Source organism: Oculina patagonica, chromosome 7, assembly GCF_052425735.1.
Source record: "Oculina patagonica isolate OP01 chromosome 7, crgOcupat, whole genome shotgun sequence".
In the NCBI taxonomy this organism is placed as follows: Eukaryota; Metazoa; Cnidaria; class Anthozoa; order Scleractinia; family Oculinidae; genus Oculina; species Oculina patagonica.
In genome coordinates, this window is record NC_135764.1 from 25,104,327 (window position 1) to 25,248,505 (window position 144,179).

The 144,179-nt window shown below is 38.8% G+C and overlaps 6 protein-coding genes and 1 pseudogene across 7 annotated transcripts in view; 3 read left to right on the forward strand and 4 right to left on the reverse strand.

The window, feature by feature from the left end:
* Positions 1 to 20,023: 20,023 nt before the first annotated feature.
* Positions 20,024 to 33,686, forward strand: LOC144659321 (uncharacterized). The gene is made up of 8 exons (XM_078519734.1): positions 20,024 to 21,255; positions 21,752 to 21,799; positions 29,736 to 29,977; positions 30,409 to 30,876; positions 31,346 to 31,570; positions 31,962 to 32,019; positions 32,465 to 32,517; positions 32,733 to 33,686. Exons 1-8 carry the CDS (start codon positions 20,148 to 20,150, stop codon positions 33,684 to 33,686), a joined length of 3,156 nt encoding a protein of 1,051 aa, XP_078375860.1. The 5' UTR covers positions 20,024 to 20,147.
* On the forward strand, positions 22,340 to 24,721 carry LOC144660990 (uncharacterized). The gene is made up of 5 exons (XM_078521714.1): positions 22,340 to 22,489; positions 23,373 to 23,550; positions 23,727 to 23,909; positions 24,238 to 24,363; positions 24,543 to 24,721. Exons 1-5 carry the CDS (start codon positions 22,340 to 22,342, stop codon positions 24,581 to 24,583), a joined length of 678 nt encoding a protein of 225 aa, XP_078377840.1. The 3' UTR covers positions 24,584 to 24,721.
* Positions 33,687 to 53,227: 19,541 nt separating the features above from the next.
* On the reverse strand, positions 53,228 to 54,861 carry LOC144661349 (uncharacterized; annotated as a pseudogene).
* LOC144661348 (uncharacterized) lies at positions 54,816 to 57,889 on the reverse strand. Of its 2 annotated transcripts, XM_078522073.1 has the most exons (3): positions 57,872 to 57,889; positions 57,117 to 57,832; positions 54,816 to 54,932 (listed from the first exon to the last, which is right to left on the reverse strand). In XM_078522073.1, exons 2-3 carry the CDS (start codon positions 57,463 to 57,465, stop codon positions 54,862 to 54,864), a joined length of 420 nt encoding a protein of 139 aa, XP_078378199.1. In that variant the 5' UTR covers positions 57,466 to 57,832; positions 57,872 to 57,889; the 3' UTR covers positions 54,816 to 54,861. The 2 variants fall into 2 exon arrangements, with proteins under 2 accessions (XP_078378199.1, XP_078378198.1); XM_078522072.1 differs by lacking the exon at positions 54,816 to 54,932 and having other exon boundaries at positions 56,618 to 57,832.
* A 6,715-nt stretch (positions 57,890 to 64,604) lies between these two features.
* LOC144659965 (uncharacterized) lies at positions 64,605 to 74,695 on the forward strand. Its single transcript, XM_078520498.1, has 5 exons — positions 64,605 to 64,713; positions 68,054 to 68,179; positions 69,536 to 71,098; positions 72,936 to 73,335; positions 74,404 to 74,695. The coding sequence occupies exons 3-5, from the start codon at positions 69,604 to 69,606 to the stop codon at positions 74,543 to 74,545; spliced, it is 2,037 nt and encodes a 678-aa protein (XP_078376624.1). The 5' UTR covers positions 64,605 to 64,713; positions 68,054 to 68,179; positions 69,536 to 69,603; the 3' UTR covers positions 74,546 to 74,695.
* Positions 74,696 to 132,684: 57,989 nt separating this feature from the next.
* On the reverse strand, positions 132,685 to 140,879 carry LOC144660116 (capsule biosynthesis protein CapA-like). The gene is made up of 7 exons (XM_078520671.1): positions 140,631 to 140,879; positions 138,210 to 138,453; positions 137,025 to 137,169; positions 135,998 to 136,162; positions 134,831 to 135,064; positions 134,512 to 134,633; positions 132,685 to 133,338 (listed from the first exon to the last, which is right to left on the reverse strand). Exons 1-7 carry the CDS (start codon positions 140,689 to 140,691, stop codon positions 133,167 to 133,169), a joined length of 1,143 nt encoding a protein of 380 aa, XP_078376797.1. The 5' UTR covers positions 140,692 to 140,879; the 3' UTR covers positions 132,685 to 133,166.
* Positions 140,880 to 142,346: 1,467 nt separating this feature from the next.
* The window catches only part of LOC144661350 (capsule biosynthesis protein CapA-like), a 4,980-nt gene continuing 3,147 nt past the window's right edge, over positions 142,347 to 144,179 (reverse strand). The window contains exons 5-6 of the mRNA XM_078522074.1: positions 144,143 to 144,179; positions 142,347 to 142,911 (exon numbers count right to left, since the gene is read on the reverse strand). The exon at positions 144,143 to 144,179 is cut by the window's right edge and continues 85 nt beyond it. Coding sequence (XP_078378200.1) covers positions 142,758 to 142,911; positions 144,143 to 144,179 — 191 coding nt within the window. The 3' untranslated portion in view covers positions 142,347 to 142,757. The remainder of the gene's footprint in view (positions 142,912 to 144,142) is intronic.

A 144,179-nucleotide genomic window follows, 5' to 3' on the forward strand; every position in this document is an offset into this window, starting at 1 on the left:
ACTACACTTTCGACTACAAAAAAGGTTGATTAGCGAAATAGATTATATAAGTTCGTTACCGTAAAATCGCGGGGGACACCTTAGACTCATTAAATATTATGCATTTGATTAAAGCGTATACACGAAGTGCAACGACTTACTTCGACAAGTTTACAAAATATTCATGACTGGATAAAAATATGGGTATGTGATTTGAAGTGTTTATGTGTTGCACAGACACTGTGGACAAAACTTTTACTCAAAAGTAGAATGTGATAAGCGGGCTCTGAAAACTATACATCCCTGTTTCTGTGATTTTTTTTACAGAAAACCGTTATCAGCCACCTTAAACGTATAGTTTTTTTATTATTATTATTTCAACATTAAAGCGTGAAATGTAATAACCGTAATCACCATAATTACATCTCTCCCTCGGCACTCGTGTTTTAGTCGGGAAACCTTAAATCTCAAAATTTGACTTTTCCGACAATTTTCTGTCCAAGAATTCAGCGCAGATATAGAACTTTATGGGCGGGCACTGCAGAGAGGTAAACAAGGAATACTGTGGTGTGTCATGACGGATTTTTAAAGAAGCGCTTTAAAAAAAAAAAGCTAGAAGGCATAAAATCCAGGGATGACAAACTTTCACAGTAGAGGTTTATATCCTTGGTGTGAATACTTATGGTAAATCGATCTTGTCAAAATGTGACATTCGCGTTTCTCCTTTCGTATCATCAGGAGTTTCATAGTTAAATTTCTCTCCAAGGTATTTGCACATTTCATATAAAAAATAAACAACTCTTTGCATACCACTCATCGCTCCTGCCTGAAACGATGTGTGTGGCGGCAGCACTCATGGAGTATTTATGTTTAAACGTATATCGCCTGCTCGACTCAGGCAGGCACGTTTCTAATATTATTGGTGGAAATTAACAATACCTAGTCATCGCTTTCAGGTGTGCCTTCGGGAAGGAGTACGAGCTCTATTCCTAAACAGCGGCTGCTTAAAGAACCCACGCATAAGTGGAGGCAATACCTACTTGTTTCAAAAAGGAGTACCTTAAAACCAGGAAAATGCTTCAATGCACGCAGAATTTCGTTCAGTAGCTAACCTCATTCAGAAGCTTCCTTTTCCTGTTAGAAACATCAAAGCCCCAGTGCCATTGTTAGATATGTTTCAGATCACGCCAAACGTATAAGGCGTGATTCCACTTTAAGTCAGTTCAAAAATTATTTATTGAGCGTCGTTAACTTTGGTTTTAGAAGGCTTTTACTATATTGCTACTCTCGGGTTGTCGATATTTTCGATGTTGCTTATAACAAATCATATCAAGACTCTCATACGAATTATTTTTCATTTTTTTGTAACAAAAACACCTTAATATTATCTTGAAAATTGCGAAAACTCGTGCGTAAAATATACATTATTAGGCTATCTTTCCAATATATTTGCAAATCTTTTTTTTTTTTCAAGCAGATGAGGAGGATTTCCACTGCCGCGTAATTTTGCAAACGTAACGAACGTGGGTAAAATAAATTATACGAAACCTATGGACGGATTGAGTGTGGAACAAAAAGACATGAACCCCTTTCAATTTTTTTCCAGGAACTAGCCGTGAACACATTAATATTTTTCCTTAAGTGTTTTATTAAATGCAACTTTACGCTCTTAAAACTACGAGAAAGAGCAAGTTTATTTCTCTCCTGGCGGTAATTTATGCACTTAAGAACGTACGACAACCAACGTCGTTTCTAATAATGTAAAATACTTATTCGAGATTTTTTTTTATAGATCTCTTTCTGACAACAAAATTCAACATTTGCCGAATGACTTGTTCTGTTGCTCACCAAAGCTCCAATATCTGTATGTCATCCATAAAGATTTATTTATTATTATTTTTTTTTACCGAGTGAACAAATTGATAATCATCATATTGTTACTAAACATTTTTTGATGGCGATTAAATTAACTTCTTCTACCTAATAGCAAAGCTCATTGTTTATTCAAAAGCAGTTTTCCATTGTTGGGAAAATATTGATAGATAGATATCTTCTTGATCTTGAATAGAATAAATTTGTAGAGCAGGTTATCCAGACGTCAGCCATGAACGCCATTTCTTTTCAAAACTGCTCTAAACCAGACGAACACTCTATACGAACTGCATATTATTTTTTGCTAATTAATTGCTAGATATCTGGAGAATAACATGATATCCCTTATAACAAACGAGACGTTTGCTAGGACAACCAACATAATGCACCTGTACGTACTAAAAATGATGTGTGTAACGTTTTGGAGTCTTTTGTGTGTTATAAACTTGGCCATCATACGTTCTGCACTCGAGGATACCCAACATGTCTGCGGTATTTCACCCTCGTACGTACAAGCAAATTCATACCCCCACCGTGGCGCGATCGTACTTGGATTTCACCATTTTATAAGAAAGTCAGAAAACAACGGAAATTGATCAAAATCAAGCCAGAATACTTATGGGATGTAAAAATAAGCAAATCGTACAAATCTTTTTTTAAAAAAAAAACTGGAAAAAAATAAAGAAATATGTTAAAGTGATGATTTTTGACCAGACCTGTTGTAATTATGACGTTACCATGGCAACGTCAAATATCATGGACACATGATTGACAAATCAAAATTTCCGTGAGGGATGAATTTCTCTCTCTGCATTACCTCAACGATTTCAGTCTCTTACACACTGATGTTTTGGTTCATGGCTGCGATCGTAAATATAATGCAGAGAAAGAACAATAGGATTTGGGAGGGTCAGTAATTTGATAATAAGGGGGCACGCCTGTTGGTTAACCAAAAGATAACAACATTTGTGATTGTTAAGCAGTCCGACACCCATATAACATGCAGATTTTAATGCCTAAAGGGAAAGCTTCGAGATCAAAATTTAATTTATTGAAATGCACTTAGATTGGACCAAACTGTCCTCAAAGTGCATTGGATTTCCTAAGTTAACTTGAAAGTTTGAAGTGTTACAGGAACTAAAACATCCAGCAGGAAATACAATGATCACGTGGGAAGCGATAACAGCAAGCTTTCGGTTTGAATTTACCGTGAGTGTGAGAGCAGGAGCAGCGATACTTTTTGAAACGCAAAGCTTCCACTCCCTTCTACTGATAGAACATAGTTGCTGCTGCCAGCCATCCGCAACGTTGATCATTATATTGATATCCTTGTAAAGTTCAACTTAAAATGTAGCCTTAACATTTCCTTATTAAAATAACTTATCTGAATTTGATACGTGGACCATTAAGTATAGGACTATGGTATTGGACACTTAATTTAAAAACAGTGAAAAACGGGACTGGCTAAATGGTGTGGGTCGTGGGTCGTGGGTCGTGGGTCGTGGATCGTGGGTCGTGGACAGTTTGCCCATGATGAAAAAAGCATTCTAACTGATTAGTTTCCTTTTGGAAAACATTTCTCTATTTATGAAAAACATTTTTTTCTTTCGTGTTTGGCGCACAATTCCGTTTTTTTCCTTAATGTCTGCTGGACAGTTTTAAAAACAAGTGGCCAAAAATTGCAAGCACGTGTTCTTCCTTGGCGTGCATGTAACATGCCGATAATTTTTCTATCAGCAACTAAAAAAACATTGATCTTTTCGTAGCTTGTCTGTTTTTCATTCCGTGTCGTTGAAATGATCATGTTTAATCGTTTGCTATCAATTAATTAACTATAAATAATAATAATAAAAATAGGTCAACAAGGGTGACATGAGTTTAATGCTCTTTGGCATGGTGATACAGATTGCGCGGTTTTCTAAGTCCGGTTAAAATTGGTTAGAGGTATGTGTTCGGGAGCTTAAAACACTTATAGCAAGGAGAAAAGAAAAGGCCACATATTTACGAATATTTACGCAAGCGGTAAAAATGCGCAAATTTGTGTTTTCATGCTGTGATGATTATGAATGAAAAAGAAACGGTCATTAATGTTATATGCTTCACAGAATTTGAAGTATGAGCAGCAGTTGGTGTTACTTCTTCCGTATAAGCAGAAAGAATGAAACATTTGTACAAGAATGCGTGACGATTACTACAAGTTACTACAAGGGTGGACGAATTCGACATCGTGTTCTTCAGATTTTTCACAATTTCGAATCTGGCTCTTGAAACAGAGTTTTCAACAAGAGCGCTTGAAATTGTGTATTTTACTCCATTGTACTGTAAACACTTGAAGTGACAAATTTTCCCAAAAACGGGTTAAAATGCTCACGTCAATTTAATGATGACTTTTTGAACGCTGCGAGGCAATTATTATTGAACTACGATACCCAGAAGCAAAGACTGTATATAAATGTACAAATTTCGCGAATTAACACCTACATATTAATTATTTTATGATTTTTCTAGCTCATAGAAGAAGTTGAGATCTGTGAAAAAATTCGATTTGTACGTCACACATTTTTTGTACTAGTTCTGTGACACCATATAAAATAAGTGATTTTTCCCCGAAACTAGGCTCCCATGGTCGCCTCATTTCGGGGAAAAAATCACTTATTATAAATGGTGTTTACAGAACCATCACCATTTATGTGTGTAACGAAAAACGAAGCGCGTGACTTCACGGTCCAGCGAAGCCGAAATCAATATGCGCGAATGTACCACCAAAGCAAGTAGCAGATAAAATGTGCTACTTTCCAGTTGTATATTTGGCTCATTCTGGCATTACTCTTTCGAAAAAAGTCGGTGTGTTTGCAACCAAGCAAGTAGCCAAAATCTCGGTTGCTCTTACAAATGCGCTCAGTACAACCACAACACGGTAAGATTTCTTTTATTTTGCCTCGTTCAGACAATTAACAACATCCCGGCTGATGTCTGGAATATTTTTTTGGCCAATTTTTTTTTTTGCCACTTGTGCGTAAAATATTCAATCACAAAAAAAAAAAACAATTGAGCGCAGGCAACCATTTTTTTATAAAATGAAAAAAAAAAATGTTCTATTGGAATGAATTTTCATTTCGAAACGTCCACTACACTTCGTCCGCTTGTATGTTTTGCAACCAGCCGATTCGTCGCTTAAATATTTCAAAACTTCGTTTGCTTTGTGCATACGAAAGTTATCCGGTTGAGTTGGCAGAGCCGGTAGAGTGTTTGCGTTCGTGTTTCTGCCTCACCGTAAGCGGATGCACTCGGAAGAAGGACGTTCGCCGAGCTCATGTTGTATATAATATATATATTATTTCTAATTCAAAAAGGAGCGGAGCTCCTACAAAGTCAAGAATTCTTGTCAGTTTTGTCTTTGACGGTTACTGTGACGCTATTTACAAATTGATGCAGTGCTGTGTGGCTTGTGGTTTTGAAAAAGCTGAGGACAAGAAACTCTTTCTTGCGGCTTTCAAGAGATTGTAATGCAAGCTAAAACATCACTCGGTTTGCCGTTATGAAAGTTGTTATCTTTGCAGACAAGGTCACAATGGATGTAATAGCTGTTTGGGGTGTTAGGTTGATAAACCCTCGGACATACAAGCAAACTCATATCCTTACCATCGTACAAGGGGGAGGGGGTTTTGGATGGAACCCCTTCCCGGAGTTTTCACTCTATTAAGGCGCAGCGAAATAATTTGCACTGAAGAGAAAGCCCGTACCTTATCTTACAAAATGACATAATTTTTGACGGCTTTGACGTCATATGACGTCTGATGACTACATTAGAGCAACATTAGAGCCGCCATCTAGGAACTGCGATCTTGGATTTCACCATTGTCATAGAAAGTAAGAAAATAACGAAAATTGTTGCAAAATCAAGCCAAAACGCTTATGGAATGTACAAATGCAAATTGTACAATTCCGTTTCAAAAGACTTGAAAAAAAAAAAATTTAAAATGGCGATTTTTGACAAGACCTGTTTGTGATTATGACGTTGCCATGGCAACGTAAAATATCATGGACACATGGCTGGCATATCAAAATTTCCACAAGGGATGAATGAACAGCTATTGGAAGTTTCAGCATTGTAGAGTAAATCCTCTTTTCAGAATTTCGGTAAAACTTTATGGAGGCGGTGGCATCCAAAAAAAAAATCACCCACCATTCAGGGGATAAGTCAAAAAGCTGGCTAGCTGGCCCTAATATGAGCTACTGGCCGCAGCAGCTAAACTTTTCTGTCTGGTGAGCTACAACTGGTTGTGGTATTAGTCGAGAAATTTTCGATGGAGAGCACACAGTCCTGAGTTTGCCGCCTGATGTGCGTAATTTTTACCTCTTTCACGTATATTTTACAGTCAGGCGAATATTCTTTTAGATGAGCGGAATTCAGAGCATAAGCGGTTTGCCAGGCGACCCTACTTTTAGCCAGTTTAACAACAAGTACGACGTGGTCTTCATACAAAATAATATGCGCCGAGTTTGGTGTCGACCCATCAAGCGATTTCACAAGAGGCGTTTCACAAGAGGCGCAAACCACGGTCTGGGATGTAACGAACATCGGACCGAGCAAAACTGGGGCCAAATACCCAGGGTATGACAGGTTTCCGGACGAGGGTGGCTCGGCCAGCGCCGGCAAATTGATTTATTACATCGAGCGAGAAGACGCTGCATATGCACAGGCAGACTGATTTTGTCCCGAAGGTGCGGAAGGGTTGACCCAGGCAGGTTTGTCGCGGATAAACCAGTCTATAGACGCCCTTTGTTTACTGTATTCTTGATTCGCAGGTGAACGTGAGAAGTAGCATAAATGGCTCAGGCGGCCGTGCAAATGAGGCGCAAAGCGAGTTCCCTGTGTTGGTGGAAGACGCTATAAGGCAACCGGATCTCTCAAAGTCAATTCAAAGATACCAACTTGCCGTTAACGAGGCAAAGGTGAGGCTCAACCTCGCCGTGTGTCCGAAGGCCTGACTGATGCCTGCGCAGATGGTGATTAACACGGAAAAGCACCGTAGGCTACAACAACCAGCTGAAACAGGCAATAGCGAGGATGAAACTAGAAATTAACAATGATGTGAACACGAGCACAAAAAAGCAGCTCTTAAGCTGATGGCAAGAGGACCATCAAAAATCAATCCACCAAACATCCATCCGTCAAACCTGATTCATAAAGCAGCAACGACAGAAAAAAGCTGGCACCTGCTGCAGAGCCAACACCTGCGAGCCGAAAAGTCACAGAGCCTGGGGCTCTGCCTGGCTCTGGCAGTGAAACACATTAAATTAACAACGCAGCTGTCGCTCTTGGCGCCGTTGGAGTTGCGGTCTTGATATACACCCTTATCCGTTAAGGCCGCTTTTTATGTTTTTTTTTTCAACAAGGAAGGCTACCACAGCAAGGATAAGCAGCCGGGTGTGCTCAGCCAAAAAACCGATGGCTTGACCCGCGGCTTTGAAAAGAAAGCTCATAATCGAGCAAATGAGTCCTGGCAGAGCTGATGCAACCTTTGAGCCAACACCTTTCATGCCATTTCCTAACGCTTTGCCAATAGCCTTCAAAGAGTTTGTAATGGTCCAAATAACATCACCAATCGTAACACCAGCCGCAAGAAAGATTGCTGTAACTGTCACGCCATATTTTTGAAGATCTTTTTTATCCTGTCACGAAGTGGGAGCACCCTTTCTCTTTTCGGAATCTGCTTTTGCAAACGCCCGAGCTCCTCGGTGCTTTCCGCAACGCTTCCTTCTGCGGCTTGTTTGTCAAAGGGGGAGGTATTCTCATCCTGTTTAACTGCCTGATCTTCCTTGTTTTGGACCTTATGCTCCGTTTCTTGCTCACGAAGTTCATCCAACGTTCTTGAGTCGTTAAGCCTTTCTTCCATGGCGTTTTTTCTCTCTCTTTGGCAGCGAGGCTTGCCCTGAGTCGGTCTACCGGGGTTTGTTCTTTTGCCTTCTGTTTGCTTGTTTTTAAGGAAAGCCACCTCTTTTTCGCGTTTTCAAAATCGGTGTATTAGTTTTTCAAAAGTTGCCATTGCAAGCGCAATTGTGATTCATATTCGACGCTTGATCCAAGTTGTTCAATCCTGGCTTGAGTTCGCTGGATTCTGTTTCTCAGATTTTGCACTTCTTAGGCGGCTTTTTCCTCTTTCGATGCGTGTTTTTGGGCCCTTGAAGTTGTTTTGCAGCTTCTCTTAATCTTTGGCGTTCATCTCTTATGCTGTCATTTTCTTGAGCAATCAGATATTCTGCTTCTGGCCCAAGGGGGTTTTGAGCTTGTCTGTGAATTTTTTGAGAAGGCCACTGCCATCTTTTATGAAAATTTCAGTCTCGCCACCTTTTAATCCAAATGATACAATTGTAGTCCCATTGCCACTCTTTTTGCTAAAACCAATTGGGACTAATTTAGCGAAGTCCAGTTTTAGGAACTTCCTTTGATAAAATCTTGAGCTCTTTCAATCATTGCCGGTTTGTCATCTCGATGAATTTCACTCCCGTGGTAGGGTGTGGATGCCGAGCCCGGCTGAAATGGCCGGGTTGTGTCGACTTCTTGTTAATCATCATCATCGTAGTCATCATCGCCATCGTAGTCAAGATTTCGGTGTAAATTAGGGTCCTCGTATCCAAAATTAGGACCACCTTCCGCCATCGCTTATTTTTATATATATTTCATATTAAAATTTTCAATTTAACAATGAAAATGATCAAGCGATGGCTGCTGTTCAAAAAAACCTTCGAACAGGACGCTTGTAGAAAACTCTCGGCGCACTGAAAGCCGAACGCGCAGTAAAACGAATCACCTTCGACCGCACTGAAGCCTATCCGGAGGAAACGCTGTATGTTTCGTTGCCCAAGCTGAACGTAAACGTTCGGCTTGAAGGCGCTGTGCTTCAACATCGACTTGAGCGGAGGCCATGCCAACAACTCTCTAGTTGACAACATCAGCCGAGCTCTCGTCGACAAGCTGATTGTGATGAACGCTGGCCAAGTACTGCAGGACACGGTAGTCAATGACATCTACAAGATATTCGAGGATTTTTACTTTCGCGGGAGGAGCGCGACGACAGGGTGCCAAAGGGCATTCATAGCGAAGACCTTAACAAAATTCCCTCAAATGCTGGTAGTAAGAAAACACCAGGAGTCGACGCACAAAAAAATATGAATGGGCTTTATGGAAATAAATACCGGATCCACCTAAATCACCAGATTCTGTCCGACCTTGGAGCCTTTTATCCGCAGGCTTTCTATAACGAGCTCGTGTTCGAACTAGAGCTGGCGCTTGCCTCACAGGTAGTTAGAGGCTCCGATCCAACAAAACTGAAATACAAGCTGACAAACATCCAGCTGGAGTACGAGATGATGCGAAGCAAGGAACTGGGAGATGAGGCGATCAGCGCCTATTCGAGCGGCAAAGAGTTTGCCTACGACCACATCCAGAGAGACAAAGTTGTGACGTTCGCAAGGGTCGACCCGCAGAGGAGGTCCCACAAGGGCATCCTGCTAGTCTTTTTCAAACCCTTAATCGCTGACGCAAGGACCTCGGAAAAGTACATGAACCCGGACCTGACAAAGGTCAGCGTCAGGGTGAACGGCTCGCCCAACATGCTTTACAACAACGGCATCGATGGCATGGACATCTAAGAAGAAGTAAAAAGATTCGTCATGAAAGAAAGGAATAAAACGCAGCACATGAACCTTCAAAAGTTCTACACCGAAGAGAAGTTCGGGGGGCTGATCGATCTGCATTCGATGGCGGACTACGCGATGCACGGAAGCAGCACGCACCTTGTAAACACAAAGGACAGGGCCCAGCTCCAGATCGAGAAGGGATGCGAGCGGCTCAGGCAATGTCAACTGTCACATCTACGGCATCAGTGACGCTCGGACTAACATAATTGGAAAACAATTAGAAACTGTGCTATTCTAATATAAATATGGATCCTGCCACGTACCCTTCAACGCTCATATCGTGGGGGCGACGTAATCCGGCAAAACACAGTTTTTAGTCAATCAGCTCTGTGGCCCTTTCATCGTCAAGTTCGATTACATCGTGCTCATCTTCCCGACGTTCAGGCACAAAAACACTTATCATCGCTTCGCTGAAGATGATCCACGCTTTTATGTTTTCATTTGCGAGCAGCACGTTGTTGAACTTTGGTTAAGGTTCGTTAGCTCTCTTTTTGAGGGAACGAACAGGCTCATCGTCCTTGACGACTGTGCCGCTTCGAAAGATGTAAAAAGGCGAACGGGCCAGCTGGTTAATCTCGCTTTTTCTGCTCGCCACGCCGGTCTTAGCGTGTGGGTGCTGTCTCAGAAGATGACAAGCATAACATCCTCATTCCGCAAAAATGTAGGGGCGATCGTTTACTTTTACACCCCCTCTTCCAAGACCACAAAGGCAATCTTTGAAGATAACGCTGGCGAACTGACCCATGAGGATTAGAAAGAATTTATTTCAAAGCTGAAGAAAATAAGTTTTCGCATCTTGTCATTTCACATCGCCAGCCTTACGGAATGTTTTTTTATTAAATATATTTTGAAGCGTAATATAAAATGACTGACCCGCTCACATCCTCTGCATGTAATGAAGAGGAGGTAGCTTTCATCGTAAATATGCTGAAAGGTGAACCAGGCAGTATGCCGTCAGAGATGCAAGCATATATATAAGGACCTGACATTCCTGCTTTGCGTGAGAAGCTTGTTATCCTTGTTTCAACAGCCAAAGCCAAAGAAGCAACCGGCCTGCAGCTGACACACGAGCAGGTGAAACGCTTGACCGACAAAGACGTCGAAAAGTACTTTAAGAGGTACGAAGGTACGAAGCGTTTATGGGGTCAAGACAGCGCGCTCCCACTTTTCACGGAAGCAGCAAGTCTGTTCCTGCCCTTTAAAAATATTGAAGCTTTGCAAAAAGAGCCAAAAGATGACTACATCATCAACAACGAGCTTTCCAACCTTGTCGGCGCCTTGTCTTTTAATTACAGCAACTTTCTTTTTTTGCTTCAGCTTCTGCTCCTTTGATAACGGCAAAGCACATTGATTACGACACTGTAAAACTGGGAGAAGACCCCGCTTTCGGCAAAATCACCTTACCTCTGAAAAATAGCGAGCATGAAGATTTTCCTGAGGAATTCTTACCAAATGCTAAATAATTTCTCAGCAACTTCGCCAACTACTCAACAAAAAATCTTGCTAAGAAAATTTATATTCAAACATTTTGGTATACGATGGCTGAAGGCAAACGAAGTTCTGACATCGCAGCACCTCCTGACGCGGCCGCACCATAGGTAAGCCAAGTAACCTTACCAACTCCGGCAACAGAGCCGGCAAAAAATCCAAAGCGGGTTGCTGCTGGCAAACTGGCTGCTGAGAAAACAAAACACTTCACAAACACTGACTATGCTTTCAAACTCTACAACCAGGCACCTCCCGACAAACAAATGATTCCTCCAAAAGAGCCCAAGTTCTCTGATATTTATCAGCCAAGTGAGCAGCAGAAACAAGGTGAAATAGTTTTCGTTGACGCCGGCGCGATCGCACTTGAGTACGCCGCCTTTCGGTTTCTTTACACTTTTCAGATAAAACTGGAAGGTTCAATAATGCACGACATAATTAATTTGTCGTCAAGTGTCAACACAAGCTTCTCACTGTATGGTGGGTTTAAATTAAGTGTTTCCATTAATCTTTTGTGATATGGGGAGAAGAGGCCTTTATCGATAATTTGTTTCTCAGCCGCGAGTGGGTAGCTATTGTGCTCTTCATGCAACTCTGCCGGATATTCGACTTCGACCTCCAGTATCCAGCCGGTTCTTGCCTCCTCCTCTTTGATTCATTATTTCTTGTTCAGTTGGCATAACTTGTTTTTCCCATCTGAAGGCACTTTTAGGCAGTGGCTTGCCCATAGCCTACTCGTAAAGGTTGTTGGCGTCGAGGTATATTTTGTTGCTTTTGGGCTTGCTTGGGTAGTAGCCTTCTACAAACGGATTTTTCGCCCTGGCGTATCTCTTGCTCACCATCGAGATCCCTCCGCGCATCCCTCTTTCGATAAAGAGGTGCATGTCAATTCCTGTTAGCAGCTCCAGCTGGACTCCCGTGTTTTTGGCCGGGCAACATGAAATAATTCGCCGGATCCAACCCGAACGGCTCAAGGCAAATGATCTTAGCAACCAAGATAGTAGTTTGCAAACGCATTAGGATTTTCGCCATTTGTTTCACAATGCCAAGTTATATGTTTTCCGGTTTAGCCGCGTGGGGAAAAAGGTGGCAAAATCAATCCACCAATCCACGCGAGACGACCTATTTAATAAGAATATAAATCTTGATATCCTTACTTAAGAAGTAACCAGTTTGGAGCCATTATTAAGACCTTTTATGGGGTAGTAAGCGTCTTAGCAATGGACTACAAAATTATTCCAAGACCCATCGCAAAACACGGTCTTATTAACAACGGAGTACTGCCAACCAAGTAGTCAACTATTTTAACCCTATCCAGACCGGAGGGTTGGGGGGGACGAAAGTGCACGCGCTGCTTTTGAACGCTTATTACTTTGTCAAGATCCAACCAAACACTGCCTAACTTTGCGAGTTTATCTAAAATTTAACTGGAAATAATTTTGTAGGAAAGGTTGTTGTGTCGGGAACTTGGCGTTACCATGGCAACGGCATTGTTTCCCCAAATTGGTAATTTTTGTGTTCCTATTAAAGCAAATTAACTTTAACGCAATTATTTTCATCTTTTAGGTTTTTTTGCTTTTTTTTTTTATTTTGAGCAATTTTCAGTAACTTTGGGCGGTTTTCTGACGTTTTAGAAAAATTATTTTGCAATCCAAGATGGCGACCGTTTTAACAGTAATTGTCACGTGATGTAACGTCATCATCCCACGTAAAGTATATCAAAAGATTGATTTTCGGACATGCTATATATCCTTTAAGTTGCATTGTGATTGCTTGAATATTCTGGAAGTTACGGAGAGGAAAGGTGTAGAATCCCCCCCCCCCCCCCGGCTCTGAAAAGGTAAAAAAACGGTCTAAATAGGTTTAATTAAGCTTGCTCTATTGCTCAAAAAGCGAAGTCAACTTTGTTGCAATACAAGGTTATACACGATAGAGGTTTTACGGAGAGCATACTGTTCAAGGTTAAACTTGAAAGCAACGTTTTTTGTTATTTTTTGTCTCAGAAACAAAGCAGGATTTAATGTACAGCTACTCTCTTGCCGTGTCGTTTCAGGGTATTGAAAAGCTTTTCTAGACTGACAGAACTGTCGACTGTTAAAATCCGAACCCATAGGAAAAAAAAAATATTGTAACACTCTCCTTAGTAAGCTTTGTTTACTGTCAACTTCTAGATACCTGAGTGCCAATCAATTCCAAACAATTACGCATGGAGCCTTTTATAACATCAATCCACCCGACCCGGGGAATATACCTCATATATTGTGAGTAACAGCAATCAGGAAACTGTTAAGAATAAAGAAGAATCCTAAATTCATTACTCATTAAACGCCCTTATGTCCAAATAGGGTATGTTTATGTAACGTCACCAGATCTATAAAATCGTATTCACTTATGCTGCACAGCTTTTCTTTTGTTGGGTAGAACCTCACCGTATGGACACCTCCTGGGCACCTCTTCAACGGACATAGAAACGACTGACAATAAGTTTAGTGTTCCAAAAATACCAAAAAAAAAATATCATACTTTTATCAATTTCTTTGCTTTGTTTTGCTTTGTTAAACGAGCGAAATATAACATACTAATTTATAGTTTTGGGTAAGTCTAAAAGCGGAGCCCCCCATTTATTTATTTTTTTTTTCACTCAGGCTGGAGTTTTCAATGTTTTTAAATTCTGAAAAATAAGCGGCCAAATCACTGATGTACCAGTGGCCCCTTGGTGCAAGACAAATTTAAATCACTCGCGGTTAAACGAATTGTCTTACGGTACAACAAAAGTAATCATCTCGAAGCAGAACAAATTAAACTCATAGCACTAAAAACTACTTAAGGGTCAATTAACTGCTTTTTAGGAATAGAAAATAGTTCTGCGAAAGAGACGAAAGAGACGTCAACTTCTCACATTTCTGGGCTGTGATTGACATCACTACACTTTATTGGGTTGCTCACGTACGCATGTATGCATCAAAATCGTAAAACGTTTCTGGGATAAATCGGTGATCATATTTTATCTTTTGCCTTTTGCACAGTTTGAACAACATTTTCCTGTACACTAAATCATCTCTACAAGTTATTTCATGTAAAAGGGAACTTCATTAACGCAAATTAATTTGTTTGAAATTACTTAGAAAACTCTGAGTCAGTTTGTATTCACAGCTTGCGCTCGAGCACGGTGGGGTAAAAAAGATACGGAAAAAGATTTATCTAAATAAATTAATTTTGGTCGAGCTTTCTGCTTTGTCCTCGTTTAGTACTTCGAAAATCGTCAAGTAAATATACTGTACGAATTTCTTCAGCAAGAAAATTTACGGCTTAAAGTTGACATAAACTCACAGCAATAATAAACTCACATCTGACAGGACATCACGGCGTGGAATCAGAAAATCAACTTGCGGCAACAAATTATCCGTAAACTCATAGGAAAATAAAGACAACTCAGGATAACAAAAAAATCAACTCTTGTAGCGTAAATGTACTACGACTGAATGAAGACAAAAGCGGCAAAGTATATATACAGAAAGATCCGATTATAGCCGATACAGAACATCTCGAAACTGCGTCCAAAAAGTAAAAAACATTTTTGTCATAAAAGCAGGTTTAGCAAATCATTAAAGTATGTTGCCTTACATTTGGGTCATGTCCTTTACTTCAGTGGACTTAATCAATGTTCGCGGAGATAAGCTTCGATTTTAGCTTTATAATTATACATGACAGCTGCAGATGCAACCGCAAACGGGCAAACTAGAATTGCACAAGGGACATACCTTTCGCAGTCTTTTCGGGTCTTCTTTTAAACGTTTTTCGTTTGCCACAATTTCACAAAACACAGACGGCATTTAAGGACATCGAGCGATGAATATTTCGGTAAGAAAGTTCTGTGTCGCTCCTTTTACTCACGTTTCATTCAGCCTACACATGTACGGTGAACAGCGCGCAGCAAATTTTGCCCGTTTTCATACCATCACTTCGTTTAGATCTGACTGAAACGTCCAAATTTTCAGTTGATAGAATATGAGTGAATTGCTCGATTTAGAGTTACGAAAAATGCAACCAAAGACCAATAAAATTAACTAAAAATTTAACTGTGCAACTGTCGAACGAGAGCGACATTTTTTGCGTAAACAACAAATTAAAACAACGAGGTTTCGATACACTCACATATAAAAAGGGCAACAAAATAGAGCAGTTGAACAATAACTCTCAGATGTTTTGCTGTGTAGTATCGCTGAGTAATCGTATCCGTTTTCTATATTTGTCTCGCCCTGCAAGCTTTATTTGACATGGACAACCTTGAAGCCAGGCCTAATCCGTGCATACAGTGGTACGCTGGCCACCCCCAAATTTATCGGTTCTAAGGATTTACCAATTTTGCTTAGTTGTCGATGCTCCGCTCGCGCGCGCCTTCGGCGTGCGCGGGAGCTCCGCTAAAATCACTTGCACCTTTGTAAAGTGCAGTGAAAGGTCACACACCCAGACAGCGATAATGCCTAATGCGGCCGACATGTTTTCGTTGAAAGAGCTGTTATTCTCAAACCTTGTCATTTTCGCCCCTAACTCCTCCATTGTGAAAGCCACGATAGTTAACTCCAAAATAATGTCCAATTCCGGGGAGGGGGGACTGCCTTTAAAAATGGACTTGGAAGTGCGGCATAGCGGTGCCGGGCAACCGAGTGTGCGCAGTGGCAATCAAATGGCTGCTAAGGGCAGAGTTAATAGAGTACAGTGGTTATTAAGCTTGACAAAGTTATTTGTTTAGTTCACATTTTTTTTGGTCTTGACCGCACACAAAACACAATAGTTGTTAACTTCTGTCTGAGCAACTAACCAATAGAAACGTCTATGTTAAGTAAAGGGTTTTAAAAAAATATAAATTCACAGACTTAAAGGTGACCTTCTCCATACTCCGCTCGAAACAAAATGGTAATGCATTTTATTGCTTTAAATGTGTTATTATTATGAAATGAGTGTAAAATATTTTTTACGCTTTCGGGTAAGTTTCTTCTCCTTAGTTTGGATGTTTTTTTTTATTTCGACTTTCGTTTATTTTCCCAAATGTAGACATGTCTTTTAGGTATTCAAAAGTAAAATAAATAAGCAGATTTGAGTCGACCCGCATTTGTTTACTTGTATACCTCATAATTGTGTTGTTCGAACATTATATATTGACAATTTAGTCAGCGATTTGTCTGCCATGTGTAGTTAAAAATTAATTGTCATAGTCTGTAAGATTCGAACTTTGGCCGGCCACCGTACCTCACCGATTTCGCTGAAATTTGGCATGCAGTCTTGTTTTAGGGTCCTAACTACCAAATGGATATTAAAAAGTTTCAAATCTTTTCATTTTGGAAAATATCGAGAAGGCCGATTTGAAGCGTCCGTGACGGCCCGCCAACATGGCACATCGAAGGTGTTCTTGTTACTTCGACACTGAACCTGCTGTCACAGTTTCTCGATCATACTTGGTACACTTATAAAGAACTATCTTTCTTCTTTCAATTTATCAACATAGATTCAGCAAATGCTGAGTTTGAATGATCAACGGCTAAGAAGTTCGAAGGTATGGTTAACGATGTTTTGAACAGCCTCAAATTTACTACAAAATGAAAGGCTTATAACTTCACTGTTATCTCGATTTAGAACTAGCCAATTACTATGAACAAAGCTTGTTCATTGGTGAATTGATTCCATTAATAAAAAAATTGGGGAAATGTAACAGTCAAGAATAAAAAATTATAGACCTCCTAGTAAATTGGCCATTTCAGCGCCATTTTAGCGAATCAGCTCATATAACAACACATAATCGGGAGAAACATGAAAGGGTTACGGTCGTTTAAAATAAGCAGTTTTCATGTATTCTTTGCTTATCTTAAAGTGCCTATGAAGTAAAAAATAATTTCTGTTTATTTTAAAGGCTTTTCAAAATAAAGAAAAATGGCGTTTTCCTTTTTGCAATATCTTTTTTTGTTTTAGAGATATTTACGATGTTATATTATGCAAATGAGGAAAGTGATGACGTCATTAATTGTTCCACAAAAAGATGAAGCATTGAATCAAGACTATCTGTTGGAATATTTGAGCTGTGTTCTTCAAACTTGGCACGATTAATGTACACCACAAAAGACACAAAATGACACCTGTCACTCTGTTGCCATGGCAACAGTTTTGCTGCAAATACTTATTTTAATTAATACTGATATCCCCAAATTTTGCTTAATCAAAGATGATACACTCCCAACAAGCTAATGAGGAGAGTTAGGGTAATAGAGCATTATGTGTGTTCCAAGCTGGACCCTCTGTCCCACTTAAAAGGGTTGCAAATTGAGATATTTGGTTTATGACAGAAAGAGCCTGGAACCAAGAGTGTTACATCATGGTTACATCATAGTATGAGCCATCCTGCACCTTTAAGGAAGGTCACTACTGATGCCAAGTTTCAGAAATATCACCTTTATATTTTCAGAGATATCCTTGATTTTGTGATCTATCTTTTGGTGGAACAATTTATGACGTCATCACTTTCCTCATTTGCATAACACAAAAACGTGAATATCTCCTAAACAAAAGAAGATCTTTCAAAACGGTAAACGCCATTCTTCTTTATTTGTAAAAGTCTTTTAAATAAGCATTAATTAATTTTTACTTCATAGGCACTTTAAACAAATACATGACCTTTGCCAAAGATATGGCGATTTTTGAGCGTAGGATTGTTTTTCCAAATTTTTATTTCGGCGACTTTGTTGTCGAGATTATACGCTGTTGTAATTCAATATTCGTTTCACAAGAACTTCTGTTGCTCAGCCGCATTTTCCAAATCACTGTTTAAGGTGTTGCCCATTCCGTAACAGAGTCATTCTTAATTTTTCTTTAAAAATTACTGGGAATGCAAGAATGTCATAGAACAGTTTTATACTAGTGAAAATAACTGTCAGACATCACTTCAACTGTTCGTGTTATTCAGCTGTTTTCACAAATATGCAAATTAAGGAATTCTTAAAGTGCCTATCTTTAACTATTTCACGCTTAAAGATTCCTCTAAATCTTTTCGCCTACCTTTTGGCCAAACGAAGTTTTGTTTCTCCAGACAGAATGCGCGTTATCATCGAAGAGATACAGAAGCTCGAGTAAAATTAAAACTGCTGTGAAATGAACATCGTTTGAGCTTGACGCCTATTTATAGATTGCGCCCGTTAATTAAGTTTATTCATTTGACGATCAGATAAAAATTAATGAATGATCAGAGTTAAAAAAGTCCATTTCTAAGCACGAGAGATACGGATATTTGTTTCAGAAGCATTAATGCATAGAAATACCGGTTTATAATTGACTGTTGACGCGGTTAAAAAATACTCGGCTTCCAGCGGTTAATCTGCATTTATAATAGCTGGGAGTTTGGGGTATTTTTTGGTGATGATGTTGGGGAGGGGGGAGGTGGAAGTGGTGCCTCCGTATCCTCCTTTTTCGTCTGACACAGTGGCCTGAATTTGAAAAAGAAAAAGAGCTCATCTGTTAATATGTATAATGCGAGCTGATTTCGAAATAAACATGACTTTACGTTTATGTCATCAGTAATTATAGCGTTCGAAGAAGGCGTGGCTTAGTCGCGGCAAGAAGAGCGTAATAACGGTGAAGCTAACAGATTTTCCTTATTGAAATGAAATGAATGTCGAATCAATTCTTTTTAGGGCAAGTTAAAAGTAACAATTGTTTTGTCGTCCAGATTTTTACAAAAAGAACGGGTGAGCACTTGGCTGTTTTTGTTATCTCGGACTTTTTTTTATTACAGTCGAACCCCTCCATAAAGACACCTCTCTAATACGGCCACCTCTATTACGGACAACCTCCGATGCCCCGACAAAATTCTCATATATTTTCTTTAAAAAAATCTCCATTTGTTCGAAAAAGGCGTGGCTGTGTCATGGCAAGAACAACACAATAGCAGTGGAGCTAATGCATTTTCCTCGTTGAGCTAAAGTGAGTGTCAAATCAATAAAATCAATTCTTTTTAGACCAAGTTAAAAGAAACAAATGTTATGTTTTTTGTCCGGATTTTTATAAAACAGAGCTGGTGAGCAGTGTTTTTGTTATCTCGATCGGAATTTTTAATTATTTCCAATTGAATGCTTTCTTTACAATTTATCACCCTCCCCGAGGGATAAGTTGGAGTTCTTCAGTCAAATATAAATTAATAAAAATTTGATTTATTTTTGATACAATGTTTTGAAACAACCACGTGATGCGTCATGACTTACATCAAGTCTTATCCCCGACCTAGGTGAAGAAAGGGAGTATGAGAGTACAGAGGCTTCCCGAAGAACTCAGTCAACGCAATATCCCTCCAAAAGCTCGAACCGGGATTTAAAAATCTCAAAAAGGTGTTAATATGAATTGTTAATCCACTCATAGAGGTCTGGCCTTGCTAAAACCTGGAGAGAGAAAAAGACAGTGGCCAGATAAATGAAAGCTGCTCGAGATGGCGTTGTTGAGCAGATCCTGTAAAATTCCCCTTATAATCCTTTTCTCTCATAAGCCCTCCCAATCAAAGGCCCATATTTTTTTCCAAGTCAACTGTCAAAGTTTAAGGCCACTTTTTTCCTACCAGGGCTTCAAAAAAACAGGCTTTTTAAAGTACGTTTTAGTAAAGCCATACCTATATGATTAGATTTACTCAGGAGCCCATTTAGGAGCGTGCAACTCCCATACTAAGCCTATGTCACGGCGTTTTCACAGACCAGTTTATTTTTAGACTGCATTTTCCCCGCGAAAAACGTAGTTCCGGTCAACGTGAGTAATATGATCCGTGAAATACGAAGAAAAAAAAATGGCGGACTTATGTGTGTATATCGATAAAATAAAAGCACGTCTATTCCTTCTTTTTTGTCTGTAGTCCACTCCATCTATTCACGTTTTCCCTAGCCATATCTTCCCACAATCCTCTGCAAATATTTCACACTTTCAACTTGCAGAGTTGCGGAAAAAATTATATCGATGCGTGAGCCCATAAGTTCTTGGTTTCTGCGATCGCTACTTCACGTGTGTCTTGTTCGTCTTGTTCTTCGAACGATATCTTTTAAAGATTCTGTTTGCTGTGTATTCGTCCTTAAAATGCCGTGATGAAGCGGAGCAATTCAAGTGAAAATAATCAAGACCGTCCAAACAAGGAGCCACGCTTGGACGTTGGTGAGTCCTCTGAATCTGTGCCAACGGCTTCTTTAAAGAGCATTTTGAGACGCAAAATCGAACAAAAACAGGCCCAACAAAATCAAGATTCTACCTCGAAGTCTCAAGAAAATAGTTGTTTACAGCATTGGGCTACAATCCTGTCCAGCGCTGGCTATTTCTGTGAAGTGCGGCCGATTGTGCAAAGCGACTTGCTGCCGTTTCCGGTGGAATCCGGCAAACTGCCTAATTTTGTCTTGATCGTCGAACAGTCAAGCAACGTGCATTTTTCCACAGAGATTGGCCCATTTCAGTCTGCTCGATTGATTATTTACGCGGACGGCGAATGGAGGCTTGACAGCCCAATTCTGGAACACCAAAAAGTAACAGACGGGAAATTGAGCTGCCCGGTTGATACCGCGGAACTTGTGAACACAGCACAGAAATGGCTCTCAAAATCGCATGTCCTTTGTCCGGGTTTGGTTGGTCTTGATGGCCATGATTTGCAAAAAGAACTGGGCTATTTACCCAAAAACGTTAGGATGCTGAACAGCAAATCACTGTATGCCAAAAGCTGCAGAATATGGCATGTCCCTGGCGGTAACTATCACAAAGAAGATTCTGGCCGAGTTCAAAAGATGTGTGGAGAATGTCTCGCTTGCGAACGGTACGTGAAATCCGCCCTCGATAATAGAAAATCTTTGGATGTCGCTAAACGGGAGGAGCGGCGAAATCCCAGTAGCAACTATCCCATCAAATATTTATCGCCCCAAAGCAAGTCCCTTCGGCTCGGCAACAACCGTCAAGTTCGATCGCGAATGGCCAAAAAAATTAAAAAGTTGTACAAACAAACGAGAATAGAATTGCCACAGGAACAGTCGTCTGAACTATGTCAGCTTGTAGAGGCCATTGAAAAATCTAATGAAGGCAGAGAAGAGCTGTCTAATATCTTTAAGGAAGGCAACGAGTTCAAGGATGGAAAGGGTGGTAAAGCCGGAAACTTCGTGAAAGATATTTGGGAAAAGGATCGAGAGAGTTTCTTCAAAGATCAAAGGAAGAATGGTAAGTTTCTTTTGCAATACAGCGATCAAGTATTTTTACATTATTTTTATTGGCTTTCTTATTTTGTATTTTTTGAAAAAAGTGCAGAAGCCTATGTTTTTTTATTACCTAAAAGCAGCGTTCACACACCTCACCTTGACAGGAGCCCATTAGCTTGAGTATTTTAAATGTATACCGGTTTGTCAAATTAAAAATAAATTTGCTATGTTATTGCTAAGTTGTTTGAAAACTATGGAATTCATATTATAACCCATGGCTATTCAGAAAGGGTTATACATGTAGTACTTGCTGGACAGCCATGAAATATTATTGGAAATACACATAACAATACTGCCCAATGGTTTCACCTGTGTGGTTTGCAGACACCAGTGTGACAAAAAATAAAAATCTCTGAAATCTATGTGGCATGATATTCAGTTGTTGCCAACTCACCCTTTTAATATTCTAAACATAACAGTTACCAGTATGTAATAGCAGTGTACTTGCTTTTTTACAGCAATTGGAAAGAATGGAAATCGCTGGTCCTCAGTTACTGTTCGTGTTGGTAAGAAACTGCAGTGTTTTCTTTTTGAAGGCCTTTTTATTCCCAAAATTGCTGTTATGAGGAAATATGATGTCCAACCTGTCCAGTTCTATAGAGTTGAGCCTCTCTATGGGTATTTCCGAAGAAATCGAAGACGCGAAGATCGCCGCGGAAAAAACGAAGATCTCAAGATTGAAGCGAAGATCTGAAAATTGACCTAAATTCGCGTGACCAAATTATACAGTCAGACATAAAACTGTAAAAACTCGTAAACACTACAGAAAATATTTTTATTTTCCGTATTTTGGCATTTGACCACTTTTCACTGTGATTTTGACAACAGTGTCAACAATGCTTACGGTCACTGCCGCGAAACCACATGATGCCATTACAAGGCTGAAAACGACAAAAATATTGCACTGAAAATGTAATTATTAATGACATTAATGACGTCAATCAGAACCCACTAACCAATGGATTCGATTTCATTCATACCATGTGGGTCGTGTCGCTGATCTTTAACCTCGCGCCGGCTCGCGGTCTGCAGAATACATCTTATTCATGGCAGATTTCGACTTAGAAGTCAAGTATTCGCTTTACACGATCAACTCAAAAGATACGGAAACGCCATCTGTTAAGCCGTGGTGGTGTAGGACGACCTTGTGCGAGCAGGGGAGCTTACAAGCTCTTGAAAAACGCCTAAAAGCTAAGGTAAGCATAACATTGACCAACACTCACTCCTGGTCAACTTTGTTGTTTTTACTGTTTTTATAGGGAGAAATCATCAACTTAAGATTTTTTAATTCCAGTCAAGACCTAATCACAAAATGCAGAAACGATAACAAATGCTAATATTAGTTGTAGTGATAAGTTTGGGTCAAATTTGGTCTAAAAGGGTTGTCAACACAGTGACCAGGTCTGTCATGTCTGTAACTCGCCGTCTTGACCGTCCACAAATGTCAAACAATGAAAACGATCGACGTGTTTGTGTTTTATTTCAAATATTTCATCATAATGCGCGAATTAGAACTTGCAAACATCGGGATAATCGGATACAGACTGACGGACAAATGAAGACATTGAAGCTGGGCCGCAAATAACTCGCAAATGAGTCAAATTACCGTCATTGTACACTGTGACCAAATGTCTAAAGTTAAATATGGTCAAATTTCAATGGTGCAATGGCGACAATAGAATGTTGTTTCACTGTGCCCTAAATTGGCACCCGGGGGTTGAAAACATTTTGGATTACATGTCAACACAAAGATTGTACATTGTATTCAATCTAGCAGGCGTCTGTGTTTTTTTAACGCTCCTCGCGTGGCACCTCGCGCCTTTCGCGTTTCCCACACGCGCACTTGAAATTACTACGGTGCCTGCCACGCAGGCTAACTTCGATCAGGCGTTCTCTTTTTAGCAGGGGGAAGAAAAAAATGGGGAACACTGTGGGGATGGAGAAGAGACAATACAGGTCAATACACCAATCCTGTACTGATTGTACTGTGAAAAACAATTTGTTTAAGCCCCCAAACACCTTCATATTGTGTGTAACGTTGAGAATGTATTTGACATATTTGGCTGTTTCGCCTTGTAGGTTTCTGATCATCTTAGAAAGCAAAATGTTTTAGACTATCTTGTGGTCATAAACGTTCATCAGAAATCTGCAAACGGTGGACAAAAGAAGCTTAAAAATTACAAAGTAATTGATGACGAGACGTGGACGAGCTGTTATAGAGACATCAGACAGTGTCCAAAAGATTATGAGCTACATGGTATGTGCGTTTAAATGTCTCTACCTATCTAGAAGAAGAATCGTTTATTAACAATAAAAATGTTCATCAGAATTTTTTGTGTGGTCATGTTTGTTTAAATGTGACCAAATGTCTGTAGCGGTACCTATATTTCATTTAGTATTTTTTTTTCTTATTTTCGTGACACTTCCCTTTAGTTGAACTCAGAGAAACGCAATACAGAGCACCGTCAACCCTTACTACAAAGAAACAGTTCACAAAGAAAGCTACGTGTGACGATACCACCCTTCTATCAAAACTGACGAAGACTTCTCAGAATCCGATAGACGGGTACAAAAGAACGCCGAAACAAGAAGCGGATTTACAAAAAATGAAAACTGGTAAGACGTGCCTTACTATACAAGTGACCACAAGTGTTGGTGTCTCGTTCTGTATCGTGCCGTTACATAATGTGCCCTTTAGAGACAGGGAGAGTTTTAAAAGGTGTGGTTTAAAACATATAATTGTATTGTATGAGAACATTTACAACACAAAAAATAATATCTTATTTTAAATCTAAAAAATGTCAATGAGTGAGAGATTTTGAGCAGCGATGGTTTAAAGGCTAGCCTTGTTGAAAAAATCGATCGCAAAAGTCAAGATAAAAATCATACACTTTTATTGAGGCTGCTATTGCTAATTTGTATTTCTCTTAAAATTTTATTGCAGATGTTGAAAAAACGTACTGTACGGAATATGCCAAGGCTGAAGCATGGAACGAACTGTGGATCAAATGTATTTGCGGGGAGCTATTTCAATTAAACAGGATGAGATATTGGAAATTTTTTGGCCAAGGTACAGAATATATGGGGGTGTTGATATATTAACATTCATAAACGCGAAGCATGAAACGTTTGGATTTAAAATTTGTTTTAAATTATGCATGCAGTGTACGAGTTCTTTCGGGTTCTTGTATATCAACATTGGCCTATTAAATACATAACTAACGTTTCCTAATCTATATTCTTTTATAGAGAAAGGCCACTGGGTTAGGTGTCCCGAACGAAGAGAATGAATACGCGACACTACGACAAACATGATGAACCACCTAATACTGCCAAGCGACCACGCCTGACACAAGGAAAATTGCAGTCCTTTTGGGGAAAGAAACAAACGACGCGAAACAACACAGGCAACGCCTCTACCATCTCTGTCAGTGAACCAATCAACACACCGTCTAACGTCGCTAATTTTAGTGATGCGACATCGACTGAAGAGGAAATCACCTCTGAAGACAAGTAAGGATACGTGACATTGAAAAGTTGAAAACGGCAAACTTTAATTTTCTTCTGTGAACCTCTTTTTTGTCAAATGTTACTGAGTCTTTAATGTCATCAATAAAGGTAAATAAAAAGTCCATTACAGTCTACACTTTTATTTGGTAGTGATACAACATCGAGCGATGATAGCAATGACGATGAAAGTGATGAAGATGCGCGAGAGCCCCTAGCTTCAGGCCCAAGAGACCGTATAGAACCAAAGTCGGAGTTTATCAACAACTTATCTGAAGATAGCAGTGTCAGCAGTGACCATTCTGACCTGGTTGACGAGAACTGGCCAGTTAGCAGGTTCGTTAATAGCATGTGCCAACGAGTGCCTAAACGTTAATCTAAGACCATGTTATGTAGTTAACGTCCACAGTGTTGTCGTTGATACATTTTCTCCCCGTGTCCTCCTTGATACCAAACAACCGTTTGCCAAATTTTAAGTTTACTGTAGTCAATTGGCGCAACAAGTGATGCTAAAAATTCAGGAAAACTAGAGGGCCACCAGGATGGAAATTTTGTTACATACGGTAGCAGTATATTAATTCAAAAAAGTATTTTTTGTACTCTTTTTCGATACTACACTTAAAATTTAATCAATTTTTATTTTCAGACCAAGATGGCTGGAAGACCTGGACCCTTTAGCGGTTCTTATTCAGAAATGTGTTGCTAATGGTTTGGAACAGGATCACATTTTCTATCGTCTCGTATCCAATGCTTGCCAGTTTGCTTTGGACGGAAGTGATCCACGTAAGCAATTCCAGTGGGATATCCAGGTAAAAGAATTCACAAATTCATTGGAGGCCGTTGGCTCCACTTCTGTTATTAATATGCTAAGGGGCCCAGGGCCATCTCGGGAGAATCATGAGGCGTACAAGTTCAGCTGGAATTATGTCAACTTTCCACTACCAAGCAAATACTCCAGAAGCAAATTGCAGCCCATGGTAGTATCAGCTAAAGGCATTATTCATCACCTGCTAATGAACTTTATAAAAATAGCCCAGGAAAGTACGCCTTTGATGACGAGTGATGTGATTCACGTTGTACCTGTATGTCTGTCCAGAGATGCTATGGCAATTAAACCTGGGGGTCTAATAGACTACAACAAGAAGGAAATTGTCGGATTAGAACAAAAGATTAATGTCACTTACGTAAAGGAACATCCCAATCCTGGGCCTGATGACTTAAAGTTCTTCACAGAAGCAGGTGCTGTGATACTGACCACTCTAGACAACGAGACGTCCCTACTGGTTGGTAGTGATTATCTCACAAAGTCTACTTCAGGTGATGCAGTCTTTCACTTTATCAAGGATTGTGTTGTTAAGATCCAGTGCTGCCTCGCCTGTTTAGACAGGACACCTAAATCTAAGTCCGGAATTTTAGAAATTATTCCGGACTGTAAATCGAGCTGCTTGGAGTGTTCCAAGAACATACTAGATGGTATTTGGAGACCTTGTATGGAGTGTGCGGAGAACGGGCAGCCCTCGGCTTATCCGTCGCTGAAAGCGTGTCATCACTGCCTGGAAAATGGTATTCAGTGTGTCAAGATTGTTGTGTTGGTGTGGGCCAGTGATAGTGAGGCAAATAATCGGAAGGCCATGAAATCTATCAAGGAAGCTAAGGAATCAAGCGAAATCGATGACAACTTAGCTCTCCTAAATGCATGCCCTGATGTGGTCCATATTGGGAAAAAGCTTCACAGATCACTTGCAAACTGGTGGCTTTGGGCTGGTTCCTGTAGGTTCAACCTTATAATCTTGCGTATCCTTCGTAATGACGCCGACCCAGAAGTACAGAAGTTGACCAGAAGTTTGCTGTCTGCAAAATGCGTCCTTCAAAAGGACAGAATGGATTTCGACTTGGTTCTCGAGGCTTGCCAGCCAGGCGTCATCGATCTTCTAAGAGATGTAAAGATGGTCACGGCCACCCTCTTACCTGAGCCTTACTGGGTTTGGCAAGGAAATGCAAAGGGAATCGTGCAAAGGCCTGTCTCTGTCACTGTAGGACCATTTGGTACCATTTTAGTACTTGATCAAGGGAAAGCCCACAACAAAGGCAGAGTACTCAAAGCTCGATTACATTATCCTGCTAACGTTGAAGTTATTGCACAGAATCTTCAAAGCCCGCTCGACGTACACTACATGAATGGCACGGCATTTGTAACTGAGGCAAGAGGCATCTGCTATTGTGATCTTTCCAACAAAGCGACTATTTCTCCCAAGAGGATGAGCAAGCGTGAATTGTTTGCCTTTGCTGAGGAAAAAGGCATTATTCCGAAAGATGCCCAGCTTGCTGACTACACTTGTCCTGTTCTACGACAAAAACTTCAGAGATGGATTGAGGACCATCAAGAACAAATACCTCAGATGACACCGCTGCCACACGAACTTCACAGGGAAGACAACAATGTCAACAATGGTGTTGGAAAGAAAGGAAAGGACAAGCAAATGACAGCTATACGTCTGAAGATTGTTAATGCGCAAATTCACCATCCAAAAGTTTTGGCCTCATGCCTGGACCTGCTTTTTACAGCCAACAATCAGTCAGTGTACGAACTAACCATCTCAAGCAATGGTATTACTTTTCAGGCAACTGCTCGACGGATTGTAGACTTACCAATGAACTGCTTGCCACATGGACTGGCATACCATGAGAACTGTCTCTATGTTGCTGACTCGAACGAAGAATCTGGTGGCATAACGAAGTTTTGTCTTGATGGTACGGCGCCACAGAAAGTGATAACAAACGATCAGTGTGCTGTGGCACATGGCGTAGCCTTTGACGGTCCGAATCTGATCTTTACGGACAGGAAACGAAACCTGGTCAAACAGCTAACACCCAACGGTGAGGTCACTGTAATTTCTGGAAATGGAGAATTGAAGACAGCAAGTGGAAAGTCGCTGTCCAGTAGTCATGCACAACCCACTGGCTTGGCAACTGAGGGGCATACAGTGTATGTGTGTGACACAAGTTCACAAACACTAAGAATCATCACTCCAACATCCGCATTGGCTTCATACTTGGAAAACATCCAAAAGATGTTTCAGGTGTTTTCTGTACATTCTGACAAGACCAAATACGGCTACACTAAGCAAGTTGGACTCGATGAAGTTATCGCCAACATGGCCAAGGTCCAACAATACTTCAATGAACTTGTCAGCAATATCAGGGAACACGTTCAGAAGCCAACTCTCAACCCTGAAGGGCCACACGGTTCCCCAGCTTACATAACCGTGGAGGCTGTGACCTGGGTCACTGAAACCCTGAAGGAACTGAAGGATCTATTTAGCAAAGTGGACGAGAGTGAGTTAACTACAGATTACGAGCAAGCATTTAGGGCTCTTTCAATCCTGACCCTTGTGGTGGAACATTTATTTTCGACCATGCGTGGTCACTATGCTATGCCGTACATGCTGCAATATGCCCAGCTGCTAATGCCCACAATTCAGGAGACAGTAAAGAAGTTGACAAATGCATCCTTCATTTACTTCACACGCAAAAAAGCCCACTATCCAGACCCAACAGCTTCAGTGCGCTATGCCAACCTCCAATGGCCTGTCAAACCGCCCAATACCCCAATCTCGCCCGAAGATCTTCAGGAACTGCAGGAATGGCAGAGACAATATTGTGGTGGCGTTCGGCAAAGGTCTGTCAGAGATATTAGTAAATATGATGCTGGCACCCTTCCATCATTTGCCAATGCAGAAGAGACGAATCAGGCAGAAGTAACCAGTTCCAGAATGCACTTTGAAGGAGAACAGTGTGTAGATGAAAATGTAGTAGAAGCTGTAAACGGGGAGCATCATCCTGTTCAAGTGCTGTTTCAAAAGGGAGTCGTCCTCGCAGTCAAGCCGGGATACGAAATGTTTGCTCCAGATGACATCGCAAGAGCAAATTTCTATATTACTATGACTGAATCTGATGTATTTGATGACCCTAATGAGACCGAAATGAATGTTCTGTGGTACTCCTTTACTGAGACGACAGATGAACAATTTGGCTGCTTTGTGGCCGTAGGATCCGGAAAAGTTCTAAAGAAAGGAATCCTGTTTCCTTTGAGTGACACCGACATGACCACGCGAGACAATAATGACGTTATTCACTTAACAGACACCTGCTTCTCGCAAATATTGAACTCTTTAAACTCCCAAACCCCGACAGCTTGTGCAGTGGCAGAGTTTGTGGAATCAGAAAATCAAGACCAGAATGACGAACTGCAAACTGTTGAAGGCGAGCATGTCGAATACCTTGACATTGAGGCAACAGAAATTCGAAGCCGCAGAGAAAGAGGCGTTAGGAAAAGGAGAAATGAGGACATGGTCTACTACTGACATCGCTAAAAAGGTGTGAGGGTAGAACATCCCTTTTACATGTCATCCTTTATTGTTTTAATAACTGTTTACATTGCTTTTTCGTGAATTTAAACCGTGAGTAATGCAATAATTAAATTGCTATTGAAGTGAAATATTTATCAACTGTGAATTACACTGAATAGACGTTTAAAGCACTTTAATCCGAAAAACGAAGATCCTCCTGAAAAAAACGAAGATTTGCAAAAAAATTGCGAAGAAAACGAAGACCGTGGGTACCCATAGAGAGGCTCAGAGTTGTATTTCAGTACACTGATCTCAGTTTTTGCATAAGGTTTTCACCAAATATATTTTCCTAACCAGATACCCTAATAACCAGTTGCAACCAATAATTATTATTGGTTGCATTATTGACAAACATGTAGAAAGTAGATGGATGGTTAGATTACCATCTGTAGACTATGTTGGATCTGTAAAAATCAAACTGTCAAAGTTTATTATTATTGTGCTTTTTATATAATTTAAAGCTTTAAATTTTTAATGTTACATGTAAGTGTTCTAAATACATTTTTTGTTTTATCTGTGTGTATAGCTCTGGCTGTCTACAACAGAAGTCCCTCTGCATACGAAGCTTTGCGAGGCCTGAAGATTTTGCAGCTGCCACATTCAAAAACGCTTAAGCAGATCATCAAAGATGGCTCTGAGAATGCCGGTATTGATGAGGAGTACCTCCTTGGTCAGCACAAAATTTATGCCAACTACCAGAAGACAAGAGAGGAAGAAGGACATCCCAGACCATTAGGACTTGGAGTCATGATGTGGGATGAGGTCAAGGTGAGAGCAGCAATGTGCATAATTTTATATTGTTAAAAATCCTTATAGTGTGAAGTATTTGAAAAGAAATGTTGTTGGAAAGCCAGCTAGTCTATTTACATTCAGTCATACATATAAAAGGAGGTATTTTATTAAATACTGGCAGTGCTTTTTGTAGCAATTATATTGGCGGGGATTTAAAAACTGTCATTGGGTTAAATATATATATATATATATATATATATATATATATATATATATATATGCAACATCACTGTTCAGTATTTTAAAATATTTTTTTGAAGTAAACAGCACATTTGCAGGGACAATGAGTTTGTAACGCATCCCTTAAGAACATTTGAAGGAATTATAACTTTTGGAAGTTAAAGTAGCGTTTGAATGATTTCAAAAATGTCGTCACTAAAATTAAATTTCTATGAATCCAGATTCAGATGAGAGTTGCATGGAACCTAAAAGGAGCTGGCATAACAGGCTTCAGTGCATCTGAGGATGAGCTAAAGGTGCTGCATGATGTGTTTAGTGCAGCAGTGCAGTCTGGTGCACAGAAAGCCTCGTACATAGTGCAGTTCTTATGGCGAGACCTTACATCCAGCTTCGATTTAGTAGGTCCATACTTTCCGCTTGAGGGCACAATGCAGTCCAGTGCTCTGCAAGAGTTCCTTATGCTTACTCTGAAAGCATTGACCAGTTATGGCTTCAAGGTCTCCATTCTTCTGTGTGATGGCGCATCATCAAACCTGACGGTGTTGAAGCTTCTCTCTGGGCACCCAAGAACACAGTTTTCTACCTCGATGGATGCAGAAACTCTAAGGGAACGCTATTTTGTGGATGTATCTTTTACAAATCCAGAAGACCCACTTGGCAACCCGATTTTCCTCATGATATGTCCTAGTCACCAGGTAATATTTTTTCCATTTGTGCCATTGCATTAATTTTTAGTCAGCATTTACTCTGAGTGGAGCAGAAATTGTAAGTTTAAAGAAGGTTATTCAATTTGCAATCATACTTAATTTGGTCTTGCTCTGACTCAGGATTTAAATGTGAAGTTCCATAAATTATCCATACCTCACCCATGGAAGGGATTTTCCTAAGACCCCCGCCCCTTTGGAAATGTCAAAGGAACTTGATATATTTTCTTACAAAGTTTGGCCTTTGAGATCCCCTTCAACCCTAGGAATTTCAAAAGCCTTCTGTGGGCAGAGTATGGACATTTTTTGGAACCATGCAGTACATGTTTTTACTGTCAATTTTCAATTTTTCAATCTATTTATTTGAATTAGCTTGTATTTGATAATGTAAATTAAATGTTGAATTTAAATTAAATTGAAATCAATACATAAAACTTATGTTGTCATTTTGATTTAACAGCTTAAGAACATGATAGCTGCCCTGTATAGTTCAAGACAACAGGGTACGAAGGAGTTTACAAAAGACGACATCCAGTTTGGATGGAAGGCAGTGGAGACGGTTTTTGCCCAAGAACTGGAGCGGGCCGAAAATGGTTTAAGTCGAAAGGTACCAGGACTAAAGTATGCCTTTGTATACCGGGATAACTGGACCCGCTTGAATGTACGGCCAGCCAAAATAATGCAGGTACATTGCTTTTCTATAATAAACATTTTATGAATGTGCATGGTAACATCACAAGTTAGTGTTACAATTGGACTACCTTCTTTGCGATGAAATTGAATTCATGAAAACAAAGGGGATAGTATCTGATCTTAAAAAACGGTTTAAAAGATATTAAAATTGTCTAAAACTAGAAAAGCTAAATATTCATGAAGTGTAACGATTTAACTCTGACAAAGGCAACAGAGAGTTGTTGAAAATTCAGTTTTTGTATCTTTTGAACATCTTTTAAACCGTTTTTTGTTTTAAGATCAGCTAAAAAAGCCCCTTTTTATCTTGACAAACACTGATTGCCTAATAACAAATTGAAATTAATACTCTATTTTTTACGAAATAAATTTCTCTTTTTTTGCAGCAAAGGTTTATGATTGCAACAGTGCAAGATCTTGCCAGGGAGGCAGACTCAGATTCAAGTGGGAAAACAGCAGCCTACCTAGATGCTTGCAACTTGCTCTTTGAACAAGGTCTTCTAAGCCGACGGCGGATAAATAATAAAGAAAGTCCAGTTCTGGCCAATATTAGGAAGGGGATGTCTTTCTTTGAAGAATGGTGTGCTAGTCATGAAGACAGGTAGTTACAGGAGCCCAAAGTAAAATACTCTTAGTAATTGTTTTAAATATTAATATAGCTGAGCCCCTATTTTGTGCCTTTTGTCTGCCCCTGCACTATTCTTAGTATAATACAGTTAAAAACCTTTGTAACCTTATGAAGTAGGAATTCTTTTTACATTATATGCCTAACAAGAGAAGCTGTGTATGTTCTGAGAAAAGCTTCAGACAATGATGAACATATATATGCAAAAATGCAGTTTTTGTAGTGGTTCATCTTAACATTGTTTTGTATTTTAAATGATTACAGTATACGCAGACAATTCCAAGAAAGCCAGACAGAGGAAGTTTTTAGCATGGCAGGTATGTTTCATTTTTACAACTTAGGATACCTCAGTTGATCAACCCCCCCCCCCCCCCAAAAAAAAAAAAAAAAAAAAAAAGGAAAGGAAAGGAAAAATACTAAAATAAACAAAAAATTTTATTTGATTTGCAACTAACTATTTATTACAGGCTATTAATTCTGAATAGTGTTTGCATGTTAACCTAGCGGTAATATATACTTTTCTTGATTTCAGACGTGGGATCTTCTTCGCCTTGTGGTGAATGGCTTTCTGATGTTTTGTGACTGGTTTTTTGACAATGTTTCTCCTAATGGGAATTATTTTATCAGTCCTCTCCGCATTAATGGAAGTGCGATTGAATCGATTTATAGTATACTCAAGTTTGCTAGTGGAGGGAACTTATCTGCCCTGTCCTATGGCCCTTCCCTTGGAAAACTAATCAACAGAAAGGGAATGCAACAGAATAAAAATTCTGAAAAGGGTTACAGGGATGTAGTTTTAAATATTGGTGGCAGTGCTGCTGCTAATGTTGAAGGCTGCACAAGCAACCTAGTCATCCCCTGCCAGAGATTGTCCAATTGTCACTGTGTGTTTACCTTCCCAACCAACATATCTCAGTCCACTGTGGGGGATAGGTTGGGAAGTAATGCATGCACCCTTATTGCCGTAAAATTTGGGGCTTATTGCTTTCACAATAAGTTAGATATTTCATTACTTTGGAATCAACTACCTGATGTGTGGGTAAATTCATTTGTAAATGCCATTTGTGATGGCAATGAGTTTTATGATGAGCTGTACAGTGATACCGCTGTGTATTTAGATGTTGAAGATGTTGTTAATGCTGTAGGAGATCTATTTAGCATTGATTCAGCTGATCAGTTATTTGGGTTCACAAATGCTAATGAATTTCAGGATTTGATTGACCACATCAATGGAGTCATTCAGTCAACAACCTCTGATCACTATGGTGTAATCATTGCATGTAATATGACAGTGGGATTTTTCATCAAGAGCAATGGTATTTGTGCTATCATTGATAGCCATCAGCATGTTGACAGCAATGGGGGTGCCATGATCATCATGGCCAATAATCCTAAGAAAGCTATTCTTGAGTATTCAGATTGTGTGATGAGAAATAAGAATGTACCTCTGGACCTGGGAACTTTAAACTGGGTAAAATATACTTAAGCAGCCCAACTTACATGGAACTTTAGAGGGCACATATTGCTGTACTTCAAAATCGATAGAACAGTCAAGGGAGTAAGTGGCAGTTTTGGCAAATCTTCATTTAAGCACTCGGAGAATATGCGAATTATTTCATCGAACCAAACACTAGCACGAGCACTCAGAGTATTTTGAAAGCAATCGCACATACAAATAGCATCTTCTGAGAGGAAAACCGCAGATTCAGTCACTTCTCGGAAAAGTGATGTCGCTATCAATTGGCACCTGTTCCCCTGACTGAGAACAAGTTTGTAAATATGAGAGGTTTTTTACAGTCTTTATCCAGTTGTAGGGACTGATTACATAAACCAGGCTTACATCTTGGCACCTTTGTTTAGTGTCAATAATGTAGTTTCAGTGTAACCAAACTTGGCTGGAAATACAGAATACTGAAAAATATATAATGTCACGTTTTTTTCTTTGTTATTTTAATGTCCTAAGTCTTTGCACATGACCTGTTTCAAGTAAGCATTTGTGAACAATAAACAAGTAAGCTTCAAGGACATTATTGCAGAGTGCAAGTTTAGGATCCACGTTTAATTTGAGCAAATAAATCAGATGAAAGACCATAACAAATTATAGTCAGTGTTGCTATTGTTTTAATATTTGCTTGTAAAAAATCTTAACTATGAAAATGGTTGTGAAAAAACCTACATAATTTTTATGTTTTTCACCCTTTCAAGGGTGTCAAAACAAAACAAGCATAGTTCCCTCTAAGAAGTCTTGGGGAGATTTTAAGGCGAAACAGAAATTACCATACCATAACATTCTGCCTACAAGCAATTAAGAGTAAACAATTAAATTCCAAAAGCTCCTGACAAATCAAATTCATTACAAAACATGGAACAATATTGGCTGAGGGGAGGCTTATTGCATATCTTGTTTTTTGTATAGGCAGATGGGTCTTAAGCCAGGAAGTTAAAAGCAGGGGGTTATAGGCTGAATTTTATGGTATATGATCAATCATAAACATTTACAAAAGCAATTTACTTGCGTTTGGCAGTTAGTGTGTATGATTTGAGTTTTGGTCGCAGCATTTCGTCTGCGTCCACAACTTTGCCATCCTTTCTGAGGTCTCTTTCAACCTTCGCATTCATAAATTCATTGATGCGCGTGTTGGCCAACTTTGAAACCAAGGCTTTAAAAAGTCCATTCACAACGTCGACATTTGAGGCACCCTCTGCCGAGGCAAGAGATGCCACAAGTAATCTAAAATCCACTTCCAGTTCCTCGTTATTTGACACAGAACTCTGACACATTTCAATAAACTTTGTGGGAAATCTTTTCAGATTTGCGTCGCAAGTAAACTCGCGTACATTGTCATCTACAAGCCTTAGAAAAGGAATAAGTTCCGTCCTTGGAACGACAAGATTTCCTTCGTCTAAATTTCGAAGACTCGGTGAAAGAGACGATTTGTCTTGCATTGTTAGCTCATTTAGCACGTCAAGCTCGAGCTGCATTGTTCCCCTTCTCTCGCTAGAAACCTTTCCGCGGCCTTTCTTTTGTTGTAAAGTTTCTCTGCGAAGCTTAATCATACGGTGTAGTGCTGCTCCACAATATCTGTACAGAGTGTCTTCTGATTCCGGGCACAACTTAGAAGCCCTCGTATCCGAAGTGGTGTTAGCCATCTTTCTTCCTTGAACATGTCCATGAACACAAGAATAAACCATTTCGTGGACAAGGCTAACAACAGCGTGTATCACTTCGTTGTCAAACTGTTGTCCCACGAGAAATCTTTCCACGATTGCCCGCTCTTGCGATGACTTCCCGGGACGAAAATTGGCCAGCAATTTCATCCATGCCACTGAAAATGCGGCCTTCCTATTTTTCTTATCGGGCAAGCTGGCACATTGACTGGCTAGGGTCAAAAATTTCCGACAGAATCCAGCTACCAGTAGCTGAAAAATTGGCTTTTGAGCTTCGCAAAGCACATGCTTTGCGAAGCGTTCCCTCTCTGGAAATGCTTTCACGCGCGGGCAACTCATGAGTTGTGGACGAATTTCAGCTTCTACTTGAGCTGCCTGCTCAGTCGAAAATATCCAAGAGGTAAGTTCCTCTAATTCGTCGTTCTTTAAACTCGTGTCTGGTTTGGTTCGCGTCGCTCGCTTCTTCTTCGTGGCCGCTTTCACTGACGATCGGGGCTGATTGTTTTTCTTTCTTTTTGAACCGGATGGACGTGAAATCGTCCTTGTTTCAGGTTCATCTTCGGTCGAGTCATCTTCTGAACTGCTGCTTTGAGAAGGACTGTCAAAGTCTTCGCTTGACTCTACATTTAAACCATCAGAAGATTCCTCGCTACTCTCCGCCATTTTGATTTCGTTTTGCGACTTCCGGTGACCCGAACACGTGTAGTTGAATATTAAATATGTTACCTGTGATTGGTCGTCGGAGCTTAACGAGTCAGTGGGAGTCTGGTATTCGCGGTAAATTCAAATCTAAAAATAATTTCGTCTGTGAAAACGCCGTGACAGGAATATAGGTCAGTTGCACGCTCCTAGTAATGGCTCCTGATTTACTGCAATTCATACCAAAATCTTCTTGAGATTTTCAAATTTTATTAAATCTTGGTTCACTGCCCCTTTTAATCATTAATTTAATTCAAATCAGTTTATAAAAACGTATTGCAGACAACACTTCATTTCGAGAAAATTTCGCATTTCGCTTTAAGCCACCGCACCCCCCCCCCCCCCCCTCTCGCACCCCACCCACGGATAAAAGACCTACCGCATTTAGAAGTCCACACTTCTTACCAAACTGTATAACTCCAGGGCTTATACGAGCGGATTTTTGCACTTTCTTACATGGTTAGGAAGCTTGATGGCCTAATGGTCACTGCGCTGGACTCTGGACCAAACAGTCCTGGAAAGAGCTTTTGGGGGACAATGCGTTAAGTTCTTTGGAAAGCCTATCGTCTCCCATAGTCCCTTTCTTCGCCCAGGTGTAAAAATGATTACCAGTCAATCTTTTGCTCTTCGGGAAGGGAGGTAACCCTGCGATGGACTGGCATCCCATCCGAGAGGAGTAAAAAATACTCGTAGTCGCTTCACATTGTGGAAACGGGAATAAGCTCTGGCCTGATGGGCCACTAGGCTCGTAACCTACCTATTGAGAGACCTGGCGGACAACTACATAAATGGACCGAGCGGCCATAGATTTTTTATCGCGAATTGAGGCGGGGCGCTCCCACATTGAGGGGTGGCATGGCATGACAAAGAGTAGTTGATAACCCATTCCCCGAACTGGGGGAATGGGTTATTGTTTTATCAATAACTGACGTTTCATTAATTTATATTTGACCGATGAACTTCAACTTATCCCTAGGGGAGGGTGATAAATTGTAAAGTAAGCCTTCAATTTGAAATATAGTTGAACCTCTCTAACATGGACACAGAACTGAAGGGACAGAGCAAAGTGTCCGTAATAGAGAGGTGTTCGTATTATAGAGATCACCACTATGACGTCCATTTCACTTTATTGACAGCTGAGAGTATTTAGTTACTCGAAATGTTCTGCAACGTAATGCTGCAGGTAAAAAAAATAACACTAAGCAAAAATCCGAAATGGTCTAAGATGAATAAAGCGTTACGTTGTTGATTTTGAAATCATATAAAACAGGAAATTGCATTACGAACACAAAATGTCATCACCTGATCACCGAAGTGTTCGTAATAAAGAGGTTAAGTTATATGAATTTGTTCCCTGAGGCCGAGATTTAGTGTCATTTGTCCGAATAAGAGAGGTTTCGTATTATGGAGATTTTTTTTAAAGAAAATAAATGAGAATTTTGTCGGGGCATCGGAGGTTGTCCGTAAAATAGGTGGCCCTATTAGAGAGCTGTCCTTATGGAGAGGTTCGACTGTATTAATAAAAAAAGTCCGAGATAACAAAAACAGCCAAGTGCTCACCCGTTCTCTTTTTGTAAAAATCTGGACGAAAAAACATTTGTTTCTTTTAACTTGTCCTAAAAAGAATTGATTTGACATTCATTTCAATTCAATGAGGAAAATCTGTTAGCTTCACTGCTATTATGCTATTCTTGCCGCGACTGAGCCACGCCTTCTAAGAACGCTAAAATTACTGATGACATAAACGTAAAGTCATGTTTATTTCGAAATCAGCTCGCATTTAACAGACGAGCTCTTTTGTTCCAAATTCAGGCCACTGCGCCAGCGAACAAGAGAGGATACGAAGGCACCACTCCCCACCCCCCCCCCCCCAACAACATCACCCAAAAAAAACATCCCATACACCCAACAATTATAAATGCAGATTTACCGCTGGAAGTCGAGTATTTTTTAACCGCGTCAACATACAATTATAAACCGGTATTTCTATGCATAAATGCTTCTGAAACAAATATCCGTGTCTCTCGTGCTTAGAAATGGACTTTTTTTTAACTCTGATCATTCATTAATTTTTATCAGATCGTCAAATGAATAAACTTAATTAACGGGCGCAATCTATAAATAGGCGTCAAGCTCAAACGATGTTCATTTCACTGCAGTTTTACAGTGTAATTTTACTCGAGCTTCTGTATCTCTTCGACTTTCATTGCTGATAACGCGCATTCTGTCTGGAGACACAAAACTTCGTTTGGCCAAAAGGTAGGCGAAAAGATTTAGAGGAATCTTTAAGCGTGAAATAGTTAAAGATAGGCACTTTAAGAATTCCTTAATTTGCATATTTGTGAAAACAGCTGAATAACACGAACAGTTGAAGTGATGTCTGACAGGTATTTCACTAGTATAAAACCGTTCTATGACATTCTTGCATTCCCAGTAATTTTTAAAGAAAAATTAAGAATGACTCTGTTACGGAATGGGCAACATCTTAAACGGTGATTCGGAAAACGCGACTGAGGAACAGAAGTTCTTGTGAAATGATGTAATGTATATGAAATGATTCATATATGAACTGCGGATGGATATGAATGTGATAAATGATCATCGCAGTGAATTTCCAATTTAAGCAATTGGAATAAAGAAGCGGTAAGCCTGAAAAAAAAAAAAAAAAATCAGGGCTTGAAGCCCTGAATTTTTTTCAGGCTTCTTTATTCCAAATGCTTAAATTGGAAATTCACTGCGATGATCATTTATCACATTCAGAAGTTCTTGTGAAACGAATATTGAATTACAACAGCGTTTAATCTCGACAACAAAGTCGCCGATATAAAAATTTGGAAAAACAATCCTACGCTCAAAAATCGCCATATCTTTGGCAAAGATCATGTATTTGTTAAGATAAGCAAAGAATACATGAAAACTGCTTATTTTAAACGACCGTAACTCTTTCATGTTTCTCCCGATTATGTGCTGTTATATGAGCTGATTCGCTAAAATGGCGCTGAAATGGCCAATTTACTAGAGGTTCTATAATTTTTTATTCTAGACTGTTACATTTCCCCAATTTTTTTATTAATGGAATCAATTCACCAATGAACAAGCTTTGTTCATGGTAATTGGCTAGTTCTAAATCGAGATAACAGTGGAGTTATAAGCCTTTCATTTTGTAGTAAATTTGAGGCTGTTCAAAACATCGTTAACATACCTTCGAACTTCTTGGCCGTTGATCATTCAAACTCAGCATTTGCTGAATCTATGTTGATAAATTGAAAGAAGAAAGATAGTTCTTTATAACTGTACCAAGTATGATCGAGAAACTGTGACGGCAGGTTCAGTGTTGAAGTAACAAGAACACCTTCGATCCACCATGTTGGCGGGCCGTCACGGACGCTTCAAAAAGGCCTTCTAGATATTTTCTAAAATAAAAAGATTTGAAACTTTTTAATATCCATTTGGTAGTTAGGACCCTAAAACAAGACTGCATGCCAAATTTCAGCGAAATCGGTGAGGTACGGTGGCCGCTAACTTTGAAAATAGCTCGAAAGTTATGGAGTATTACACTTAAATCACGTTAACCATGAATTTTGTGATTTATGGGTTTGTCTTATCGTAAAATGTTAAGCCATTAATATAATCAATTTAAATTATCTGTCGGCTTCAAAAGACAAGCTTGCTTAAAAATGCACCTGGTTTACACGATCTTCATCTAGCTGCACTAGAACCCCAGAAAATGATTTATTCACTGATCGATCGGCCAGCCAGCCATCCAGCCAGCAGGCCAATGAGTGATTGATACATACACTTTAGTAACAAAAAACGTTACCTGAAATTTATCCTGGTCCAGGAGTTCAGTTAGTTGATGTTTAACCAACCAATTACGTACATTTTAATCCTGGGGCTTACAAGCAAATTTATACCCCCACCGTGATACAAGGGGGGGGGGGAACCTTCCCCAGGGTTTTCGCTTTATTACGGCGCAGCGAAATTATATTGCACTGAGCGAAAAGCTCTTAGCTTACTCTTAGCTTACTTGTTGGTTCTGGCGTCATATTTCGTCAAAAGACGTCATTATATTAGAGCTGCCATCTTGCCATCTTGTCATGACAACGTCAAATATCATGGACACATGGTTTACATATCAAAGTTGCAATATTATAGGGTCATTCTTCTTTTAAAATTTTCGAAAAAACTGAAGGGGGTGACATCCTTCCCATCCATCCATCCATTCCCCCCCCCCCCCCCCTCCGTACGCCCGAAGGTTAATACCACTGTTCTACAAAAGGAAATATTGTTGTAAAATACAATGAATCAGTTAATCTTTCGCAGGTATTCCTCCTTTTGCTGGCTTTCAAGGATAGTGAGTGGTGGTAAAGAAAAAATGTATTGCTGTTTTTAAGTTTGGTTTGGGTTAATTTCTTTTACGGCCGATTATGCTTTTGGTTCATGAGGCTGAAGGAATAAGTTTTAGCTATTCATAAAGGTAGCCAACACATTTGCAATGCAGCATTATTCACCCATTATATCGTTACTAGTTAGGTGGGATAGAAGTAAATAAATGGAAGCCCACAAGAGCACACGTTGTGGAAATAATTAGCAAAATAAAAATACCTCATTTCTCTCTGAAATACCTCATATTCAAATTTTTCAATAACATTCATTGGCCAATGTGATATGTTCACCTCTGAGTCGAGGGTAAGTTGTTTTTTTTTTCCTTAAATAATTCAAGTTTAGCCTAATTGTAAGTTAACTACGTACGCACTGCGGACCTCTTAAATAATTTCGTTCAGCGTGAAACTACACGACTGTGTGCGAATGAATGCATGCACACTGCACGTATGTGACACACAATTTTCAAGTTTTGTCAGTTTGAAAAAAATGATAAAAGTTCTTACATTAAAAAAATGAAGCAGAAAATGGTGCTAGATTTAATAAATGACCTTTAAGTGTTTCATAAAAGAAGAAACAGATTTAATTTTTATAGACACGTTGGATTCAAACTTAGACACCGCTCGAACATTGAATATTTTTGTGCAAACGAGTTGCAGCACAAAATCATTTTTTACGTATTTCTAATTTCAAGGCCTTAAGGTATTTCGAATCAACAAGTTTTTGGAAGTTGATTGTATAATAAAATTGAACGCTAAAAAATTAGAACGACGTTTCGACCGTTCGACGGTCATTTTCAAGTTAGGTGTTAGAATAAAGTTACATGTGTAAATATAGTAAAAGCGCTAAAATATGTACAAACAAACAATAGACAATAAGACTAAAAAAGCTAAAAATGGCTAAAAAATAACTTTGTGCGAATGGCATGCATAGTAGTAAAAGATATAAATAAAAACGTAAAGCAAGCGAATAAGACGACAAGAATAAGAACATTAAAATACCTAAAACTATCTAAACAAATAATTTCGCGCGGAGCGAGTCACTCTGTTTGTTAAGTTTCGGTTTCAGAAGTCTAATGAAAAGCATTTGAAAAATCAAACAGTCAAGCTTGCTTTGGCACTTCCTTAAAATCTTAAAATTCTTCTCGATGTTGTGTGGCTCCTTTCCATATTGTTCTTTCACGTGATGTCCGATAGACGATCCTTTGTGTTCTTCGATGCGCTGGTGCAAGTGTCGACAAGAATAGCCGACGTAATCTGCATCACACAGATCACACTTATAATAATAAACAGCGCTTTGTTGGTTTACGATGGGCGGTTTCTGTTCCTTCACTTTAATTGTGTCTTTGATCTTACGGCTGGTGTAAACTGGACGGATCTCGGTGTTTATCTTTCGGCTGAGATCGCTCAGTTGTCTGCGTACTGAGTTTGCTGCTTTTTGATCCTTGTACGGCAAAACGACTCTAATAGGAACTTCTCGCTGACAAGGGACCTGCTGTTGTTGAGGACAAGCATTTCCCGTTACAACTTTGGCCTCGACGAATTGTCGGATGGTGGTTTCTACGAGGGATTCTGGATACTGCAAACGGGCAAAGGTCTCCTTAAGACGTTCGCATTGTAACGTATTTACGTATTTACGTGCTTTAGTGTGAATCTTTCAGTGAGAACGCAGCGAAGATATGAACGTTTGCATCGCTAATGAAGTAATGAAGAGGAGCTCGGTCCACGGATTAGATGGTTCTTAAGCTGTGTTCACATTTAACATGAAACATGTTTAAAATAAACATGCTTTAACGAAACATGTTTCACCTAAACATGCATTGTTCACATTAGGTGTCAGTTTCAAACACGTTTCATGCCTGGTGTGTAATTTATGCGGTTTCACGGTTCTTACATAAATCTTTAGACTTTATTTAACCGTAAAAATATAGCTCGAAATTACAGTAAAGTTTCTATTAAATCTTTGTCTTTCTGTCTATTTTCAAGCTCTTTCGATGAAGCAGGGCTTTCAAACGTTTAGCAAGAAGACAGTATTGTCAGAATTTGCGCTATCAGTCAGTAACAGAAGATTTTTGTTTTGTGAAGTTTGTTTTTGCATTGCAATGCTGCAATGCTGCGCGCTTGTAGCCGCCGTCGTAAACTTGCGTGGCGATATTCTGCCAAATATTTTGATTTCTATCCATCATTGATAATTCATATTGTGTCGCTTCATTAGCCCCTATTTTAAACAAACATTTGGTTGCATAGAAGCCCAAATTTGAAGCTTTTGGGCACTCGCCTCCTCACCGCATGTCCGCCATTTTTAACTTGTTTAGTATGATCATGATTGAAACTACCTCGTAAGGTAGTTTCAATTATGATCAGACTAATCATGTTTGAATCATGATTCGCGCAGTGCACTGCCTGATATGAACACTTTTCACTACAAAACATGTTTCATTCGTGATCAGACTAATCATGTTTCGACCCAATGTGAACGCAGCTTTAGACTTAAACGGTTGCAATATTGTCGTTTTAACAAGGACAAGTATACGAAATGGGGTATTATTTTGGTATGTATTTATATAAAAACTATCGTGGTTTTCAAAACTGAGAAGTTTTGGGCGAGAGTGGCAAACTTTGAGAACAGCTCATTCAGTGAAAACAGTCGGCTTCATTTTTGCATTCTCGTAGCTGGACTATAAGGGTTGTAAACGATTTTAGAAATGCGCTAAATTTTGCTCGTAAAACAAAGCTTGCATGGAAATATATTATGAGTATGATAAAACAATAAATATTAGACAATTTTGGGCCATTTTATTTATTTGCAGTCGTTTCTAAAGCTTTGGCTACCATCTCTTGCACCGACAATCATGCTTTGATCAAGATACTGTATAAAACTGAAATGACATTACGATTGCGTCTCAGTAAATGTAGATTTGCCTTAGTAATGTAGTTCTTTACAGCTGCTTGTATCAGGTTGCATCTTTGTTATTTCTTCTTTTTCGCCGACTCAGTCTCTTTTGTATTCACAATATCGATATTTTATTTTTTATTTAATATCAATAACTGAATTGCTCTTTTGCGGCCACATACACTTCTTTTTAAAGGTATAGAGACATATGAAAGGAGGTTTTAGTTCGTTATACATATACTTTCATATAGTCATCTAAAGTTTGTGTTGTTAAACCAAAAAAAATATCGCTTCAGAATGGTCACTACAATCCTCCTAATTACATATTTGCTGTTGTTATCGTTCAAGTATGCTGTCGGATAATCCTATAACGACAATCGAGCCAGAGGCATTCAGATTAGGCAACTACAGATTAGGAATGCATGTGTAAGTTGAGAGTATTTTTTTTTTAATTTTCTAAGGAGCTCGAAGATTTTTTGTCTTGGGGTGAGACTTTTGTATGTTAAAACTCGACCTGAGGCAACCATATTGCACTATCTTGTTGACACATGGGCATGATAACATTTTAAACTGCTTTTCATGAAACTTACATTACAAGTGAAACGTTAATATCATCTCGTTGATTTTGAACAAGGCGACATTCCTTGAAAACTATACAGCATTCATCATAAATACCGCAAGAGGGAAGAGGAGACAGAGGACTTTGAGGATTAGGGACTGGATTCCATGGGAACAGTCTATCTTTTTTAATAAGGCGCAAGGGGGGGGGGGGGGGGGGGCTGGTGCAGTACTTTATTTTCATTTTAGTTAAATGGGGTGCATCATTCATTCATTCATTCATTCATTCATTCATCAATCATTCATTCATTCATTCATTCATTCATCCATCATTCATTCATTCATTCATCCATTCATTCATTCATTCATCAATCATTCATTCATCCATTCATTCGTTCATCCATCAATCATTCATTCATCCATTCATTCGTTCATCCATCAATCATTCATTCATCCATTCATTCATCAATCATTCATTCATCCATTTATCCATTCATCCATCCATTCATTCATTCATTCATTCATTCATTCATTCATTCATTCATTCATTTATTACATTTATTTGTACACAGTCAAAAATACATCAGGTAAATAAAGTTTTATATGACTAAAAGTACTAATCTAAACATTACTAAAGTCATAACCTAAACCTGTTTTTCAGGAATGCAATGTCCATAATTAATAAAATTAAGATTCACTTATGTCTTGAGTTGATTTAGTGATTTTGTCTCCCTTCGAGTAGAGAACAGGCTCTTCCAGAGAGGTGCAGCGCTATACTTAAAGCTATTTTCAATTAGTATATACACATTCAGTGATCTTGGTGTTTCAAGCAATCTGATTGGTTCGCTTCTCGGGCAAATGAGAATTATTCACTCCCTACGGAGTGAATAATGCTTGATCCAAACTGAAACAAAATGGCCGGCGTAAACTCGCGTTTCACAGGCGTTTCTGAATCGCAAATACTAAGAATACAAGAAGATGCTGAACCAGAAAAGACAAAAAAAGGCTAAAAAATTTGGCCTGATGGTTTTCAAAGTAAGAGAAGACTACATATTTCGCAATTTGCAGCACAATGTCCACACAACTCGAGTACTAAAACGATAAACAATTGCTTACCGTCAAGTCGCTCTTCGCCCGGCATCGGCAGAAATGAATACCGCAGATTTATCGGCAGCAACATCAAGTGTTATTCAACCAAGATCATCCACAAATATTCAGGAAAAGTCTTTTTGCAAGAAAACATCCAGTTTTCACCACAGTTTTGCAGACATTCAGTAAGCTTATAATCCAAACATTCAGGTGGATCCTTCGCCAACTGCTCTTTCAATTTTCAATTCAAGTAATAGATCAAAAACGAGTGCAAATTTTTCATCAGCATTGCCAACCCCTGATGAAAAATGAAGCACGAGTTTTTGAGCTGGCTTCTTAAACTAGCATGATAATTTTTTTCGAAGAATAAGCAGTTAGTAGGCGTGCTATTGTCTGTTTTTTATTCATATGGTAAATGAAATGAATATTTTATATGCGGCCATGTGGGCAAGTTTTAGAGGTTGAATTTTTAATAAATTATGCCGCGTGATGGAGAGCGAGTCCAGATCAGAACGTTTTCGAGTTCCAAAAACCTCTTCTCAAGAAAATGTTTTGGTGAATGATGCTGTTCCAGCTTCAACTAAGTATAAAAACAAGTGGGCTGTGAACATTTTTTGCCGAATGGCAGAGGTTGAGAGAGGTTAAAGTTCCGGTATTATATTGTGGCGGTCTCTTCAAGGACTACGATTTACACAAGGTTACCGATGTGAGTGCAGATATTGCTGGAATGGACGCTCTGTCGCTGAACTATTGGTTGTCAAAATTTGTGATGGAGGTAGCTAAAACGTCCGGTGAAAGATACCCTCCCAAGTCTGTTTATGGTATCATTTGTGCCCTCAAGCGTTATTTGGATTAGAAAAATGGATCAGAAGCTTTGAATCCTCTGGACGCTAGTGACAAAAGGTACTTGACAACTTTTAGACCGAATTGGTTAGTAATTTAAAATGCACTGTTTCAGGACTTTAATTTTGTGTGTTATTTTTTTAAAGTTTGTCCTTTTCCGACGTTGCTTAGATGCCGAGATGAAGAATGGCGTTCAAGAAGGGCTTCACATTAAGTGTAACGATGTGTAAGAAGGAATGATATGTTGCTGTATTGTTATTGTAAGCAATGATTTAAGCGGGAAAAATGCTGTATTTAGAATTATAATTAACCCTCGGACGTACAAGCAAACTCATACCCCCATCATCGTACAAGGGGGGGGGGGGTGGATGGAACCCCTCCCCGGAGTTTTCGTTATGTTAAGGCGTAGCGAAATTATTTTGCTCTGAGAAGAAAGTCCTTAGCTTACTCTACAAGATAACATAATTTTAATTGGCTGTGACGTCATATGACGTCACGTGACGTCATAAGAGCCGCCATCTTGGATCCGCCATCTTGGATTTCAACATTTTCTTAGAAAGTCACAAAATAACAGAAATTGATGCAAAATCAAGCTAGAATGCTTATGGAATGTAAAAATTAACAAATCTTGCACTTCTGTTATAAAAAAACTGGAAAAAATCAAGAAAAATGTTAAAAATGACGATTTTTGGCAAGACCTGCTTGTATTTATGACGTTGCCATGGCAACGTCACATACCATGGACACATGATTGACATATCAAAATTTCCGCAAAGGATCAATGAACAGCTACCGAAAGTTTCAGCATTGTAGGGTAAATGCTTTTTTCAAAATTTGGAAAAAACCTTACGGGGGGGGTGGCATCCACCCCCCCTTGTACGTCCGAGGGTTAAGACTGATTAAAATTCAAGTTTCTTGATCAGTGTCTTGATCAGTTTTTGAACTAATCTACCGTGTCTTAATCGGTATGTTCATTGGGAATCAACATACATGCACCTGACCCAATTGATGCGAGCTGATTGGGTCATTAGCTCATGAATAATTAATGAGTTTGAGAAGTGAACTTCAAAAGCTTTGATTCAACGGTCAAAATGTTTTGCAAGCAGGTTTTTGATCAGATTGCAGGTTTGAGTGGTGTTAAAGGACCATTTTGCTAGATTGTGACGAGGATTTTATCGAAGATTAACTAGATTTTCCATGTTTGAAGATTCTGTAAACTGTTTCGCGCATGTCGGTTAGTGCCGCTTATATGTACGTTTTCCACGCATGAGTTGAGAGGTCAATTAAATCGACTTTAAATGGTTTCCTTCTGAAAACTTTGAGATCGCTTGTTGTTGAGATCACTTCGTGTGTATATACTAAAACAATTATTCTTTGAAATCTCGGTGAATAGCGGCAGAATATTTACCTCGATTTCAAGAATAATTGTTAAATAGTCAGGGAAATAGGGACACAAAGGACTTTTTTGCGGAGTTCCTTAAAAAATAGCGCGTTTCTTAGCGTTTAAAATATTTAGATGATAAGTATTCAGGAGCAAGATCATTTAAAGATTTACATACCATTATGGCTTTCTGAATTTGACGATGACTACACATTTCTTTCCATTCGAGTTGTGGCAGAGAGATTAAAAGTTAATAATAAAGGAGTAAAACCTCCTATTATGGAGCCGTTTGAGAAAAATGTTTGGGTGAAAAAGTGGATGTTTTTGATGGACTTCGCTTGACCCGAAAGCAAAATGGCGGTCCCGACTTCTGTCCCATTTAAGAGTTAAAAAAAAATAACCAATTTACAGGATTACGGGCACAATAAACGAGAAACAGATCATACACACAGACAGTTAAGTCATCAAACCGCAAACACTGGGAAGGAATTAGCGAACAATAGCGATATAAGCACTAAACGTAAGCCTTTCTGGACCTCTGTTGTGGCGTACTCACGATTAATCCGTGATGAGTCGGTCACGAATAAACAACTGGAAACAATAGAGTCACCTCCCCCCCCCCCCCCCCGTCTGGTTCGCATCAACATCTTTACCTGTTGAAGTCAACACGTGACCGGCACGGTTCCTTCTGGATGTTGCATGAATGTTTTCAATACTCAAAAAGATTGCTTTCTAGTCAGCCAACGTACAAAACATTTGGATCGTCAGAACTATTAAAAGTCCAGTCTTGATAACATTTAAACCTTCTAAGAACATGACAGCTTACTTTACCTAAAAGCAGTTCTTTGTAAATAATCAATTTCTTAATCAGTCGGGTTAAGAATATTTTGTTCCTATAATGGAGAAAGAATGGCAACAGAAATATGCATCAATAAATTTGCAATTAAAAACGTTTGTTCATCTCGGGGGAACCAAGGTGCCGTATTGAGAAGTTTAAAGACTTTTGCCTTGATTAAGAAATACCACAAACACTGTTGTTGTTATTGTTGTTTATGTCATTCCACTTGTTTCTTACATGAGCATTTTGACCAAAATTTCTAATCTCAACCTAACCCAATGCCGAAAAAGCCCACTGCGAGGTTGTATATTTATATTTCTATGTTATATCTTTACAACAGATATTTACTCAGGACGAAGCTGAAGTTGTTGAGTGGTGACTCCTTCATTGGCCACAGTGTTCATAATTCTCGGGTGTGACGTATTATTTTTGAAAATATGAAGCTTTTGAATGGAGGGAGCCAAACAATGTAAAAAAAAACCGAGTATTTCTTGTTGCCGGATCCCTTTTTTTTTAAAAAAAAGATGCTCGTACCAGACACGACTCTAACATGAATAAAAACCAATTAACCCTCAAACGTACAGGCAAATTCATACCCCCAATGTGGTAGAAGCGGCGGGAGGAGGGAGGGTGTTGTTATCGTTCTGATAATGCATAGGTTAATTATTAAGCCCTGAGTAGAAAGCCCCTTGTTTAATTTTCAAGGTTGCACAATTTCTTTTAGAATGATAAACCATATGTTATCATTAGCGCCGCCATCTTGAATCCACCATCTTTGAATTCACAGATTTCTTAGAAAGTTAGTCAAGCACAAACTGATAAGGCTAGGATGCTAATGACGTGTAAAATTTAAAAAAAAAATGGTACATTAAAAAAAAAAATGGGAGAATAAAGAATTATGTCACAAATGAAGATTTTTGGCCAAACCTGCTTGTAAAATTTAAGCACGGAATGAATGAATGATTTTTTACTTGAAAATACTGCGTCGATAAATACACGGAAAAATGTTTTTTTTTTTTTTTTATTATCAGTATTACAATTCATTGTCTATTGTTATTTTAGGGTGATACAACATAGAACGATTGCAAAATTGTTATATGTAACAGCCTTAAGACAAAATAATGTCACAATACATCTGTAAGTGAATTTCATTTTTTCTTTTTTCAATTGTACTCTGTAAGCCTCTGTAGCCTTGTATCTTGATATCAGTTTAACTAGATGATTTAAAACAAGAGACAGCTTTGGCACAGTTAACCTACTTTGGCTAATTTTTTTACAAGTTCTAATTCAGTAATGCACTTTGAAACAATGTTGCGAAAGCGCGACAGATGAAGCCTATTACCATTCGATGCATTTTTGCTTCCTTTTTATTAGCCGAAAGCCCACCACGTGGTGTGCAAATAACTGCCTACAAATAACGATCTGCTCATGCGCATTAGCGTGTGACAGTACTTTTGCTGCCAATAATATTCTGAACGTGCTTAGTTATATCCACTTCCGAGAAAAATGGCAGCTCGCTTTACGCTTTTCGTTATGGATAGATATTTCGCGATTCGCTTGACGTTGTGGGACTGCAACGAACGTGGCTCGCTCTCTAACAATCTATCCTTGCGCTCCCCGTTTTTCCGCTTTAACAAACCGGCCGATCGGCGCCTAGTGACGAGGCAGTTGGAAGGGCGGTTTGATGTGTCAACTTTACCCGAAAAAAAGAGGGAATGGAAAGAGAAGTTGAAGAGGTTCCTTTAACGTATGTCGGCAATATCTAAAAGAAGGAGAATCGGATGAAGAAAGGCTCGTATCACCGAAGGCAAATTAATGCTTTCGTCTGTATTCTGTCTCGCAGTTCAATTATTCGCTTCAGCCTTGGGCTTCGGCAGATAATTAATCTGCTCGCCACTGACAAATCATCGTGATTTGCCTAAATTTAGTAAACGAGAATATATCAAACAAGGCTATTTTTGCAATAGTTTTAATTCCTTTCGTAAAATAACAAATATCCTCTTGTTAAAATTCTCTCAATTTTGGAACAGAAGATATCCACGTTGAAAATCTTTGTGTAGCGTTTTGCGTTGATATGCCCATAACCGCAAAAAAACATTTTTTGGTGGGCAAAAAAATGTTTAACTTTTCCTTTGGCTGAAAGCAATTGTCCAATTCAGAAAAAACTGCAATAACTAGAAACATGACCGAGTCGCAGAACCGGTCAAATGGTTCTTGGTCAGGTACAATTCGTGACTTCAACCCAGGAAATCAGCTTAAACGCGAAATGGGATAGTTTCGAACTACATGTACGCTCTATTGATCCCAAACAAAGGATTGAAGTCGATGTTGAGGGGGATAAAACAAAAGTCAATTCAAACTACCTCCCTGAATCTCGATTTCATTCTTTTGCCCGTGACTATTGGAATGTACTTCGAAACTAACCTATTGCTAGCGAGCTTTGAGCTGTTTTGATGATGAGTTTGTTCTGGGCCCAGTTTCATAAAGAAACTTAAGGGTTAATTAGGATTTTTTAAATAGGATATTTTAGTACTAGCATTGTATTTCTTATACTCATTAGCCCACCATTGGCTGATTTACCCATGAAAGTGTACAAAAAACCTTTGCAAACACAGGGAATGGTCGCAGAAAATCCCATTTAATCTTAAGTTGCTTTACGCAACCAGGCCCGGAGCTTGAAAATGCGGGAAAAATTGATAGTCCATCAAATTCTCAAAGGTGTTCCAAAAGCACTTCAGAGATAATAAATAGATTTAGGCAAACCTAAAAGCGGAGCTCCCTTTAATTTATTTAATTTTTACTGGAGTTTACAATGTTGTCATTTTGACAAATATGCGGTCAAAGCTTTAATGAATACGCTGGCCCATAGGTGCAAGACAAATTTAAATCCATCATGGTTAAAATGTATGTCTTACGATACAACAATAATAATAATCTCGAGGCAGAACAACTCATGGCCTAAAAATTAATTAAGAGTTCATTCTCTGCTTTCTAAGAATAGAAATAGTTTTACGATCCTCTTATTGTTTTGCTTTAGAAAAAAAGAGACGTCAATATATTTCGTGGACAATTATTCCCGTCTTACTTAGGCTAAGAGGCTATTCCAAAAATGCGGACTGCGGAGTGTTAAGTGCGAAATCGCGAAGTCTGTAAAAAAATAAAAATTGAAAAAATAAAAATAAAAGAAATAAATAAAAAAAAGTATCATAAAAATAAAAAAAAGAAATTACACTGTAAAATAAATATAATAAAAATGGTAAATGTTTATTACAAAATAAAGTAAATATTAAAAAATAATACACATTTTTGCACAGCTCCACCTGAAGCAGTGAAGAGGACCATTCAGACCGCGGCCATTTCTTTCAGTCAAAAATGACTGCTGCTCACGTTTCACGAGATATTAACGAACGGTATTTTTACATTTTTTTCAAAAGTGTGGGAAATTACGACTCGTAAACTTAAAATAACTTTTTTTTTTGCCAAAAAGCCTAAAGCCGTGTTGCTTCGTAAAAAATAAAATACTCTTGGCTTTGTCACTGTCAGAGCTCTCATTGTCGTTACTAATAACCAGTGGGAGTTTCTTATTCGAGAGAAAGTTCATCACTGAACCTTAGCATAACATCTTTGAAAATCTAAACCACACCAATTCAAAAAAACACAATTCTTGCAAAGAATTTGATTTACTAACCTTGTCCTCTGACCGATATGGCTACACGACTGGCCAGCTAGGCGTGCATCTCTCTGTGACAGATCGATCCAAGACCGGAGTTTTGCTAGATGAATGGAAGTTTTGACAAGCAGAGCAGTGCGATTGAATGGCTTTTAAGGGAAAAAATGTTCTTTCTTTAATTTGTTTTCTGAAAGCGCTCTTTGAAAGTTTTATTTATTTATTTTTATTGGCCAATCTATATTTTTCTTACTCCATTATAAATATTAAGTTTCCGTAACGTATCGTTGCCGCACAATAGGTTATATTTCAAAAAAAATTGAACTTCGTCTATCAGAATGCGTCAATTTAAGAAAGCGGAGTTGACAAGTGCCACGTTGTTAATGGTTCTTTTAGAGGGTTTACTGTGTATCATTGGAAGCCAGTGTTTTGTTTTTGTTGTAAAGATCAGATCTTTACAAGTGTTAAAAATGGAAACTGGCGTTCCCTAGCCTCGTTAATTTTCTCATTTAGAGATAAAACGGTGAAGCCATACATTTAAAAACGGCGATGCCATAGATGTTTTTATGTTTTATCCTCTGGGCTTCTCTTTATTAACATAACAACTGAGTGCTGTATTGACTGAGCTCGTTTACTGGCCAACAATAATTTACTCTCACGCAATTGTTTGGAGTAAAATGGCTGAGGGAAAGCCCAAAAGCCGCTTTTAATAAAATAGTCAATTTATAATTCATATAAAATATACAATCTGTTAGAAATATTTTGGCCCAGTAAAGGTGAGGGCAACCAAAACGCCAAAAGCATTATAATGAAAATTCAGTCTGGATAACCATAAACAAGGTGGACAGGTTTAGGGGAGGAGGTGGGAGTTCAAATAAGGTCCTGACTCAGGGAAAATATCCGAAGGACTGCACGACCACGATCGATAGCGAGGTTACTAAGCAAGCAGTTTGGCTAGAGGGGCTGCGATGTATTGATCTTCACCTCCACCTCTACCCTGTGTCACGCAATACTACGTGACTGCAAAAAGCAATAAGGCCAGAGGGATAAAACATAAAAATTATATTTACAGGAAAATATTTTATTTATGTTTTATCCTCTGGGCTTCTCTTTATTAACATAACAACTGAGTGCTGTATTGACTGAGCTCGTTTACTGGCCAACAATAATTTACTCTCACGCAATTGTTTGGAATAAAATGGCTAAGGGAAACCTTAAAGCCGCTTTTAATAAAATAGTCAATTTATAATTCATATAAAATATACAATCTGTTAGAAATATTTTGGCCCAGTTAAGGTGAAGGCAACCAAAACGCCAAAAGCATTATAATGAAAATTATGATGCTACCCCACCCCAGGAAATACAGCACTCACAAAATTGGGAAAAAAAACCGCACACAACTGGTCAGAGGGGACTTCTTACTATAAAGGAAAATATCGAGACTGCTGCCCTTGCTAATCAGTTCAATATAGACCTTGAATTACCGGAAATAGGGATACTGTTGGCATTATCAATAAAACAATATATGAAATGGGAATAACATTAACAGTGCTTATAAACAGTTCTATATAAACCTTCAAAGAACAGGTTTTCAACAGCGAAACTAGTCAAGAGTTACTGAATAAAAAAGAACAAGCAAAACATTGAAACTGCTGCCCTTGCAAATCAGTTCACTACAGACCTTGAACAAGTGGAGATATGGATACTGCTGCCCTTGCTAATCAGTCCCAAGAATCCCAAACAAGCATTATTAATAGAACATAATATGAACTAATGAAGTGGTGAAAATATTAACATAGCTAATCAGTTCGATATAAACCTTTACAGAAAAGGTTTATACAACAAGAGATATAGAAACTGCTGCCCTTGCTAATCAGTCCCATATATCCAGGAAATTATTATTACAGAACCATAATTATAAATGATCGAAGATCTCACATGATAAAACTACAGACCCAGGGAATATGAGCTGCTGCCCATGCTAATCAGTCCCATATATCCAGGAAAATATTATTACAGAACCATAATTATAAACGATCGAAAATCTCACATGATAAAACTACAGACCCAGGAAATATGAGCTGCTGCCCTTGCTAATCAGTTTCATATTTTCAGGAAATTATTATTACAGAACCATAATTATAAATGATCGAAAATCTCACATGATAAAACTACAGACCCAGGAAATATGAGAACTGCTGCCCTTGCTAATCAGTTTCATATTTCCTGAGTAAAAAGACACCGCAAGCTGTAGGTCTTGAAACAAAAATAACTAGGTAAACACTGAAGGAATGCGAATATATCTATGAAAGGCATTAGACTTCCACCCGCCCGAAACCCGTATCTGGGTATCAGACAAACCCCGATCTGCAGCATGAGAAGCAGCCCCAATCCTAAAGCTGTGCCCCTTATAACGTGCTGGGTTGAGCCCAGAGAATTTAAGCGCTAGAGACAGTTGATCGGTAAAGGTGGTACGAGACACGGGATGACCAAGTGATGTCATGAACAGGGGGCCAGGTTTTAAACCGGGCAGAGCTAAATAATCTAACATCAACTGAACTGGGCAAAAAGCAGGAGCACGAGTGATAACAATAGAAAAAGGTGGTTGGTTATAACTGTGCTTAAAATCCTGAAATGTAAGCTTTAATGAAACTATGCTATTGGAGTCGTTCACCAGCTTCACTACTTGATGAATCTGTAAAGGTTGAGGACCATGCACTTTTGTCGCAGTCATTTCACCGACTCTACGAAAGGCATAGAAGGCAATCGAGCACATGGCTTGAAATTGACAGACTTCGCACTTTGAACATGAAAACCGAGAAGTGGCTTCAATGATTTTGTTTACTGTAACCTTTGAGCATTTGCAAAATAAAAAATACCCGAGAAGGGTCTAGAAATCCAGACAGCCTATGGGAATATCCCAATGCAGAAACATAAGTTGTAACCGTCGATGGAGCATAATGATTATCAAACAAATAAGCAATAAAGAGCGCTAAATTAGGGAGTGAAATAGGAAGTCCCATAGATTCCCCATGAAAAGTTGAATGCAAAAACTGATTATATAACTTCCTAGCCCTTTTGTAAGTAGGAAGGGACGATGGCTGTAGGCTTGATTTCATAAGGGTTGAGACTATGGCTGCCAGTTATGATACAGGGGAATGTCTGTGGGGCATTGATCTATGTGAGCTGGAGCCAAACGTCTGAAAGTCTGTACCTGTAATCGAGACAGAGAGTCTGATAAATTGTTGTAGATGCCAGGGATGTGTTTTGCCTTGAAAACAATGTTATTTTGTAAACAAATAAAAACAAGCTTCCTAACAAAACTCATCAATGGTTTGTCTTTGCACGATTGTTTGTTGATAACATGAACGAGTGCCTCGTTGTCAGTAAAAAACAAGACACATTGATTACTCATTTCATGTCCCCACAGTTACAAACTTAAGACCATTGGATAAAACTCTAAGATAGCAATATTACAATAAGCCCAATCTGGTGGCCATCTCCCATAGCACCATCTACTACCAAAAATTGCACCAAAACCAAGTGCACCTGAGGCATCCGTGTAAAGACTCAATTTGCCAGACATCATCAATGAAAAAGGACCGGCCAATGAATTCAGCCAGGAATGCAAGCCAAACTTTTAGGTCCTCTTTAACCTCTTTATTAAGCTTAATCAAATGGTGAGGTGACTTGACCCGTACCGTAAGGTCGATCAGTCTTCTTAAAAAGGCTCTACCCGACTTGATAACTGAGCAGGCAAAATTCAATAGACCAGTCAATGACTGTACCTCCCTCAGAGATACCTTTTTACGCCTCAAAAATTGAGAGATCAATTGCGTGCTTTTGTCAATTTTATCGATAGGTAGGCGAGCCTCTGAATGGATGGAATCTAATTCAATACCAGCAAATCACAAGGTAGTGGCAGGGCCACAAGTTTTCTCAGGTGCCATGGGAATGCCTAAGTAAGAACAGAGACTCAAAAACAGAGCTAATTGGTCTTGACATAATGTAGCTGACGAGGCTACAATCAGAAAATCATCCAAAAGATGCAAAATGTGACCAATGTTAAATTTCATTCTAGCAATCCATTCCACTGCAGAACTAAAAATCTCAAAGGTGAGGCAAGAACTAGAACATTCCATAGGCATGCACCGGTCGTAATAATACAAGCCCCGCCACTGCATCCCGAGCAAATTGTAATCATCTGGACTAATAGGTATGATCCGAAAGGCATTTTTAATGCCAGTTTTTGCCAAGAAGCAACCCGGGCCTGCCAGCTTAATGAATTTAATTGCATCATCGACAGTAGCATAGCAGACTCTGGTATGCTCAGAATCAATACCATTATTGACTGAGGAGCCCTTTGGATAAGACAGGTGGTGTATCAAACGAAACTCGTCTGGGGTCTTTTTAGGAACAACTCCCAAGGGGGGAATACGAAATGGATTAAGTGGAGGAAACTGAAAAGGACCGGCCAACCTATGGAAATCAAGCTCTTTCTTAATTTTATCATCTACAACCTTGGGATGGAGAGAAGCAGAAACAAGGTTTGTGGCTGTTGAAGACACTTTCTCGCCTTGAAAATGAATTGGAAAACCAAAACTGAAACCGGAGTAAAGAAATCCTGCTGTGGAATGGTCATACCCAGAGAGTAGAGAAATCAACCTATCAACTTTTATTGGTGTGGGAAGATTTGGACTTGGCAGACTGGGTGTTATTATTGGCTGGCTTACTTGGGGGACGAAAATTACACTGAGTTGCCCTATGGTCCCTTGAACACTTATAACAGGAATGCTTAAAACAACAACCTGAACAAGCAACGCCCCGATGAAACTTAAAACAGAAACCTGTAGGAACTCTTGGCAAGTTTTCCCGCGCCTAGGGCTTAGAAGCGTGTTCAGATTGTGGCTTCCTAGTTAGTGGAGATTGAGCACGAAGCCACAATTCCCCATGCAAAACTCCTCATGAAAGGCAGAGGCCTGTCGTTGCCGTAGAAAACGAAAGTTTTGATCATAATAACTCCAATTGTGACCCCTGGCTGCCAAGTCCCGGGTCATCTCACCATATTTCATTAGTGCAGGGGTCTCGGCTGGGTACCTAGAGGTGTAAACCCCTATAAAAATTAAAAAGCAGCTACTCCATGCTTCAATGGTTGTAATCGTCTTTGGTTTTGAGACAGGCTCAAGGCAGAGAGAGGGCATTGAACCACTCTCAGCATTACCTACTGTAACACTATATTTATTTACTAACTCTGGGTTTGTAATAAGGGTTCCAAAATCAATGTATTCCTCATTCCATATCTTGGCCCTGATCTTATCGGAGACAAAAGCATCAAGTGGTAAACTGGATGAGACAAACAGCTGGTCAGGGATAGATTGTCTAGGGGTGATGGTCTCACCTGTCAGGTTCTTCTGGACAGCTGCGATTGAGCTCTGGACCAGGGAACTGCCTGTAGTTGAAGGGTCTGTGAAGGGAACTTCAGCTAAGGCATCTACAGTTGGCACGACATCACTGTTACCGGCCATCCGACGCGACACTGTATCAGCAACTCTGGTGACAAGTTGGTCAATCAACTCAGGTGGAAGTAAGGAGTTTGATACAGGAGACTCCTGGGTAGCTTCTGATTCTGAATGGGCTGCCCTGGTTCCTGAGGTCATTGCAGATGGTTGTCTGCCTCTCTTCTGCTTCTTGGCAGCTGGCAGGTTAGCAGTAGAGGCTGCAAGCCTGGCTGAACGTTTAGGTGGCATAACTGCAAAGACAACTCAAATAAAGGCAGAAACTGAAGCTCTTTTCAACAAGAAAATGAAGCTCATAAATTGTTGAAGAGATAAATAAAATAATAAAAAGCAAAGGGGCAGAGACAAGCCATGTCAGACAAAAAGTCGACGCACCAGCAAGCCCTATGAGTGCCCGAAAAGAAACAGAGGACGAAGCCTCAAAAATAAAAATAACAACCTTGAGGGCGAAACCTCGAAGGTAAATATAACAACCTTGAGGGCGAAACCTCGAAGGTAAATAATAACAACCTTGAGGGCGAAACCTCGAAGGATAATAATGATAACAACCTTGAGGGCCAAATCTCGAAGGTACATATAACAACCTTGAGGGCGAAACCTCGAAGGATAATAATGATAACAACCTTAAGGGCAAAACCTCGAAGGTAAATATAACAACCTTGAAGGCGAAACCTCGAAGGTAAATATAACAACCTTGAGGGCGAAACCTCGAAGGTAAACATAACCAGAAGAACAAGTGTTATAATAAACAAAACACAATTTAAAAGTGATATATTTATAAATAATCATCACAAGCCAGTGAACACAACTGAAGTAGCAACGAAGCAAGGAGTCTACATTAAATGGCATACATTTCATCATTTGTCCGATAGTTTGGGAAGTACATCCAAAGCATTGAGTATGGCGCCCCGGTAGCTCCGATATAAGAAATACTGCCCTAGAGGATTAACATGAACGCCATCCTCTATATACAAATCCTTATAGGGACTAGAACAATACATACATACATACAAATTTTATTAACCTATCCCTAATGAGGCTTTTCAGAGTTAAATAAATACATATACTTAAACCTATAAATACAGGCGTTGGGAAAAGGCTCTGATACGACACTAACATGATTGTTCAAAATCTCAGCGCATTGAAAAAAAAACCTCCCAATCTGCGAAGGCAACACCGCGTGGAATGACATGACAAACTCCGACCACGCTCAACGGAAAAGCGTCTAAAAGTGAACTGACTAGCTCCTCTATGGATGATCCAACAACCTCCGGTTCTACATTTGAAAGATCGTTTGTACTAGCCTCCAGAATGACTTCATCCGGAGCAAGATGCCTAACCACGTGCAGGTCACAGCGACGGAGCTTTTCAACGGTTCGACCGCCAATACCAAACAAATGCACCGTAGCATGAGAACTTTCGGCACCGCGGGCACGACCTTCGACATGACAACCCGCGTGAAATATTGAACTCGCGAAAGAATTATAGGCTCCTAACGGGAGAATAACAGAAAGTTCGGAAACGAAACAATCGAATCCGAAAGACTAACGAATACATTTCCTCGAAGCAATTCCTGGTGCCTCTTCTTCGCCGATTCTTCGTAAACAATGTTTTTGAATGAACCATAACAGTGGTTTTTCGTTGACGCAAGCACTTTCGCCGAGTCGTGTTCTTTTAAATTCTGTCAAGTTTGACACACTGTTTGAAAGGTCCCAAATTTTCTGGGAAGAAATCGTGCTGTTTAAAATGTATAAAAAAACAAAGTAACATATACAGCTCTATAGATACAAATTTCACGTAAGGAGTTTAAGAAGAATATAAACAAAAGCCTATTACAATCTTAGATAATAGTTTAGTGAGCTCACTAATATAATAAGATAATTCTCGGCACAGATCGATAAAAAAAAATACGGTAGTCTCCACTCAGAAAGCCTGTCATTCTCGTCAAGGGCACAGTGACAGACCCGTTAAAGAGTTCAAAACTGTCTTACTCCCAAACTCTAGTCTGTAACTTTTTTTTTTAATTTTTATTATTTATATTTTTTACAGACTTCGCAATTTCGGACTCCGCGCTTCACACTCCGCACTCCGCACTCCGCACTCCGTATTTTTGGAACAGCCATTCTTGCCATTATTTGTCTTAACATCGGTGAACTCAAATGGGTTGCTCACGTACGCAAATTTAAAACTTATCTGGGATAAATCGTTGGTGATTTTTTTTTATATCTTACCGTGTGCACAGTTTAAACATTTTTTAAAAAAAAATTAAAACGTTAAAACGTACACTAAATCATCTCTATTCAGTGTAGTTATCCAGTGTGATAGTGAGCCTCCCTAAAGCAAAAATAATTGTGTGAACTACTTTATTAAATAGATTTAGCCGAGGCTAAAAGTGGAGCTCTCCAATTAGATTTTATGTTCCTCCATGTTTAAACGTCGTCTATGATTTGTAATTGACAGCGCTCTATTGAGTTGGGTTCCTCACGTACGCTTTAAAATAAAATTCTTTAATAAATAAGTAGACGGAATTCAAAAACTTCATCCAGCTTTCAAAAACTACATCTATTCTTTGCTAATTTTAACAGTTCCAGCAACGGTTAATTTACGAAAATTTGCCTCCATGCAATGTAGATTCATTCATGTAAGTCATTTTCAAGCAGTATTTTGTGTGAAATAATTTGTTCCTCACGTACGCTTTAAAATAAAATTCTTTAATAAATAAGTAGACGGAATTCAAAAACTTCATCCAGCTTTCAAAAACTACATCTATTCTTTGCTAATTTTAACAGTTCCAGCAACGGTTAATTTACGAAAATTTGCCTCCATGCAATGTAGATTCATTCATGTAAGTCATTTTCAAGCAGTATTTTGTGTGAAATAATTTGTTTGCTTCCAGTTTAAAATTCGCGAAGCGGTGTTCGCTAGGGAGGACGTAATCTACTTGTTCTGAGCCGTCTTGGCTTGGTTTATTATTAACTAATGTGTTTCATCGTACGTGTTGCTAAATACTTTAGAGAATTTTATATTGATGATTGAATGAATTTCCTTCGTTTTTTGGTTAGTAATGTGCAATAGGAAGAGTGTAAACTTAGGTGACTCACCACGAATCGTGAGTAAATATTTATTTACGAATCTAAATCTTTACGAGCAAGCGATTAAACTGAGCATATGGATAATAAACCGCCAATAATATATTTATACTTGGGTGCATTATCGCTGTTTGCTTTGATTTGTTGGCGCGATTTTTCTGAAGTTTTCAATTTGCAAGAGCACAACTGTGCTTTCGGTCCGTGTTGGTGAAAAAATTTAAAGTATTCTTTTGTCCAAACACGTAGGAACCATTCGGACGAGATCGTACGAGAGCCACATTTTTTTGCGTAAAATCGCATCGAAGTTTCACTACACTCACACATAAAAAAAAACAAACAAAATAGAGCAGTTAATAAAACCTCTCATTTGTTTTGCTGTGTAATTTTACCCGTTGTCTACATTTTGTTTTGCACTGCAAGCTTTATTCGCCGTTTGTAGAAATTTCCTAACTTTTTCTTCAGCCACGGGCGGGCAACCTTATCCCAAGGCCTAATCCGTGCGTCCGTACGTACGTACGTACGGGGTTGGCGGCGACCCTCTAAATTTCTTGGTTCGATAGATTACCATTTGCCTACTTATGGATGCTCCGCTTGCGCGCGCGCGGGGGAGTTCCACTATAAATTTCATTGTTAGGTTTCCTTGGTTGATCGGCGAAACCGAATAAAATCTGCCTTAAAATACATCCATTTGTTATCGCACGGGGTCCAGAATTGTCATACAAATCAATGTAATCAATGCCAATCGTTTTAATGCATTAAGCGGTTCTTATGAGCGCTGCAGAATTGATTAAGACTAATTTCATTCCTTAGTCTGTGCATTCTACGCGAGCGATAAATCGGGTCGTTTCGCAACACGAATTTGTTTATACTTTACTGATCTGGTGACATCAAACGGGGAGGAATTCCTACCACGAAAATTGGGGTCTGCGGGCTTCGCCTTATTTTGCAACAGTTACGCTAAAGCATTCAAAAGCAAGGTAAGGTATTTACAATCGAATTGCAGCTATATTACACACACTGCAGAAGGATATCGTATAACAAACATATAACTAATGTTAGTCAGCGTCAACTCAAGGTCAACTCATTTCTACTCAGCGACACAGTTAAACGGGTTTACAAGAACTCGAAAAAACATTCTTTGATTTCTGAATGTTCTGGCAAGCAGTTTTTATAATAATTTCTTCCCTGTCTTATTCATGAAATGATTTGCCACTTTTCATAGTTTGTCCAGCATGATTAAGAGGTTGCATGACATTTTCAACAGGGACGTTAAAAAACCCACACACTATTCGCAAAGAGTAGGGCACGAAGCTCCCGGTGTTGTGGTCTGGCGTGTAAAGCGCATTTGAACGTATGGGAAATGCGCTATATAAATGCATTATCATTATGACATTTTCTTAAGTTCATCTTTTGATAAACGCGTGTATACAGACTGAGCAAATGAGTCTAAATCAAATTAATAACGCTCACTAGAATTGCTTAAGGTGGCCGAATACAGTTTTTACGTATCTCAAAGGCGCGCGCTACGATTTTCTGCTTGACGTCATTATTGCTCGCGCGGCCTAAAATGGCGCTAGCAACTGTAAACAGAAACGAAAAAGAGTTCCATCTGCTTTACCGCGCTTACCAAATTTGTATACAAAAGAAAACTTCAAAATACTTTCAGATAGGTCTCGAAACCTGGGACGAAAAACAATACGACAAAAAAAGTGGATAAACAAACGACAGATAAGTTCTAATTCTGTCTTTCATTATCGCTCGCGACGCATGGCGTCATATTAGCGCGCGCTCGTACGCGCAATTTGATTCGCTTCGGAGGTCGTAAAAGCCAGATTTTGATCCAGATTTTCTCGAAAACCTACCGTACAACCTATTATGAAACTTTCACAATTAAATTTGAGAGGTGAACCACGTCTACGGCCAAAATTTTGAAAAAATCTGTAAGACAGATTTTGAGCTATTTGAAAAATCGGCAAAATATCACATTTTCCTATTTTGCGAAAAATCTGTCTTACAGATTTTTATATAATTTTGCATGAATGATAAATCAAAGTCAATTTCATATTTCTGAAATTTTGAGGTTGGATCGTACGGGTAGATTTTGAGAAAAACGCCATTTAAACTACTTGTGCCAGTCCCCTCATAAGCACTCGGCTGTTAATTTAACCCTATTCAGACCGGGGGCGGGGCTTTTGAGGCCCGCGCTGACTTTGAACTTTTATAACTTTTTTAAGATTTAACCAAACGCTGCCAAACTTTCTGAGTTTTCCTAAAATTTATCTGGCAACAATTTGGTAGGGTTGGATGATGTGTCAGGAACTTGACATCACCATGGCAACGACATTTTGACAGGCATGTTTTCCCAAATTTGTAATTTTGCGTGTTTCTGTTAATAAAAATTAACTTAAATGGAATTATTTTTACATATTTACGGTTTTTAAGTATATTTTTATTTATTTTGAGTACTTTGCAGTGATTTTGGGTGGTTTTCTGGCATTTTGGAAGAATTTTGAAATCCAAGATGGCGGATCCAAGATGGCGGCTGTTTTGACATAATTGTCACGTGATGTGACGTCACCACCCCACGTGACGTATACCAAAAGAAAGAGTTTCGGACATACAATACATCCTTTAAGTTTCATGGTGATTGCTTCAATATTCTGGAAGTTACATAGGGGGGGGGGGGGGGGCTTCCGAAGCCCGAAGCCGTTGGACTGATTTGCCCTCTCAAAACTGTATTAAGCCACCTTAACCCTCGTACGTACAAGCAAAGTCATACCCCATCATCGTACAAAGGGGGGGGGGGATGGAACCCCTCCCCAGAGTTTTCGTCCTATTAAGGCGCAGCGAAATATTTTGCACTAAGCAGAAAGCCCGTAGCGTACTCTACAAGATGACGTAATTTTGGTTGGCTGTGACGTCATATGACGTCACGTGACATAATTACAGTCGCCATCTTGGATCCGCCATCTTGGATTTCACTATTTTCTTAACAGTCAGAAAGAAACGGAAATTGATGCAAAATAAAGCAAGAATGTTTATGTAATGCAAAAATAATCAAATTGTTCAATTCTGTTTCAAAAAACTGGAAACAATTAATAAAGAAAAATGTTAAAAATGACGATTTTTGGCAAGACCAGCTTGTAATTATTACGTTGCCATGGCAACATCAAATATAATGGACATATGATTGACATATCAAAATTTCCGCAAGGGATGAATGAACAGCATTGTAGAGTAAATCCTCTTTTCAAAATTTCGAAACAACCTTACGGAGGGGGGGGGGGGTACATCCACCCGCCCCTCCCCCTTGTACGTCCGGGGGTTAACGTATCTAAACAAACTTTCACCGGGAATAAGTTAATACATTGACATTCTACTAAAACTGTGGGCAACTTATCCGTATCTATTCCTCGCTTTTCACCCACCTTTATCCTGGGTTGACGCCACAAGTCCGAGTCTCCTTCACTTTGCCCTCGGCGATTAGAAAAGCAACCCTACTTCGACGGCCTATGAAAAAACAATATATATATAACGCCGTTTTAACCAGTGCCCAAAATTTCTGCGGCGTTTTGCTTAGCATAGTATACATATGTTATTTGCCGGCTGGGACCGCAGGTCGATCCGTATGGGGAGAGACTGTGCCTGAGGTCTGGAATACGGCCAGGTGCCGTGGGCCTCAGGCAGTGTCCATAAGCTACCACTCGATTTTGTAAATAAAGAAAAAGAATACTCGCCTTTTAAAGATCTTCAAGGTCTTTAATATCACAAATATTTTGTCCTTTCAGTTACAAAGATTAGTGAACAGGTACTAAGATTTCGGAGAACAAATATCTCATATGTTTATTCGTCTCCCGGCAAATTGATAGTCACGCAAAATGCATCCGGCCAGTTCTGTTGACCGTTAGCAGATGCCGTGTAGGATTGGATAATTCCGCCCTCTCCTGGAACCAATTTGGTCCACCTTGTCCGCTCGCACGCTGGGAAAAAATGATGTTTGTTTGGGGCCAAATTTTCTGGGGGTTATGAGCACTTAAATTAAAATACACTTAAATACAATACAATACAATACAATACAATACAATACAGTACAGTACAATACAAAATCTTTATAAACGTGGTCAGCACGCTTAGCTAAAAAGCTAGTTTACAGTTAATTTAACTCCTTTGAAATACGAATTTTTATATTCCAGGAATGCTATCAATTCCCTAAAAGAAGCCATTCGCATACCAGGCGGCTTTTGGCGTCTAGTTTCCGCACTTTTGGCCTCGGGATTCAAAAGGATATCAGAGAATAACCGGGATTTGACTACATTGTTACCTTGTCCCCTGGGTACATTTTCCAATTCTTCCACCAAAGGAGAAGATGGATGCACAAACTGTCCTCCAGGTTTGCTATACTATTGTTTTGTAACATGATACTTTTGTCTTTCTTGAAAACAAGAGATTTTGTTTCTTTCTTTCAAAAGTTCTCAAAACGTAAATTTTCATTCAAGAAACAAGGACTACTTTAGTTGTGAACTTGTCACGAAACAAAACGCTCTTATTCTGTTGCCGCTATCGATCGTAGTTGATTTTAACAGCAAAGCCATTCAAAGTTAATACCTATACCGGTTAATCATATGTCTTGACGAGATGTATTAAAGGTATAAACATTAACGCTACTCGCCCCAGAGTTAATTCTGAATCAGTGAATTGAGGAAGACGCTTGGGAGACTTATTTAATTGCGGTTTTCAGTTGGCGCTACATTTTTTGTGACAGTTTTTCAAGCGCAGTCAGAACTGTTCAACAAAGATTTTGGTTCATTCACAACGAAAATTTTATTCAACAATCAAGAACTAATTGAGTTATCAAATTGTTACGAAATGGCACGCTCTTATTCTGTTTTTGCTATTGATCTTAGTGACTTACGAGAAGGTAAATGCGGTAAATGACCGAAGCCCGGGAACTGTTTTCTCTGTTCCGATCATTTTACAAAAAATTATAAAATGACTACGAGCAAGATCTTCAGATACGTGAATTTTTTACATGTAATTTGTATTTTGCATTCTCATAAGTAGTTTGTGGTATTACGAGTTTATAACAATTATTTTTAAGTGGATATGCTATATTTGTTCCTGAAATCAGGCGCGAATTTTCTGACGGTAAGCGGCGATGTAATTATTATCGATTTGTTCTCGTAAACAAGCCGCAGCACACACAATCAGCCAGTGTTTCCTTTTATTTTGAGTCAGGAATAGTTGCTAAATCTAAGGAATTCTCCCATGTCGTAGGGATATTACATTGTGTATTATTATTGTTAGTAGTAGTAGTAGTAGCAGCAGTAGTAGTAGTAGTAGTAGTAGTAGTAGTAGTAGTAGTAGTAGTAGTAGTAGTAGTAGTAGTAGTAGTAGTAGTAGTAGTAGTAGTAGTAGTAGTAGTAGTAGTAGTAGTAGTAGTAGTAGTAGTAGTAGTAGTAGTAGTAGTAGTAGTAGCGGCAGCGGCAGCGGCAGCGGCAGCGGCAGCGGCAGTGGCAGTGGGAGAGGTAGTGGTAGTGGTAGTGGTGGTGGTAGTGGTAGTGGTAGTGGTAGTGGTAGTGGTAGTAGTAGTACAAGTGAAACCGGTAAAAGCACCTGCCATACGGAGGTTGAGCCCGCAATATGAGCGGCGGGCAAAACTAAGTTTTCCTACGTCATCGATTCAAACATGAAGTGACACTTCATTGTCGACTAAACGAATTATATGTTGATTTGCCATTGCTTTTCTCCACTCGATGGGGCTCGAAATCCGTATATTTTTTCAAAGTTAATAAAAATAAAGCCCAACACAAACGTTTGTCCTGCCGACTTGGAACTAGTCTAACTGATATTGAGTTTCATTTGATGACTTGCATCCCAAAACGTTAAAAAAACTCAGCGAAAAAGTTTGTTGGAAAGCGCGTCGTCTGCTGCCCGGCAGCTCAATTTTAGCGGCACTGTTTTTTGTTTTGTAATTGTCTTTTTTTAGCCGCTGCTCGTCCGTTAGAAATCACGAAAATGTCCATCTTTGAACATATCGATCTACAAATAAACGACTTCAAACGATGTACAAATTCTGCGTGAAAAAGCAGTTACAATAACTCTATAGCAAGCAGGACAACTGAAGAAAAAATGAAGTGAAAATAAATACATTTTATTTTGAAATATAAAACTAACTTCTACAGAAAGATTCACAACTTTTATTATATTCTATAATTATAAAGTCACCTACTACGATTAGGCAGCCAATGTCAGTATCAGTCAAAAGCAGTTTTGAGGTCACTAAGGAAATAAGGTGGCGGAGAAAACTGGCCCTCATCAGATTCTCCTAAGGTAAGAGGATAAAATAAACATAGACCTTAAACGGTGGCTTAATGTATCAGAACACCTTGATAAAAAAATAATACCGTTTAAAAAATAAAATTTATGGGGTCCTATCAAGGGAACAGGGTCTGTGCAATAGCAAAGACAGCTTTTTGCTTTTTCAACTAAGATAAAATTCAGTAATCAGCAGTGTTTTAACAGTGCTAATCAGTTTAATACAACTCCAAAATATTGCACCTGTTTCTGATAAAGTTGCACTGAAGTGCTCATAATCTGTTAACCAAGAAAACCACCAAAATATTGGCACATTAAATCTCAGAATAAATCATTGTTAACAGATCTTCTTCTTCCGCTGGTTAGAGCGGCGTATATAACCAGGGGATCAAACTTCTTCGTTAAAATGTATTTTGGTCTGCAGACACCTTCCTCGATGTCGAGTCCAATCGACCATAGCGTCGGAGTCTCCAACTGAAAGCAACATGAATCTCACCCAGCGATCGCCATTCCAGCAAGTCAGACACGAACAGCATCGCACACTAAATTAAAATCAGTCGCTGCAATTCGTTGAGAAAGACTGTGAACTCAAAAAACGGAACGACAACAGAAACCAGCGCTTCGACTTCGAGCCTAGCCTGAATTTCAAACATCTCTCTGTGCTCGCCTCCTCGCCGAGGAGGCGAGCACAGATGGATGTCTGAAATTCAGGCTACTTCAAGCCATGTTGAACAATTTTCGCGCCTCACTTCATGTAATTTCTCTGTTTTTTTTTTTTCTCGTTCACCACAACCAATCAGAGAGCGTTAAACGTTAGTGACGTAAGAAAACTAAGTTTTCCCGCGCAACCGACCTCTGATTGGCTAATTTAAATTTTGCTGGCGCGTACCGTATGGCAGGTATATTATATTTTTTTTTTTTAATTACACTAAGTTTAAGGCTGCACTGGATTTACTCAAGTCACAGCGCTATGTAAGCTTGTTTTACAGTGACCCAATAGATTACTCTAACTTGTCACTTTGTTGACCATAAGTTAGGAACAAATTCAGTCACCCTTTAAGGCCCAGTAGTGACCAACATCTAATTTTTCCTAGCAGTACCATTGCTGAATCAAAAACACAGACCTGTAAAGAGAAAAAAAATGCCTGTCAAAATGCCGTTGCCATGGTGATGTCACGTTCCTGAAAACTGATCCAACCCTACTAAATTATGGCCAGATTGAATTTAAGAAAACTCAGAAAGTTTGGTAGCGTTTGGTTAAATCTTAAAAAGTTATAAGAGTTCAAAACAGTTGATTTCGATACCAAACGATTAAATTGTAATCGAACAGTGTCAATTGCCAATGATTATTACCGATGATCAATTTTATCAACTGAGAACGCGGGGTTAGAGTGTATATTGATTCTCTTTTTCAGGAGGATTTTACTCTGATGATCTTGCCTACGTGGGAATAAGCTGTAAGAAATGTCCAAATGGTTCTTTTGTGTCTTTTGACAAAGCACCAGGAACAAGTAAACAAGACTGCAAAACATGTCCTGAAGGTAATAATGCAAATGTGGACGTGACTTCTTTTATAGTCTTTACGTAAATGTTTGCATTTGCGAGTTACATGTAAACGCCGTTTCTTTTGGTATTAATGGGAAATTGGAGACCTAACTTTGTAGTAATTTTATTTCATTGTTCTTTTTTATTACTTAAGATGCTCTCACTAGGACTGAATTGTTGTCCTTAAAGGGGCTGTGTCACGAATTTTTAGCCAAATTAAGGCATCGGAAAATGACCTTCAAGTTTAGTGAAATATAAAAATAACCTCGTAAAACAGTGAAGGGACATTTCGATAGCACAGTAAATACAAAAGAAGGTACGGATGGCCAGAAATGACGAAGATTGAAACGGATTGCGATATGGGTTTTTGAAAAATGGTCCGACGGAACAGTTTTCAAAGTTAATCTCGTTTGCTTGTAACTTTAAATTTTATCGCCAGGGAGAAAAAGTTGGATACAATGAAGCTATGGTTTTGCCATTTAGATACATAGAAGTAATTCATTTGCAAACATTAGGATTCATAGCGAGTATTTGGCAAAACTAAATAAAATAAACTTCAACCAGCCGTGACACAGTCCCTTTAAAATACATTGTATTTCCAAAAGGTATTCAGTCTCAAATTTTTCAAAAATTGGTTTGGGCTTTTTTTTCTTCGTTCTTTCTGATTTCTCCTAGAGTGTCTTCCGACACTCGAATTACGGGTGCTTGAAAACTCGTTAAGGGTCTGTTAATTCTAGTGGATTTAAAAACCCAGCGTTTACTGGATACACTGTTTAAGGCAAGAGCAACATCCGAACAAATCGAGGACACTCTGACACGCGTGCACCCAAAACAGCTCTATAATGTATCTTACAGCACCAACACAAGTTTCCCTAAACACGTGTAAATATGCACTTATCATTCATCATTTCATGTTTTCAAAGATGTATCATTCGCACGGCTGGGAGCGTGCGGCCCGCCCCCTCCCTGCGGTGTGAGCGAGCCGGAGGGGGCCTGGGCCGTGCCGAGCGTGACCCTGTGACGGCGTGGCCGTTGGCCGTCCGAGTCTTGTTGTCGGTTCACATGTATCACCATGGTTTTATAATTTGCATGTTTAACCTCACTGGTATCAAATCTATAAAATTATACCGACAAAAAATCGGCCTTAGAATTGCTTTTACAATTGTTCTGTGTGTCTGTTATCAGAGAAAAACTTTTCAAGTTATTAATTTGGTTTAAAAAATAACGTTTAAAAATAAGACAAAGAAAACGAAAAAACATAACGTGTTTTATAGCACGATTTGATTTGGGTTTTTACTCCTGCCTAAGTGTTTGTCTTAATTATTTCTTTTTTTATCTATCACTCTTAACAGGAACCGAAACTGATTTCTTCGCTGGATACCGTGCTTGCAAATGCTTGGAAGAATTTTATCGTACTGATATGTTTGGGGGGTGTTATAAATGTGTGGGAGGAATTAAATGCAAGGATGACTACGTTTCTTTGAAATCTGGTTATTGGTGGGAATGGCGGAACGAAACACACAAAGGCCGCTACAGAGATTTCATTGCGAATCTCATGTCATCTTTACCAGCATTAGACTCTGCCAGTGTTAAATACCCATTCCCGATACCAACGCCGTACAGGTGTTTAAGAGAAGAGTCTTGCTTGAGTCGTGGTTTAAATTCCCAGTGTGAAAATGGCTACAAAGGTCCACTTTGTGCAGTTTGTAGTTCAGGATACTACAAACAATTACAGACGTGTATTCAGTGTCCATCGAGACAGTGGATAGTGGGACAGTTGTCGATTATTGCAGCTATTGTAGTTATAATAACTGTAGTTTTGTTATGGACAAGCAGGAAAAGCAAAAACGAGGGAGGAAACCGCCCTGTAATGGACATTTTTTTTTCCAAACTTAAGATCGTAATCGGCTTCTATCAGGTCACCAATGGTTTACTACAAGCTTTCTCGTACATAAAATGGCCAGGCTCCTTGCAAGTTATCGCCAATTATTCAGAAATGCTCCAAATGGACTTTCTTCAAATAGCACCTTTGAACTGCCTTTTCCTGCGATTTCACGTGAATGCCTTTGGAAGTTTGCTTGCGATCATGACAATAAATGGGGCTGTTATTAGCACATCTCTTTGCGCATACGGAGTGCGCAAAGTCATCATCTTACGGAATCAAAACCTGCAGAACGATGATAAGTCAAGAAAAATCTCACAGGCGAAAGAGCTCGTGCTCAGGAATTTGTTTTTCTTTTTATACGTGACTTACATGAGCACGTGTGCAAAGACGGCCAGCGTCATACCACTTGCTTGCCAGAAACTTTGCCGGGATGAAAAAGAAGAATGGTGCTACAAGTATATGAAAGCAGATTACAGCATACAGTGTCAAGGTACCAAGTACAATCATTGGCTTACAGTGGCATACGTTTCTACCGCCTACATCGTTGCCCTTCCTACCTTTTCATTTATCGCCCTTTGGAGAAAACGAAGAGAAATATTAACTACAGAAGACACCGACGTATTTCAGGATCCAAGTGCAAGCATGGAAATGGTCTCAGGATTGCGCTTTCTTTTTGAAAACTACGAACATCGTGCATGGTACTGGGAATTAGTTGAAACGTCTCGTAAAGTGATCCTTACATCTGGTCTGATTCTTGTGGGTCAAGAGAGCAGGTCCTACATTGGCTTGGCATGGGTCGTTGCTGGCATGTATGGAATGCTTTTCTCCTGGATTAAACCTATACGAGACGTGACCGAGAACAGATTAATGGCGACGTCCCTTGCTATTACTGTTGTCAACCTTGGTATTGGAGCCGTAAGTAGAATTCCCGCAGAAAACCTACCAGCCTCGACCGACAAGTACACGGACGCAGTCTCATTCAGAATATTGGTAGTTGGAGCAAACACTTTGGTTATTGGCCTGCTTGTTGGTAAGAAAACAGTGATATTAGTTCTTATATCGACCAAAAGCTCCTAAAAGAACATAAATTAAGCATATGAATTCGCAAGGGAGAGGGGGAGGGGTGGGGGGAGGATCCTCTCGCAAAGTCTTCTAACACGTTTAATATTTAAGCCAAAGCCAACAAACTTTTGACACAATATGGCAGCAATTTTCCACTACCATTGTGTAGAAATTTACTTTTTTGTATAGCGTTCATGTTTTAACTATGGAAAAAAATCGGTTGAGAACATCGTTGTCAATAATTGTTAGTCGGGGGCCTAACGGCAGTTTGCGAAGTATGAAGCCGCCAGCTGAGGACACTGTTACTCCTCTGGATATTGTACGCATTGTTATTCCATTTAGTCGCACTTTACCTTAGTATTTCTGCCAAATTTTCTTGACATCAATTAATTGGTAACCGTGTTTATTCACCTGTGAAGAAAGAAGCACTGGGGAGATTTCTAAAGAGTTGTACTAAAGTCGCCTGCAATATCAAAATTTTAATGTTGATAAAACACTCTGTATAGAAAACTTTACCCTAAGAAATACGATTGGCTTTGACCCTTCTTTCGAGTCTGGCTGAAAGAAATTCTTTATTTTTTTTACTGAATGACATATTGATCTCTGTGATCCTTTGAGGTCAGCAAACTTCTTTATCACTGGAAATATAGTATTTCTTATTTCCACTAGAATGTTTCACGGTTGTTAACCCTCGGACGTACAAGCAAATTCATACCCCCACCATCGTACAAGGGGGCGGGGGTGGATGGAACCCCTCCGTGGAGTTTTTTTTTTTTTCTATTAACGCGGAGCGAAATTATTTCGCACTGAGTATAAAGCTCGTCGCTTACTCTAAAGATGAAGAATGTTGTTGTATGTGAATGTCGTCGTTAGAGCCGCCATCTGGATTCATCATTTCCAGTCACAAACGAAATGATGATCAAGTCAGAATGTATGGAAGATAACAATCTTCAATCTACAAAAATGGAAAAAAAGAAGACGATTTGGCAAGACCTGCCTGTAATGCAGCCTGACAACGTCAAATATCATGGCACATGGGAAGACAAAATTGCAAGGATGAAACGGCACTGAAAGTTCAGTATGTAGAGACTCCCAAAACGGAAAACCCTACAGGGAGGGGGTCCCCCCCCCTTTTGTACGTCCGAGGATGAACTTTCTACTTACACAATTATGCAGTTGCTGATACAGTTATGGTGTAAGATTTTAGAACATATAAACTCTGTGGTCTTCGTGACCACACTTTGTGAATGTCATTCAACATTGTGAATCTCATTCAACTCATGAAGCTGTTATAAGCATAGCCAGAGTCCTAGTGCTGTGTTTATAGGAAAGACGCTTTTCTTCGGAATGTCATGATGGCTTACCGAAAAATTGCTGGAAAAACTGACCAAATTCTCCTTCCTGTAAAATGTTGCAAGAAACCTTAATAAAAGAAAGTGGCCTTCAACTGCATCAATCTAGCCATCGATATCAAACATACTTATCGGTAATCAGTGAAATTTTTTTGGAAGTAATCTATTAGGTAAATGATCATATTTGTTTCTACATTACGTTTATCAGTCGTGGTATAATATAAACTTGTTATCATTTCGTAACATAACAGAGGTGCAAGTATTTAAGGTTAAGCAATAATTTTTCAGTCACCGACAAACATATCTTCGTGGCAATGAAGGTAAACACGAGTGTCTTTTGATTTGTGAAATAAAGTCAGTTTACAGTATTTCCAGTCTATGATATTATTTATGACATAGCTTCTAGCTTGAAGGACGCTTTCTTAAACGCATTTGCTTTTTTTTTCATTTAAGTTCAGTATGCTGTGTTCCTGTTTCGCTACCTCAACGACTGGCGCAAAAATCCACATTGGTCCTTTTCATGCTGTCTGGGTTTGCTTCTTCCTCTCAATGATTTGCAGGGAGAAATACGCGGCTTAGCTGGAGGCAACCTTCTAAAGAACCAGTTGCAAACCGGGCAAATTGATAAGCCCTCCATTTTCTCAGCCGTGAAAAACAGTGGAGCTATCGACGTCACCCTTGAAGATGATAAGCAACTTGATGACAAAACGGTTGAGAAAGAGGATGAAAATTGCCAAGAAGCCGTGGATAGCGACACAAGACGTCACCAAGGGACACAAACAGAGCCATACTGTATTCCAGTCGCTGACTTCGCGGCACATGGGCCAGTGACCGATTCACACGAGGAATCTTTGTTAGTACAATGTACAGTGTAAAATGTACTCTTGTCTAATCTATCCTAAACAAAAGTTCGTTATAATATTTTAAGTACCCGCGCTGTCTTAGAGTTTCTTAAGGAATTCGATCTAGACAGTCAGTCTGACTTCCATTCCATGTATTTTTTAAAACACTAAGTTTCCGAGTTAATCTTTTATAACTGATGGCAAACATCGCTGATGAAGGTATTTAAAAAAATTTACGCGGATTACAACGTGTATTACTTTCATAGTTATTATTATAAATCTGAGTATGGCTATTATTGCGATTTTTCCTCGGACTTTTGGTTTACAGATTGCACGTTAGTATCGGAACTGTCAATTTTAGTTATTCCCTATTGGAACCCAGAAAATCTGCTTAAAACATCACCACTAAAAATGTTTCAGTTTTGGTCTGTCGTGCCATTACTTTTGATTGTAAAAAAGTACGACAACAAACAGGGTTCCTTGTTCACAAGTGGAACGTACACAGAGAATAAGCTGAAGTACTTGTGAATTAGCGTAACATAAACAAAATGTAACACATGTGTGTAGCTCCCACTTCGAATTATTTTAGAGGTCATTCTCTTTTTTTAGCTTGTCTTGTGCTAGTGCTGCATGGGCATGTGTCAAGGTTGCATTGATTTTGCTTTAACATCAATATAAAAAATAGAAGAAGAAAGAGACTGCATGCCAAAGTCAGGAATCTATTTGTCATTTACTGCCCTTTAATCGTACTTGAGTTAATTGTTGCCTTAGCGTTGATTTTGACAACATCCGTGCACAAACGAAAGCAAACCTGATTTTTCTGAAAAGATCTCTCTGTGCCTTCACGGCTAAAATGATATCACGCGCATGCGTACATTGTATCACTGTTTGAGCTTGCTTTCCTTTTGCACGTGAAAGGAACATGGGTTACTCGTTAACATCAATGTTACTAAAACGGATGATGAAACGTAAAACCTTTGTCAGTCTTTCTTAAGTTATAAACTTTTTATTTCAAAAAGCGATCTTGGTGAATTGCGTTTTGTTGTTATATTAAAAAAACAACTAACTTTTCTTTCAAGTTTTCAGCAATCCATCCCAGCAAAGAGGGATCGTAGTATTGGCAAGAGTGAAAGTGGTAATGAAAATGAAGCTGACGAAGAAGTGGTCAAGCGTTTTCCGCCGTACTCTTTGTCCAATTTGATTGAAGATACCAAATTGTAACTACAACACTTGATTTATAAATTACAAGTGGTTGTTTTTTTGTAGTTTGTAGTGTTTGTGTTTCTTCGAAACGCTTTTTATGTAGCTTTTTTGTGTATGATTACCAAAAACATATATATCCATTGCAAACCATATTTGCCTAATTAATACTAAGAATGAAGTACTCCTACAACAGGTCAGTGTCTCTTTACTAAACTAGGCTGGATAAAAACAGACTAGATGCCACTCTAGTGGATAAAAGCACCAGCCCCACTTTTCTCAAGGGGTCGCCCAATCCTGTGAGGGAGGTTATTACACCTTTTTCAACGGTGTAGGTCACAATCATCTAAAAGAGATCCTTAGTCAGAGGGCTTAAAATCTCCTTTCCAGGGGTTGACATTCCTTGGGAGAGGTCCTCTGTACTTAGAAAGTTAAGTCTTTTGCCAACGGCAACCCAAAATCAGACTCTCTCTCTCTCTCACTTAAATTCTATATGTCTCTATGGGGCTAAAAGTGACCTGTATGAAAGCACTTCATCCCAGCCCTAGGTTAATTTGTGAAGTGCAGTGTAACCATACATTAATCTTACGTAATAATGTAGTCCATGAGATAAGACAGGGATCAATCAGTTAATAAAAATGTCTTTGCTGCATACAAACTGTACACGTCCGAATAGCGCTGGCAGCTACCTGTTAGATAGCATAGAAGGAGATCTCAATACGTTTTTTGGGATACTCGTAGACTAGATACAGGGGCATGGGCAAATAGTTCGTAGCTGATCTCTTAACATGAGTACCAAAGCGCCCCCCCCCCTCCGCCCCCCCCCCCCCTGAATACATTAGGTATGGTTTAATTATTATTCGTTTACATACAATCTACGTACTTCGGTGTGTGCCATGCCAAAGCTTAGGGAAAGAGTGAGGGTAGGAGAAGTAATGCTTTAAGACGTGTCGTGTAAACAGAGAGTTACTTACCAATAGACCATTTGCATTATGACGTAAAAGCGCAAAGACTTCTGGTAGTTGTAGTTAGGTTCGCGGGAAAACACCATTTCTGCCTTATGATTGGCTAAGGGCAGCCAAGCGTGAAGGTGGACATCCAAGACTTTTATTTGATCTGAAGTTGAGCTGCAAAGTTTACGCTCTTGTTGCTTCGAAATTTGTTTATACATTTATTTTTTCAGTTACCTGTCAAAAATATAGAAAACAGGATGATAGCTTTGGAATGAAAATTGACTGAGTTCTGTGTTTCAACCAAGACAGACAAATGTTGACTTGCTAGAGATTCATTCATCGCGGCCGACAACTTCTCTTCGTAAATAATTTTAGCCTAATATCACAGTTTCAAAAAAGCGCATTGGAAACAGCATGCTTGAAAGGACGAGTCGAGGATATAACTAAATTTGTGTGGAATCAAGTGAAAGCGAGGCAAGCCATTGACTGTGTTCTTAATCGATTTTCAGACGTTCAAAAAACGATCGCTTCCATCGAGAAGCGATCCATTAATTCCAGGTGAATTAATTCTTCACTGAAAAGCTTAGAAAATTTACCATATATCATGATTGCTCGGCGGGACGGTCAGTTCAATTTATTTTTACAGTGAGACAGAGAAACGAGTCGAATAATTTTCCTCGTTCAATCGAGCTTCATCGATGAATCATGAAGGGTCAATCATAAAGGATTTTCAAGCTGATCAATCAAAACTTCCCTGTGCAGGTGAATACAGATCATTTGTTTTTCTCTTAAAATTGTATTTTTTCGTCAAATTAGAACTGTTATTGCAATAATCTTTAACAAAGAAGTTTTCTTGTTTTTGTACTGGAAATGTCAACTCGTCGAGTAGCAGTTGTTGTTTCAATCCGAGCGAGGGCCGTGCGAGCAAATATAATTTTATTTCCATAATCTTGTTGATGAACGATTACTTGTGCGACTCGAAAGGTGCGCCTCAAAGATTTTTACGAGTGTAGAAATCATGTACTGTGCTCCCCCCTATGTTTAGAAAGGGTAAAATATTGCGTCTTCGTATATTATTTGAAAATACCTGGCAAGCAAAAGTTTTAGGAATTTAACTAAATAACCGCGCGACTGAGACTTGGAGGAAGCACTCGTTGAAACTTCACTACAAAACGCAACCCAGCAAATATACAAGTTCTTGCATAGCTTTTTTTTCATTTTAACGGACTTGGTTTTATACTGAGAGGTTGTTTTTTGCCCTTTAAATGAAGCCACAGGGACGTCTTCTTCGGTGAGAGTAATTTTCTTTACCTCCATCACGATTTTCTTGGGCAAGCGAGCTTGATGACGATTCAAAATTTCCCGCAAACCTAACTACAACTACCAGAAGTCTTTGCGCTTTTACGTCATAATGCAAATGGTCTATTCTGACTGGCTCAACCAGGAAATAACTCGACTAACGCGTTTGATTGTCATTGAGCTTCGGACCATAAAACCCACCCTCTGTCTTATGACATGTCACACAGCGAAGCACGTGATTATTAGTAAATGTTCCAGAAGCTAAAATTTTAATTGACACAAATTGTTGTACTAGTTACTTGTTAGGAGGGTCTGGATCTAGTTAACTGACAAACGGAAAACGAAAAAATGTCAACTGGCATATTTTGCATAGATATCAACATTGTCACTGACAAACTGGCAAAGGGTGAAGAACATATTGCACATGATACGAAGTTTAATTTATCTCGGTGCTGACATCCGTACAACGGCCCTACATGTGTTCCCCACGGTAAGAGAAGGTTTCAGGTCTAGAGGTGTTGCTAGTTATATATTCTTCTCCTTTTCCTCTCCCGACCCTCGTGGCTATATAAACTTCTACGAAGAACAAAGTCAGAAAATATTGAACCAATAATTATACCCATATTTAACTTTATACCAACATACAATGCCAAATATATACAAGGCATTTACAGAAATAAACGGGACTAGAGATTAACCATTTAACTAACATGACCTATGAAGTCTTTGAGATAAGCCAGGGATCGATCAGTTTATAAAATGTCTTTGATTCAGATAAACTGAATACGTCCGGGTAGCGTTGGCCGCTAACTGAAAGAGAACACAGAAGGAGATCCCAATACCTATTGTTTGATACTCAAAGACAAGATACATGGACTATTCATGGGTTAAATAGTTGGTAGCTAATCTCTAAACTTGGGTTCCAAAGGCCCTCCTAAATACATGAGAAAGGGGTCAATTATTATCCGTTTAAGTACAATCTACTACTTTAATTTGGTGTGTGCCATGCCAAAGCCTTAGAGAAGAAGGGAGGGCAAGGAATAATGTGGCGAGGACAAATCGAGATAACTGATTTGCAGGCTAGCAGCGAAGAAATGTTTGAATACGAGACTTGTCGAGTGAACAGAAAGCTACTAACCGACTCTGATTGGCTAATCTGACTGGCCAATCTGATTGGCTAACCTGACTAACGCGTTTGATTATCATTGAGCATCAGACCACAAAACCCACCCTTTGTCTTATGACTTGTCACACAGCCAAGCAAGTAATAACTCGTAGATGTTCCATAAGCTAAAATGTATGTTGACATCATATGCTGTACTAGTTACTTGTTAGGAGGGTCTGGATTGAGTAAAGTAAGAAGCGAAAAGCGACGAAAATGTCAACTGGCATATTTTTTATAGACCTGAACATTGTTGCTGACAAACTTTCAAAGGGTGAAGCACATGCTGCACATAATGCGAAGTTTATCTCAGAGCTGAAATCTATACAACGTCCCTACATGTGTTCCCCACCGGTAGAGGAGGTTTCGGGTCTACACGTGTTGCTAGTTACATTTTTGTCCCCTCCCGACCCTCGTCGCTATATAAACTTCTACAAAGAACTAGTCAGAAAATATTTAACCAATAATTATACCCACATTTTACTTTGTACCAACTTACACTGTCAAATGTATTTAACACAAATGCAAGAATAAACGAGACTACAAATCTCAAAGACGTGCAGTGTGTTTCGTCAAGCAGTCAGGCGTGAACACGATGGTCGATGTTATGTAAACTCCTAGTGGTAATGTAACGACACAGTTACCGGGTGTCAACTGTTTACGCGGAACTTATCAGTTCAGGAGTCCATATGATCACGATTGATGAATTCCTACCACACATTATTGCTAGTGTGAAAGAGGAAAGAGGCCAAACAACCTTACCCTTCCACTAAAAAAGATACAAGACTTTGGGTTCTCTGGCAAACGTTTTCAGGGCTCCACGCGCTGTAGCAAAAAAAATAAAGACATTTAGATCGGAGTACAAGTAAGAAACTAAGTACCAGTACGGTTATTAAAATCTAGTGCATATGCTTACAATTATCGCATTTAACATCAATTTCGTACCGATAGGCTCCTATTTCAAATGGCGAGCAATTTTAAGAAGTGAGAAATGGAACGTAATTGGATTCAATTTAAAAGTCGTGCTAACTCGATATCGTACTCCTCCTCTGATCTAGAGGACCCTAATATTAGGGTTCCAAGCAACAAAACGAGGAGACTCCAGGCATCGCAGCCAGAATTTTATGGTCGGTACACACGAGAGGACGCAACCCTATAATACGTTCCTTGAAAATGTTGGGTAGATTTCACCAGGGGACTAGCCGTTTGGATTTATTCGCTTGTTTGCGCGGACCTTTTGGGCTCACGGGCACCGACACCCCATTCCCCTGCTTTGGGAGTTTGTTCAGCGACCATTTTGAAATTCAACAAAATCACGCCAAAATGCCAATGGCATGCAAAATTGTACGAATCGCATAATTTTGTTTTAAAAACTAAATAAAAGAATTATGTTAAAAAACGATTTTATCTACACCTTCATGTAATTATGACGGTACGAAAGCAAAGCCAAAAAAATCATTGACAGGTAGTTCCCGCAAGGGATGAATGAATAGCTGCTGAAAGTGTCAGAATCATAGAATAAATTCCTTATTCAAAATTACGAAAATTACCTCGAGGGGGTGACATCTTTCTCCTGAATGTACGTCCGACGGTTGATTTATTTCACCATACTTTGTTTTTTTATGGGGATCAACCGTTACAAATATTGTGGTGTGGTCTCTTTAGTTGCACTTACAAATGTCCGAAAAGTGACCATTCAGTGATTCAGTTGAAAGAAAAGACACGAAGCAAATCCCGAAAGCTTAGCTAACAACTTTGTTTCGTAAAACATTACATTATCATCATATTTCCTTTTTTCATGAGTGTCAAGCCTTTGCAAATTTGCCAGTGCAGTGTGTTTCACTTCATTTACACAAACTATCTGACTGTTCGGCAAACACTCTGTGAGGCAGAAATATAGCAGCGTTTGAAGACAAGTAAATTTGAAAATACATTGTAAGAAGCAGAATGCGCCCATATAGGCTCATTTCGACAGGTACTAATCAAATTACGTCACAATAGGTTGCCTTGACAACGGAGTTTCACGGATTACCGGAAGTGAGCGAACCGAAAGTGAGAAAAAAAGTAAATATAATGTCCAAAAGTATATATTTCCTAAAATGTTTTCACTGCCGGATGTGTGCCCCGGGTCCTAATGACCGGCACCCGACTTACAGAAAATATGAACATTTCATCACTATTCTCTTATCTTTATACTACTTATATAGATCGCAGTTGCTCTTATTCTCATAGCGAAAAAAAGGGATACCCTCTCACTTATGTTGTTCCCAGTTGTCACATTGTAACGTCTTATAAATGGGATACCCCGCTCTCTTATGTAGACCATATGGTTCCCATTCTCCAGACAGAAAAAACAGGAATACTCCCTTGCACTTCTGTAGAACACGCCTGTTTCTATTCTCCAGGCGGAAAAAAAGAGGGATACCTCTCTTAATTATGTCGACATCTGTTTAGTGGAAAAGGAAGATAGTGTCGCCACATCACTTTAAGGTAATGTCAGCAACTAACTCAAGAATCAACCAGCACCAAATTTTGTACTTAATTCATATAAATCCTTTCGGCGCCTGTTTGTGATATTATAATCACGTTGATTTTACACAAAACGTAATCAAAATTAATGATCGCTGGAAATTGAACTTCTACATGCAATCTCAAATGTTTGGTCTCAGGTCCCATCCATTGATAACCCAAAACGTGTGGTGACATTCGGTCCTTTTTAACTCGGAAAATTCCGAGTTTTGGTGAGTGGGCCCGATTTCACTCCTTCCCTCCTTCCCTCCTTCACTCGATTCCTGTAAATATTTTAATTGAATTAATTAATTAATATCAAATTGAATTAATCAATTAATCTTGTGAAGCGGGTAGGGGGTTGGCTAAAATGCAAACTTTATCCGTGTTACTTTATATGAAGTACACAAAGGCTATATATTTGTTTCTGAAAACCAAATGTTCTCCTTGTGGTATGCATTCTTCCAGGCGTAGACCCAAGCACACGGAATTTTGTGCTGAACGCATGCGCATATATGAAGTACACAAAGACGATATATTTTCACCAAATCTTACTGAGAACTGGTTAAAATTCAACAAAATTTGGGGTTCGATTTATCGCCGAGTTTTTCCGAAAAAAAAAATTAGATGGTACTAGAAAAGAGTTCAATTTGAATGAAATATTCATCTATAAGCCGAGCGGTCATCAACAAACGAAAATTAACAAGCATTTGTATTTATTCTTGGTCATTACCTTTTATTTTAGTGGCGGCTCCTTAAAAGCCATTTGGTTTAATGAAGCAACGTTAGGAATGAAGTTTTTATTCGTCTTTTCTTCGCTATTTAGGCTGGAACTCGTCCTCCATCAGCTCGCACTGGAATATTATTTGTTTTGTTTGCGTATGAGATCGTCTTTTGAACTGACGAGGGAATTCGAAATCCCGCATGTCGTAAACAATGTCCTCGCAATCTCTTCTACAATAATTATTTCTGCCTGAGACTGTTTCTGTTCCTTTCCTTCTGTTCCTTTCTTTAAGTTTAGTTAATTTGCAGAGTCACTGCTAACGTGACTTTTCAAGAGAAGAAGGGTCAAGAAGGAATCGATCTATTTGACTAGTTGTCGCGACACCAGAAACTGGCCAATCAGAAGCGGTCGTTCTCACGCGCTTGGTAAACATTGTAACACGATCTGACAGAAATCGGCTGCATGTAATATTTTTGTTCAAAAGCGAAAACTTAAAAATACCACGACTTCTCTGCTAAAAGAAACCACTTCAGAAGAATTTGATTGAATTGAGGATACTCGACAAATACTGGTAACAGCACATGTTTCGTTTTGGTGACATTTAAAGTTCACCCGCTTGACCTGCTCGATCTTTTCGCTGGCGAATTGCGACGAACTGAAGATTCACTGAATCATCAGGAATCATCCCGTATTCTCTGGCAATTTTGCAGTTGTTCTGAACTGTTTCTACCTCGGAAACAACTTTCAACTTGAACGTTTCGTTGTTATAAAACCACTAGCTTTTGGCATGATGATCGATGACTGCTTAATTCTTCTGAAGAATGCGTGATTGTTTGAGATGGGATTCTGAACTCAGGTGAATGTTTTGTCACGCTTGTGTACGGTTCTATTCAGTAAATTCATTCTTTGTCAGTGATTTGTTGTTTTTCAATTACATAGTTGTAATTTAACGATATGTTGATTCGCTGCATGTGGACTGTTTTATAACTTGAAGGAAAAATTGGGTCTAGCTTATAGCTGAGTGATTTGGGTTTATTTTTTGTCAGTTTAACTGGTTCCAAAAACTAAAGGTCTAGGGTTTCGGCTAATAGCCGAATAAATACGGTACATGCATGCTTAACTACCAGCCGAAATATTGTATTAATGTCAGTTTTCTTGAAATAGACCAAAACTTATTTTTTCTAATGATATTATTATTTTGCCTAACCTTCAAAAACAAAAAGGAAAAATAAAAAGAAAGAAAACAATTTGCAACCGATGGGAACTCTATCACTTGCCCTTTCGGCCTGCTCTCGATGAGCAGCTAGATGACAATGAAACTAAGTGAAGTGAACTGAATTGTGGAAAGTTAAACATCATTTGTTTTAGCAAATCTCTATTTGTCAGTTTGTTGTTTTCGATTCTTGTTTCATAATAAATTTTCCGAGTTTAGTGGCTCGTAGCCACTTTGAATAGTTATTCTGCTTGGTTTTTACCACGACGCCTTTGATTGATCCGTCCCTTGTTCGTTGCATAATATTTTCTTCATCGTTCGTTGTTCCGTTCTCTGTTGATCTCACGGTATTTTCTTTGGTAACTGCTGACACGCTCCTTGTTCTTTATACGATATGCTCTCCGGTTCACGTTGATTTATCCACTCGCAATGTATTGGAAGGTGAAAACAAAGTATGTAAAATTTCCGACATTGCATTGGCATGTGGGTTGAAGGAAGATGTTTGCACGAAAAGAACTTATATGATTTTCAGACATTAAGCTGAAACTGACTAACTGATCATGGCCGATTCACCAACCGACCGACCGGCCAACCGGCTGGCTTGCTTGCTTGCTTCCATTTGTACTTGCTTTATGGTTTGCTCACCAGTTTTCTTACTTTCTTTTATGCTTGCATTTCCGCTTCATTGCTTGATTTCTTTGTTGCTAAATTCAACTTTGCTTGCAGGCTGGCTAGCCTGCTTTCTTGCTTACTGCATAACTTTCTTGCTCACTATTGCTTTGTAGTACTATGAATGACATGTTAGTTGGCCCAAGATTATTCTTTAAATAAAAATCGATTTTAATAATCAGTAACTGAGTCTTTCCTCTTATAATTAATAAAAAATAAAGCCTTTTCTGGCAGTCCTCTGTCTCAGAGTTATGAAGCTTGATTTTCTTTTCAACTATACCATTTAAAGTGCCACTACGATCAAATTTTCGATTTCCATTTTTTACATTTTCGTGTACAATTTGACTTTCTTACTTACCTTTCCAATTTTCAATCCATTACGAACATCAGAAGTCGTTTTATTTTAACGTTTATTTCCGATAATTTACGGCCGCCATTAAAAAACCTTGTTCCAAGGCTTGGTGCGAATAGGGAGAAAATGACGTCAAAGACTCCAAATACCTCACGGGTTGAAATTTTAATAACAATCAGCATAGAACATTGCACGAAAAATAAGCCCAAAGTTTTTGTTGCTTTTCGCGTGATTTTCACTACATATTGTTATTATAATTTCAACCCGTGAGATATTTGGAGCCTTTGACGTCATTTTCTCCCTATTCGCAACCAAGCCTTGGAACATGGTTGATTAATGGCGGCCGTAAATTATCGGAAATAAACATTAAATTAAAACGACTTCTGATGTTCGTAATGGATTGAAAATTGGCAAGGTAAGTAAGAAAGTCTTCTTGTACACGAAAATGTAAAAAAATGGAAATCGAAAATTTGATCGTAGTAGCACTTTAAAGGATACCTTGTAACTTACTCAGTAACTGCACTCAGTTTCTCAGGAGAATGGGAAAAAGAAAAGAAAAAACTGAGACTCCGACGGGAGTCGAACATATAAACTTCTGTACACTGGGCAGATGCTCTCACCAATTAGCTGCAGAAGACTTGTAGGAAGATCTGACACAAAACATGATAATTTTTGGTTTTCATTGTCAGAAGATTTTCTTTTTATGTATTTAACTCTTCATTGTAACCAAGCCTTTCAAGACGTTTTTTTACATATTAATTGCAAAGCAAGAAATCAAAGTGAATAGCTTTAAACGTTCAAGCAACTAACGTAATACCTTTCGAAAAAATATTAACTTATTAGTTCTTTTTGGGTGGCATTTATGCTCTTAGGCACAGTACATGGATTTTAATGATCCTTACTTACAAGTAAGAAATTAGAAGAAAGGAAAGTGAAAGTCAAGATCTTTTTAATAAGTTGATAGACAGAAGTAAAAAATCATCTATAATAAAAAAGAAGGAGGAAAAGTAGGCCAGAATTGCAACTCATAAAATGACCATGCCATTTTAATATTGATCCAAGTAGCAAATGGGCTTGATTTGTGGAGCTAAACTGGAAGTACCATTCATTTTACAGCATTATACACCATTATATGTTTGGACTGACAGGGGGCCCTCGTAGAGGGCTGCGTTAACTGCCTATTTCTGCGGCCACTTGTTTCAAGCCGACTGTTCGGCTAACATTTTGTCTGTGACCTGTGAGTAAGTAAACAAACATGGAAAGAAAAGTGATTGATAAACTTGATTGTCTACTTCAGCTTGATGAAAGTTAAGAGTATAAAAAAGTAACACCGTAGAAGCTACTTGCATTTATTGTGCTTTTCAAAATACTTTTTCATATGAATTATTTGTAGTCTGTAATTTTGTAGTTATATATCTATTGTTATTTCAGCATCGAGGGCGACGCTTAATCTAAGAAATGGGGGAATTTTATGAAGCCAAATACCTTCGTTTTACTTTTAGATCAAAGGGCGTTTTGGCAAGCTGAGATTAGCCGGCGACCGATGCCCACAGGTGATTTATAAAATTTCTGATAATCATCTTGAGAAAGTAGAATAAAGTAATGTGTGAGTCAAGAGGATTGCGAGAATGAAGTTATACTAAACCATTGCAGCATATTAAATGTATCATTGAGAGTGGTCACTTGCTGAAAACTGGAATACCAATCTCTTTGCTTATCCCCAGCTGCAGAAAAAATCTTTCACACTGGTGAAGAATTTAAATGTCAGACAACAGTGACGGAACTGTAACACAGTACTCTGCGGACACGAGAGGCTGTAAACTCCTGGACGCAACAAGTACGAGGTCGATCGAGGCCAAACGGACGTCCGTCATAGTTGTATTTCTGTCAAGAGGGAAGGACAGATCAGCTTCCCGTGCAAAATGATAACATGACGGTATGTAATGCATCTTGGTCTCAAGACGCTTTCCGTGCAGCCGTTGCCTTCTGTCAGCGTGGTTGTTAAAGAAGCTGGTGTTGGACCTCCAAAAACTGCTTGTTATATTCAAAACAACCAGTCGCAGCTGTTGAAATAGATAAGTATTCTGAAAGCATTTTATGTGGAAATATTACAGGCAAAAGACAAATACAAATGGACAAAAGAAGACGAATGGTAGTAACAGACGAAAGAAAAGATGTGTAACTGTCTTTAAAACAACATCAATGGCGACCCTTGCTTGGTTAAGTCATTAAGTCTTTATTATAGAATTGTCTTTGTTTGTCTTCTTCAGCACTGTGAACAGGTTCTAAACATATTGTTTAGTTTTTTATCAAACCACTGTATATCGCTCAGTTGAACAGTAATATCAGTTTACAGAAATTTTTCGCTTCGTACGGAAATTCACAAGACGGCTTTTTCTTTGCCTCGTGATTTTCCTCTACATGTTGATTATTTATTAATCAATTGTTTAGAATATTTCACTTCGTTATCTCCCTTTCATAACCTTGTAATGTTTGTTCGACTTTTGGTTTTTCATCGTCAGAATATTATTCTCTATTGTAACCAAGGTCTTTAAGAAGTTTTTTACATATTAATTGCGAAGCAACTAATGTAATAGCTTATGTAAAATTATTAACTTAGTAGTTCTTTTTGGGTAGCATTGATGCTATTAGGCAGAGTACATGGAATTTTATGGTCCTTGCTCACAAGTATAAAAGTAGAAGAAAGGAAGGTGAAAGTCAAGATCCTTTGAATAACTTGAAAGACAGAAGTAACAAAGAAACAATTCAAAATAAGAGAGGAGAAGTAGAAAGTATCCCAGAACGGCAACTCAATAATGCCCATCCATTGACATGGAGCAGCAATTACTTTCCTCCTAAAATGGATTGCCTGTCAGTGTATCCATAAGATATTGCAACGCGGTTTTGAGAAACACTATGTTGTTCAAGGCCAACCTTTCAAATACAACTTTTACGATTAAATATGTTCAGTGGAATCCAAAGTCAAATGATTTGACTCTTCCGCACTTACATCACAACTCTCTAACCATTCCACCGCCCATTAAAATCAACCGTACTGTGATTAATGAATTTGATGAGTTGTTTTAGCGTTATGATAGCCAGCTTAGCTCAACAATAGAGAGAGCAGATAGTCTGGTAGACAGGATAGAAGATACTACCGAAGAAACCTATGTTAAGTACATAGCCTTCGCCGTCCTTGGTGTGTCGGCGATGAACTTGATTATTTTCTGCATTGTTTGTCGCTGCGTGTTTAGGATATCTGGACATCGTTCTGAACAGAAGATTGCTCAGCCTGTCCTCGCTACGCCTTCTAATCTTCACCGTATTTGTTCACACTGCTCGAAGCCCGTTCGAAGGCCAAGACAAGGCAAAGGAACCACGAACAAACCAAAATAGGCAAAGACACGATACAAAGGAACAAAGGAATTCAAGTCATTTTTGAAAGGAAACGAACACGAACGTAAAAGAACTTGGAACAGAAAATCGGTTTCTTGAATCGTTTACTGAATTTGTTACTATGTATTATATAATTACTCTTTCATTGATTAGTTTCTCTCGCCGTTTGGATTTTTATACATCTAGAAACTTAGCTAGGAGTAGTGGGCTATTTGCTAATTGAGAATGACAGGATGCCTGACAGGCAGTCTGCGACCTTTACTATTAATAGGCCATTTTCATGGCAGGCATTAGATTTATTTTTAGGGTATTGTATACAGGGTATGGGCCGTCTGATTGATTGGGAAGCAGACAATGTTGTAGAATTTATCGATCTTTGTAGATTTTAATGATGTGTGTACACTTTCTTTGGGAAGTTCTTCGAATTTGAAATGATTTTATCGATGATTTTAGGAAGAATTCTTTTTGTAATATTTTATTTGCAATCAGGTCTGCGGGGCAGGTGGCCTTGGCGCGTGACATAGTCTCCATGTATACCACCACCACAATGACAGACTTGTTACAAGCCAGATCTGCTACCCACTATCGATCGCTTTTAGAACGTACATGTAGAATTCTAGAACTTGACGATGAGAATGAGTAATTTTCATGTATTCTCTTAATTTTATCTGTATTTTTTTATTATTATTCATTATATTATATGCCTCATTTTTGTAATCTTTCAAAGAAAGAAACACAAAAAAAACAAAACAATATTTATATCTAAAATATTTTTTTTCTTGTTAGTGAAACTATATATCTGTTAAGTGTCTTTTTATATCCATCACTAAGAATTATTGTGTTATATTTGTATTTTTATATTTGTTTTTAGATTATTACTTAATAATGTATTTAACCCATGTTTGACACGCTGGGACGCTAGACAAAATTGTTTATTTATCTTTGTGAGTTTTTGAGCCTTTTTATTACTTTAAATTTGTTATGGCGGTTGACTATGACTTTTATTTTATTATTTGTCAGTTTTTCTTTTCTATCACTAAGACCTAATTTTTTTCTGTGCATTGGGACGATGCTCAAACTAAGTGGGGAGGAATGTTGTGAAGTGTTTCAGTTACCAAGGTTGTTCAAGGTTTCTATTGGGTTTAAAGTCCAAGGTTGTTCAAGGTTTAGCCCACACTTGCAGTTCCTTGGTTTTTGAGCAGTTTTGTCTAGTTCGAAAGAGTCGTTTAGGTTGTCCTAGTTCCGTTTCTCAGTGTAGGTATGTTTGGGAACCAAAACTGTCCGTGTTTCCCACCTATATGGGGGTCTTGTTTGGGTTCTTAGCCCAACTCCGCTGTTTCACCGTAAAAATTTAATTGGTTATTCTCTACTTTTGTTGATTATCTATCAAGTGTGTTCTCATGAGTTTAATCATGCTGTGAAATATGCCGTAAAAGTTCCCACGCTCAGCAAACCCAATCATGTCTATATTTTACCTATATTAGAAGGGCTAGTTGTTCGCTTTAGTAGTTGTGCATAGCTGTGCAGTAAAGAAGAAGAGCATTAAGGAATTGAATTTCAAGAAGACGGTCAAAGAGTCTTGGTACCTCCTTCAGCCAAGCGACACAGCTCCCCTGAGTTATTCCTGCATAGCAGTTCAACACAGATATGGGCGGTGGCGACAAAAGTCCCTGCCCAGATAGATACAACAGAAAAGAGTTAGACGAGCTTGATTAGTTTAGTTGGTTTGGAAATGCATGTTTAGTTTTGGTATAAACTTATAGTTATTTATTTTACAATATCTTAAGTAATTGTAACGTTTGTTGTTATTTCCTTCGCAATTTTTTATGTTTGTTGTAATAATTTCAATAATACTTTTCATGAACGTTATAAATTTTGCAGAAGTTTCTCATTTTTATATAAATATTTTTTTATCGTTTATATTGTATACCTTTTTCATTTTTCTCATATTTCTCGCATCGAGTAATCATTAACAGCACTTGATTCATTTTTGAGGTAGCGTATTTCTCTCTACAACTGCTGGCTCCATTAACACTATCGTTGGCCAGTTAGATGTCTCTTCATTAGCAGCTGTGTACTATTGCCCCAAATGAAAACGGGTTTGGTGATTTGTCTTCAAAGTCCCAGCGTCTCTTTACCATTGTTTTCAACTGATACCTTCATGTGTCTCCATGGAATCCAGATTTTGGTGACAAACCAAAGTACCGAGTACTTTGCTTTTAGCCACTTGGCTCGCGTTTGGCTTTCATCTCAGGCGTACTTTTAGATGGCATTAAGGCTTGTGGGTTGTAAAAAAGTACTAAGTAACTTTCTAGCAGTTGTATTAAAGAAGTTGAAGAAAAGCTTTTTAAGATACTTGGTACCTTTCGCGCTGACAAAGCGAGTGCACCTTTGCAATAGTGTTTAGGGACTAAGGATGTGAACCTAAGTTCACATTTTGTGTTGTCATTTAACTGAGGCGCGGTCAGCGCCCAAGACGTTTGAAGAAAAAACAAAAGAAGTGAGGACAAGGAAGAACTAGAAAGAGAGTACAAAGTTATATTATATAAACATCAGTGAAATACCAGGAAATCCGCGCGAAAAATCATATCTCACACGTGAAAATAGCATGTTATTTTCACTGTGAAGAATCGATTTCAAAACATTTTCTGACAAGTTTGCCCTGTTTCAATGCTTAATGAGCCAAAGTAAATCGAAAGTCGAACACCGGATCTCCCGGCAATGTTCGGAATCCGGAAACGGAAAAGTCGGAAAAACGGACACGCACCCGGACAACATGCACACCGGAAACCGGAAAATGGTCGGCAACCGGAAATCGCAAAATCTAGTGGTAAAACAGAACGGTTGCTGGAGGAAATACCGAGTGCACGAACCACGAGGAGCGCAGCGAACGAGTGGCAACCCAAACTCTCCGCGCAACCATGTAATATCCTCTATATATTCAAATAATTAACCTGTATCTATTCCATTCTTCAAAAGAGTGGTCGCTTGCTAATCAACAACTGGAATACCAGCTCCAAGCGAACCCCCAGTAGCAGAATAAGTCTTTTAACAGCTGTTTGAGAAGGCAACCCTAAGTAAAGAAGACCACGAGGGCGGTTTCTAGTTAAGGTTAAGAACTGCTATTTAGTTTATTTGTCAGTAACCTTATTATGTTTACATGTATAGTTGGCTATACTTAGTTGTGCAGTTGTTGCCGAAGACGAGAAATTTTAAACTTGAACAGAGTCAGAGTCCTGGTACTTGTAGCAGTCAGAACGAGAGAGTGCCAACCTCCTCAAATATGCTTTAGCAGGAAAAAGAAAGCTCAAAGTCAAGATCCTTTGAATACGTTTTGAGACAAAAGTAAAAGAAGAAAAAACACTCATAATAAAGAGAAAAGAGGAGAAAGTAGGCCAGAATGGCAGCTCAAAACATGTTCTTACAATTTTAATATAGATAAAATTAGCAAACAGGGTTGATTTGATAACCTTAACTACTTGAACTTTCCATTTGCCCACGTTATATGTTTAGACTGCGTTTGGTCAAAGACGGCTTTAGATCGTAGAGGGCTGCGTTAACTGTCTTTCTGCGGCCACTTGTGCTAGCCCATTGTACGGCTTACATTAGGCCTGGGACATGTGAAAAAGTTGACAATTATGAAGAGGTTCCATCGTAAATTTCAATGGATCCTGTTTCAGGTGACATCTTATCATTGCAGTTACACCATAAGTGTCTCTCAGTTCCTACTTCAGCTGTAATCAGGCGTACTGTGATAAATCACTTTGATAAGATGTACAAATATTGTGATAGTCAGCTCAGCTCAACCTTATCGAAGGTTAAGCTGATAGCATGGCTATTCAGATTGAGGTGACAACGGAGACCACCTTTACCGACCTATTGAAGTACGCATCGTTTTGGTTAACTGCTTTTAATTTTTTCCTATTCTGTAAATCGCACCGCTGTTTCCACAGCCTTATTAATTGCCGTCCTAAATGTAACTCTTTTTAGTTGTTATACTTTTTCTTTCCTTTTCCCTTTACTTTATTCTTTTTTTTAATCGATGGACATTCATGAGTCACTTGTTGTATGAATCATTTGTCACAGGATGTTTTGCAGGATTAATTGCAAAAATGTATAGTTAAATGAAATCCTGCTTTAGTGGCTTTTAAAGTTAAGGCAATTAGTGCTGAAGCTTCAAGAAGATCTACAATCCATGTTTATTGATTAAGTATGCGAACCTAAGATCGCGTTTCTTATAGCCACTGAACTGAAGCGTGGCCAGCGACCATTTCTATACACCAAAGTGTTTTCTTGTATTTAAGTTTTTGTTAAGTATTTCTTATGTGTTTGGAACAAAGTTTAGGAATTTTCGTGATTGCAAACGTGAGTTGAATTTACTGATAATGGAAATGATGTATTTTGAATTGCCGACCCTGGGACATCGTGTCCCAATCTTTACATATATCCTCTTAGAACTATTTCTCTATTTCACCGAAAGTCATATCATCATTCGAAAAACCAAGGTGGATGTACTTCATAATCAATTGTTTGTGTATCTTTATCTCAAACTGGGCGCTGCCTTATGTTTGCAGTTCTGTGGAATAGCTAAAATCTTATGTGTGATTTTGATGTACCTTGACTTGATATAACTAAGGTTTAACACCGGTAAAAATTTATTTTTTTTTTTAAGAACAATTTTTCTTTGATATTTTTATTATAAAATTTTTTGAATTATATTACCACAAATAAAATTTTTGATAGCAACGAAATGATATATTATTTTTTTTAAAGATTTTTCATTAATAAAAAAAGAAAAAAAATTTAAAATATATAATTTATTAAAAAAAAAAAAAAAAAATATATATATAGTGAAAAAAAAAAAGTATAAAAAAAAAAAAATAAAAAAAAAAAAAAAAAAAAAAAAAAAAAAAAAAAAAAATAAAAATTTTAAAAAAAAAAAAAAATATTTTAATAAAAAAAAAAAAATATAAATAATTAATAAAAAAAATAAAAAAAAAAAAAGTAAAAAAAAAAAAAAAAAAAAAAAAAAAAAAAAAAACTAGATTGTGAGTATTAAGTTATACCTAACCAATAAATCCATATCTACTTCAATCTTCGCGAGAGTCGCTTGCTGAACGACAACGGGAGTACCAGCTCAGAGCTAATCCCTGTCAGCTAACCGTTAGCTAACCGTCAGCCAAACCCCCCAGAAGCAGTAAAAGTCTTTTAACACTGGTAGAGAATTAAATGTCCGACAGCAGCGACGAAACAGTCACACAGTCGCAGCCCGTTAAAGAAGCATCAGAAAAAGTACGTCTACCCAGCGAACCTCTATACATCGCTGCGGGAGACGAGGAAGAACATCTGATAGTCGAAGTTCTCTCAGAAATCAAGGACACGCTCAATTTCCTAGAAGAATTAGAGCTCTTTGAAGAGGAGGACACCCTAGAGAAAGAAGACGACGAGGACTGTTTTTAGTTAATTTAAGAATTGATATTTAGTTTTATTGATACTTTGTTTACTAATTCATGTTTCTCTGCTATTTTCTCTGTTTTTCATTCCTGTTGTTTATTGTATGTTTTTGTGAGCGCACCGTGCATAAAGCTGGCGGCTTCTCGTTTCGTCACGAGAAGCTAAAGTCAAAAATTTTGTCACGGCGATTGTAAAAATCCTGAGGAAAAAAAGACACGATGAGTGAGCACGAAGACGAGGACGAAGCTACTCAAGTTGATATGGCCGAAACCATTAGGAAACTAGAGCGTCTTTTTGTATGCCGAAATGAATTCTTCGAAGAAACGTTAAATAGGATGCAGGCCTCAGTTGATAAAGCTACCGCTCCGAAACTAAAATCCTCAGTGAAATCGGAGCCATTTTCTCGTTATGAAAGGGACTATGTTAATCGGTTTTTAGAAAAAATATTTAAACCGTTTGTAAGCTTAAGGCGTCCAAATAAGTCCGGAAGCGAAAGCCGCAGATCTTGCGAGTCATCTGAAAGGCCCGGCAGAAACATGGTATTTCTCTCCCGACCGGTTGAATCGGAGCGTTTTTGGTCTGCTTGAACATGCCCTAAGGCAGCGGCTATCTTTAGAAGATTTTAAATGGCGTCTTCGCCAATCGTTAAGCTCTCGCAAACAATGAACCAATGAATCCTTGGACTCGTACATCGAATTTATTAAAAGCACCTGCCCAAGATTGGGCGTGCCGCAGCAGGACCAAATGCATTATTTCGTGCTGGGATTGTTCGAAGATATTAAACGAGAGTTTTTAATGCACAAGCCCACTGATTATCAGACAGCAAAAAACTTAGCGCGCTTGAAAGTTTCTGTCGATAAAACAATCGACGAAAAAACCATCAAAGACCCGGAGAAAGAACTCCTTCACAAACTTTTGGACAAGTTGGTTCCACAACCTGCTCAATCAACAGGCTCTGTGAAAGAACAAAACCAGTTGCAGCTTTTCAGCCTACTAATTCTCGGATAGCAACTACTATTGATGTTAACAGGATGAGACCTTACAACGATCCCATCGATCCTTCCCCCAGATGAGGATGATTCAACACAACCATATCTTCAAGAAGGTGACCTTCCTGAAGACAGCTTTGAAGACATTCAACAAACTGACGAAATCGAACAGCTCCCCTCTGGTTTTACTTCTGATCCAGCTCCTGCGACAGCAGAATGTCGTCCATCTTCGACTGATGTCGCTTATGGACCAACGGATTAACCCATGGCTCCAACTGAGTCTTCCACTACCCCACATGCTCCTACTTCTCCATCCGTAGATAAAAACGTAGATGTTTTTCAAGTGAAGCGCATTCTGAAGGAACGAATGCGTGGAGGTAAACGACAGTATTTCATTCAATGTTGGGATTTTCGTCTCGCCATAACACATGTAACTGGAATAAATTTTTAGATCCATTTTTTTGGAGCCCACACTTCAAAAAAACCTTCCGGGCATTCAAAACAAAGAAAAAAAAGCGAAAAGCTGTTTCATATTTCAGTAAATGGACTTGTGTTTTCTGTCAAACGCTGAAGTTTGAACAACTACAATGTAAACATTTTCAAGAAAACACAAATTTCTTTTTGAGAAATAATTTCAAGCTGATTAGAATGAGAAAATAGGTTAAGTATAAATAGAAATAGACATTTATTCAACTTAATGTTTCACTCCAGTGTCAGTACCTTGTACTCAGAGAAAAGAAGGCAAGGAAAGAGTTTATGATAAGAAGCAGGCTTGTTATTACTGTGGCAACTTGTGTTCTAAAATTGCAAGGCATTATGAACATAAACACCAGACTGAAAGGGAAGCTGCCATTGCCCTCTCCTTGAAGAAAGGATCTCCAACAAGAAAAAAGCATCTTGAGAAACTTAGGTTATTAGGAAACTATCACCACAATTTGACTGTATTAGAAACTGGCAAAGGGGAGCTTATTATCAAGAGACGTCCTTCTTCTGATAAAAGATCAGATCCAGATGATTTCCTCCCCTGCAATTATTGCCTGGCCTTCATAAAGCGGCAGGAATTATGAAAACACATGAAGTGTTGCAAGTTTAAACCAGAAGGTGATGATGCCCCAAGATACCAAAAGGTGCAAGCAAAGGCAAGATTGTTGCTCAATCCTGCAGCTAGTTCCAGTGACAACCACAGTGTACTAAGCCGACTGTTATCCACTATGAAAAGAGATGAGGTCTCCCTAATAAATAAAAACGACTGGCTCATCAAGGAAGTTGGGTTGTTTTTTTTTGTTGAAAAACATGGTGAAAAGCAGCAACACCTTACCTCTCAAAAAATGAGAGAACTTGCCCGGCTCCTGACAGAACTTCGTGCAGCAGATTTCAGTCCAAATGGCCAACTAAGTGATTTCATCAAGCCGGAGAAGTTTGATGTTGATGCCAATGCTGTAAAGAGCCTTTCAAAGTTTCAGTTTCAGGATGGTGCCCAGAGAGTTGCAACTCCCTCGTTGTCTCCAAAGGTTGGTCACTCACTAAAAAAGTGTGCTGCTATTCTTCGAGGCCAGGCCTTCCGCAAAAAGGACAAAGATCTGCAAGAGGATGTTGACAATTTTGAAAAGCTGCTAGATTCAGAGTGGAGCCATCGAGTATACCATCATTCTCTCAGCACTCTTAAAGCAGGCAAGTTTAACAAAGTGGAATAATTGCCACTCGCAGATGATCTTGAGAAACTGCGAAAAAATATTCTTTCAAAGATTTCTTCCACCACACAAGTCCTTGCAAAACAGCCTCAGGTGGAAGCGTGGAGTCACCTTGCCTAAGCTACTCTTGCCAGATTGGTCATTTTTAATAAAAGAAGGACTGGGGAAGCATCAAAGATGCTAACAGAAAGTTACCTTCACAGACCAAACTGGAAACAAGTCAACAACTCAGAAATGATGGCATCACTTAGTGGCTTCGAAAGAGAATTATCCAGAAGGCAAGTGAGATTTGCGTAACTGATACTAGGTATATATGTAAAGCCCATGATGTTAAGGGCTTACTTGTTCATTCGTTTTTTGTAATTTGTTTGTTTTATCTATTTATATTTATTGTATTTTTTTATTCATTTACTGGTCTTGTCTTAAAAAAAATGAGGCACGTTCAGCCTCCAAGAATGTGGTCTCACATTGCACATTATCATAATTGCAAAACACACAGTGAAAAGTTTTGTTTATAAGTATTTGGGTTGTTCAAGCGAGCATGTTTCTATTAAACTTTTAAACAAATGAAGGTACTTCTTTTTTTACTTTTTTTGTTTTGTTTTTGATCTTGTTCTTTAAACAGATTAGACATGGTTGAGATTCGTGGCAAGCGAGGCAGGAGAATCCAAAACACGTAAATCAAAGAAAACATAATATCACAATAACCTTTTTTCAGAAGTTTCTCAAACAATTAAAATCCAGAACTTTGACCATCAAAATTGAAGTGTTTTCTTGTATAAGAACCTATTTTGCTGACCACATCCTGTGTTTGAAGTGCTTTCGGCAAAAAAGGGCTCCTCGATAATTTGTATGCGCATGCGCTTTCTGTGGCCGTGCCTTTCGAGCACACGATTTCCATTTATGTTTGGCTCTTGGCAACGAAACTTGCTGCCCGACGAAAGGAAAACAGAAACGCATCGGGCGAGATTGATTACAAAAAAATAATTTTTGCGATTAACTTCATGTTTGCTCCGAGCGTGAAGGTAGTTGGTTATTACATATCTCTTTTTCTTGTTATTACCGTAGTTATAGATATGGTTAGTAAGTGGACATGTGTTTATTATCGCACAACTAGGTATCCGATTGACCAGATGTGAGCCCTTGCAATCACATTCTATGTTTCGATCGATTGTTTTTGTCAACGCAAGGCCAACCTTTCAAATACATGTAAGTGCCCTTTCTGTGGCCAGGAAATTCCCGCTTTTGAGTTACCACTTCTTTCAACTTTTACGATAAAATATGTTCAGTGGAATCCAAAGTCCAATGATTTGTCAAATGATTTGACTTTTCTGCACTTACATCACCAGTCTCTGTCCATTCCACCGCCCATTAAAATCAATCGTACTGTGATTAATGAATTTGATGAGTTGTTTCAGCGTTATGATAGTCAGCTTTGTTCAAAATAAAGAGAGCAGATAGTCTGGTAGACAGGATGGAAAATACTACCGTAGAAACCAATGTCAAGTACATTGCCTGTGCCGCCCTGGGTCTGTCGGCGATGCACTTAATTATTTTTCCATTGTTTGTCGCTGTATGTTTAGGATACCTGGCCATTGTTTCAAACAGAAGACTGCTCAGCCTGTCTTCCTTACATTTTCTTCTAACTAGAACTAACTAGAATCCTCACCGTAGCGTTCCCACTGCTCAAAACAGGTTCGGAGGCCAAGACAACCCAAAGGGTCCAGTAACAAACAAACATAGGCAAAGATACGACTCAAAGGGACAAAGGAATTCGAGAGATTTTTGAAAGGAATCGAACGTGAACTTAAAAGAACTTGGAACAGAAGATCAAATGATTGAACTTACTATTTAACTTTATTGTTTAGTGAATTTATTACTATGTTTTATATAATTACTCTGACGTTGGTTAATCACGCCGCTTAGTTGCACATACAGCTAAAAACGTAACGAGGGTTAGTGGGCTTTTTGCTAGTTTTAAGTTTGATAACTATTCAAAGTGGCTATGAGCCACTAAACTCGGAAAATTTATTATGAAACAAGAATCGAAAACAACAAACTGACAAATAGAGATTTGCTAAAACAAATGATGTTTAACTTTCCACAATTCAGTTCACTTCACCTAGTTTTATTGTCATCTAGCTGCTCATCGAGAGCAGGCCGAAAGGGCAAGTGATAGAGTTCCTATCGGTTGCAAATTATTTTCTTTCTTTTTCTTTTTTCTTTTTGTTTTTTTGAAGGTTAGGCAAAATAATGATGTCATTAGAAAAAATAAGTTTTGGTCTATTTCAAGAAAACTGACAGTAATACAATATTTCGGCTGGTAGCTAAGCATGCATGTACCGTGTTTATTCGGCTATTAGCCGAATCCCTAAACTTTTAGTATTTGGAACCAGTTATACTGACAAAAAATAAACCCAAATCGCTCACCTATAAGCCAAGACCCAATTCTTCCTTCAAGCTATAAAAAAGTCCACGTGCAGCGAATCAACATATCGTTAAATCACAACTACGTAATTGAAAAACAACAAATCACTGACAAAGAATGAATTTATTAATAGGTGACCGTACACAAGCGTGACAAAACATTCACCTGAGTTCAGAATCCCATCTCAAACAATCATCGCATTCTTCTGAAGAATTAAGCAGTTATCGATCATCATCCAAAAGCTACTGGTTTTCTAACAACGAAACCTTCAAGTTGAAAGTTGTTGCCGATGTAGAGACAGTTCAGAACAACTGCAAAATCACCAGAGAATACGGGATGATTCCTGAAGATTCGGTGAATCTTCAGTTCGTCGCAATTCGCCAGCGAAAAGATCAAGCGGGTGGACTTTAAATGTCGCCAAAACGAAACATGTGCTCTTACCAGTATTTGTCGAGCATCCTCAATCCCATCAAACTCTTCTGAAGTGGTTTCTTTTAACAGAGAAGTCGTGTTACTTTTGAACAAAAATATTACACGCAGCCGATTTCTGTCAGATCGTGTGACAATGTTTACTAAGCGCGTGTGAACGACCGCTTCTGATTGGCCAGTTTCTGGCGTCGCGACAACAAGTCAATAGATCGATTCCTTCTTGACCTTTCTTGTCTTGGAAAAGTCACGTTGGCAGTGATTCTGCAATTAACTAAACTTAAAGAAAGGAACAGATGGAAAGGAACAGAAACAGTCTCAGGCAGAAATAATTATTGTAGAAGAGATTGCGAGGAAATTGTTTACGACATGCGGGATTTCGAATGCCCTCGTCAGTTCAAAAGACGATCACATACGCCGACAAAACAAATAATATTCCAGTGCGATCGGAGGAGGACGAGTTCCAGCCTAAATAGCGACGAAAGACGAATAAAAACTTCATTCCTAACGTTGCTTCATTAAATCAAGTGGATTTTAAGGAGCCGCCACTTAAATAAAAGGTAATGACCAAGAATAAATACAAACGCTTGTTATTTTCGTTTGTTGATGACCGCTCGGCTTATAGATGAATATTTCATTCAAATTGAACTCTTTTCTTGTACCATCTAATTTTTTTCCGAAATACTCGGCGATAAATCGAACCCCTAATTTTGTTGAGTTTCAACCAGTTCTTAGTCAGATTGGTTAAAATTATCGTTTTGTGTACTTCATATATGCGCATGCGTCAGCACAAAATCCGTCGCTTGGGTCTACGCCTAGAAGAATGCAACCACAAGGAGAAATTGCAAACAAATATATAGCCTTTGTACTTCATATTTAGCCAACCCCATACAGTCTCTTGCCCAGTTTCCGGCCGGTACCAGTTCCGGCCAAAACGCCGTAGTTTCGTACCGAAGCCAAGGCCGCAGAGGTGGCAGGGTAGACGGACGAGAAGGTCGAGTTTGTTTCGCGATAAACGTTAGGCGACTATGCGCTTCACTGCACACAAAGCTACCGTACATAAACAAAGAGTCGTTCGTAGGATTTCGAGAAGCTCTTGACAATAATTAAAGATAAAGTGATTAGGGTTTTCATCACAAGCAATAGCTTTAAAAGTAAAAGACCGCTGTGCCAGTGGCCACGAGCACAAAGCATATGAAATAATATCCCTGCGAAAAAAGAAAAGAGGAAGAGAAGCGTGATCACTATTCACTGCCAATGCATCCTAAAAGCGAAAGAAAAGGTAACGGGAGACGAGGAACAACGGAGACGAAAGATCAAGGGACACAAGTGTTAGTCGAGCGGTAGGAGCGACGCCGGAACTGGACCACTGGGGACTAGTCAAAAACGGATATTTCTTATACTTGTCGTGCACTGCCAATTTTTCATTTTTAAGGTAATAAAGAACTGTCTGAACAAAAAATCAGTAACTTCCAGCAAAATGAGAAGTATAGCGAACAAATAAGTGGCGGAAACGGGAAGAGACGTACCCGCAAGATTAACCCTCGGACGTACAAGCAAACTCATACCCCCATCATCGTACGGGGGGGGGGGGATGGAACCCCTCCCCGGAGTTTTCGTTATATTAAGGCGTAGCGAATTTTCCCTGACAAAAGCCCTAGCTACTCTACAAGATGACATAATTTAATTGGCTGTGACGTCATATGACGTCACGTGACGTCATAAGAGCCGCCATCTTGGATCCGCCATGAAACTAGAAAGTCACAAAATAACGGGATGCCAAATCAAGCTAAAATGCTTATGGAATGTAAAAATAAACAAATCTTCACTTCTGTTTTAAAAAACTGGAAAAAATCAAGAAAAATGTTAAAAATGACGACTTTGGCAAGACCTGCTTGTATTTATGACGTTGCCATGGCAACGTCATATACCATGGGCACATGGTTGACATATCAACATTTCCGCAAAGGATGAATAAACAGCTACCGAAAGTTTCAGCATTGTAGGGTAAACGCTTTTTTCAAAATTTGGAAAAAACCTACGGGGGGGGTGGCATCCACCCCCCCCCCCCTTGTACGTCCTAGGGTAATGAAATTCAATTGATATAATTAATTAATTAATCAATAAAATGTTTACAGGAATCGATGGCAGGAGTGAAGGAGGGAAGGAGGGAGGGAGGAAATCGGCCCGCCACCAAAACTCGGAATCCGAGTAAAACCTACAGACGCTGCGACCTAACTGTCAATAGGCTATCACGGAGATTGTTGAGATCTCTCGTCCCTCAACAAATTGTGGTCACCGGCTTTTACCAGGAGCTTTCATTTTATCAATTAATATTATCGATTCATTATCAATTTTTCCCGCCATTTAATTATCAGGCAGCTGCTAATTTAGTTTTGGCTGAAGTACGCTTTTTTGCCAACCATACGAAGATGATAGGACGCCTGCAGGAGTCAGCCACTTTTAAAATCATAGACCCTTTTTCGTGGAAATTCTTTTTTTTAGGATATTTTACGGGTATTGAAAGCGTATAGATTGGTAAATCGAAACGTTGTTGAATTTGTCAACATTTGTTTGGTTATTTTTTTTTTGTGGTAATGAGCGGTTCCTCAGGGACGTTCTCCGTGTTCCACTGATTATTAATATTTTAGAGAAATTTTTTATTCTTTTACCCTCAAGTCCACGGGATGTATGGGTAAGAGCACATTTATCTCACGAAGAAGATTTCATATGGATTTGTTCGAGCAAGGTCTCCACTCACTTCTAAGTGTTTTTCGAACTCGACGAGAAATAAATTTTTTTTTTTTTTTTTGTTTTTTTTTTTTTACCAAGATAAAAATATTTACATCTTTCACTTTTGAGATTCTGTCTCTGACACTGGAGTGACGAGCTTGGGCTAATTCCCCCTTCCTCGCGCGTCTTAAACCCTCGCCGAGAGTCGCACTCCCTTACTAAATTTCGAGAGAAAAACAGACTGCAAGCAGTCAACGAATGTGCACACGCTTTGTACAATGCGAATCATAGGGAGTTACACGTTTCAACCCTTATGGGTTTTTGATACGACTTAATGTACACGTTTGTGCAGTTTGTAGGAGATGCACTGTGTCTGTTATAAAAACGTACAACTGAATTTAAATTAAATTATTTCATGTTAATGAAACGTTTTATCAATGATTTGTTTCGAGCTTCTTTTCCGAGGGATTTTTGTCATTAATTTATTAAGGGAAAATCATTTTTGTGAGGTGTTGTTTACCTTGAAGTTATCTGGTTATGTTTGCCTTGCGCGAAACCTTTTCATTTCGCATCTCGAGAATTCAAGGAAGTTTCTGTGTTTGAAGACTTTCAACGTATGGTCAAACAGCGTTACTCTGAGCTTGCAGACAGTTAATTGTTTACGTTACTGTTTTCCTTGTTATTTCAGTAACATGGATATGGTTGGTAAGTGGACATGTATTTATTGTCACTCTATGAAGAGTTCAACAAGGTTTCCCATTTATTGGATGTGCTTACAATGTGATCACATTCTTTGTTTGAGCTGCTTCCAGCAGACAAAAAGGCTCCTGGGAGATTCCTACCAGTGCCCTTTCTGTGGCCGTGCTATCCCAGCACGTGGCTTTATTTATGACTGCCTCGTGATAACGCAGCTTCGCGGCCAGCCAGAGGAATATCGGAACGAACTGGACGAACTGGATTAGGTTAGATGAATTATAAATAATCATTTTGTAATGTTTGAACTTAACTTTGTGATTATTGAACTGTGGTTGTTTGTATAATATATTTTATGATATCTTACGTTATTTTTTTTTTTTATATAACCTTTCCAATATTTGATATTTTTTGTATGATTTTTCATAATATTTTTTGTGTTTTTGGATAATATCTTACATACATTTTGGTAGTTTTTCGCTATTTGTCATTTCGTCATTTCCATCAAGTTTGCGCTAATTTCATTAATTTGAATGAATTTTAAGTATGAATTTTAACGCTGTATAACCTTTATCAATTTCCTTTCCGTGCGAGACTCCAAATGCACCTCAAGCGTGGAAGCCCTTGAACACCACTAAGAAAGTAGCGATGCATCTGAACCACATGCAAATCGCGAGTGGCGAATTGAAAACTAATAACTTACAAGCCGACGAATACTGACAATGAACCGAACTCTATTTTTCTTTCTGACCACAGCTCACTGTTTCTACCACTATGATCCTATATTTGATAAATTTCAATTCAAGAGGAACACTGGAGAATACCTGGTAAAAGCCGGTGACCACAATTTGTTGAGGGACGAGAGATCTCAACAAGACATTCAACCAGATAAATTTTTTGTCCATCGAGAATACAAAGATCGTAAATTCGTGAATGACATTGCTCTTATCAAACTTAAGGACAAAGTGCCTTTGTACGAACTCAGTGCCTTTGTACGAACTCTGTGTCTTCCGGGAATGGATGAAGGCGATTTGGCAATCCCTGCGAATTACGGTATAGAAACTGGGTGGGGAGTAACGCAAGCCTTAAAACATGGAGATAAACCGGATCCCAAAAAGAGATATTCAACACGTCTTTAATACTCTGCTTACACAATTCAAAGCGACAAACTATGCTCAAACAAATCAGTGATTGCTATCAACTCTACAGTGGCATTTTGCGCCGGAGATGAAAAGGGAGGAAACGATACCTGCCATGGCAACAGTGGAGGAGCTTTCATTCGAGAAGCTTTCATTCAACCATTCGAGCCCTCAAATCTACTGGACTCACACCACAAGGAGAATAATCAATCTTGATGTAAACGGCTTTCTTAATGGCTTCCTGGAGAATTATAACATTATTTTATAATCAGGCGTACTGTGATAAATCACTTTGATAAGCTGTACGAATATTATGTTAGTCAGCTCAGCTCAACCTTAGAGAAGACTAATAGGATGGTTAAACAGATTGATGTCACAACAGAGACCATTTTTACCGACCTATTGAAGTACACCTCGTTTTGGTTAACTGCTTTCAATTTTTTTCCTTTTATGTAAATCACACCGCTGTTTCTACACCCATATTAATTGCCGTCCTATATGTAACCCTTGTTAGTTCTTATACTTTTTCTTTTATTTTTCCTTTATGTTATTCCTTTTTTTCATCGATGGACATTCATGAGTCATTGGTTGTATGAATGATTTATCAACTTTTGTAAATTTTTCGTGTTGATTAGTTGCCTCCCTTATAGAACATATTTTACTATAACAAAATAATAGCTTCAGCCTTATGTGCCTCTTAGGCGCGAAGAGGATTATGTATGTATGTACAATAATAGCTATTTAAGTCTTTTATTCCTTCTCTGTTTCACTTTTATCAATACTTTGCATTTTTTAAACTAAGAAATTTAGAAGAAAGTAACTTGTGAGTCAAGAAGCTTGAAGAAGGAAGGCTGAAGACGAAAGTCAGAAGAGAAGTAGATTGTGAGTACGAAGTTATACTAATCTAATAAATCATATCATCATATATCCTTGAGAGTGATCGCTAGCTAAGAGGAGGAACACCGCGCTCTGAGCCGATCCCCCCGCCGGAAAACAACCCCGTTTTACACTGGTGGAGGATCTAAATGTCAGAAATTAAAGCAGCGACGACACAGTGACACAATCACAGCTGGTCAAAGAAGCATCAGACAAAGAAACCCTACGGTTGCATTGTAGCTTGGTAGCTTTTCGCTTTTTTGCTATTTGCATTCATTGTACTTTTTAAGATACTTTTTCATATATACATTATATGTTTGTAGTCTGTATTTGTAGTTTGTATTTGTATATTTGTGCATCCGAGAACTTTGGTTTTAGCCACCTGGCTAAGACTTGGCTGATGAGCGATGATTCACCATTTTTCCTGCAATATGGAAGAGAACCCAGACTTCCCATGAATGTAAGTCTATTTCCTCCAAAAGACTTATACTCGTCTATTGCTGAGCATCGGATAATAGTGGTTCAGCACCTTGAAGAACCTCAGAAAATTACACGTGCAAATATTCAGCGGGCTCAACAGCAAATGAAGCACTTGTATGACCCACAGTTTAACTCCCCGGAGTACGATCTTGGTCAACAAGCTTGGCTTTATATCCCGGTTCCATAAACATGGAACCATGCGAATATAAGTCGGACTTTACCGACCACAGCACCACAAAAAAAAAATTGTTTTCTGTCTCGTATTAGCTAAGGCCACCTGCTAATTCTCGGATAGAAGATGAGGATGAATCAACACAGCAATATCTCCAAGAAAGTGACCTTCCTGAAGACAGCCTTGAAGGTATTCAACAAACTGACGAAATCGAACAGCTTCCCTCTGGTGTTACTTCTGATCTAGCTTCTGCGACAGCAGAATGTCCTCCATCTTCGACTGATGTCGCTTATGAACCGACCGATCAACCGACGGCTCTAACTGAGTCTTCCACTACTCCAGATGCTCCTACTTCTCCATCCGTAGATTAAAACGCAGATGTTTATCAATTGAAGCGCATTCTGAAGGAACGTGAGTATTTCATTATTAAAATAGTTGGGATTTCCTTCTCGCCATAACACATGTGAACTAGAAGAAAATATTCAAGATCCAGATTTGATTGGAGCCCAAACGACAAAACGTAACTACAAAATCTTCATTTTTTTCTTTTTCCCTTTCAGGCATTTGCAAATGTTGCGGCGTGATGGAAGCCTTCCTCTCGACACTTTCAAAGCAATAATGTTAAGGAGTTATGTATTTATACCAGGCACGGTCTACAGAAGACGAATCCAGCCCGCTTTACTTTCCTCCGTGAGTCCGTATTATGAAGCACTTCTACGGAACGAATTAACATTTTGTCATTAATGTTCGGAATTTCATCCAACGGCATTTTGTTTGCCTCATGAATTCCCTCCATTTGTTGTTGAACTCGTTTTCAACTGTTGAGAATATTCCATTTCTTTATTGTCTTTTCATGATTTTGCATTTGTCACATTTGTTCGCCTCTGTGGCTCTCTTTTACTGTTAGATGATTTCATTTTTTTCTTATTTATCTGTTCCCGTTTATTTATATTGAGCTTTATCTGCCATTAATTTGGGAATGTCACCGTAATGGTTATTTAAGTTTCGCCGTGAACTTTATTTAATGGTGCCATCTGTATTTTTGCCACCTGATATTTTAGGACGAGCACGTACTTATCGACAACTTATTTAACAATATCGTAATTTTTGTCACTCAAGCAACTCTGTAAGAATAAGAATGTAGAAGACAGTAAACTGTGAGTCAAGAAGATTGAAGAAGACTGAAGAACTGAAGTAAAGAGAACTAGATTGCGAGTATGAAGTTTTACCTAACCAATAAATCTATATCTACTTCAATCTTCACGAGAGTCGCTTGCTGAACGACAACGGGAGTACCAGCTCAGAGCTAATCCCCGTCAGCTAACCGTTAGCTAACCATCAGCCAAACCCCACAGAAGCAGTAAAAGTCTTTTAACACTGGTAGAGAATTAAATGTCAGACAGCAACGACGAAACAGTCACAAAGTCGCAGCCCGTTGAAGAAGCATCAGAAAAAGTACCTCTACCCAGCGAACCTCTATACATCGCTGCAGGAGACGAGGAACAACATCTGATAGTCGAAATTCTCTCAGAATTAGGAGAACTTTCAGCCGACGAAATCAAGGACAGGCTCAATTTCCTAGAAGAATAAGAGCTCTTTGAAGAGGAGGACACCCCAGAGAAAGAAAACGACGAGGACTGTTTTTAGTTAAGTTAAGAATTGATATTTAGTTTTATTGATACCTAGTTTTTTAATTCATGTTTCTCTGCTATTTTCTCTGTTTTTAATTTCTGTTGTTTATTGTATGTTTTTGTGAGTGCGCCGTGCATAAAGCTGGCGGCTTCCAAGGGCGTTGTCACGAGAAGCCAAAGTCAAAATTTTTTTCATGGCGATTGTAAAAATCCCGAGGAGAAAAAGACACGATGAGTGAGCACGAAGATGAGGACGAAGCTACTCAAGGTGTCATGGCCGAAGCCATAAGGGAACTAAAGCGTCTTTATTGTGTAGCAAAATGAATTCTTTGAAATTGACTACATGTCTAGTTGGCTATAGTTAGTTGTGCAGTTGTTTCTGAAGAAGATAATTAAATCTTGAACATAGTCAGAGTCATGGTACCACTTGTTGCAGTCAGAATGAGAGAGAGAGTGCTAACTACCCAAATATGCTCTAGCAAAAGAAATAATTTTCAAAGTCAAGATCCTCAGAATGAGCTGAGAGACAAAAGTTAAAGAAGAAAGCATTCAATGAAAAGAAAGGATGATAAAGTAGGGGCAGAATGGCAGCTCACAACATGTTCCTACAATTTGAATTTGGATCCTGTTAGCAGAAAGACTTGATTTGTGAAGCCTAGCCTAGATGTGGATCTAACATGCATTCTGCCCCATTTTATGTTTAAACAGCTCGCTAACAAAGGGAGCCTTCAGAGAGGGCCGCGTTGACTGCCCTTGTTTGCGGTCACTTGTTGCTAGCCGATTGTACGACTAGCATTTTGGCCTGTGACCTGTGAATAAGTGGAAAAACATTGAGAAATACCATCATTTATGTCCAATATAATCCAGGTTCTGGTGACATCTTGCCATTGCAGTTACACCATAGGTGTCTCTCATTTCCTATTTCAATTGTAATCAGCCGTACAGTGATAAATCACTATAATAAGCTGTACGAATATTATGATAGTCAGTTCGGCTCAACCTTAGAGAAGGCTGATAGCATGGTAAATCAGAATGAGGTTACAACGGAGACAACCTTTACCGACAATTTGAAGTACGCCTCATTTAAGTTATTAACTGCTTTCAATTTTGTCCTATTTTGTAAATCACACTGTTGTTTCCACAGCGTTATTAATCGTCCTCCTATAATTTATGTATCACTTTTTAATTCTTACACTTATATATTTTATTTCCTTTTCCCTTTATTTGCATTCGTTTTTTTAAATAGGGGGACATTCATAAGTCATTTGTTGTATGAATGATTTAACAATTTTAATTGTTAACTTTTTTCTTGTTGATTAGCTGTTTTCCTTATTGAACATATTTTAATAAAATACATTTTTGAGCTATTCAAGTCTCTTTTTTCTACTCTGTTTTTTATAAATAATTTGCATTTTTAACTGGTTGGCTTCTTGCCAACAAGAACGAAGCAGAGTTTAACAATTTACTGATACGAGAATGGGAGACCATGAGAAAGGAGGAGGAGGGTGCTTGTAAAAAAAGGATTTCACAACCGTAACGCTGTGTCATAAAGGTGCACTGTACTTCACATGTGCCCTTTATCAGTTACTACTGTTAAGTATCAATATATCAGGAATACCAAAATAAAGACGAGAAGAGGAAATCAATAATAGAACTAAAACCCACCACATGAAGACAGAAAAAGTAGGGTGAAAAAGAAGAATGCACGATGTTACATGGCCATTAACTGTGATTGTTCGACCGCTGACTACAGGTCATTTATAAACTTTCTCATACTCCTCTTAAGAACGTAGAATGAAGTAAGTGTGAGTCAAGAGGGTTGCATGAAGAAGAAAGACTGAAGAATGAGGTTAAAGGAAACTACATTGTGAGTATGCAGTTATACTAATCCATTGAAGTGCATCAAATATATCATTGAAAGTGGTCGCTTGACGACAACTAGAGTATCAAGCTCTGAGCCAATCCCCAGCCGCAGAAGACTGGTGAAGAATTGTTTTAAATAAGAAATTTAGAAGAAAGTAACTTGTGAGTCAAGAAGCTTGAAGAAGGAAGACTGAAGACTGGAGTTAGAAGAGAACTAGATTGTGAGTACGAAGTTATACAGTCTAATAAATCATTATCAACATATATTCTTGAGTGGTCGCTAGCTGACAGAAGGAGTACCGCGCTCTGAGCCCATCCCCCGCCGGAGAACAAACCTTTTCACACTGGTGAAACCTCTATTCCACGTAACTTTGGGTTTACGAATAGAGGGCGTTTTTGTGAAATACTATTTGCTTTGAAAATATCGGGTTATCTATGCTTAGCTCATGATTTGATTTCTTTTAGTTCAATTGATTTTAAAGAAATTTTTGTTTTTGAAGATTTAGTCACGGCCCCAAGCTTAGGTGTTTTTCAATGTTAAGTTGAACGTCGTTTCAACGAGATTGATGGTGACTAGCTTTCAAGGTAATAATCTCCCTGTTGCTAATGTTGTTGTTGTTTGAGTTAAAATATTGATCGTCACACAGCCAACTGGATGTGCATCTACTGTAAATCCCTTAAGTCAAGCACTCGGCTTGATTGGATGCTTTTACCTTGCAATCACCTTGTGTGCTTGTCATGTTTTAAACATTACAAAGAGTCTCTGAAGCGCTGCTTCCAATGCCTGTGTGGAACGAGATTTGATTGAAGTGCCTATGAAATATTGGTCGACACTCAACACTGCGCTCGTGATGAGGAAAACAGGAATTCCTTAGACGAACTAGACCAACTATTGACTTTTTAATGGTTGTGCTTCTTCTGTCTTCGGAGACATTGCTCCTTTGTACTATACTTGTATTATAATGACGTAGCTTAGATTTTCCCGTGTTACATTTAGGATGCTTTTCATGATACTTTTATAATGTTTTATTCCGTTTGCATTGTAGCTTGGTAGTTTTTTCGCTTTTAAGCTATTTGCATTTATTGTACTTTTTAGATACTTTTTCATAGCGGAGCTCGCAAGGCGCCGAAGGCGCCTTGTGCGGAGCCCCATAGACAGGCAAATGGTATGAAAGAAGGAACACTATGGAAATGAGTTTTCATGGTCAACATGGATAGCGGCATGGTTCGCGGGCGCGTACGTACGGCGTACGGAGTCGCGCAAGATGGCCGCCATAGTTTGATGGTAGAAATAGTGAAGCAAGAAGGCCGTATAAAGGCGGCCGTATAAAGGCGGCCTTTAAAATTTAAAGAGGTTTGAAAAGAAAAACAAGAAGCAATGAAACAAAATGTGCCTGAAAATTACGTGTAGAAAGTAATCGACCGCCAAAAAAAAGTGAACATTGAGAGCCATAATCGATCGATGACTTTCGTGTCTATTTGTAAGGCCAGCATCGTACATAAAGGAGCATTCGAAAGCTAAATCGGGTTGATAGAATAAACAAACCATTTTATTGCTACAGGGTAAAAAAAAAAAGAAAAAAGAAAAAGGAAAAAAGAAAAAAAAAACTTGACCCTCTGGAATTTGAACTCACGACCTCCGGATCCGCAGACTGGCACCTTACCGATTGAGCTAATCCGACAGACTCTGAAAATGCACGTTGAATATATCCTATATCAATGTAATAGATATTGTGGAGTCTACTAAACTGCTGCGAAACTATAACAGGATCGCGAAACTATTTTCTATTGCTAGAAAGCAGATAATTTACTGTACTCTAAAGTAATTTTTCGTGCCATGAGTAATGATTTTGCCCCGCTTTAAGATTATTATTTCTGTCGTACTGCTGACATTCGGTTTAACCATGAGCTATTTAAATTTGTCTTGAACCTATAAACCGCCATAAACATTAGTACTTTGGCCGCTTATTCACTAGAATGAAAACATTGTAAGCTCCAGTGAAAATTAAAGAGGTTTGAAAAGAAAAACAAGAAGCAATGAAACAAAATGTGCCTGAAAATTACGTGTAGACTGAGTAATCGACCGCCAAAAAAGTGGACATTGAGAGCCATAATCGATCGATGACTTTCGTGTCTATCTGTAAAGCCAGCATCGTACATGAAGGAGCATTCGAAAGCTAAATCGGGTTGATATAATAAACAAACCATTTTATTGCTACGGGGTAAAAAAAAAAGAAACAAAAAAGAAAAAAAAACTCGACCCTCTGGGACTTGAACTCACGACCTCCGGATCCGCAGACTGGCACCTTACCGATTGAGCTAATCCAACAGACTCTGCGTTACTCGTTGAATATATCCTATATCAATGTAACAGATATTGTGGAGTCTACTAAACTGCTGCGAAACTATTTTTTATTGCTAGAAAGCAGATAATTTACTGTACTCTAAAGTAATTTTTCGTGCCATGAGTAATGATTTTGCCCCGCTTTAAGATTATTATTTCTGTCGTACTGCTGACATTCGGTTTAACCGTGAGCTATTTAAATTTGTCTTGAACCTATAAACCGCCATAAACATTAGTACTTTGGCCGCTTATTCACTAGAATGAAAACATTGTAAGCTCCAGTGAAAATTAAATAAATGGGGAGATCCGCTTTTAGGCTTGCCTAAATCTATATATTATATACATATATATCTTTATAGTCTGTAAAATTGTAGTTACATACCTATTGTAACTTTAGCATCGAGGGCGATGCTTAATCTAAGGATGGGGGGTATGTTATGAAGCCAGATACCTTCGTTTAAGTTTTTGATCAAAGGGCGTATTGGCAAGCTACGATTAGCCGACACACCTTTGTATTTCAATAAATGGTTGTGATTTTCTACTCGCCATAACACATGTGAACTAGAAGATAATATTTTGGATCCACATTTAATTTGAGCCCACACTACAAAACGTAACTACAAAATTTTCATTTTTTCCCTTTCAGGCATTAACAAAATGTTGGGCGTCGTGGAAACTTTCCTCGCGACACTTTTCAAAGCAATAATGTCAAGGAGTTATGTATTTATACCAGGCACGGTCTACAGAAGACGAATCCAGCCCGCTTTACTTTCCGCCACGATTTCGTATTATGAACCTCTACTACGGAACAAATAACATTTTGTCATAATTGTTTAGAATTTCATCCAACGGCTTTTTTTGTCTCGTGAACTCCCTACATTTGTTGTTGAACTCCTTTTTAACTGTTGAGAATATTCCATTTCTTTATTGTCTTTTCATGATTTTGCATAACTAACTATGGTCACATTTATTCACCTCTGTGGCTTTCTTTTAGTGTCAGATGATTTCATTTTTTGCTCATTTATCTGTTCCTGTTTATTGTACGTTATCAGCCCCCATTGCCATTAATTCGGTAATGTCACCGTAATGGTTATTCAAATTTCGCCGAGAACTTTTTTAATGGTGCCATCTGTATTTTTGCCACCTGATATTTTACGAGCTTGTACTTATCGACAACTTATTCAACAACATCGTACTTTTTGTCACTCAAGCAACTCTGTAAGAATAAGAAAGTAGAAGACAGTAAACTGTGAGTCAAGAAGATTGAATAAAGACTGAAGAACTAAAGATAAAGAGAACTAGATTGTGAGTATGAAGTTATACTTAGCCATTTTATTCTATTAAATGTATCATTGAGAGTAGTCGCTTGTTGACGTAGTTGTAAACTAAGAAATTTAGAAGAAAGTAACTTGTGAGTCAAGAAGCTTGAAGAAGAAAGACTGAAGACTGAAGTTTAAAGTTAAGAAGAACTAGATTGTGAGTATAAAGTTATACCTAACCAATAAATCTATATCTTCTTCAATATTCACGAGAGTCGCTTGCTGAACGACAACGGGAGTACCAGCTCATAGCTAATCCCCGTCAGCTAACCGTTAGCTAACCATCAGCCAAACCCCACAGAAGCAGTAAAAGTCTTTTAACACTGGTAGAGAATTAAATGTCAGGCAGCAACGACGAAACAGTCACAAAGTCGCAGCCCGTTGAAGAAGCATCAGAAAAAGTACCTCTACCCAGCGAACCTCTATACATCGCTGCAGGAGACGAGGAACAACATCTGATAGTCGAAATTCTCTCAGAATTAGGAGAACTTTCAGCCGACGAAATCAAGGACAGGCTCAATTTTCTAGAAGAATAAGAGCTCTTTGAAGAGGAGGACACCCCAGAGAAAGAAAACGACGAGGACTGTTTTTAGTTAAGTTAAGAATTGATATTTAGTTTTATTGATACCTAGTTTATTAATTCATGTTTCTCTGCTATTTTCTATGTTTTTAATTTCTGTTGTTTATTGTATGTTTTTGTGAGTGCGCCGTGCATAAAGCTGGCGGCTTCCAAGGGTGTTGTCACGAGAAGCCAGAGTCAAAATTTTTTCATGCCGATTGTAAAAATCCCGAGGAGAAAAAGACACGATGAGTGAGCACGAAGATGAGGACGAAGCTACTCAAGGTGTCATGACCGAAGCCATAAGGTAACTAGAGCGTCTTTATTGTGTAGCAAAATGAATTCTTTGAAGAAACTTCAAATAGTATGCAGGCCTCAGTTGATAAAATTGCCGCTTCGAAACTTAAATCCTCAGTGAAATTGGAGAAATTGACTACATGTCTAGTTGGCTATAGTTAGTTGTGCAGTTGTTTCTGAAGAAGATAATTAAAACTTGAACAGGGTCAGAGTCATGGTACCACTTGTTGCAGTCAGAATGAGAGAGAGTGCTAACTTCCCAAATATGCTCTAGCAAAAGAAAGAATGTTCAAAGTTAAGATCCTCAGAATGAGCTGAGAGACAAAAGAAAAGAAAGCATTCAATGAAAAGAAAGGGGGAGAAAGTAGGGGCAGAATGGCAGCTCACAACATGATCCTACAATTTGAATTTGGATCCTGTTAGTAGAAAGACTTGATTTGTGAAGCCTAGCCTAGATGTAGATCTAACATGCATTCTGCCCCATCTTATGTTTAAACTGCTCGCTAACAACGGGATTCTTTATAGAGGGCCGCGTTGACTGCCCTTGTTTGCGCTCCTTGTTGCTAGCCGATTGTACGGCTTACATTTTGGCCTGTGACCTGTGAATAAGTGGAAAAACATGGAGAAATACCATCATGCATGTCCAATATAATCCAGGTTCTGGTGACATCTTGCCATTGCAGTTACACCATACATGTAGGTCTATCAGTTCCTACTTCAATTGTAATCAGCCTTACTGTGATAAATCGCTATAATGAGCTGTACGAACATTGTGATAGTCAGTTCAGCTCAACCTTAGAGAAGGCTGATAGCATGGTAAATCAGAATGAGGTTACAACGGAGACAACCTTTACCGACCTATTGAAGTACGCCTCGTCTTGGTTACCTGCTTTCAATTTTGTCCTATTTTGTTAATCACACCGCTGTTTCCACAGCCTTATTAACTGCCGTCCTATATGTAACACTTTTTAGTTCTTATACCTTTTCTTTTATTTTCCCTTTACTTTATTCATTTTTTTAATCGATGGACATCCATGAGTCATTTGTTGTATGAATGATTTAACAAATTTTGTACTTTTTTCGTGTTTTTTCGTTGCTTGCCTTAAAGAACATATTTTAATATAATACAATAAGAGCTATTTAAGTCTTTTATTTCTTCTCTGTTTCATTTTTATCAATACTTTTCATTTTTTAACTGGTTGGTTTCTTTCCAACAGGAATGATGCAGAGTTTGACAATTTACTGATACAAGAATGGAAGACCATAAGAAAGACCTCGAGAACGTCATGAGGGTTGTGCTGGTAACAGGAAGGATTTTACAACCGTAACGCTCTATCATAAAGGACATAAAGGTGCACGTCACACTTGCCCTTTTATCAGTTTTTACTGTAGCACTATAACAGGAATACCAGAAAAAGACGAGAAGAGGAAATCACCAATGTAACTAAAACCAACCACATGAAGAAAGAAAAAGAAGGATGAAAAAGAAGAATACACGATGTTACATGACCATTAACAGTAATTGTTCGACCTATGGCCAAAGGTCTTTTTTAAACTTTCCCATACTCCTCTTGAGAAAGTAGAATGGAGTAAGTGTGAGTCAAGTGGTTTAAATAAGAAAGACTGAAGACTGAGGTTAAAGGAAACTACATTGTGAGTATGCAGTTATACTGATCCATTGGAGTGTATCAAATGTATCATTGAGAGTGGTCGCTTGCCGACAACTAGAGTTCCAAGCTCCGAGCCAATCCCCAGCCGCAGAAAGAATCCTTCGCATTGGTGAAGAATTGTTTGAAAATAAAAATTTAGAAGAAAGTAACTTGTAGTCAAGAAGCTTGAAGAAGGAAGACTGAAGACTAAAGTAAGAAGAAAAAAAAAAAATCATATCATCATATATCCTTGAGAGTGGTCGCTAGCTGAAAGGAGGAGCACCGCGCTCTGAGCCGCTTCCCCCGCCGGAGAGCAACCCCTTTTTACACTGGTCAAGGATCTAAATGACAAAAAGCAGCGACGACACAGTAACACAATCACAGCTGGTCGAAGAAAAATCAGACAAAGAATGTGACTTTTGCAATTCACACTTATGAAATAAATGAAAGCATTTATCGATTCCAATTTGAGACCAATCAATCCTCCATAGTTGAATTTATAAATATTTTTTCTTATTTTATGGTAGTTGAAGAATTTCTTAGTTTTCATTTCCGTACCTCTATTTCACGTAACTTTGGGTCTACGGATAGAGGGCGTTTTTGTGAAATACTATTTGCTTTTAAAATATCGGGTTATCTATGTTTAGCGCATGATTTGATTTCTTTTAGTTCAATTGATTTTGAAGAAATTTTTGTTTTTGAAGATTTTGTCACGGCTCCTAGCTTAGGTGTTTTTCAATGTTCAGTTGAACGTCGTTTCAACGAGATTGATGGTGACAAGCTTTCAAGGTAAATAATCTCCCTGTTGCTAATGTTGTTATTGTTTCAGTTAAAATATGGATCGTCACACAGCCAACTGGATGTGCATCTACTGTAATTCCCTTAAGTCAAGCACTCGGCTTGATTGGATGCTTTTACCTTACAATCACCTTGTGTGCTTTCAATGCCTATGTGGAATGAGATTTGATCGAAGTGCCTATGAAGTATTGGTCGACACTCAACAATGCGCTCGTGATGAGGAAAACAGGATTTCCTTAGACGAACTAGACTAACTATTGACTTTTTAATGGTTGTGCTTCTTCTGTCTTCTGAGACATTGCTCCTTTGTATTATACTTGTATTATAATGACTTAGCTTAGATTTTCCCGTGTTACCTTTACAATGTTTTTCATGATACTTTTATAATGTTTTATGCCGTTTGCATTGTAGCTTGGTAGTTTTTCGCTTTTTCGCTATTTGCATTTATTGTACTTTACGATGGTTTTGCAATTGTCACATTTATTCGCCTCTGTGGCTTTCTTTTAGTGTCAGATAATTTCATTTTTTACTCATTTATCTGTTCCTGTTTATTGAGCTTTATCAGCAACCCCCCCCCCCCCCTGCAATTAATTTGGTAATGTCACCGTAATGATGGTTATTCAAATTTCGCCGTGAACTTTTTTTAATGGTGCCATCTGTATTTTTGCCACCTGATATTTTAGCACGAGCGCGTACTTATCGACAACTTATTCAACAATATCTTACTATTTGTCACTCAAGCAACTCTGTAAGAATAAGAAAGTAGAAGACAGTAAACTGCGAGTCAAGAAGATTAAAGAAAGACTGAAGATCTGAAGTAAAGAGAACTAGATTGCGAGTATGAAGTTATACACAGCCATTTTATTCTATTAAATGTATCATTGAGAGTGGTCGCTTGCTGACGTAGTTGTAAACTAAGAAATTTAGAAGAAAGTAACTTGTGAGTCAAGAAGCTTGAAGAAGAAAGACTGAAGACTAAAGTTAAAAGTTAAGAAGAACTAGATTGTGATTATAAAGTTATACCTAGCAAATAAATCTATATCTACTTCAATCTTCACGAGAATCGCTCGCTGAACGACAACGGGAGTACCAGCTCCGAGCTAATCCCCGTCAGCTAACCGTCAGCCAAACCCCCAGAAGCAGTAAAAGCCTTTTAACACTGGTAGAGAATTTAATGTCCGAAAGCGGCGACGAAACAGTCACACAGTCGCAGCCCGTTGAAGAAGCATCAGAAAAAGTATTTCTACCCAGCGAACCTCTTTACATCGCTGCGGGAGACGAGGAAGAACATCTGATAGTCGAAATTCTCTCAGAATTAGGAGAACTTTCAGCAGATGAAATCAAGGACACGCTCAATTTCTTAGAAGAATTAGAGCTCTTTCAAGAAGAGAAAACCCTAGAGGAGGAAGTTGACGAGGAATGTTTTTGTTTAAGTTAAGAATTGGTATTTAGTTTTATTGATACCTAGTTTATTAATTCATGTTTCCCTGCTATTTTATCTGTTTTTAATTAATGTTGTTTTTTGTTTGGTTTTGTGAGCGCGGCGTGCATAAAGCTGGCGGCTTCGAAGGGCGTTGCCACGAGAAGCCAAAGTCAAAAATTTTGTCACGGCGATTGTAAAAATCCTGAGGAAAAAAGACACGATGAGTGAGCACGAAGACGAGGACGAGGCTACTCAAGTTGACATGGCCAAAGCCATTAGGAAACTAGAGGGTCTCTTTGTATGCCAAAATGAATTCTTCGAAGAAACTTTAAATAGAATGCGGGCCTCAGTTAATAACGTTGCCGCTCCGAAACTTAAATCCTCAGTGAAATTGGAGCCATTTGCTGGTTATGAAAGAAACGATGTAAATCGCTTTTAGAAAAATATCCAAACCGTTTGCAAGCTAAAGGCGTCCAAATAAGTCCGGAAGCGAAAGCCGCAGATCTTGCGAGCCATTTAAAAGGCCCGGCAGAAACACGGTATTTCACTCCAGACCGTTTGACTCGGAGCGATTGTGGTCTGCTTGAGCATGCCCTAAGGCAGCGGTTTTCTTCAGAAGATTTTAAATGGCGTCTTCGCCAATTGTTAAGCTCTCGCAAACAAGGACCCAATTAATCCTTGGACTCGTACATCGAATTTTTAATCGCACCTGCCACCAGTTATGGACTACAAACGGACGTTCTTGTCGAGCGCCTGAATGGAATTCTAGTACGAAGCTTGCCAATGCATGTTAGTTCACTTCTTTCACTTTATGTTTCCCCATCAGAAGTGACAGGAGATTCCTCATTCTTTCTGCAATGTGGAAGAAAACCCAGTCTTCCCATGAATGCTAGTCTATTCCCTCCAAAAGACTTATTCCCCTTTATTGCTTAACATCGGATAAGAGTGGTTCAGCAACTTGCGGAACCTTAGAAAATTGCCCGTGAAAATATTCAGCGGGCCAAACAGCGAATGATGCTCGTGTATGACCTACAGTTTAAGTCCCCGGAGTACGATCTTGGTCAACAAGTTTGGCTTTATACCCCTAAGACTAAGAGAGGCTGTCCAAAAGCCTCGCCATAAACATGGAACCATGCGAATTTACAGAAAAATTGTCTGGTTTCGTATTAGGTCAGGCCACCCGTCTAATTCTCGGATAGCAGATGAGGATGATTCAACACAGCCATATCTCCTTCCGGGAGACAGCTTTAAAAACATTCAAGAAACTGCAGCCATCTGGTTTAACTTCTGATCCAGCTCCTGCGACGGCAGAATGTCCTCCAACTTCGACTGATGTCGCTTATGAACCGACGGATCAACCCGCGGCTCCAACTGAGTCTCCCACTACTCCAGATGCTCCTACCTCTCCATCCGTAGATGAAAACGTAGATGTTTATCAAGTGAAGCGCATTCTGAAGGAATGAATGCGTAGAGGTAAACGCCAATATTTCATTAAATGGTTGGGATTTTCTACTCGCCATTACACATGTGAATAGAAGAAAATATTCAGGATCCATACAAAACGTAACTACCAAATCTTCATTTTTCCCTTGCAAGTGTTGCGGTGAGGTGGAAACTTTCCTCGCGACACTTTTCAAAGCAATAATGTTAAGGAGTAATGTATTTATACCGGGCACGGTCTACAGAATACCAATACAGCCCGCTTTACTTTCCTCCACGGAGTTCGTATTATGAAGCTCTGCTACGGAACGAATATCATTTTGTCATAATTGTTTGGAATTTTATTCAACGGCTTTTTTTGCCTCATGAACTCCTTCCATTTGTTGCTGAACTCGTTTTCAACTGTTGAGAATATTCCATTTCTTTATTGTCTTTCATGATTTTGCATTTCTCACATTTATTCGCCTCTGTGGCTTTCTTTTAGTATTAGATGATTTCATTATTTTCTCATTTATCTGTTTCCGTTTATTCTATTGAGGTTTATCAGGCCCCCTTGCCATTAATTTGGAAATGTCACCGTTATGGTTATTTAAATTTCGCCGTGAACTTTTTTTTAATGGTGCCATCTTTATTATTGCCACCTGATATTTGTCACTCAAGCAGCACAGAGAAAAAAGAAAGTAGAAGACAGTAAACTGTGAGTCAAGAAGATTGAAGAAAGACTAAAGATTCGAAGATTAAGAGAACTAGATTGTGAGTATGCAACAAATTCTTGGACCTTTTTGTACCACTTCAAACAGCCAGGAGAAGCGAGAAAGTGAATCTATTTTTTCAGAGACTTAATAGAACGTTCAATGTATTTTACTATAATAGGTAACTCTGAAACGAGTTAAGATACTTTTCTTCTCTTAACTTTTCTTTCCTTTTCCTTTTATTTTTGATCACTTTTTTAACAACGTTTGAAGTATATTCTGTTGGTTAATTGTTTCTCTTAGAACATATTTTAATATAATACATTTATGAGCTCTTCTAGTCTTTTATCTCCACTCTGGTAGATTTTAATCATTAATTTGCATTTTTAAACTGGTTGCGTTTTTCCCAACATGTACGATGCAGAGTTTAACAATAACCCCAGCCAAAGCCCCACCCCAACCCTGGCACTGACATTATATTCCCATTCAATTGGGCACCTTTCCGTTAACGGAAGGTACGAAATCTCAACTTCATGCCCTTCTTAATAAATATCGGGATATTTTTGCTTTCTATTCTGCTAAATTGGGTCGCAGAGGAATTGTTCAACACCGTATTGATACGTTTTTGTTGTTATTCCAAGGGCCTAACGTCATGGAAATTTGACAGTAGGTCACAACGATGTTACAGCAGGTCATTTTGGCACTTTCAAGACTTATGACAAACTCAGGCTGCACGATTACTGGCGAAGTATGTTCAATGACGTACAGCATTTGTGGCGCACGTGTGCTAATTGTGCTATGAAGAAGCGTCCACGGGCTACTAATCGAGCCCCTCTTTTGTATTGTATTTGCTTATACCAGTTGAAAAGGCCTTTGACCGTGTCGCGGTGGGCTGTGTCGGTCCTCTTCCCATTTCTAAGTCAGGCAACTTGTACTTAGTATCCATTTGTTGTTGAACTCGTTTTCAAATTTGTACTTAGTATCCATTTGTTGTTGAACTCGTTTTCAAATGTTGAGAATATTCCATTTCTTTATTGTCTTTTCATGATTTTGCATTTGTCACATTTGTTCGCCTCTGTGGCTTTCTTTTCATTTTAGGCTTTCTTTTGATTTCATTTTTTTTTTCTCATGTATCTGTTCCCGTTTATTCCATTGAGCTTTATCAGGAACTCTTGCCATTAATTTTGGAATGTCACCGTAATGGTCATTTAAATTTTCCGTGAACTTTTTTAATGGTGCCATCTTTATTTTTGCCACCTGATATTTTAGCACGAGCGCGTAATTATCGACAATATATTCGACATTTTTAACTCGGAAAAGAGTTGTAGTGGGCGAAGTGAATTCACTCCTTCCCTCCTTCCCTCCTTCCCTCGATTCCTGTAAACATAGGCACGCAATGCGTGCAAGTGTTCTAAGGCCTCTAGAGAATTAGACCTGTTCTCTGATAACCTACATTTCTGGTTAAGTTAAATAATATTAACATGCCAAATTACCAACCGAAATATTGTATTAATGCCAGTTTTATTGAAATACCGTATTTATTCAGCTTTAAGCCGAGACTCTAAACGTTTGGTTTTTAGAAACAGTTAGACTCCGACAAAAAAAAAAAAACGAAACACTCGGAAATAAGCCGAGACCCAATTTTTTTCCTCGCAATCTCTTCTACAATAATTATTTCTGCCTGAGACTGTTTCTGTTCTTTTCCTTCTGTTCCTTTCTTTAAGTTTAGTTAATTTGCAGAATCAGAGACTACGAGCAGTCCTTATTTTTTCGCAGAGTTCGAAAAATAATTTCGCTTCAAGCTCGACGGACTCTGCGAAAAAATAGGGATTGCTCGTCGTCAAGCAGAATCACTGCTAACGTGACTTTTCAAGAGAAGAAGAGTCAAGAAAGAATCGATCTATTTGACTTGTTGTCGGGACACCAGAAACTGGCCAATCAGAAGCGTTCGTTCCCACGCGCTTGGTAAACATTGTAACTCGATCTGACAGAAATCGGCTGCATGTAATATTTTTGTTCAAAAGCGAGAGTACCACGACTTCTCTGCTAAAAGAAACCACTTCAAAAGAGTTTGATTGGATTGAGGATACTCGAAAATACTGGTAACAGCACATGTTTCGTTTTGATGACATTTAAAGTTCACCCGCTTGATCTTTTCTCTAGCATCTTGGCGAATTGCGACGAACTGAAGATTCACTGAATCATCAGGAATCATCCCGTATTCTCTGGCCATTTTGCAGTTGTTCTGAACTGTCTCTACCTCGGCAACAACTTTCAATTTGAAGGTTTAGTTGTTTAAAAACCAGTAGCTTTTGGCATGATGATCGATAACTGCTTTTCGGAAGAATTCGTGATTGTTTGAGATGGGATTCTGAACTCAGGTGAATGTTTTGTCACGCTTGTGTACGATTCTATTGATAAATTCATTCTTTATCAGTGATTTGTTGTTTTCCAATTACATAGTTGTGATTTAACGAATATGTTGATTCGCTGGACGTGGATTGTTTTATAGTTTGAAGGAAAAATCGGGTCTCGGGTCTCAGAGTCTAACTGGTTCCAAAAACTGAAAGTCTAGGGTCTCGGCTTATAGCCGAATAAATACGGTACATGCATGCTTAACTACCAGCCGAAATATTGTATTAATGTCAGTTTTCTTGAAATAGACCAAAACTTAATTTTTCTAATGATATTATTATTTTGCCTAACCTTCAAAAAACAAAAAGGAAAAATAAAAAGAAAGAAAACAATTTGCAACCGATGGGAAGTCTATCACTTGCCTTTTCGGCCTGCTCTCGATGAGCAGCTAGATGACAATGAAGCTAAGTGAAGTGAACTGAATTGTGGAAAGTTTAACATCATTTGTTTTAGCAAATCTCTCCTTGTCAGTTTGTTGTTTTCGATTCTTGTTTCATTATAACTTTTCCGAGTTTAGTGGCTCATAGCCACTTTGAATAGTTATTGTCACCCAAACAACTCTGTAAAAATAAGAAAGTAGAAGAAAGTAGACTGTGAGTCAAGAAGATTAAAGAAATACTAAAGAACTGAGGATGAAGAGAACTAGATTGTGAGTATGACGTTATACTTAACCATTTTGTTGTATCGTTGAGAGTGGTCGCTTGCTGACAACTGGAGCACCAAGCTCTGAGCCCCAGCCGCAGAAAGAATCCTAACCTCACATAAATGCAACAAATTCTTGGACCTTTTTGTACCACTTCAAACAGCCAAAAAAAAGCGCGGATGTAATCTATTTTTTCAGAGATTTCATAGAACGTTCAATGTATTTTACTAAATAGGTATCTCTAAAACGAGTAAAGTTACTTTTCTTTCCTTAATATACTTTTCTTTCCTTTTCCTTTTACTTTTTCACTTTTTTAACAACTTTTAAAGTTTATTTTGTTGGTTATTTGTTTCTCTTATAGAACATATTTCATATTTTTAATATAGTACATTTATGAGCTCCTCTAGTCTTTTATATTTTTTTAATTATTAATTTGCATTTTCAACTGGTTGCTTTCTTTCCAACACGTACGATGCAGAGTTTTATAATTTGTTGATGCGGATTTGCGAGACCTTAAGAAAGACCGAGAGAAGTTCAGCAGGGTGGCACTTGTAACAGAAAGATTTCACAGCCATAACGCTAATGTAATGTTTTAATGTAATGTTTTAATGTATGTTTTAATGTGTATCAAAGCATTATTAATACCAAGTAAAGACGAGAAGAAGAAATCGCCAATGTAACTGAGAACCACCACATGAAGAAAGAAAAATAAAGATGATAAAAAAAGCAGAATGTTACATGTCCATTAACTTGACTTTGATTGTGATTGTTCGACCGCTGCCCACAGGTCATTAATAAACTTGCTAATACTCCTGTTGAGGAAGGAGGAACCCTCAACTGTAAAAAAAGCTATCGCCTTTACTGTCCATTAAACTGAGCGATTGCAATATTGTTCCACAATGTTGCCCGCTTTTTTGCAGACATTTGCAGTGTCACCGTGACGTGGACCCCATCCGCGCGACACAGTAAAATGCAAAATATGTCTCAGATCTTTGTATTTATACAGGGCACGTTCTACAGAGGAGGAAGTCAGGCCGGTCCATTGTCTTCTGCCATTCTTTACCATGGACCTATTTTGCGGAGTGAATTAACATTCTGTTATCACCGTGCTGAATTTCATCCCACGGTTTCAGTTCATTCTTTTTGCATTTTAAGGCTACGGCAATGAGTGACATGGCTTTCTTTAAACATGTTCATTTATGAAATACATCGAGCATAACTATAAATATAGGTTTATTGAAGTTTTAATTCAATAAAGATGAAACAGTGAATATATGAAATCATATATGAACTCTTCTCTCTTTTTTTGATTGAAGATTTGTACCAAAAGCAAAGTTTCTGTAGGTATATTATTGAGTCACAGTTTGCGCCCATTTGTGCATACCAAAGTGTTGGCTTGCATTAAGTTCCTTTTTTGGACACTTTATTCTTTAAGAAAAACGTACATGGATTTCCGTCATCCTATACGTACATGTAAGAAAGGAAGCTGAAAATCGATATCCTAAACAAAAGCAAAGATATGGAAGTGAAAGGAGAAGGACGTCTGAACAAGCCAGTATGGCAGGTCACAGGCGAGAGCAACAGGTTCAGGTGTCACAGGATGTTTTATAGTATTAAGTAGCTTTTAAGGTTATGGCAATTAGTGTCGAACTTTGACTAGCAACCGAAATAACGTCACAATGTATGTAATGTATGTCCCGTACATCGGAGAGAAAACAACCCAACTCTTAAGATCCTTCAAAAGAAAGCTTCGCAGATGTCTTACAAACTCTAACATGTTGTTTACAAATTTAAATGCCCTGGCTGCCAATCAGCGTACATCGGCAAAACGGACAGAACTCTTTTCGTCCGAACACATGAACACGCAATCTCTGATAAAGAGAGCGCAATTTATAAACACCTGCGAACGTGTAACCATTTACTTTTCATTCGTGATTTGTGTAATTCACCGGATAATTTAAACACTGACATTGCTCCACCTTCTATCAGTGATGACAAAGAATATTTCACCCATGTTGTCCGTGATAATACAACGGTATTAGACTGTGACCACAACTGGAATCTTCTTCTATACAAAGAGGCTTATTATATCAAACGCCTAGCTCCTTTCCTAAACAATGGACTAAAATCCAGCAGAGAACTCTATCTATTCTCCTGAGTAAACTTATTGTTTTCGTCTCCTCACTCACAGTATTTAAGATCTAGCTTGTATGCTAATTTTATTAGTCTGATGATGGTATAGTTCATACCGAAATTAACAATCTATTTATCAAGATCTTCATTTGCGGTCTGAATTGTTGGACACTATGAACTTATTCGGATTATCCTTCGTCCTCTATGTACTGAAACTATCATCAAACACACACTTGTGAGCGTAGACGCTGAACAATGGAGTACCAATTAAACTCTGAGCTAACTTCCCCAAGAACCGCCCTTCACACTGATGGAGAACCAAATGTGAGAAACCAGCGACGAACTTAAAGTGAGAGCCAAACTTAACCCAACTAAGGCACCAAAATGCGATACAGTAGATAATGCTGTAAAATCTGAGTTTCCTTGCGGTTGAATACGCATAGGACCACCTGATTGTAAAAAAATCATCTTTGAGATAGGCGAACTTACTCCTGCGGAAAATCAGGACACCTTGAATCCCTGGAGGAGCTGAAACACTGAGGACAAGGCTAGGAGGACTATTATATTTGTAGTTAAGTTCACTATTTTTAAGAACTTCTATTTAGTTTAAACACTATTAGCTAATTTGCTTATGTTGTATTTCCCTATTATTTTAACTGTTTTAGCTCTCGTTGATGGTCTTATTGGATTTTTTAGTGGCAGCGTGCATGCAGTTGCCGGCGTTGAAGGGTGTGGTAACGTCGTTTGGGCCAATGAACTTTTTCCCAGGTATCAGACATAACGAAGGTGCAGTTTGTTCTCTGGTGAAGGAATGACCTGGTGTTGGTTTGTGGAACTCATCCTCGGCAACAATACCTAATGAAAGCGATGGTATACAATTTCCGCTTTACAGACCAGCGAATTCCGCGGAAAACACGGACAAACGACTTGACAGAAAGACGAGACAGACTGATAGATGGATAGCCGGACAGACAAACAAAGTAGAGTACAGTAAAGTATAGTGAAGTAAAGGTTTTATTTGAAGAGAGTGACAGTGACACTTATTTTTACTTTCTAATAACTTCGTAGCCCTCTATTAAACAGAAAAATTAAAAAAGTATATAAAAATATATAAAATATTATGACATACGCTTATTAGGACTACTGCTAATAGACAGTCAGACAGCCGCAGACTATGTAATCATAGTCTTAATTAATTTTTGGATGTAGAGCAAATACAATGTTTTTGTAGTCATTTGACTAAGGAAAGTCGGCGCCCATTTGTGCATACCAATGTCATGGAAAGTTTTGCACCCGCTAATGAAATTAATTAATAAATAGGTTTTTGAGTCCACGACAATTAGTGTCATGGTTCTCTGGAAATTTGTATGACTTAAGGTATCAGTATAGGACAATTGACCACCTCGCGTCAACTCGTTTTGGTGGCGAGGCTTTAAAAAAAACCCCCAAAAACTAAGAAATTGGAAATAGAAGAAGAAGAAGAAGAAGAAGAAGAAAGTTATGGATGAAAGTTAAGACTAGAACGAAGTAAATTGTGAGTCAAGACGTTGAAGAAGGAAATGATGGAAATTAAAAGAAGAAGGAAGATGTAAGATCGGAGGTAGAATATTGGTCGCTCGCTGGTCCATCGACAAGATCTGCTCAAAGCTAATCCCCGTTAGCCAAATTCCCCAGCAGCAAACTGAAATACCCCCCCCCCCCCCCTCCCCCTTCACTAGTAAATTAAAAGAGATGGATAGGCTTTAAAATTTTCTATTGGTGATTTTGATGTCTAAAGAACAAGGTAAAGCTAATCCCCAACCGTAGAACAAGCCCTTCACACTGCTCGAAAATCACGGGCCCCTTTTTAACATGTGCAATATAATCCACTTCCTTTGCAAACTGTTTTTGCTCTGAAGTACCAAGCTCAGAGCTACATTTGTAGCAGCTGCATGGAAAATTGGAAAATTATTATTCAGGATGTAGATCGCAATTCTATCCATCTTGGTTTATCAAGTAATGAATTTCAGTGGTAATAAAAGAAGCAACACAAAGGATAAGTGTCGAGAAGGAGACGTAATGTCGAACGGTGGACGGAACAAAAATTTATTACTTCAATTATCGGTAGATTCATCTCACATTTACGAACACGAAAATCCATATAATTTTTTTTTCCTAAGACGAAAAAGTCACCAAAAGGGAACGCAATGCAAAAAGCACTTTGGTATGCAGAAATGCATTGGGCGCTGGCTATGCCACAGTCAAATAAATACAGATCAACAGTGCCTTCGGTACAGATCCTTGATTAATTACCACTATCTTAAGTTTACAGCTATGTTCGATATTTTTCATAATGATATAAGTTTCTGTAAAGCCATGACACTAATGGTCTTGCCTTAAAAGCCTATTAATTTAACTGGATGGATATATGTGCATGCAAAACATCTTATGACAGAAATCAAGACAAGAAAATAGTCTCTGCAGCCTCCAGTTCTTCGTTGAATAATTGATCATTGCTTCATTGTCCTTTCGAATGAAACTTACGATGAAAGTTATTTCAATCAGCTTTTATTACACACTGATTTCAGTTCAACATTTCTGTTCTCGTTTAAATGTAACAGCAGATCTTCTAATTTCACAGTTAGAAATTCCAATGCCCGTACGTTCGAGGGAAGTTATTTTAATCGCGTATAAATACCTTCAGGCCATACTTTTACAACACCGATTTCAGTTCGATATTTCTTTTCTCGTTCATTTGTAACGGCAGTACAAAGGCTGTTTGCCTAGTCACGCTCAAAGGAAACAGTTTTCGAGCTACAGTTTGTTTTTAACCACACATAATTATAGTTTGTTCGTATACGAAAAACGTTGGCAGAAAATCTCTTTCAAAACAATATCAGATGCGACTTACCGGCATCTTTAGGAAGTTGACAAATCTTCTAAGGTTGTGTGACGGCAAATTCGCGGTCAGCAATCTTTCTCCGGGGTAAATTTCGTTCTCTTTTCGATTGTTCGTCGAAAGCAGAACAAAGCTTTATTCTGGCCCTGTGATGGCAGCGGCTCTCTCGCGTCCCTTCCCTGACACTGAGGCGATGGCTTTGCTGAGGACAAATGGTAGACAGCAATTTATGCTTTGTTTTGATTGAATGGTTCCGGGCATATGTTCGCTTCCTGATTCTGGCAGATCCATTTCATAAATTAAAGTGACATGTACACACGTGCGGTCAAGACAATTGCGCTCAGGAAGATTCATTTTGTACTTTGTGAATAAAAATTGAGCTATCCGTTTTTTCTTTCCTTCCTAGAAACTGAGAAATTTATAAAGTTTTGCTACTGCAAACGATGTTGAAAATTCTTAAATAGCACTAACACAAGGGGAAACCAATAATTTCAAAACAAGATTTACAAACGAATATTATTTTGGCTACAGCTTGACGTCGGCTGCGTCTTATCTCAAGTGTGGAAAAAGCACGCGTTCTGTTTATTTTCTCGCACGATCTTATTTTCGTGGAATCTTGCCTTTTTGTCTCTAACAAAAGAAAGTGTGCCGAATACATGCGGCTACACAGTTCCCACAGTTCCCACAGTTCTGCCTAAAAACCATTGTACGCATTAGAAATATACCGACTCTGTTATCTCGTGATCAGTATTTTTTTGGTCGAAATGACAACAGGCGTCTTTCAGGTGGACCTTTTAAAATTATTTAGACATTCCAAATGCTGTTTTCAGATAACGCTAGCCAGGAGGGAATTTTATTTTGTAAGCCCTCCTTGAGCTCTGATCTCTACATATCGACAGATCGAAATATCCTCAAAATATCCAAGAAAGGGGGAAGAAAAGAAAATTATAGTTTCATAAAGAGTTTTTCCCTCCATATTAGCCTTTGAACCATTAATTTAATTTTTCTTTATTGTCCTTTGTATGGTAATAACACCTTTCAGCGCTAAAAGGGTTTTGATTTGATCACCTCCGGCCAGCTGGTTCTTTGGGAAATGCTACCAAATGCAAAACGAAAGAAACAACTTTAGACTTGAACTGGGAGATGCGTTCAAAGTAAACTGGCTTTGACTGCCCCCACAGCAATACGCTTATTTCAAAATATTTGTAGTCGCAAACCAATTCACCTGTCACGTGTAATCCATCTTGCACAATACATGACAATAGACACACATTTAATTGAAGATGAACACAGTAACTGAAAATAACAAAATTACAAACACAGTAATGAGCATAAAATAACTTACAACGAACGGCATAAGGAAAACAGAAAAACGACAATGCAAAATAAACGAGAAACTTACAAAGACGAATGTGACCACTGAAAACCATAAAGACGAACGGTAAACTAGCTTGACCATAAACTCGAAAAAGGACTGAAAACTCGTAACTAGACTCGAAACTCGCAAACAAAAATTAAGTGAATAAATTACACGTAACAGAATATATACCAATATGCAAATAAAAGTAACAAGTACAGAAAGACTAAAAACAAAGAGAACTAATTAACACGAAAACTAACACGAAGCTATGACACTAAAACTAAACGAAAGGAAAATTCTGGCGCCTACATATATGTTAACTCTAACTGGACTCCGAGGCTTTGGGGATTAAAACAAAAGAAATTATAAATTAATCTATCAGCGACGATGAGATTTTCTTTGTTTCATTATCTCATTCTTTGAAGCCACGTCTCGAACAGACCACCCTGTGCCCGTTTGTATTGGTAATTTTTATTTTACTCAAATTCTGACGACATGCTCTGTTCAATATGTTCTGTTAAGCTGTTAAAAATAAGATCAATGTTTTTGCTGTTGTTTTGTTTAAATTTTATTAATGCTGTAGTAAATAACAAAGATGGTAAATTTTAAGCTCGGTGATAAAACATGAAGATCAATTTTTCAACAATGACACGAGCATGGGACAAAGAAAAATTCTGAGTCCCCGACGGGAATCGAATCAATAGCCTCCCAGATACCGGTTGGGCGCTCTAACCAACTGAGCTACGAGAGACTCGTGGTGAGCTTGGCCATTTACTAGGCCATGGGTTCGATTCCCGTAGGGAACTCAGAATTTTTCTTTGTCCCATGCTCATGTCATTGTTGAAAAAAAATCTTCATTTTTATTAATAAAAATAACACACCCGTGAAGATGCTTACTTGGAGCTATTTCCCGGGTTCTCGTCAGAGAAGAATGTTAAAATATCTACTTTTGGCAAGTGCATTTTTACTGACTGCACGTTTCAACTTTAAAGAAGTCTTGTTTTCCTCCTGAAGGCTTCTTGTTTTATATACGAAGTATAAACATGCACTTATGACTCGCTCTGCCGCACACTGTGGGTTAAGATACGCGACTTTACAATAGAATTCTAATTATCTGTTTATCTTCTATCCAGGAATATCTTGTCTAGCTTTGTCTCCTGCTGAACATGTTATGTCTCTCCTTTGACCAAGTATTTCCGAGGTTCAGGAAACCTTCAGATAGAAACACGGTTTTGTTAAGAGCCGGTAACCGGTTATTTTTACCGGCTGTTTAAGTAATTGTTACCGCCTGTTTCACTGAACTGAAATATTTACCGAAATTGTCCAACTCGTGAATGTTCGTCCGTTCAAAGGTAAAATCCCCTTGCTTTTTGGGAAAATATTGCTTTCCCTTTCCAACCAATGCTGTGGAGATATCTAGCAGATGTGACCGCTTTAAAAAAACATAATTTGTTGAAGCAATCCAGCTTCGTTTTGCCGAAACGCCACCGAAACGATCGACGTCCGCCATGTTTTCTTTTCCATTCCTCTCGCGGCCAAGGAAAGCCCCCATAATCCATTGTGAGACGAAAACACAATGGCGTCCGACGTGGGGAACGACAGAAAGGTAGAAAGTCTCGAATTTGGGTTTCAGCCGAAGCGTCAGAAAAGCAGCGGTGAGTGAAAATCAATAAAATAGCATAACCTACATTCTTTTTGCTGAGTATTTTTTAATTTAACAGCCCCTGACACGCGGCAGTGATCGCTACGAACGTCAAGTTTACACTTGAACTCGCTTGCCCGTTATTCTATCTATTTTGAGCAGTTGTATTTTCCCTGTTGCAGTTAAAGCTTAGTACTATTCAAAGTAGATTCTAGTATAAATTGGGTGAAGAAAAGTAACATAAAAGCGAAAAAAAGGAAAAGCGTTGCGCAATTTTAAGAGCCACAGTCACGCAAACTGTAAGTAAGAAACCGAAAAATGATTACGTTACCTAAGTGATGCAAACTTCATTTGCAGGTTTCATCATTGAATTATTTTTTCTTCATCTACAGATGACTCGCCTTCTGTTTCTACTGTCACTGATATACTCCCTGCATCTTCTACCACTTCTAACACAACTGCGGCATTCTAGTCTTCTGCTATACAAAATGCACCTCGGTCTAGTTCCTCCTTTGATGTTGCATCGATCTCTACAAGTGTCTCTGCTTCTATTAATGCACCTAGCTGTGCACCCCCAGTTTAGCAATAATGTAAAACCTGTGGCAGCCGAGGAGATGCCGAGACCTTAAAAACATGTTTTCCGGTCACACGTTACATAGCTCCTACAATTGCCAAACAAGTGCATGAATCTCTCACCTAGAGTAAGCAAGAATCAAGTTTTAACTGCTATGCAGACATAGCAGACTGCAATTAGTGAAAAAGTAGAATTTCTCATATGTGTACAAAAGCACAGAACGTCAGTCAAGACCTACAGTAGTGAACCAGCGACAGCAGGAAGCACCACGGCAGCATCAGCGCCATAACAGCGAATCTAGCGGTTTCTTGTTTCATCAAGAGTATGTAAAAACCGAGAAAATTTTCTGATGTTTTCAGAGCTTTTTTTTTGCAAAGCAAAATTCTAACCGGAAGTTGATCCCCTTTTTGAATTCTCGAAAAGTAGGGTAAGTATATCCAGTTTTAGGACGAAAGTAGAGAAAAAGGGACGTCGAGAAGAGATATTTATATGCTACTATTGATTGAAAAATGTTACCTCAGCTACACATCCCTCAACTTCAAAAGTATCGAGAGTGTGACCAGAGGAGATGCGCACGAGCCATTACAAAACGAGAACAAAAGAGAACTGAGGGCGAGAAAGAAGAATCTTAAAAATTCCACTTAGGCGAAGAAATTTGAACCACCCGCAGGAAACCCAGGTGAGCGAAGAGAAAAGGCATTAACCCCCAGAGAAACCGAGGAGATGCCGTTGCTGCAGCCAAGATGAGAACCCAATTATTGTGCCCGTCTCCGCGAGGAGCCGACACCCAAATAAAAGAGACGAGAGAGCGACTCTGCAGGGAAGACACGATCGCCGGCGACCAGGTTCGCGTCCTCGTCGCTCTTTCGATCATAGCGTGCCCCGAGAGAGAAGGAAAGAAGATGGAGCCACATCAAAAAGGAGAAGAAGGCAGAGGTAGAAAAAGATGAGTAAGAGAGAAGACACCAAGTGGCACCGCCAAAGGAAACTCCCAAGTCTACCCAGCCGAGCAAAGAAACAAGAAAGAAGAAGACGGAGGAGAAGACGAGACGTTGCAGTGTCAACAATGCCCTGCTGCTCAGGAAGAAAGAGAAGAAGAGAAGGAACAGTCCAGACCGAAGTGCGCCCTAGAATAGAATATAAAAAATATTTTGAATAATTTTAATGGAACAGAATGTGACAGGAGGAAGAAGAGCGGAGAGGCCACCCGTAGCAAGAGGAAGGCCAACCATTGAAGTGATATAGAAAAAAGACATAAAAATGAACAAACAAAAAGAAAAATCCCCAGATGTAAAAAGAAATGAAGCAAGTACCTAGAAACACACAAAAAAGAATAAATAAAAATAATGATAATAAATAAAAATGATATAAAAATAATTTGTTGACTCCTAAAAAAAGGTGCCACGAGACATGTCAAAAGACACTACACGAAAACCCAGGAGCGGGGGCCGCCCCCGGCCCCCTACCGGGCCCGCCCCGGACCCGGGGGGGCCACGCGGCCCCCACACCCCCCGCGAGGGGGGCAGGTAACATAGTTACCTGCTATTTTGGGTTTTTAACCTTCTATGAAAAATCTTAGCAAGAACCCTGCCGGGTTTGTAAGTTCATGAAAGCTACATAAACTAGACCAAACTACCCTTTAGTCTACTATGTACGATTCTTCGATGAAACCGTGCTTTGGTGTACTTGCTTGGCGACTAAAATCGGTTTCGCTCATAGCGATTTTCAAAGTCAAATCAGAAATGTAAAGAAAAACACAAGATAACAGCCAATGTGTTTTTGAAAGAAAATGCAATCGAAGTTTTGCTGGTCAACACCATTCGACTGAAAATGGTTATACAAATAAGCCCAGATAACGCTGAGACCAATCGAGGTTTGTGTGAAGAATCGCCATCAAATTAATTGCCTAACATATTCAAGAAGGACAGACAGCATTAAAAAATATATATAAAAGCCGTTTTCAAATTTATAAAAGGCCAAGATCAGTGGTTTCTTTGATCTTTATACCAGAATGTTTATCAGTGAGCACATTTTTTGCGGCAGTTGAGAAATAACTACCCATTTCAGTGCAGAGGTGAAAAAAAATATATTTTTACTGAGGTTATATTAAATGCGTTGAGGTCAAAGCATTTTACTCAGAATTTTGGAAGCTCTCGGGTGCAACTTAACTGTGCAAAGCCACATTTGAAAGCGAATATACTCTGGCTTGTTTTAATGCTTACACGGTAGACATTAAAATTAAATTATAAGCTGAGATGTATACACGGCAGTCAGAAATTTCACAAATTTCGACGGAAAGTCGTATTCATACATCTTGAGAGTGTTTTTTTTTTTGAAAACGCCAAGCGATCCAAAATATATTTTTTTTGAAATTGGTGAATTTTTGGAACTCGAGCATATTCTCTCATTTAGAAATGTTGTACTGATGTTCTATTAATGTTTTACTAATGTTTTATCACACATACCAACCAAAATACAGAGCCTTTAACCCTATTCAGACCGGGTTTTTTTGGATCTTTTCAGACCGAAGGAGGATTGCGCAACCCCACCCCACACAGCTGATTTTGTTCCAAAGGAGTCACACAAAAACTGCAAAAAAGACATTACAAGATACAATGTGAAAACAAAATGTCGGTCAACATCCGCGGATAACAGTGTACTGTTACCCGCAAAGACCAATTGAAGGCAAACTGGGCGTCGCTCAAGTTTTTTTCAACCCCCTAAAAATTCCATTCTTCATACCAGACCGGTCTAAACCTTCAACAGAGCAGTGAGGGCGTTTTTTCTATTGAATTTCTTCACGTGAATGTGACCTCGACTTTCACGGTTAAAAATAAGTACGTTTTTATCTTTGGTGAAACGTTCAAACTCCGTAATTTATAACCCAAAACGTAACGACGCGCCTCCCCGTCCCTTTCGCTGGGGAGTCTCCTCCCCAGCTCCCTTTCCTGGGATTCAGAAAACGTTTTTCACTGAAAGTTGGAACTAAAAACATGGCTTTATATGTTTTTAATGATTTATTTTTGAGAAAACGAATCTCTTAATATCGAGAAATAGCCACAAAAAAGTTTTGATATAGATGCGAGATAAATCTTAGTTTGTCCTTGTCTAATTTGAAAAAAGTAAATTCTATATCTAACAGTAAAATTCAAGCGCATTACTGGGATACGAGCCGAATCACGCACCGTGGCCTTTATTTTATTTTATTTTATTGTATTTAAACTGGACAAACAACCTCGAGAAAAAAAAATATGAAATAGCCACAGCAACTGACTGATCAAAAAATATCTCATCACAAAGAAACTCATCGACCTGCGGGAGCCTTACAAGAATGAAAAAAATGGAGAAGTTTAACTTGCAAAATTGTCGAGCCTGTAAGAAGTGCAAAAGCGGGACGGTGGACAAAAAAACCCTCCACACTAGCACCCAGACTGCCAGGTGTGTGATTTTTAAAAAGACGTTTTCGCTTATTTCGTTCCTTCGTCAGCTGAAAACAACATTTCTTGGTTATTACCACAAAACACGAGCCACAGTCGACTCCATTCAAGCCGACAGAAGGATTTAGCCTTTAAGCGGAAAGTAATATTTCTAGTTGAGGGGAGCTTTTTAGAAGAAAGGAAGCTTTCTAATATTCGTGATTTTCTTTCCAACTCTTGTGACATTCTTGGCATTGCTTATCCTCAACTCCGCAAACAGTAATCCATTTCGCGTTCTTGTTAGGCTCGGGATGAATTCGCTTGGTTTTATGATCAAATGCGATCTTCAAAGGCAGATATTTTGCTTCCACGACACCATTCCTAAAACAACAAGAGCAAAATGAATATCATAAAGAGGAGCCGTTTAGCGAAAATTACCTTAAAAAAAATACGCCGTCCAGGAATGGGCAAAAAAAGTTAGCACTTGTAATACCCAGAGACAGGATGAAACTTAAGGCACATAGTAAATATAATAAATAGTGAAGTAAAATGGAAGCGCTACTGAGGTTTCTCTGAAAATATTAATTTACCAGAACAGAAGCTTATTGAAACATTTTTAACATTTGCTTATCACAGTCAAGATAAAGAAAAAAAGAAACAAAAGCATTATAGAATAATGTAATATGTAACCATCATCTAACAGAACCAAATAAATTAGTTGCTCTGTTTCGCAAATAAAGTGAGCACTTAAAAGGAAAAAGAGTTAAGCTAATGCAAATACCTGAGTGTAGTAATATATTGAAGGGTAAAAAAAAACTTCAAACGGTTTTAATCTTTGTCAAGAGTTGTAACTCAAAGCTTGGCTAATTAAGTTTGTTTGCAACTCAGTGGTGTACTTTATAGCAAAAATGTTGTATACAAAAATGATCGAATTAAAAATATTTTAAAGTGTTGAGAAAGTCGTTTGTAGTGAGATATTTTAATCTAAAGAATTAAATGACATTTCTAAACCGAATGACCAAACATTAACTGATTAAATAGCTGATGTGCCTATTGCACAGTTTATTTTATTATCTATTAATTTCATTTTTAATAAGCTTCTTAATCTCTTTTTCAGTCATGTGTACGTTATTGTAAATAGGTAGGTTTTTAATCACTCATATTTTTAGTGTGTTAGTTTGCCGTTCTTTCGTAAATTATTTGCTGCTTTTCTACTTTATTCACTCGCTCTTGTTGTGCGTACAAGTATTATTAAGTAAACTTTTCGCATCAATCCTTTTGTTTTGCGTAGTTAATTTAACTATGGCATTTCTGTTGTTTTTGTAGGCACCGCTGATTATTTCTTGTTCATAAAGCTCGCCAAATTTGCTGTTTTCAACCATTTTTCTGATGAAACTTTCGCTTCCCGGAGGAAAATTTTACGGTGAGCGGCACTTGCCACACTCATTGCCTCAGGCATAGGTATATGAGCTGATAACCGGGATTCAGTAAACCAATCAGAAAGCTAGAAATGCAATATCCGAAGTTTAGAATTTAATAATGAGTAATATGCACCTTGAGACGGTGATTTTTAGCATCTGAGACGCTTTTAAATTGTCACAGTTTCCAAGAACGAAGTGTTCGTATGATTCTATCATCAGTTTATTGGATTTCCTACCAAATCCTCCATACAAATTCTGAAAATAAAAGCAACGTCATAAACATGTGTCTCGTTAAAAAACTACAGAGAGAAGGTGGCAATAACAATAGAAATCATACAAAGTACAAAGGAGAAGTCATATGAAGTATCCTTCTAATATCTATAATGGCTTCCTTTCTTTGGTTTTAGGTTTACGACATTCAACTGTTGGTAATCGCCGTGCGAACACATTACCGGGTTGCTGGCACTCAAAGGACGGTTCGGGTAAAACAAGAAATTCCCCAAACTGTAAGCAATAAGCTTGTTGTCCTTGATACAATGAGGCTGTAGCACGTGCGGATGTGCTCCAATGATGATCTGCACACCAAGGGACATCAGGTGTTTGTTTATACGATGCTGGTAGGGAAGTGCTCTTAATGAACGTTCTTTGCCATAGTGCATAAAGACGACTACGATGTCCACGTTTGCCTTTAGAAGTAAAAATATCAACGTTAGTGTCATTAAAGATGTGTTTATTGTTCATCGTGGTGTAAGGTAGTACAAATGGACGTTTATTCGTCTGTCTCACGATGGAATCGCTTTGAGTTTTTAATCTCGACGTTTCGACTGCAATACTGCTAGTCTTCATCAACGTTCATCTTTTCTATCAACGTTAGTGTTTGGTGTCCTCGATGAGGCCAATGAGCTAGAGGCTTTTTTAATGACGCTGAGCCAGGACTAATCTTTCTAATTTGCTGAACAGCATTTACATTCTGGTATAGGTTTTGTTTCTGAATAAGAAGAAAAAATCGTAAATACGTTCTAAACGTCCTTTAAAAACTTTGGGAAAAAACGAAAAAATGTCGCCATTCTGTTAATGATCTTAAACCACTGCGCATGTACAATAGCTCAGCCAATCAGACTGCAGTATTTGCATAAATATGCCAACAAAATTTTACTAATTTTGTTTAGAACAACCGTCGTTCTAAAGTTGGACACAATTGTATTCCAACGCTCGGTACATCAGTGAAGTGGCGATTAAAAAAAACCCTGCCATTAAGACCTCTTAGCGGAACACGACTCCACAAACAAATTTGGACTTTACAAACCTAATTATTAAAATAGAGCGGTTTTCACTTGAGTGTCGATCGTAATTCGCGTTTGCATTGGTTTTGCATTATTACGCTCAGTGATTGAATTAAAACTCTCGCGCTACTTTCTCAGCCAATCAGAAGTAAAACCAAAACCAATCGTGACTTCGCTCGCGCACGTTTTCCCGCGCTTCCTGCCGGCTACATGTATTTGCTTCGCGTTTTGATTGGTTCACTGGATTGTCTATGTCCTTTGTGATTGGCCAGCGTAATAACTGTGCCTTTGGTTTTAAGACACTCAACTGAAAACTGCTCTAAACCTCAGTAAAACCTTCTTTAGCTTGTTGACGTCTCTTGTGGCAATGTCATCTCGATAAATGGCGGGACCAGAGTTGAACAGCATTCTCACTTCGGTGCAGTTTATTTTGGATATAAAAATATCACAATAAGCAAGAAACCCAATCCTAATTCCATTTCTTTCCAAGATCAAAGGCTCCTATAACAATAGTTAAATAAGATATAATTGATAGTTTAGTGTGTTTTAATATAACTTGACAGCCAGGTCTAATATTTCTAAGTTCAGAGTGCCGGTAAGTTCTATTTCGGTCATGCTGATTAGTTGAAAGAAATGTTGTTTGTTTAAAGTAAGCACATTGCCTGGGGGTACTCCCTATAATGGTCTATACGGGGAGGCTCCACCCGAAAGGGGAACCTTTTTCAGGCTTCAGGTATATAAAAGGTTAAAGATTTTACAAGTTTAGATACAGACAATTCTCACTATATAACGGACACCTTCGGGACCACAGTTTGGTGTCCGTAATAGAAAAAGTCGGTAGTAGCGGGAGTTATTTTCAGTAATTTTTATTCACCGGGACTTCAGCTTCTGTCCGTAATAGCAGGGTGTCCGCAAGGCGAGAGTTGACTGTATATGAAAGGATATAGGGAAATTTGTCATTTAGGTGATCAAAAGGGCCTTTAATTTAATTATTTCCAACAGACGAAGCGCTACATGAAAATGACAAGGAATAGTCGTGTATGAAGTCTATCTCATGTCGTGTAGTTACATGAAAGGGGTACTTTTTTGATAAAAGAAATATGAAAGGGATACCTTAACTGTCAAAATGCTATATGAAAGGGTAAGGGGTTGGTCCTCAGGGCGGGGCCTCTCCGTATAAGAAACAATTTTGGAGTACCCGCAGGGGGGGGGGGGACCTTGTAGTGTCAATACCAAATGATACATTTAAAAAGAAAACAATCTTGCAGAGGACGAAATTTTCGACAAATAACTTAAGTAGCACACTTTCCCCTGTCGCCTCCTTCACGCAAACTGTTGCACATTATTTAGTGTGTTACTGTACCTGAGAAGAGTCATATTTTCCATAAGTGACACCAAAGTATTGTATCCCTGTCTTTTTAAGAACTTCCGCAGTATAGTTGGCACCTTCAGATCCAAAGTCGTTTAAATGATTGTTGGCGACTGTGACAGCATCAAATCCTGCAAATCTGAGGAAAAAGGAAACATGACAAACAATCTCTGACAACAAACATATACGTAAAAAAGTTTGAGCTATAAAATAGGCGTACGTACAGACGGCATTTGGCTTCTTATTGACCTAACTAATCTCCCGGGACTAATCTATCTTAGGAGGCCACGCAGCACGAATTTGAGTAGTGGGGGGGGGGGGGACGTGACCGCCTAAGCGTGAGCCATCTAAGAGGGTCCGGGGGGGCATGTTCCCACGGGAAAATGTGCATTTTAATTTCTCTTAGATACCGGAAAATGCATGTCAAAGTAAAGAGTTCAAACGTTCCGCGCTTGTGAAAATTTCGCTTCAAACGGAAAGATTTTTAGTTACGATATCAGCAGTGACTTTTGGGGGGTAGCCATTGCAATTTCACGGGCTTTCCCAACTTCAGAGTTGCGAAGGTTCAAAGCTCTATATGTAGTGACACGGCAGTGCAGACGTTGTGCTCTCTGTCATGATGTGAATGGAAATCAAGATACCTATCCGTATGTGTGGGCTTCCGATATACATCAGTGATGAGCCTCCCATTATATTGAGAAATAAGGGTGTCGAGAAATGACAACTGGCCATTGGATTCGTGCTTGATGGTGAAAGAAATATGCAGGTCGATAGAGTTGGTTGCTTACATTGCCCATTGGCATTCCGGTAAAATTCTGTCCCGGATATTAGCCAACCACTGCTCTAGGCACATGATGTTTTCTACTGTAACAATAAAGGCAGCGAATAAAAATCAGAATACAACAGAACGTTCAAAGCAAGAGTGATTTTGCTATCGAATTCTACGCTGATGAAGAGACAGAAGTCTCGAAACGTCCTAGAAATTTTGTATTTCAGAGCATTAAAATATATTTTTTTTTAATTTTTGTCTGTCGATGTCTGACATTTATCTGTTTTGACTATGCCGGTTTGGACTCTGTTATGGCGGTAGCAGCAGTTTCGATGATTTATTTACATCTGCGATTTATTTTAACCTACTGTGGCTTGAATGTTGCTTTATGACAAAAAACGCATTTTTACCTTAATGCTGGGGCGGCCTTCGGGCTGGCTTGAAGTAAAACTGACTTTTTTTCTTTGTACATGTGGCGATATACATCTTTGTTGACAAAAGGAGACTCCAAATTACCCACTGAAATATCAGCTTCTCTGATGTATGGTGCCACTTCATTGAACGAGTCATTATATGTGTGGTACTTGTGTTCCACGTAATACTTGATCGGAACAGAGAAGGAAATGTCTCCCACAAACAGCAAAGTGACATGTTCTGCGAGATAAAAAAAATTGTGAAATATCATTAGAGTTTCGTGAGCAGGTTAATGGGTTCGGCTACCTGCTGTTAGCTTTCAATAAAGAAACAGGTATTAACAAAAATAAAAGAAGAACTTGTATTTTTTTTTTAACTTTGCGAGTCGTATGATGCATTCTCTTACTGCACGAGAATGGTTTCGTCTAGGGAAAGATTTTTTTTCGTCCTGGGGTTGTACAAAAGTTATTCTTATGCTGGTTCTCATATTATCGCCCCGATCGTTTCTATCGCCGCTGTCGCTTTAAAACGTTTTCTTGCGATCGGGGCGATTATATGAGAACATTACACAGACGATCGCTAGCGTCTGCGACGATTGGGAGATCACTATCGCTTGGATCGCCCGTGTTCTATCTTTCTATTCTCTTTTCCCCCTCTTTGCCGTTCAACTGCAATAACAGTTGTTTTACGATTCGTAGTGACAGTCACGGGAAACATCAGCAAGCTTGGTTTTCATTTGTTAAAGCCTTTCTTTAAACGGGTAAATACTATAGCCGTTCAAATGGATAAAGATTGGATGGCGACCGCAAATAAAGCAAGAAAAAACACGCTTGACGTCGAATTATTTAAAAGCATACGAAAGGTCAACTTCTTAAATTTTATGTCTGTTTGACTGTATTCGAAAAGAATCTCTCTTATTCCTCGTTCGATGGGTTGCTAATTCCCTTTGTTGTTGTTTTTTTTTTCTTTCTTAATCAGTTCGCGGAAGTTTATGTTCGTTAATAAAAATATGTTTTTCAAATACCAAGAGCAAAATAATTCTGCCATGGTACCTTCTTCTGCTCGAGCGTGTTCTAGTGTGTTTTTGCGTGTATTGTCGCACGCTAAGCGTGTCACAGTTAATTAGCACGCTTATGGAAACAAAAGGTTTAGCGTGTTAATGTCTCCGAAACAAAACTTAAGCCCGGGCCAAACGTCGAACTTCACATGACTCGAACCCAATGTAAATAACCAAAAACAATAGGTTTTGCACATTTGCTTTAGGTTCGACTCATGGAAAGTTCGACGTTTGGCCAAGTCCTTTGTGCGTCCTTCATTGTTGAGCGAATTAAATCTGCGCATAGAGCGTGTCTCAGGACACATTAAGCGTGCTTTGTTAGCCTGTTTTCTCGTGAAGGGACGCATCTATCATAATACGTTTTTCAATCATCAGTCAATAAGTTACAAGTATTCAAATATATACTTAGTAAATTTGCATAGAGCTAGGGTGAAATTCTTTTTCCTGTTTTTGAGAAATTGGCAAGCTAGTTCCAGAAACTCCCTTGGCCGTTTACATTAAAATAGCATGGCATTTCTGATTAGGATAAAAAACGAACTGAAATTAAAAAAATAAAAATCACTATGTATATATCACTCTACTGAGCTAATCGAGGACACTCTAAATAAACAAACAAATATTGTAAATGAAAGGGAAACTTTTTAAAAATCACAGCTGCCTTGGCAGGAGGCTGACCACCGGCTATTTACAAAGCGAGGAAAATACCAGCAAGCTTAGTCTTTATCTGTTCAAACCTAAAGGTTAAATTGCACTTTTGCCATACAAACTCGAAGAGAGTTCTGCTCTCAGACCGTTAAAAATATTTACTACGTTTTCATTTTGACTTATCATACAACGGGCTAAGATCATCAGCGTTTCTTCAAATATATCGGGCCCAAGGAAGTCCCAAAGTTAACCTATGCAAGTCTCGCATTGAATGGATGTTTTAACTACGTTCTATAATATCATAATACTTCGTGGAAGAATGAATTTAGGACGAGCACGTGTTGCTTTTAAAAGGCTTAAATAGCTTAAATGTAAAAACATTTGAAGGTTTTGGATTGCAATCCTTTTGAGTTTCTACTTAAACAATTAGACTACTTGCCCTTGTTTAATTCTGTGAGCGAAAAGTCAAACCGACTAATCGCTCATAGCTCATAATGAAAGCTTGGGCTTGTGAAGCTAGTTATTTTGTAAAGAGGTGTTGACCATAAAAAAAAATTGCTCTATTTTTTAAATTGTCAGAATTTTAATTTTGTCTACTTTAATGTTGACTTTGTGCTTTAACATTCTTTAGTTATACACCTATACACAGTTACTGGCTTATTAGTTAATCTGTTGACTCGTTTCGCTGTCAATACTTAGTTTATTTATATCTTACCTTTATTCGCAGTACTGACTGTGTATGACATGGACATCAAGAAATAAATGATAAAATTCATAACAGAATGACCACTGGCAAAGAAACCCCAGAGAGATTTACTTTGGTGATTGTGCTGTCAACCAAAGTTAAGAAGTTTATCTCGCGAAGTGGAGCGTCCCGCTTAGTTAAATTTAAAATTCTGGTACCAGGCCCGTTGATAGGCGGACCTTTCCAACAAACAAGGCAATAGACCTTATCACGGTTTTCGACGCCATCTTGACAGGTTGGCAACACCGTTATAAATTACAGTGTTTGTATGAAAATCCGATGACAAATTATTTTTTTCAAAAATAGATTTCCAGACAACTTATGAATGGTAATTTAAGATACTAGGCAAAAGTTTAAACTCGCCAAGTTTAAAGAATAAAGCAAAAGGTTTTTTTTCGCCAAATTTGAAGGATGTAGCTGGACTTGAAAGCGTTCAGTAACGTTTTTAAATTTTCCATACATTTTTCTATATTATTTTCATGCGAACCGCGTCAATTTGCGAAAAAATAGAACTGGGCCTAGCGGAAGTAAAGATGGCATCAGTACCCGTTGCCGCTTTCAAGCAACCTGCAGATACAAGAAAAGCAGGCCCTGAGTATTATTTTTGTTGTTGTTGTATTGTGTGGTAAAAATGAAACTGTTCAACACCGTTAACATGTTGACATTCAGACAACTCAAACGCTAAGTTAAAAAAAATCTTTTGGAGTCGACTGGAGATGCACGTCGAAAAAATTGGCGTGGCTCAAGTTGTATTTTAACCCTAAAAGATAGCATGTGAGGGCCTTTTTTGTTAAACAGTTAGAAATAGTGACGCTCCTGTATACCCTACAGCAAGACCAAATAGCACAAGGGGACGAGCGCCGGGAGGACGGCGGGACGGGAGAGGGGCGAGGAGCAGAGCAGGGCGAGAGAGACGACGAGCCAGGAGGAGGAGACCCCGAGCGAGCGACGAACGGAAGAGCGGACGAGCCACACAGGGGAGCCCCCCGCACCGGAGACGACGGAGCCGAGGACGACCCAGACGAGCCAGGACAGGCCACGACGAGACGACGGCAGGGAGACGCAAGCGACCCACGACCGCGGACGAAGAGAGAGCGGGACACGCGAGTCGCGACACCGACCGAGGGCGACACAGGCGGGAGGAGCCGCCGGCAGCCCGGAACGGCACGACACGGACGCCACCGCCGCAGGACGGACGAGGACAAGCGTGGGAACACGGTCGCGAGGCACCGGCGGCCACAGCCGCGCAGCGACGCACAACAGGAACGAACGATCCCGAACCACCCGGGAGCAACAGCCAAAACAAAGAGCAGCGCAGCGCAAAGCGCACGCAAGCATAGACTCAAAAACCGTAATTGAGACGACCAGCAACCCTGTTTTTTTCCGTTAACATGGAATTCCCCTCCCCCTTTGTCGTCATTCAATTGAAGTTTTCAACTTATTCTGAGTTAAAACTCCACAAATGGCTTTTACGTCTTTTACGTTATTTTTTTTTTTCAAAAATTTACCAATAAAAAAAAGAGAAAAAAAATCCATAAATAAGTTTGGAAATATATTTCAATAATATATCTGAGTTCATCTTCAGTTGCGATACCTTGAAATAAAAAACTATTACCAGATAGAAAACGACACAATGAGAGGCCATGCTAAGCCGAGCCATGCACGCAACCTGGCCTTTATCCACTACAAACACAACCAAAGTGTGCAATGTCCCACAGTTGATAAACTATTCCGAAAGAAATGACGAATAAACCCAGCAGCCGACTGATTACAAAAATTGTCTTCTTAAAAGATACACGACCTACCAAGGGCCTTACAAGAGTGAAAACATGGCAAGTTAACAAAGTTAATTTTTAGAAGAGGTCAATGGGGAACTTCGACAAACCAAAGTGACATTTATCTACCCCTCCCACACGGACACCCAGAATGCCAGATGTGTGCAATTAAAAATGGTTTTCGCTTACTTCGTCCCTCAACCAGCGAAAACAACACTTCTTCTTGCTAATTAACTACCAGCAAAATTGAGTTACAGTTATCTACTTTAGGGTATTGAGTTAACTAGGAAACAGGAAGCTCTCTAATCGTCGTAATCTTTTTTCAACTCTTGTGACATTCTTGACATTGCTTATCCTCGACTCCGCAAACAGTAATCCATTTCGCGTTCTTGTTAGACTCGGGATGAATTCGCTTGGTTTTATGATCGAATGCAATCTTCACAGGCAAATATTTTGCTTCCAAAATACCATTCCGCCTAAAAATAAACAAGAACAAAAACAAATATGCTCATTTACAGTGATAGGAGGCCCATTATATATACTCAGGTATGTGCATTTGCTCCTCTCAAGATTGAGAAATCTCGTTCACAAATCTAGTAGTAGATAACCGTTTCGTTCTCCCTGAGATTCGGCAGCATTTTGTAACATAGAGGTCAAAATTATTTAATGCTATTTGGCTGAGACAGAGGAAATGTTTCAGTAATTTCGATAATTGTCCGGGGCAAAATAACTTGAAGAATAAATCTTTGTTCGCTGCGTGGCACTTCTAACTGTCAATATTGCGAAAAAAAGTGTATTGTAAGTGCCAAAAATGTAATTATAAACCAAACGTTTCGGGCTTAGCCCTTCATAAGTGGTGAATTGGTCGTAAATAAAACGACCGTTAAAAATACGCCACGAGAGTATGTATTTAAAGTCATGTCTCTAGCACGCGCGCGCGCGAGAACCTCAATAGAAACGGAATTCTAAGTTGAGGCCATTCTCGACTCCAGAGCTCTTTTCTTTTGCGCATGACTGACGGGGAGAAGAGGCGGGCCCCCCCGGAAAACTTTTTTTTTAAAAACCCCCCCCAATTTGTTTTGCTTTTTTTTTTTTTTTTTTTTTTTTGTCAAAAAAATTTTGGCCCGGGGGCGCGCGGATGGCAGGTGCCAAGTTGGAAAATTAAGCGCATCTCCTGCCGCTTTCTTTGCTTGTTACCGCTGCAGAGCTTGACGCCGCGGACCTGTGTGTCCGCTGAGCTGTGTCCGTTTGAGCTGAAATGCTCTGCGACGGGGAGGCCAGGCGCACTCTTGGTAATGCTTCTTAGATGTTCCCCAAAACGTTCCCTTAGAGTGCGCCCGGTTGACCCTGGTTGGACGAGCAGGAAAATAATTTGTTATTGACCGGGCGCGCTGTCTTTGGTTGGCTTCTTGAGGGTGGGATTTTGAGCAGAAATTTCAAACGCATCGCTCGCTTGTACGTCGCTTCCGAATTTGACAACAGTTTCCGGATTTAAAGGAATGGAAAACGGGCGATAGCTTGAAATTTCAAAAGCTGAATCTCATGAAACGGAAGAATATTTCATATGGAAACTAGAACATTTGCATCAGGTAGATTGAATTAAAAGTTACACTTAAAACAAGTTCCATAATATTTATAAAATAAATATTGCGCAATAATTGGCTCAATGTGCCTTTTGCACGGCCTAGAATGGTAACTGTTATGCACCTTGAGACGGTTACTTTTAGCATCTGGGACGCTTTTA

What these genes read in the sequence shown, in the direction of transcription:
- LOC144659321 (XM_078519734.1), top strand. Translation starts at nt 20,148, where the DNA reads ATGAAGCGGAGCAATTCAAGTGAAAATAATCAAGACCGTCCAAACAAG. An exon ending in CAAAGATCAAAGGAAGAATG is followed by an intron (nt 21,256 to 21,751) that starts GTAAGTTTCTTT and finishes GCTTTTTTACAG; the next exon opens with CAATTGGAAAGAATGGAAAT. An exon ending in CTCAGTTACTGTTCGTGTTG is followed by an intron (nt 21,800 to 29,735) that starts GTAAGAAACTGC and finishes CTGTGTGTATAG; the next exon opens with CTCTGGCTGTCTACAACAGA.
- LOC144660990 (XM_078521714.1), top strand. Translation starts at nt 22,340, where the DNA reads ATGGCAGATTTCGACTTAGAAGTCAAGTATTCGCTTTACACGATCAAC. An exon ending in AAAAGATTATGAGCTACATG is followed by an intron (nt 23,551 to 23,726) that starts GTATGTGCGTTT and finishes ACTTCCCTTTAG; the next exon opens with TTGAACTCAGAGAAACGCAA. An exon ending in TTTACAAAAAATGAAAACTG is followed by an intron (nt 23,910 to 24,237) that starts GTAAGACGTGCC and finishes ATTTTATTGCAG; the next exon opens with ATGTTGAAAAAACGTACTGT.
- LOC144661348 (XM_078522072.1), bottom strand. Translation starts at nt 57,465, where the DNA reads ATGCCACCTAAACGTTCAGCCAGGCTTGCAGCCTCTACTGCTAACCTG.
- LOC144659965 (XM_078520498.1), top strand. Translation starts at nt 69,604, where the DNA reads ATGTTTGGGGGGTGTTATAAATGTGTGGGAGGAATTAAATGCAAGGAT. An exon ending in GGTTATTGGCCTGCTTGTTG is followed by an intron (nt 71,099 to 72,935) that starts GTAAGAAAACAG and finishes TTTTCATTTAAG; the next exon opens with TTCAGTATGCTGTGTTCCTG. An exon ending in GATTCACACGAGGAATCTTT is followed by an intron (nt 73,336 to 74,403) that starts GTTAGTACAATG and finishes TTTTCTTTCAAG; the next exon opens with TTTTCAGCAATCCATCCCAG.
- LOC144660116 (XM_078520671.1), bottom strand. Translation starts at nt 140,691, where the DNA reads ATGAATTTTATCATTTATTTCTTGATGTCCATGTCATACACAGTCAGT. An exon ending in CTTTGAGTGCCAGCAACCCG is followed by an intron (nt 134,634 to 134,830) that starts GTAATGTGTTCG and finishes TTTTATTTTCAG; the next exon opens with AATTTGTATGGAGGATTTGG. An exon ending in CTAAAAATCACCGTCTCAAG is followed by an intron (nt 133,339 to 134,511) that starts GTGCATATTACT and finishes TTGTTGTTTTAG; the next exon opens with GAATGGTGTCGTGGAAGCAA.